Source organism: Mytilus trossulus, unplaced genomic scaffold (assembly GCF_036588685.1).
Source record: "Mytilus trossulus isolate FHL-02 unplaced genomic scaffold, PNRI_Mtr1.1.1.hap1 h1tg000158l__unscaffolded, whole genome shotgun sequence".
Classification (NCBI taxonomy): Eukaryota; Metazoa; Mollusca; class Bivalvia; order Mytilida; family Mytilidae; genus Mytilus; species Mytilus trossulus.
Window position 1 is genome coordinate 236,860 of NW_026963304.1, and position 144,179 is coordinate 381,038.

Here is a 144,179-nt window from a genome sequence, read left to right on the forward strand (position 1 = left end):
TTTCTGTAGTATAAGTTGATGTTTACCAGGACAAGGTTTTCAAATGGAAGATTTGATACAAGTCCTTGGAAAGGTTTACGGACAACACCATGATATGGTTATAAAACAAAATGACCATTGAAATATTTACTTATCAATGGCCCCCTTTTTTCCGTGATTGTAAGAAACCGTGATATCGTGTTAGATGTTCACCTTGAGTGCCAGAAATTGTAGATTTGATCTCCAGTAGCAGTGCGCGACCGTCCTAGGTGATATCGTGGTAGATGTTCACCTTGAGTGCGACAGATTGTAGATTTGATCTCCAGTAGCAGTGCACGAACGTCCTAGGTGATATCGTGGTAGATGTTCACCTTGAGTGTGAGAGATTGTAGATTTGATCTCCAGTAGCAGTGCGCGAACGTCCTAGGTGATATCGTGGTAGATGTTCACCTTGAGTGTGAGAGATTGTAGATTTGATCTCCAGTAGCAGTGCACGAACGTCCTAGGTGATATCGTGGTAGATGTTCACCTTGAGTGTGAGAGATTGTAGATTTGATCTCCAGTAGCAGTGCGCGAACGTCCTAGGTGATCTCGTGGTAGATGTTCACCTTGAGTGCGACAGATTGTAGATTTGATCTCCAGTAGCAGTGCACGAACGTCCTAGGTGATCTTGTGGTAGATGTTCACCTTGAGTGCGACAGATTGTAGATTTGATCTCCAGTAGCAGTGCACGAACGTCCTAGGTGATCTCGTGGTAGATGTTCATCTTGAGTGCGAGAGATTGTAGATTTGATCTCCAGTAGCAGTGCACGAACGTCCTAGGTGATCTCGTGGTAGATGTTCACCTTGAGTGCGACAGATTGTAGATTTGATCTCCAGTAGCAGTGCACGAACGTCCTAGGTGATCTCGTGGTAGATGTTCACCTTGAGTGCGACAGATTGTAGATTTGATCTCCAGTAGCAGTGCACGAACGTCCTAGGTGATCTCGTGGTAGATGTTCATCTTGAGTGCGAGAGATTGTAGATTTGATCTCCAGTAGCAGTGCACGAACGTCCTAGGTGATCTCGTGGTAGATGTTCACCTTGAATGCGACAGATTGTAGATTTGATCTCCAGTAGCAGTGCACGAACGTCCTAGGTGATCTCGTGGTAGATGTTCACCTTGAGTGCGACAGATTGTAGATTTGATCTCCAGTAGCAGTGCACGAACGTCCTAGGTGATCTCGTGGTAGATGTTCACCTTGAGTGCGACAGATTGTAGATTTGATCTCCAGTAGCAGTGCACGAACGTCCTAGGTGATCTCGTGGTAGATGTTCACCTTGAGTGCGACAGATTGTAGATTTGATCTCCAGTAGCAGTGCGCGAACGTCCTAGGTGATCTCGTGGTAGATGTTCACCTTGAGTGCGACAGATTGTAGATTTGATCTCCAGTAGCAGTGCGCGAACGTCCTAGGTGATCTCGTGGTAGATGTTCACCTTGAGTGCGACAGATTGTAGATTTGATCTCCAGTAGCAGTGCACGAACGTCCTAGGTGATCTCGTGGTAGATGTTCACCTTGAGTGCGACAGATTGTAGATTTGATCTCCAGTAGCAGTGCACGACCGTCCTAGGTGATCTCGTGATAGATGTTCACCTGGAGTGCGAGAGATTGTAGATTTGATCTTCAGTAGCAGTGCACGAACGTCCTAGGTGATCTCGTGGTAGATGTTCACCTTGAGTGCGACAGATTGTAGATTTGATCTCCAGTAGCAGTGCGCGAACGTCCTAGGTGATCTCGTGGTAGATGTTCACCTTGAGTGCGAGAGATTGTAGATTTGATCTCCAGTAGCAGTGCACGAACGTCCTAGGTGATCTCGTGGTAGATGTTCACCTTGAGTGCGACATATTGTAGATTTGATCTCCAGTAGCAGTGCACGAACGTCCTAGGTGATCTCGTGGTAGATGTTCACCTTGAGTGCGAGAGATTGTAGATTTGATCTCCAGTAGCAGTGCACGAACGTCCTAGGTTATCTCGTGGTAGATGTTCACCTTGAGTGCGACAGATTGTAGATTTGATCTCCAGTAGCAGTGCACGAACGTCCTAGGTGATCTCGTGGTAGATGTTCACCTTGAGTGCGAGAGATTGTAGATTTGATCTCCAGTAGCAGTGCGTGAACGTCATAGGTGATCTCGTGGTAGATGTTCACCTGGAGTGCGACAGATTGTAGATTTGATCTCCAGTAGCAGTGCACGAACGTCCTAGGTGATGTCGTGGTAGATGTTCACCTTGAGTGCGACAGATTGTAGATTTGATCTCCAGTAGCAGTGCACGAACGTCCTAGGTGATCTCGTGGTAGATGTTCACCTTGAGTGCGACAGATTGTAGATTTGATCTCCAGTAGCAGTGCACGAACGTCCTAGGTGATCTCGTGGTAGATGTTCACCTTGAGTGCGACAGATTGTAGATTTGATCTCCAGTAGCAGTGCGTGAACGTCATAGGTGATCTCGTGGTAGATGTTCACCTGGAGTGCGACAGATTGTAGATTTGATCTCCAGTAGCAGTGCACGAACGTCCTAGGTAATCTCGTGGTAGATTTTCACCTTGAGTGCGACAGATTGTAGATTTGATCTCCAGTATCAGTGCGCGAACGTTCTAGGTGATCTCGTGGTATATGTCCACCTTGAGTGCGAGAGATTGTAGATTTGATCTCCAGTAGCAGTGCGTGAACGTCCTAGGTGATCTCGTGGTAGATGTTCACCTGGAGTGCGACAGATTGTAGATTTGATCTCCAGTAGCAGTGCACGAACGTCCTAGGTAATCTCGTGGTAGATGTTCACCTTGAGTGCGACAGATTGTAGATTTGATCTCCAGTAGCAGTGCGCGAACGTCCTAGGTGATCTCGTGGTAGATGTTCACCTTGAGTGCGACAGATTGTAGATTTGATCTCCAGTAGCAGTGCACGAACGTCCTAGGTGATCTCGTGGTAGATGTTCACCTTGAGTGTGACATATTGTAGATTTGATCTCCAGTAGGGTCAAACCAGATCTGGAAATAAGTAATTGTTAATTCTGTGCAGAGCACACGATACTCAGGAGTAAAACAAAATACTGGTCGACTTAGAATCAAAATAATGTGTCCAGGTAGGGTGGTATGTCTTCCTGAGGGTTTAACCTTTTCAAATAGCACATTGAAATTAAGCATGTTGGTTAAGCATGTTCATATCACACTTGCGTGTCACACTTTCCATGACACCTTCGTCTGCATAGGCAACACATCGTGTTACTGCATGGTTAATATGTTTCATGAATCTATTACAGCTCCAACCTCAGTAGGAACAAAATGGATCTGTCAAGGATGAGACAAATAACCAATGCAATAACACGATGTGTTAAGCAGATGGCGGTATCAAGGACAAAATGGAGTGCAGTTGTAAGCTTCTTCTCATGCAGTAACGTTAAAGCTCCATCTGCATGAAGACCACACTGTGTTACTACACGGACTGTTAGTCTCATCTATAACAGTTCCATCAGCATTAGGACCACACCGTGTTACTGCACGGGCTGTTAGTCTCATGTATGACAGCTCCATCTACATTAGGACCACACCGTGTTACTGCACGGGCTGGTAGTCTCATCTATGACAGCTCCATCTGCATTAGGACTACACCGTGTTACTGCACGGGCTGTTAGTCTCATCTATGACAGCTCCATCTGCATTAGGACTACATCGTGTTACTGCACGGGCTGTTAGTCTCATCTATGACAGTTCCATCAGCATTAGGACCACAACGTGTTACTGCACGGGCTGTTAGTCTCATCTATGACAGCTCCATCTGCATTAGGACTACATCGTGTTACTGCACGGGCTGTTAGTCTCATCTATGACAGCTCCATCTGCATTAGGACTACACCGTGTTACTGCACGGGATGTTAGTCTCATCTATGACAGCTCCATCTACATTAGGACCACACCGTGTTACTGCACGGGCTGTTAGTCTCATCTATGACAACTCCATCTACATTAGGACCACACCGTGTCACTGGACGGGCTGTTAGTCTCATCTATGACAGTTCCATCTACATTAGGACTACACCGTGTTACTGCACGGGCTGTTAGTCTCATCTATGACAGCTCCATCTGCATTAGGACCACACCGTGTTACTGCATGGGATGTTAGTCTCATCTATGAAAGCTCCATCTACATTAAGACCACAACGTGTTACTGCACGGGCTGTTAGTCTCATCTATGACAGCTCCATCTACATTAGGACTACACCGTGTTACTGCACGGGCTGTTAGTCTCATCTATGACAGCTCCATCTACATTAGGACTACACCATGTTACTGCACGGGCTGTTAGTCTGATCTATGACAGCTCCATCTGCATTAGGACTACACCGTGTTACTGCACGGGCTGTTAGTCTCATCTATGACAGCTCCATCTACATTAGGACCACAACGTAACACTGGACGGGCTGTTAGTCTCATCTATGACAACTCCATCTACATTAGGACCACAACGTGTCATTGGACGGGCTGTTAGTCTCATCTATGACAGCTCCATCTACATTAGGACCACACCGTGTTACTGCATGGGATGTTAGTCTCATCTATGAAAGCTCCATCTACATTAGGACCACACCGTGTCACTGGACGGGCTGTTAGTCTCATCTATGACAGCTCCATCTACATTAGGACTACACCGTGTTACTGCACGGGCTGTTAGTCTCATCTATGACAGCTCCATCTGCATTAGGACCACACCGTGTTACTGCATGGGATGTTAGTCTCATCTATGAAAGCTCCATCTACATTAGGACCACAGCGTGTTACTGCACGGGCTGTTAGTCTCATCTATGACAGCTCCATCTGCATTAGGACTACACCGTGTTACTGCACGGCTGTTAGTCTCATCTATGACAGCTCCATCTACATTAGGACTACACCGTGTTACTGCACGGGCTGTTAGTCTCATCTATGACAGCTCCATCTGCATTAGGACCACACCGTGTTACTGCATGGGATGTTAGTCTCATCTATGAAAGCTCCATCTACATTAGGACCACAACGTGTTACTGCACGGGCTGTTAGTCTCATCTATGACAGCTCCATCTGCATTAGGACTACACCGTGTTACTGCACGGGCTGTTAGTCTCATCTATGACAGCTCCATCTGCATTAGGACTACATCGTGTTACTGCACGGGCTGTTAGTCTCATCTATGACAGCTCCATCTACATTAGGACCACACCGTGTCACTACACAGGCTGTATGTCTCATCTATGACAGCTCCATCTGCATAAGGACTCCACCGTGTTATTGCACGGGCTGTTAGTCTCATCTATGACAGCTCAATCTACATTAGGACCACACCGTGTTACTGCACGGGCTGTATGTCTCATCTATAAAAGCTCCATCTGCATTAGGACTACACCGTGTTATTGCACGGGCTGTTAGTCTCATCTTAGACAGCTCCATCTGCATTAGGACCACACCGTGTTACTGCACGGGCTGTTAGTCTCATCTATGACAACTCCATCTGCATTAGGACCACACCGTGTTACTGCACGGGCTGTTAGTCTCATCTATGACAGCTCCATCTACATTAGAACCACACCGTGTAACTGCACGGGCTGTTAGTCTCATCTATGACAGCTCCATCTGCATTAAGATCACACCGTGTCACTGCACGGGCTGTATGTCTCATATATAAAAGCTCCATCTGCATTAGGACTACACCGTGTTACTGCACGGGCTGTTAGTCTCATCTTAGACAGCTCCATCTGCATTAGGACCACACCGTGTTACTGCACGGGCTGTTAGTCTCATATATGACAGCTCAATCTACATTAGGACCACACCGTGTTACTGCACGGGCTGTTAGTCTCATCTATGACAGCTCCATCTACATTAGAACCACACCGTGTAACTGCACGGGCTGTTAGTCTCATCTATGACAGCTCCATCTGCATTAGGATCACACCGTGTCACTGCACGGGCTGTATGTCTCATCTATAAAAGCTCCATCTGCATTAGGACTACACCGTGTTACTGCACGGGCTGTTAGTCTCATCTATGACAGCTCCATCTACATTAGGACCACAACGTGTCACTGCACGGGCTGTTAGTCTCATCTATGACAGCTCCATCTGCATTAGGACTACACCGTGTTACTGCACGGGCTGTTAGTCTCATCTATGACAGCTGCATCTGAATTAGGACCACACCGTGTTACTGCACGGGCTGTTAGTCTCATCTATGACAGCTCAATCTACATAAGGACCACACTGTGTTACTGCACGGGCTGTTAGTCTCATCTGTGACAGCTCCATCTGCATTAGGATCACACCGTGTCACTGCACGGGCTGTATGTCTCATCTATAAAAGCTCCATCTGCATTAGGACTACACCGTGTTACTGCACGGGCTGTAAGTCTCATCTATGACAGCTCCATCTACATTAGGACCACAACGTGTCACTGCACGGGCTGTTAGTCTCATCTATGACAGCTCCATCTGCATTAGGACTACACCGTGTTACTGCACGGGCTGTTAGTCTCATCTATGACAGCTCCATCTACATTAGGACCACACCGTGTCACTACACAGGCTGTATGTCTCATCTATGACAGCTCCATCTGCATAAGGACTCCACCGTGTTATTGCACGGGCTGTTAGTCTCATCTATGACAGCTCAATCTACATTAGGACCACACCGTGTTACTGCACGGGCTGTATGTCTCATCTATAAAAGCTCCATCTGCATTAGGACTACACCGTGTTATTGCACGGGCTGTTAGTCTCATCTTAGACAGCTCCATCTGCATTAGGACCACACCGTGTTACTGCACGGGCTGTTAGTCTCATCTATGACAACTCCATCTGCATTAGGACCACACCGTGTTACTGCACGGGCTGTTAGTCTCATCTATGACAGCTCCATCTACATTAGAACCACACCGTGTAACTGCACGGGCTGTTAGTCTCATCTATGACAGCTCCATCTGCATTAAGATCACACCGTGTCACTGCACGGGCTGTATGTCTCATATATAAAAGCTCCATCTGCATTAGGACTACACCGTGTTACTGCACGGGCTGTTAGTCTCATCTTAGACAGCTCCATCTGCATTAGGACCACACCGTGTTACTGCACGGGCTGTTAGTCTCATATATGACAGCTCAATCTACATTAGGACCACACCGTGTTACTGCACGGGCTGTTAGTCTCATCTATGACAGCTCCATCTACATTAGAACCACACCGTGTAACTGCACGGGCTGTTAGTCTCATCTATGACAGCTCCATCTGCATTAGGATCACACCGTGTCACTGCACGGGCTGTATGTCTCATCTATAAAAGCTCCATCTGCATTAGGACTACACCGTGTTACTGCACGGGCTGTTAGTCTCATCTATGACAGCTCCATCTACATTAGGACCACAACGTGTCACTGCACGGGCTGTTAGTCTCATCTATGACAGCTCCATCTGCATTAGGACTACACCGTGTTACTGCACGGGCTGTTAGTCTCATCTATGACAGCTGCATCTGAATTAGGACCACACCGTGTTACTGCACGGGCTGTTAGTCTCATCTATGACAGCTCAATCTACATAAGGACCACACTGTGTTACTGCACGGGCTGTTAGTCTCATCTGTGACAGCTCCATCTGCATTAGGATCACACCGTGTCACTGCACGGGCTGTATGTCTCATCTATAAAAGCTCCATCTGCATTAGGACTACACCGTGTTACTGCACGGGCTGTAAGTCTCATCTATGACAGCTCCATCTACATTAGGACCACAACGTGTCACTGCACGGGCTGTTAGTCTCATCTATGACAGCTCCATCTGCATTAGGACTACACCGTGTTACTGCACGGGCTGTTAGTCTCATCTATGACAGCTCCATCAGCATTAGGACCACACCGTGTTACTGCACGGGCTGTTAGTCTCATCCATGACAGCTCAATCTACATTAGGACCACACCGTGTTACTGCACGGGCTGTTTGTCTCATCTATGACAGCTCCATCTACATTAGAACCACACCGTGTAACTGCATAGGCTGTTAGTCTCATCTATGACAGCTCCATCTACATTAGGACTACATCGTGTTACTGCACGGGCTGTTAGTCTCATCTATGACAGCTCCATCTACATTAGGACCACAACGTGTCACTGCACGGGCTGTTAGTCTCATCTATGACAGCTCCATCTGCATAAGGACTACACCGTGTTACTGCACGGGCTGTTAGTCTCATCTATGACAGCTCCATCAGCATTAGGACCACACCGTGTCACTGCACGGGCTGTTAGTCTCATCTATGCCAGCTCCATCTGCATTAGGACTACATCGTGTTACTGCACATCTAGAAGTCAAAGTCCGTTCTTCATCACTGCTCCTGAGACTAACGAACCAAAGACATCTAGAAGTCAAAGTCCGTTCTTCATCACTGCTCCTGAGACTAACGAACCAAAGACATCTAGAAGTCTTCGTCCGTTCTTCATCACTGCTCCTGAGAATAACGAACCAAAGATATCTAGAGGTCAACATCCGTTCTTCATCACTGCTCCTGAGACTAAAGAACCAAAGACATCTAGAGGTCAACGTCCGTTCTTCGTCACTGCTCGTGAGATTAACGAACCAAAGACATCTAGAGATCAACGTACGTTCTTCGTCACTGCTCGTGAGACAAACGAACCAAATACATCTAGAGGTCAACGTCCGTTCTTCGTCACTGCTCGTGACACTAACGAACCAAAGACATCTAGAGGTCAACGTCCGTTCTTCGTCACTGCTCCTGAGACTAACGAGCCAAAGACATCTAGAAGTCAACGTCCGTTCTTCATCACTGCTCGTGAGACTTACGAACCAAAGACATCTAGAGGTCAACGTCCGTTCTTCGTCACTGCTCCTGAGACTAACGAACCAAAGACATCTAGAAGATAACGTCTGTTCTTCATCCCTGCTCGTGAGACTAACGAACCAAAGGCATCTAGAGGTCAACGTCCGTTCCTTATCGCTGCTCCGGAGACTAACGAACCAAAGACATCTCGAGGTCAACGTCCGTTCTTCGTCACTGTTTCGGAGACTAACGAGGCAAAGACATCTAAAGGTCAACGTCCGTTCTTCATCATTACTGTTCTTGACACTAATGACTAAAAGACATCTAGATGTCAACATTCGTTCTGCATCACTGCTCCTGAGACTAAGGAACCAAAGACATATAGAGGTCATTATCCGTTCTTCATCACTGCTCCGGAGACTAAAGAACCAAAGACATCTAGAGGTCAACGTCCGTTCTTCATCCCTGCTCGTGAGACTAACGAACCAAAGACATCTATAGTTCAACGTCCGTTCTTCATCACTGCTCCTGAGACTAACGAACCAAAGACATCTAGAGGTCAACGTCCGTTCTTCATCACTGCTCCTGAGACTAACGAACCAAAGACATCTAGAGGTCAACGTCCGTTCTTCATCACTGCTCGTGAGACTAACGAACCAAAGACATCTAGAGGTCAACGTCCGTTCTTCATTACTGCTCCTGAGACTAACGAGCCAAAGACATCTAGAGGTCAACGTCCATTCTTCATCATTGCTCCTGAGACTAACGAACCAAAGACATCTAGAGGTCAACGTCCGTTCTTCATTACTGCTCCTGAGACTAACGAACCAAAGACATCTAGAGGTCAACGTCTGTTCTTTATCGCTGCTCCGGAAAATAACGAAACATAGACATCTAGAGATCAACGTCCGTTCTTCATCACTGCTCGTGAGACTAACGAACCAAAGACATCTAGAGGTCAACGTCCGTTCTTCGTCACTGCTTCGGAGAGGAACGAGACAAAGACATCTAGAGGTCAACGTCCGTTCTTCATCACTGCTCTTGACACTAATGAATATAAGACATCTAGAGGTCAACGTCCGTTCTGCATCACTGCTCCTGAGACTAAGGAACCAAAGACATCTATAGTTCAACGTCCGTTCTTCATCACTGCTCCTGAGAATAACGAACCAAAGACATCTAGAGGTCAACGTCCGTTCTTCATCCCTGCTCGTGAGACTAACGAACCAAAGACATCTAGAAGTCAAAGTCCGTTCTTCATCACTGCTCCTGAGACTAACGAACCAAAGACATCTATAGTTCAACGTCCGTTCTTCATCACTGCTCCTGAGACTAACGAACCAAAGACATCTAGAGGTCAACGTCCGTTCTTCATCACTGCTCCTGAGACTAACGAACCAAAGACATCAAGAGGTCAACGTCCGTTCTTCATCACTGCTCGTGAGACTAACGAACCAAAGACATCTAGAGGTCAACGTCCGTTCTTCATTACTGCTCCTGAGACTAACGAGCCAAAGACATCTAGAGGTCAACGTCCATTCTTCATCATTGCTCCTGAGACTAACGAACCAAAGACATCTAGAGGTCAACGTCCGTTCTTCATTACTGCTCCTGAGACTAACGAACCAAAGACATCTAGAGGTCAACGTCTGTTCTTTATCGCTGCTCCGGAAAATAACGAAACATAGACATCTAGAGATCAACGTCCGTTCTTCATCACTGCTCGTGAGACTAACGAACCAAAGACATCTAGAGGTCAACGTCCGTTCTTCGTCACTGCTTCGGAGAGGAACGAGACAAAGACATCTAGAGGTCAACGTCCGTTCTTCATCACTGCTCTTGACACTAATGAATATAAGACATCTAGAGGTCAACGTCCGTTCTGCATCACTGCTCCTGAGACTAAGGAACCAAAGACATCTATTTTTCAACGTCCGTTCTTCATCACTGCTCCTGAGAATAACGAACCAAAGACATCTAGAGGTCAACATCCGGTGTTCATCACTGCTCTTGAAACTAACCAACCAAAGACATCTATAGGTCAACTGCCGTTCTTCATGACTGCTCTTGAAACTAACGAACCAAAGACATCAAGAAGTTTACGTCCGTTCTTCATCACTGCTCCGGAGACTAACGAACCAAAGACATCTATAGTTCAACGTCCGTTCTTCATCACTGCTCCTGAGACTAACGAACCAAAGACATCTAGAGGTCAACGTCCGTTCTTCATCACTGCTCCTGAGACTAACGAACCAAAGATATCAAGAGGTCAACGTCCGTTCTTCATCACTGCTCGTGAGACTAACGAACCAAAGACATCTAGAGGTCAACGTCCGTTCTTCATTACTGCTCCTGAGACTAACGAGGCAAAGACATCTAGAGGTCAACGTCCGTTCTTCATCATTGCTCCTGAGACTAACGAACCAAAGACATCTAGAGGTCAACGTCCGTTCTTCATTACTGCTCCTGAGACTAACGAACCAAAGACATCTAGAGGTCAACGTCTGTTCTTTATCGCTGCTCCGGAAAATAACGAAACATAGACATCTAGAGATCAACGTCCGTTCTTCATCACTGCTCGTGAGACTAACGAACCAAAGACATCTAGAGGTCAACGTCCGTTCTTCGTCACTGCTTCGGAGAGGAACGAGACAAAGACATCTAGAGGTCAACGTCCGTTCTTCATCACTGCTCTTGACACTAATGAATATAAGACATCTAGAGGTCAACGTCCGTTCTGCATCACTGCTCCCGAGACTAAGGAACCAAAGACATCTATAGTTCAACGTCCGTTCTTCATCACTGCTCCTGAGAATAACGAACCAAAGACATCTAGAGGTTAACATCCGGTGTTAATCACTGCTCTTGAAACTAACCAACCAAAGACATCTATAGGTCAACTTCCGTTCTTCATGACTGCTCTTGAAACTAACGAACCAAAGACATCAAGAAGTTTACGTCCGTTCTTCATCACTGCTCCTGAGAACAACGAACCAAAGACATCTAGAGATAAATGTACGTTCTTCATCATTGCTCTTGAGACTAACGAACACAAGACATCTAGGGGTCAACGACCGTTCTTCATCATTGCTCCTGAGACTAACGAACCAAAGACATCTAGAGGTCAACGTCCGTTCTTCATCACTGCTCGTGAGACTAACGAACCAAAGACATCTAGAGGTCAACGTCCGTTCTTCATTACTGCTCCTGAGACTAACGAACCAAAGACATCTAGAGGTCAACGTCCGTTCTTCATTACTGCTCCTGAGACTAACGAACCAAAGACATCTAGAGGTCAACGTCTGTTCTTTATCGCTGCTCCGGAAAATAACGAAACATAGACATCTAGAGATCAACGTCCGTTCTTCATCACTGCTCGTGAGACTAACGAACCAAAGACATCTAGAGGTCAACGTCCGTTCTTCGTCACTGCTTCGGAGAGGAACGAGACAAAGACATCTAGAGGTCAACGTCCGTTCTTCATCACTGCTCTTGACACTAATAAATATAAGACATCTAGAGGTCAACGTCCGTTCTGCATCACTGCTCCCGAGACTAAGGAACCAAAGACATCTATAGTTCAACGTCCGTTCTTCATCACTGCTCCTGAGAATAACGAACCAAAGACATCTAGAGGTCAACATCCGGTGTTCATCACTGCTCTTGAAACTAACCAACCAAAGACATCTATAGGTCAACTTCCGTTCTTCATGACTGCTCTTGAAACTAACGAACCAAAGACATCAAGAAGTTTACGTCCGATCTTCATCACTGCTCCTGAGAACAACGAACCAAAGACATCTAGAGATAAATGTACGTTCTTCATCATTGCTCTTGAGACTAACGAACACAAGACATCTAGGGGTCAACGACCGTTTTTCATCATTGCTCCTGAGACTAACGAACAAAAGACATCTAGAGGTCAACGTCCGTTCTTCGTCACTGCTACTGAGACTTACTAGCCAAAGACATCTAGAGATCAACGTCCGTTATTCATCACTGCTCTTGAAGCTAACGAACATAAGATCTGTCGAATATCAAATATCAGTAGTTTAAATATCTCAGACTGGCTCGTAGTACAAAAGTATTTGACTGCCAGCATGTCTTCTTTTTATTTTAAATATTTAATCGTCAAAAAAATAATCAGTAGTTTGGATAACTCAGACTGGCTCGTATAACAAAAATATTTGACTGCATTAACCAAAATTGACAATATTTGCATTTTATTATGAAAATTAATATAGCCGCATAATAAATCAGTATTTTTCTTAACTTAGGATGGATTGTATAGATGTAATACAAATGACAGCAAACTTGGAAAACAAAGACTACACAATTTTGTCCGCCTTAATTTTAGAGTGCCAGCATGAACTCTTTTTTATTCAAAAATATTGACTCGTCAAAAAATCATTAGTTTTCTTATTTTAGACTGGCTAGTATAACAAAAACTATTTGACCGCATCAACCCTTATTGTGCATATTGGAATTGCTGCAAGAATACATTGGGATAGTTTGAAGGCATTTTGTCAGCATCAAATAAAATGGGTCTGTAGAAAAAAAAAACCATATTTATGAGGATATTATACCACCAGACTTATGATATTGCGTCAAATATGACTGTTAAAAGTCCCATAACCCTGGAATGACAAACTAGAACATTTTCGAAATTAATAGCGAGTCTATATTCCCCAATCCTAACAACAGTGTTGATTTTGTAGTAACTTGATCCAAGTATATGAAAGCTTGTGCATGATAATAAAAAATCCACGGAACCATGTGTCTCGCTTCCGATTGATGTTGTTAGTGTAAAGTTGTTGACTGTAAAAAGTTTAGCTTATTAACGTTGAGTCGTTTCTGTTTTCTCTTATTTTTGAGATAAGACGTGGCACGGTACTTGTCTATCCCATATTCATGTATTTGGTTTTGATGTTATATTTGTTATTCTCGTGGTGTATTGTCTGTTGCTTGGTCCGTTTCTGTGTGCTGTTGCGTTTCGGTGTTGTGTCGTTGTTCTCCTCTTATATTTAATGCGTTTCCCTCGGTTTTGGTTTGTTGCCCCGATTTTGTTTTTTGTCCATGGATTTATGAGTTTTGAACAGCGGTATACTACTGTTGCCTTTATTTATAAATGTCCAAGTATCACAACACTCCATGAAATTTTTATCATGTCAATAAAAAAAATCCCATTTTGTCTGTAAATGTTAGAAACCAAATTCATCTAACAGTATAACACGGAAAAATAAAATGAAATATTTGATCGTGAAAAAGTCTTTGTCAAATTTAAGAAAAATTCCATGAAGCTGATGAAGATTGACAAAATTGTTGATCGATGAATGAAAAATGTTTTCTCTAAACTGTTCCTGATGAAGGTTAAACTTTTTGTCTAAAGTGTTCCTGATGGAGGTTACACTTTTTGTCTTAAGCGTTCCTAATGAAGGTTAAACTTTTTGTCTAAAGTGTTTCTAATGGAGTTTAAATTTTTTGTCTAAAGTGTTTCGGATTGAGGTTAAACTTTTTGTCAAGTGTTTCGGATTGAGGTTAAACTTTTTGTCTAAAGTGTTTCGAATGGAGGTTAAACTTTTTTTCTAAAGTGTTTCTAATGGAGTTACACTTATGTATAAAGTGTTTCGGATTGAGGTTAAACTTTTTGTCTAAAATGTTTCTAATAGAGGTTAAACTTTCTGTCTAATGTGTTTCTAATGGAGTTTAAACTTTTTGTCTAAAGTGTTTCGGATTGAGGTTAAACTTTTTGTCTAAAGTGTTTCTATTGGAGGTTATTTTTTTTTAAAGTGTGCTATGATATTGTACTCAGAACTTTCATCATAAGACAATTAGAAAATGAAGATGAAAGTAAATTAAAACAAATGAAAAAAAAATTTGAAAACGAAGTTAAAATAAAACAATTGGAAAAAGAAAAAGAAAAAAGACATGCAGAACTTAAAATGAGGGAAAGGTTAGAGATGGAGAAAATGAAAATTGAAATGATCAACAATGTAAAAAGCAACATTAATGTATAGTCAAAATCAGAACATTTTTATTTTGATGCAGCAAAAAATATACGTTTGGTTCCCAAATTTTGTGAAAAAAACAGTTGATAAAATTTTTCCACAGTTTGAGAAAATTGCTAAAAATTTGAATTGGCTGAAGCTTATTGGACTTAAATGCTGCAAAGTGTTTTTGAGGGCAAGGCGCGCTGAAATTATCTCAGCACTTTCATCAGATAAAAGTTCTGATGATGACACTGTGAAACAAGAAGTTTTGAAAGCATATGGGCTAGTACCAGAAGCATATAGACAGAAATTTAGGTCTTATAAATAGTTTGATTCACAAATCTGTGTTGAATTTGCTAAGGAAAAAGAAGATCTATTTGATAAATGGCTTACGTCAAAGAAAATAGATTACAATTTTGATAATTTAAGACAATTGATGTTATTAGAAGAGTTCAAACAGTGTGTTCATTAGACTTAAAAACACATAAAGATGAACAATCTGTTGAGACTTTACATGATGCAGCTGTTACTTCCGACAATTATACCCTTTCACATAAAAGAAGTTTCAAAGGTCAACATTTTAATACTTCGAGTGGAAATAACAAGTACTGATAGTAAGCCTGTTGCACAGAACAAGAGTGAGTATAGTTATAATATGTCTAGCCCAACATTTTATACTTTTGAGAAGTCACTGTCCTTGTGTTTATTGTAAGAAGAATGGTCACCCGATGGCTGATTGTTTTAGACTCCAGAAGAAGAATGGTCACCTGATGGCTGATTGTTTTAGACTCCAGAAGAAGAATGAAAGAGACAATAAGCCCAAGACCAGTGCTTGTACGACATCCCTTGTTACCAATAGGATGGAATGTCCTGCGAGTCAGGCTTTTAAGTCAAGTTTTTGTGATTACATGGAGGATTATAAACCCTTTATGTCTAATGGGTTTGTTTCTATTGTTGATAATATTACTCCTCATCCTATTAAGATTTTACGGGACACCGGAGCTTCTCAGACTTTATTGTTAGGTCCCTTTGTCCGAGGAGATAACACAAAACTGTCAATCAATAGATGCCAATTTGATACTTGGAGCAGGGTCTGTTTCCAGCCCGGAGCACCTATTTTAATAGGAAGCCTATGATTGAGGCATCTAAAATTACACAGAGCTGTTAATCAATAGATGCCAATTTGATACTTGGAGCAGGATCTGTTAACCAGTCCGGAGCACCCCTTTTAATGTGAAGCCTATGACGGAGACATCTAAACTTACATAGAGCTGTCAGTCAGTAGATGCCAATTTGATACTTAGAGCAGGATCTGTTAAACAGTTCGGAACACCCCTTTCAATAAGAAGCCTATGATGGAGACATCTTAAATTACACAGAACTGTCAATCAATAGATGTCAATTTCATACTTGGAGCAGGATCTGCTTACCTTTCCAGAGCACCCCTTTCAATAGGAAGCCTATGCTTGAGACATCTTAAATTACACAGAACTGTCAATCAGTAGATGCCAATTTGATATTTGGAGCAGGATTAGCTTACTCTTCCGGAGCACCCCTTTCAATAAGAAGCCACTGAAATATCATAATCACCTACATAGATAATATATTATATAAAGAGATAAAGATGCTTCAAATATTTTTGTATACATGTCAAATTCAAATTTGTTTTTCGTTGACTGTTGTTTGTATTTTCTTCATTTGTCTGTTTGTCCATGGTTTTATCTATCTTCGACTGCCAGTTATTGAGGGGCTCCTTTATATCTTCTCCCTCTTCTAAAGAATCATTTGTCGGTGTGTCCATGGTTTTATCTATCTTCGACTGCCAGTTATTGAGGGGCTCCTTTATATCTTCTCCCTCTTCTAAAGAATCATTTGTCGGTTTGTCCATGGTTTTATCTATCTCCGACTGACAGTTATGGAGTGGCTCCTTTATATCTTCTCCATCTTCTAAAGAATCATTTGTCGGTTTGTCCATGGCTTTATCTATCTTCGATTGACAGTTATTGAGGGGCTCCTTTATATCTTCTCCCTCTTCTAAAGAATCATTTGTCGGTTTGTCCATGGCTTTATCTATCTTCGACTGACAGTTATGGAGTGGCTCCTTTATATCTTCTCCCCCTTCTAAAGAATCATTTGTCGGTTTGTCCATGGTTTTATCTATCTTCGACTGACAGTTATGGAGTGGCTCCTTTATATCTTCTCCCTCTTCTAAAGAATCATTTGTCGGTTTGTCCATGGTTTTATCTATCTTTTACTGACAGTTTTTGAGGGGCTCCTTTATATCTTCTGCCTCTTCTAAAGAATCATTTGTCGGTTTGTCCATGGTTTTATCTATCTTCGACTGACAGTTATGGAGTGGCTCCTTTATATCTTCTCCCTCTTCTAAAGAATCATTTGTCGGTTTGTCCATGGTTTTATCTATCTTCGACTGACAGTTTTTGAGGGGCTCCTTTATATCTTCTGCCTCTTCTAAAGAATCATTTGTCGGTTTGTCCATGGTTTTATCTATCTTCGACTGACAGTTATGGAGTGGCTCCTTTATATCTTCTCCCTCTTCTAAATAATCATTTGTCGGTTTGTCCATGGTTTTATCTATCTTCGACTGACAGTTATGGAGTGGCTCCTCTATATCTTCTCCCTCTTCTAAAGAATCATTTGTCGGTGTGTCCATGGTTTTATCTATCTTCGACTGACAGTTATTGAGGGGCTCCTTTATATCTTCTCCCCCTTCTAAAGAATCATTTGTCGGTTTGTCCATGGTTTTATCTATCTTCGACTGACAGTTATGGAGTAGCTCCTTTATATATTCTCCCTCTTTTAAAGAATCATTTGTCGGTTTGTCCATGGTATTATCTATCTTCGACTGACAGTTATGGAGTGGCTCATTATATCTTCTCCCTCTTCTAAAGAATCATTTGTCGGTTTGTCCATGGTTTTATCTATCTTTTACTGACAGTTATTGAGTGGCTCCTTTATATCTTCTCCCTCTTCTAAAGAATCATTGGTCGGTTTGTCCATGGTTTTATCTATCTTCGACTGACAGTTACGGAGTGGCTCTTTTATATCTTCTCCCTCTTTTAAAGAATCATTGGTCGGTTTGTCCATGGTTTTATCTATCTTCGACTGACAGTTATGGAGTGGCTCCTTTATATCTTCTCCCTCTTCTAAAGAATCATTTGTCGGTTTGTCCATGGTTTTATCTATATTCGACTGAAGTTATGGAGTGGCTCCTTTATATCTTCTCCCTCTTCTAAAGAATCATTTGTCGGTTTGTCCATGGTTTTATCTATCTTCGACTGACAGTTATGGAGTGGCTCCTTTATATCTTCTCCATCTTCTAAAGAATCATTTGTCGGTTTGTCCATGGTTTTATCTATCTTCGACTGACAGTTATGGAGTGGCTCCTTTATATCTTCTCCATCTTCTAAAGAATCATTGGTCGGTTTGTCCATGGTTTTATCTATATTCGACTGACAGTTTTTGAGGGGCTCCTTTATATCTTCTCCCTCTTCTAAAGAATCATTTGTCGGTTTGTCCATGGTTTTATCTATCTTCGACTGACAGTTTTTGAGGGGCTCCTTTATATCTTCTCCCTCTTCTAAAGAATCATTTGTCGGTTTGTCCATGGTTTTATCTATCTTCGACTGACAGTTTTTGAGGGGCTCCTTTATATCTTCTCCCCCTTCTAAAGAATCATTGGTCGGTTTGTCCATGGTTTTATCTATCTTCGACTGACAGTTATGGAGTGCTCCTTTATATCTTCTCCCTCTTCTAAAGAATCATTGGTCGGTTTGTGCATGTTTTACCTATCTTCGACTGACAGTTATGGAGTGGCTCCTTTATATCTTCTCCATCTTCTAAAGAATCATTGGTCGGTTTTTCCATGGTTTTATCTATCTCCGACTGACGGTTATGGAGTGGCTCCTTTATATCTTCTCCATCTTCTAAAGAATCATTGGTCGGTTTGTCCATGGTTTTATCTATTTTCGACTGGCAGTTATGGAGTGGCTCCTTTGTATCTTCTCCATCTTCTAAAGAATCATTGGTCGCTTTGTCCATGGTTTTATCTATCTCCGACTGACAGTTATGGAGTGGCTCATTTATATCTTCTCCCTCTTCTAAAGAATCATTTGTCGGTGTGTCCATGGTTTTATCTATCTTCGACTGACAGTTATTGAGGGGCTCCTTTATATCTTCTCCCCCTTCTAAAGAATCATTTGTCGGTTTGTCCATGGTTTTATCTATCTTCGACTGACAGTTATGGAGTAGCTCCTTTATATATTCTCCCTCTTTTAAAGAATCATTTGTCGGTTTGTCCATGGTTTTATCTATCTTCGACTGACAGTTATGGAGTGGCTCATTATATCTTCTCCCTCTTCTAAAGAATCATTTGTCGGTTTGTCCATGGTTTTATCTATCTTTTACTGACAGTTATTGAATGGCTCCTTTATATCTTCTCCCTCTTCTACAGAATCATTGGTCGGTTTGTCCATGGTTTTATCTATCTCCGACTGACAGTTATGGAGTGGCTCATTTATATCTTCTCCCTCTTCTAAAGAATCATTTGTCGGTTTGTCCATGGTTTTGTTTAACTTCGACTTGCGGTTATTGAGGGGCTCCTTTATATCTTCTCCCTCTTCTAAAGAATCATTTGTCGGTTTGTCTATGGTTTTGTCTTACTTCGACTGACAGTTATTGAGGGGCTCCTTTATATCTTCTCCCTCTTCTAAAGAATCCTTGGTCGGTTTGTCCAGGGTTTTGTCTAACTTCGACTGACAGTTATTGAGTGGCTCCTTTATATCTTCTCCCTCTTCTAAAGAATCATTTTGTTTCATTTTTGTCCTTGTACTGAATATGCATTACATATTTGCCACTGGATTAATTGTTGTTTACCGCCACTTTTAGCACTATTGTCTCTTTGTCTATTTTGTGGCGTTGGATTTTTTTTTTTTTTTGGGGGGGGGGGGGGTCCAACGTATCAGCCACTAGTGGGGTTTGAACTCACAACCACAGTATTGACAGGCTAGTGATACAGTAGTTAGACGGATTAGATTATACCAATCGGCATACGAGGCCCCTCTGTTTGCTACTAGACGTTAAGTAAACAACAACTAATCAATCAATAAAGAGATATGGACAATTTCTCCTACATCTATTCACCTATTCAACAAATGAATCATTTTTAAAAATTTTCTTAACTAAAGTCAACAGCATCACAGCTTCATGTGTGCAACTTGTTAATAAGCTTGATTCTATTCGATGCGTGTTTCAAAAAATGCTTAAAAAATCAAAAATGATTATGCCTAAAGAGACCTAGAAATTGATACTGTTTAATTGATTTGCAGACCTTTTGATTTTATTTTGGAAAATCATTTGAAAGGCATTCTAAATAAAAACCAGAATGTATAAGAGATTTACTTATTCAATGATTTTAAAATCTAAGTCACATGTTAATTGATTTTCTTTAACGATGAGTTCCGATGTAAAATTTTAAAATTTCGTATTGTGTATTAAACAGTCGTCGATAACAATGATACACACTGACAAACAGCCCAATGATATATTTATATACGTACAATTATATAAGTATGATAATTGAAAAAAAAAACCATTTCGATACAGTATTTAGAATCATTAAGATTCTAATTGTAGTTAAGGAATCCGAGGTATACATGTTTGATCCAGATTTTCTGATTAACACGGTGTAAAATGGTAGCGGACTCATCAGGTTTTTGGCGGAGTTTCCGCACTAATCGGGTTCGGCAACGGACTTATCGCGTTTTGTTTTCAGACAGTGTGACACAAAATGAGCCAAATAGACGAAAAGAAGTCGTTAGTGTTTATGTTTATATGATCACGGAAGGCACCGATGATCTTACTTTGAAAAAGAAATTCATTTTGCTTCGGTACCACTCTTGGCTTTTTCAAAAAGCTCCACACTAAACAGGACAACAGGCCGAACACAGCTACTAATGGTGTGTTTACCGTTCAAATACACAATATATTAGAATGTGGACTTTTTGTGTTCCTTTATTTCATACAAAATACATATTAGAGCCACTTGTGTGCATTCAAAAACTTAAAATATCGTATATTAAAGCTTTATCAAAATTGGTTGGCAGCGGACTAATCAGGTTTCCCTAAAATGGCGTGTTTTTGGCACCGAACTGTTGAGGTTTATTCAGCACAGGACTTATTGTGTTTTTATTGTTTTACCAGGTTAAAAAAAAATTATGTTTTCGTAAATTTTGTTTGTTTGGGAAATGAAAAATAACAGATTTTAATAACCCTATATGTTTGACATCGTGAGCTAGAATATACAAGACGAACAAGTATTTTTCCGCAATCTTGAATTTTTTTTCTTTGAGTAAAAGTACATCGGTATGGGGCAATATCACATGCAATGCCAAACAAAACACAAATGGTCTATTTCTGCTCTATCCCAGATTAGCATGTAAACGTCTTTTGACGGATGTTTCGAAAAGACACGTTCATTCCGGCGAAATAGAAATATTCATAATGATGCATGTATGAGTGAAGCTTTATGTGTCAGTCCTGAGAAACGATTGTTGATGGAGCCGGTGAATATCTATGACAGGGGTTAAGAAATTTTGTTATAGCTCAATAGCTCAGGGCTTATTGGTAGCAGGATTTTACTAGCCCTGTTGGAAGAACTACAAGCCCAACAAAACTTACCTGCTAGCCCTAGAATGCCTTACAATTTCAGAGTTTGCTGCAATAACAATGAATTCTATAAACATAACAATTTGTATCCATTGTACAGTAAATATTTGCAAATTGGATACCCAAAACTTATGTCAGCAAAAAATATCCCATTAGTAGATATATTCAATTAATCGATAATTGAATATTCACTGAATATTCTGATATAATGAGTTGACCAAATCCGGAGATGATACAAGTCTTGACCACTGCTATACATGGGTATATAAAAGCTAGGATTGAAGGGGTTTTTATCAGGTACATTTTTGTACATCATCAGTTTGTGTAAAAGAATTATCAGCTGGTTAATTATGTAATGCTCATATTTGATTTCAGTTTTAAAATTCTATTTATTAAAATAAATTTAATGACCGTTACATATGTATTCTTTAGTTTTCTATGTTGTGTCATGTGTACTATTGTTTGTCTGTTTGTCTTTTTCATTTTTAGCCATGGCATTGTCAGTTTGTTTTAGATTTTTGAGTTTGACTGTTCCCTTTTGTCTTTCGTCCCTCTTTTACATAAATATCACCATCCATAGTTTGAGTCTTTTATAATTGTTTTATAAATGATGTACAGTATTGTCAATATTTACATTTAACACAGGTAAGCTAATTGTGGGCTATAAATATATTACAACCTGAGCACAGTCTCTAAACTGAAACTGTATTTGTAATAAAATTTAATTTCTTTAAAAATCGAATTCATTTGAATATCAAGGAAGATAATCATGACTGATGAAATATTATTGCATCAAGTTTAAGTTTTCTGAAGACTGTTAATGTTTAGGTCATGGTTCACCGTTCTTGAGAATATAAGTACTAAATGGTGGCCCCTGTTGCCGGCAATGCTATTTTTAGCAATTATCTCCTTAAAAGGCGTTTTCAATAAACTAATTATGGAACTGTTGTTGTCTAATTGAAGCTCAATATCTATTTGTGATTTTACCACACTCAAATATATATGGTCCCATGGCATTTCTTGGTGAATTTTTGGGGTTTTCACGATACCTTACGATTTCGCAAATTTTTTTCTCTAATTTTGATCAACATAAAAAAAATATTTCCGGCCTCTCATCATATACATTTAAGGACAAATTTGTGCTTGCATGAAACTTCATTCATGATGCTTTCCAGTTTAAAAATATATAAATGATATAACAACCAATCACAGAGAGCCATCTATTTTTATCTCTTTGTCATGTTCCCTTCATAAAATGGCTGCGCCCATGTAATTTCATTTGGTACATTGTAACCTTGAGGCTTCTTCACAGTATGTAAACAAAAACAAAATGGCGTCCATAAAATGTGCACATGTTTCAAATTGATATCTGACAAAATCAGGTTTCTGCTGTCAAAAGGGATTCACATTTATATTGCTATAAATTAATCAGAAGGAGGTACAATCAGGTTGCATAAGCAATGTATACCCCCTCACTGTTAGCCAAAACCCCGATTTTCAACAAATAAACCCGAAAAAATTGTTGTTTACTGATTTTGAAGTTTTCTGATCAATTTCAAAAAATCAATCATTTTACCTGGGGACATATTATGACAAGTTATTGACCCTACGCTAATCAACAGTCACAACAGGTGTCATAACTAGTGGTTGAATGTAATCAGATTACCTAATGGGTCGTAACAGTCCTCAAAATTAATTTGAATACACGGTCAAACAGCCTTTCAATTTTAATCAATTTATCATACAAGCACAATTTGCAACATTTGCCGTAGTTCCACAACAAAATCATAATTAATTGATAGATGAGAACTGTAAAGTTCTCTCAAGAAAAGATCGTTTATCTTGAAATTTGTTTAATTTTTGAAACCAGACATCGTGTGTCTGTTGATTTAAAAGTTTTTGTATACACTTCTACTGTGTCACTGTATAAGCCTCCGCCGGTAAGAGCACCTCTGAATACAAAGAAAGATAACTCAAATTTTATCCATTTTCTCATTGATACTGATAAGACCATAAGTAAGTCTTCTTACTTTAGGACATGTAGTTTTAGGTGTTTTGAGTCAAGGTTCATAGATGAGAAGGTCTTTGGAGGGGGGAAAGGGGGGTCTCTACTTTGAATCCTTTATTTTTAATACCATTTTCTCTATTCCTCAGTTATTTTGCCAATTTTTATAATTTAATAGTACAAGAATCATGCAAATAAAAGAAATCAAGTCCTACAAGCTCATTTTTAGTATACCAAAAGAAAAAAGAAGGGAACTTGGACTATTTTAGGAGTAAAAAACAATGCTCACAGAAAAGTCGCTAAAATTGTAACCCTTAAAAATCTTGTCGCGCGCTAAATCCCCCATAGAGATTTTCAAAAGTTGGCAGGTCTGCCCCTGTACAGACACATCGATATTGAAAGTACGGGATCCACCCAGAGTTATTTGTTCTATATAAAAACTTGTACAAAATCAGTTTAAATTCTAGGAATCCCGGATGACGCAGTCGAATCTGATTGGCTAAGATAGAAAAGTGATGAGGGGATTTCCCCTTTTCTATTTTAGAAACGCCAAGATTTTTTTGTTACTAGTCCGTCGGACATATTGGGTTACAAGTTTAGGTAGCCAGAGGTCTAAATGTTTTAGTCCCGGGCGTCGGGCTAGTGGATTTTTTAACCCCTGTATGACAACTTAAATTATGAATCCATTTAGTGCATGTTAGATGCATGAGTTTTGTAATAGTTGTTAGTGACTTTAAACGAGTTGTCAATTAACTGCGAGTACTCGCAGGTCAGTTCCTTGTGTCTTTTTGTTTTTGGGATGTACAAGTACCCAGCCACGTCCACTTGTATTTTTGTCCATCTGATGAGTTAAGCCTTTTTCAACTGAATTTTATAGTTCGTTCTTATGGTGTACTATTATACCACTGTCCCAACTAACATGTTTAACCCCGCCACATTATGTATGCATGTATGTGCCTGTCCCAAGTCAGGAGCCTGTAATTCAGTTGTTGTCGTTTGTTTATGTGTCACATTTGTTTTTCGTTCATTATTTTTTTATATTAATAAGGCCGTTTGTTTTCTCGTTTGAATTGTTTTACATTGTCATTTCGGGGCCTTTTATAGCTGAATATGCGGTATGGACCTTGCTCATTGTTGAAGGCCGTACGGTGACATAAAATTGGTAATTACTGTGTCATTTTGGTCTCTTGTGGAGAGTTATCTGATTGGCAATCATACCACATCTTCTTTTTTTATACCTACTAGTTCAAATAACTATCACGTCTTGAAAGGCATTCTTTGACGCCTTACATCGTCGCAGAAGGGCGTCAAAGAAAGCATTTATAATAGCCTTCCCAGACGTCATAATTATTTGTACTAGAACCCTCCCTGCTATGAGGCAGAGATACTGATAGAATCCCACACATTTGCTTGTGGATGAATAAAGTATATCATTGCGTAATGTGTGATTAATGTATAAAGTAAGAAGTGTTCAACAACCATGCAGGCGTAGTAAAAACATAGACTGACTGAGAAGATGTGAGTTTCCAAATTCATTTGCGCACGAAAAGTCCGGTGCCAAAAACACAAAAAGTCCGGTGCCACAAATTTTCCACATTAACTATCATTTAAGACCTTAATAGTGCATGACACAGTTCCGAAAGGGAAAATGTCTATATTTAATGAATACTGAATAACCAAATATTTACTTTGAGAAGAAAACAACAAGCTTAAAACACGCTTCAATTGGACATCTTTCCCTTTCCATGAAAACTGTTTGTTTTCAAGTTGGGGTACAACATTGGTGGAAAAAATTTAGAATAAATCGTAGCTTCCCATGAAAATATGACTAGATATCCAGCAAAATAAATAATTTCCCCATTCCGTGACATCAAGCTTATTTGGAAATATCAATTCTGCTTTAATACAAATTGAAAAATAACCACTTACGCCAAATGTTGTCACCTGAAAACACGATAAGTCCGTTGCTAAACCCGATTAGTGCGGAAACGCCGAAAAAACCCCGATAAGTCCGTTACCATTCTACACCGCGAATAAAGCGTGTCTTCAGTTGTACAAGATCTATCAAATATCCAATACAACCGGTTTCAAATGAAAAGTAGACTCTAAAGAAACTGTGTTGATGGCCTTGATCTATGTACATTTTAAATGACGGTCACTTTCTCACATTCTAGACTAAGATATAATTCATAACTAAAATTTTTTTTAACTGGCATTACTGATACTTTTTCTGTTTACAGTTTCTCTGTATATACTAGTTTTCCCCCCACTCCTTCCCCCCAAAAAAACCCCCCTAAAACCATAGCTGTATAGTAATCAAGATAATGAGCAAAGATGAAGAAAAAATGGAAACATGATTTTTTAATAGTTATTATTGGCTTTGAACAAGCTGCCAGTAACACTGCCAGTACTCTATATATCTTTATTCTGTCAAACCTTTGCAGTTACAATGGTATACAAGCACTACATGACATCAATAATACAGACATAAATACATGAATACACAAAATGAAAGCAAAATATGTACACTGTTTACAATTATACTGATAGTATTTAGCCAGGAGGGCACACATGTGAATTTATAAATCTAATGAAAGTACACAGCTTTCTCAATTTAGATTTTATATTTAAATTCATAATTTTTTTAAACATAATTATATTTGGACGATTTACATATTTTTTATCAATACATTCGTTTCTTTTTATTGACATCTCTGTACACATCATAATATAATGATACTCATCTCCAAGATCTTTAGAGTTGCATAATTTACAATTTCGTCTATCTCTCTGAATATTTGTCCTTCTCCCTATCTCAATGGGTAATTTATGGTTGATGGTTTTAAATTTGCATAAAGTATAAATATCACGAAATTCTAAAATATCAAAATAGTTCTCAAACCCAAAATTCTCCTTAAAAATTCGATAATTTAATGTCTTCGAACATGCTTGCACATTTGAAAACCATGTTTGTTGAAACTGATCTTGGAGTGATGTTCTGATTGTATTCTTTAGCCAAATGTCACTAATACATGTTTGAGATAACCACACAAAAGATAATCCTGTTTCATTAAAAATAGATTCAACATGGTTTAACCATCTAAACTTTACATCATTTTCATTTGACAGTTTAAACAGTAGTTTATAAATGGTCGCTGATAATTTAGTCGGTTTACCACATACTAATTTCAGCCAAAATGATGCCATACGGACTTTAATATCTAAATTAATGGGATATCGTCCAAGTTCACCATATATTACGCAATTTGGGGTAGAAGACTTTAGGTGCAGAAGAAGCTTACAGAATTTTAATTGAACTCTCTCCAAAATGTCGTTATTACCAAACCCCCAAATTTCACAACCGAACAATAAGACCGGTTTTACTAATTTGTCAAATAAATCTAATTGACAACTAATAGATAACCCATGTTTTCTCCCCTTTTTGATTACCTCATACATTGCCTTTGTAGCTTTTTCTGCTAAATGTTTTCTACAGTGTTTAAATGTCCCATTTCGTGAAAAATATATCCCAAGATAGTTGAATTCTTGAACGATATCTATAACAGAGTTATCATATGTAAAACTGAGATTTTTGGGTTGTCTCCCATTACTAAAAATTACAATTTTTGTTTTTTCTACATTAACTTTCATTTTCCAGACATCACAATATGGGTGGAATTTATCTAGCAATAATTGAAGATTTTTGGCTGATTCCGCCATTAACACAGTATCATCTGCATAGAGAATTGCGAACAGTTTGACATAAATATCTAATTTATCCTCAAGTGCATCTTCAATAGTGTTCAATCCAATCAGGTTTTCGCTGATAAAACAGTTTTCCAAATCATTTAAGAAAAGTGAGAACAGAAAAGGAGATAAGTTTTCCCCTTGTCGTAGGCCAATATTGCATGAAAAATAATCTGATATATTGCCATTATAAGATAAACATGACTTAATATTATCATACATCTTATGAATTATGTTATACATATGACCATTTATGGTATTCAATAACATCTTATACAGTACAGCCTGTGACTTCCTCTTAGTAATGTCCACCCTCTTGCATGGTCAACATCCAATGGTGAACATTTATTGGGGTATTCAATCTTGAGATGTTGGCCATTTATTGGGGGTCATAAATCATAGGTAGATTTTTTATCTAATTATGTTACCTGTTAAAATCAATCAGTGTTGAAGTTTTCAGATGGTATGTTTCATTAAAATTTACCTGTACAGGTAACTTGGTTTCTTTTAAAATTGACATTTCACCTTTTTTGGAAAATGTAGAATAAAATATTGTTTTAGTCTGTTAATTTATTATTATTTTTTGTCTTTAATTTAATATTATTTTGTAATTTTTTAAGGTTTTATTTTTTTATTTTTGTATGTTTTGTTTCTTATTCTTTTATTTTCTTCTCAGTAAGAATCTTGAGTAGAAATGGCAAAAAGTTAAAGATAGAGTTATTGACTAGCATTTGAAATAAACAGACTTTTAATAATTGTTTTTTAAGTAAAAAGGTTTATATAAATGTACATGATGTACATTGTATTCAATTATTTGTTAACATTATTAAATGAGTTGTTACAATTAATAATAACTAATAATCATGCAAGTGATATTTTAAATTAAAAAAAAATGAAAGTAATTAAACAATTTTGTTTCTTAACAAAATAAGATGATCAATATCAATCCATTTACAATAAATTTTGATAACATCCAATATTATTCAGGAAAACTACAAGTACCATTATATGGTTTAGGAAAAAAACTAATTTCGTTTATCTTAATTTTCTTCAAATCTCAAAACCAGAGTTGTGCACAAACAATCACTGAAAAGACTTATTTTCCAAATGTCCACCTAGTTATCATCAAATGTTGATAAATGTTCATTACAAATGCTAATCATAATGAATTTTTTTTCAAAATTTGTCTCCAGAAAAATAGTGCACTTCTAAAGATGGTGACACTTTAATGGTCTATTAATTAAATCATGTTTTTCAGTGTATTATATTGTCAATAGTGCTGGACTGGCATGATACATAATCTTGGTATACATTAACAAAGAACATTTTAATCAACCTAGGCCTTTTAGATAAAGTTAATAATTGCAGGGACTTGAATGAAAAGTCCTTAATAAAAAAATGAATTTTAAGAAAAAAATAAAAATAAAAACTTTTGATAAAAACTGTAAACTTGATTGTGTCAATAGGTAAAGAATTTTTGTTCATAATTTAGAAATAAAAAATAGTGGACAATATAAAATTCCTAGAAAGGATAGAATGTGTAAACTGTGCCTCTTGTATGTCAATGAAGAACACCTATTCCTTGATTGTAAAATTAACAAAACAATTTTGAAATAATCCATTTGGAAATTATTAATAATATTATCAAATTTTGTTGTTATGAATATTTCTAATACTTATTAATATTTTATTCAATAACGAAATAACAAGTAAACTGCGAGCTACTGCTCACTGATGATACCCCCGCCGCAAGTGGATAATATTAATAGTGTAAAAATATGCAAGTGTTCGGTAAACAGGAAGTTGTCAAGTGATCAATCTGAAAACGCATCACACGGTATAGCTGACTTATATTAATCCTGAAACAAAATTTCAGAAATCCTTGTATTGTAGTTCCTGAGAAAAATGTGACGAAAATTTTCAACTTGGCTATCATGTGTAAAATCGTACAAGTGTTCGGTAAACAGGAAGTTGTCAAGTTATCAATCTGAAAACGCATCACACCGTATAGCTGACTTAGATAAACCCTGAAACCAAATTTCAGAAATCCTTGTATTGTAGTTCCTGAGAAAAATGTGACGAAAATTTTCAACTTGGCTATCATGTGTAAAATCATACAAGTGTTCGGTAAACAGGAAGTTGTCAAGTGATCAATCTAAAAACGCATCACACGGTATAGCTGACTTAGATACACCATGAAACCAAATTTCAGAAATCCTTGTATTGTAGTTCCTGTGACGAAAGTTTCATGGGACGGACTGACTGGCGGACGGACTGAAGGACTGACGGACTGACGGACAGACAGAGGTAAAACAGTATACCCCCCTTTTTTAAAGTGGGGGTATAATAAATTGCCTAAATTTTATTTAGTGTATGAGTACTAAAGACAATCTTTATCATTTGTTAAATAATATTGAATGCAGATCAGTATATCTACAATATTAAACCATTTTGATTTTAGAAAATTAATTTTTGAGAAACACCTTGTCGATAGAAAAAGGCAGGCATTGTAAATGTTTGCAGTATATTTGAAAATGATATTCATTTATTTTTCACCACCAAAAAATAACTTAAATTGATCAAAAATTATTTAAAAGGTATAATATCAAAACTAATAGTCAGGGGACAATTATGTTTTAATTAAGCTGTTTGTTCAACTAGTTTTATTATTTCAATTTATTTTTGAATTTCTTGTCATAATCACAGTTATTAAATTTGACAAACACATACATGTATATTTTACCTGAGACACCTGACCTGTAAGTTATATAATTTTAACACTTCAATGCATTCAAGATTTCCCTTTATCCTTGACTAGTTTTTGAGTAATACCTTGTGTATTAAAAAAGCAACAGGGGGTATGATGATGAACATATAGGGCCACCATGGTCAACATATTTTTTATGGCCACCATTAGTAAGATAAAGTCACAGGTAGTACTGTACCATAAAGCGTCTCTTCTGACTGTGTCAAACGCTTTTTCAAAATCTACAAATGCACAAAACATTTTTCTTTTTTAATTTTAAAAGAGTGCAGTATAAATATGCAATCGACTGTTGAATAGCCACTTCTAAATCCAAACTGATTTTCATTAATTAATAAAAATTCATCGGAAAAATTTGATAATCTATAACATAAAATCGAAGTGAATAATTTCTCAACACAACTGACAATTGTGATTGGTCTATAGTTTTTTAGATCAAATTTGTTTCCCTTATTCTTATAAAATGGTTTGATCGTACCAATTACCCAAGAATCTAGTATAATCCCAGTTCTAAAAACTAAGTTAAACAATTCAACATATACATCAATTAAAAAATCACTTGACGATTTAATATATTCATTTATAATCATATCGTCACCACAGGCTTTATTACTTTTTAGTTTCTTAATACAATTCATAATCTCGTCCTTTGTAATTGGACCATTAAGTGTACCATTTAAATCATTTAAAGCATCTTGGTCTACATTAGGTAAATCAATAGGATCGGGGGTGCCTGAATTAAGATCTCTGAAAATATTAAGTAAATTATCAAAATTAATGTCAGGTTGTTTCGTGTGTTCCCGCTTATTCAAAATATTCCAATACTCTTTTGAATTTTGAGATCTGAGGTTTTTTAATCTTTTAGCCATATCACGTCTATGAGTTTTTATGGCTTTGTCCATCACTTTTTTATATTTACTCTCAGATCTTCAATTAGCGTCTTTTTTGTTTTGGAATGTATAGATAATCTGCCACGTCTGGTCTGTGTTTTCGTTAGATGTTTTCTGCCTTGTATGAAATTGATGGTGCACCTGTCCTAAGTCAGGAATCTGATGTACAGTAGTTATCGTTTGTTTATGTAGTTCATATGTGTATATAGTTTCTCGTTTTTATATAGATTAGACTGTTGGTTTTCCCGTTTGGATGGTTATACATTACTAATTTTTGGGGCCTTTTATAGCTTGCTGTTCGCTGTGATCCAAGGCTCCGTGTTGAAGGCCGTACCTTGACCTATAATGGTTTACTTTTATAAATTGTTATTTGGATGGAGAGTTGTCTCATTGGCACTCATACCACATCTTCCTATATCTGTTAACCCGACAGATCGATGCAAAACTTTTCAACTAATTTTTATAGTTTGTTCTTACGTTGTGCTGTTATACCACTGTTCCAGGTTAGGGTAGGGTTTGGTGCCAGCAAATTAGTTTAGTCCTGCCACATTCTGTATGTGCTTGTCCCCAATCAGGAGCCTATAGTTCAGTAGTTGTTGTTGGTTCATGTCTGTCATATCTGTTTTTCGCAAATTGTTTTGTTATATATGAGCCGTTAGTTTTCTCAATTGAAGTGTTTCATATTTTTCATGTCAGTGCTTTTTATAGCCGACTTAACGATATGGTTTTTCTTCTTGTTGAAGGCCGTACAATTGACTATAATTGCTAAAATCTACTTCATTTGAATTTTGCATAGTTTTCTCATTAACAAGCATACCACATCTCCTTAGTTTTATAAAGAAAACTCAAGACTCAGAAAAACCAACTTTACCAAAAACAGGTGCAGATCTCAGGTGCTTTGAATCCTGCTGCACATGTGATACCCTTGTGTGGCTTATCAACGTACAAATTCAAAGTGCAAGGGTTCTTAAACGTGCAGAGACTGTGGTAGTCTAACATTACGAGGATACGGGTTTAATGTCCCCATTCTGACTGCGTATTTATACATCCCACACCGCCAAATGACCCAACATGGAATGGGTTTTATTGCTTGTCAGAAAAGAATATATTTGAATACCTCATTTACCCTTGAGGTAGACAAATGTCTAGCAATTTTACCAAACATTGTGTATAAACAAGCTGTAAATATATCTAATGATGACTAACCAAGTAATATACAAAATCTGCAAATATATTAAATGATGACAAATGTGGTCAACTATCTCCATAAATTTATTCGGGCCACGTATACAAAAGCTGTAAATATACCTAGTAATGACTAACCAAGTATACAAAAGCTAAATATATCTAATGATAACTAACCAAGTAATATACAAAATCTGCAAATATATTAAATGATGACTAATGTGGTCAACTATCTCCATTTTATTCGGGCCACGTATACAAAAGCTGTAAATAAACCTAGTAATGAATAACCAAGTATACAAAAGCTAAATATATCTAATGATGACTAACCAAGTATACAAAAGCTGTATATATACCTAGTAATGACTAACCAAGTATACAAAAGCTGTATATATACCTAGTAATGACTAACCAAGTATACAAAAGCTAAATATATCTAATGATGACTAACCAAGTATACAAAAGCTGTAGATATACCTAGTAATGACTAACCAAGTATACAAAAGCTGTAGATATACCTAGTAATGACTAACTAAGTATACAAAAGATGTAAATATATCTAATGACAACTAACCAAGTATGCACAAGCTATAAATATATTTAATGAAGACTAACCATGTATACACAAGTTGTAAATATATCTAATGATGACTAATGAGGTCAACTATCTACATAGATTTATTCGTGCCAAGGATTACAAAAGCTGTAAATATATTAAATGATGACTTATAAGGTCGACTATCTACATTAAATTCTGAAAAAAAACAAAAACATTAAAATAATTTATATATAATTCCGATAAATATAAACAGGATGTTTTTTTTTAATGTGTTCTTGTTTTGTCTCTGTACTATACACATTTCCTATGACTGAACATTTCATTTCATTAATATAACACACAAAACATATTTATAAACAAATATTAATTGTTATGTACATAATGATTTAAGTATTGGTAATTGTATAATATTCACATAACATGTTTGCTGCATGTAATTAAATTATTATACTACTAAAACAGTACAATATCGGTTCCCTTTTTAAATTTAGTCCACAATTTCGAATATGGTCCACTATCTCATCTTGACCATTACTTTTTATAATTCTACGAATATTAAGATTGGTCAACTATTTTATCTCAGCCATTACTTTCTTCAACTCTATGAATAGACAGTTAGGTTCACTATGTCATCTTGGAAATTTCTTTCTATCAATAAAATTTATGAACTAACTATAATTGGCGGCATTACTTCTATACTCTAGAGACGGCATTCTAGGCATAAATGATTGGTGATCTACTGTCAATATGTTGGTATGCTGAGTAGTCATGGTAGTATGCATATTTCTAATAAAGTGCCAAAAATAACTGTTTGCAATAAAAATCGTGAGGAGGAGATAATTCTTTATTAAGGTTGAACTTTCATCGGGTTCACTATTTCAACTGTAATATCCATTCCTGAAATAAAAATAGAATAAATCAAGACTGCACAGATAAAATAAGTTACAGTTGAAATTCTACTTCAAAATTACAAGTTTTGCAGATAAAGCCAGTTTGTTTGGACCAGTAGTAAAAGAAGCTGTAATAATTATCAGCTAATTAAACACGTTTCTGGAAACAAACTGTCTGCTTAATACTTAAGGTTATATACATACACTAATACGGGGCAAAGAAATATGAATAAAACCATAACGAACTTTGTGCACACATTTTGGTTTTAAAGAAGATAAGGATTCCAATTGTTCAAATCATATTTACCTAATATTTCATTTTCAATTGATTGAACTTCCTGAGCAGACATAGTTTTAGCCATAATTTCATCAAGTTGATCTGTATAAAGTCTTGCTGGTTTGTTGAGTAGATCAAACCGTTTTAAAAGATCAGTTAATATGTTACACAACTCAACAAAACGTGTATCTCCAAGTTCAAATTCTTTTGAGTGTTGTAGTTCATTCCTTGTCAGTCTTATGCGCTCAATATCATCTCCAACAGCTATGCCTGTAACCTGATCAACTTGCCGTATCACTCCCCATCCATTAGTTGGAATATGTTTGTTTAGTCTCCTGTGCTCATTGTACAAGTATGTTGTATCACAATCGCTCCTCGGACGTAGATGTGGTTTATCTGGTTTAAGTAGGTCATATGAAGCATCAGCAAGAATATTAAGCACAATTATTCCCATCTTTGTAAAATTAATCTGCTCTATGGTGAACTGAAAAAAAGTATAGAATTGTTACGTAAAGTATGTAAAAGGCCAACATAATCGTGAATAAGGCTACCCTCAGATCTGTTATTAGTGTCTTTTTGTTTTGGGGACGTGTAAGTACCCTGCCACGTCCACTCTGTGTTTTTGTAAGTTGTATTTTTGCTTTGTATCCATCTGATGAGTTAAGCCCTTTGCAAAATATTTTTTATAGTTTGTTATGTTGTAATGTTACACCACTGTCCCATGGTAGGGGAGGGTCGGCGCCTTCAAACTAGTTTAACCCCGCCACATTCTGGTTGTGCCTGTCCCAAGGCAGTCCTGGAAGGAAGCAATTAAAATAAAGTAAACTTCTTCTAACTATAAATAAATTAAAGAATTTTCTTCAGAAAAAAAGTATATGTACATAAGTTTTATAATGAAAACTATCCATTGAGTTATAAAAAACATATGCATTATTTTTTTTTGATTTGAGGTTTCTTATGACTTTAAGTACTAAAATTTGTAAGGGTTCCGCGGAACCCAGTGTCTCGCCTACTTTTGCTGTTAGTCGCAGGCTCAACAAAAATGGGGAACAAATTATTAAAAATTTTCCTCTAGATATTATCTTTTGAGAAGAAGCTTATGTCCAAGTTTGGTAAAAATCCAGGATGGTTTATGAATCTAATAAATATTCTAAAAACTTGACTGTATGTAATTTTAACTGGAAGAAAAACTAAGTCTATTTATAAGTAATATACGGAAAAACAGAAAATACATTTTTACAAAATTTCCTTCGAGATACTAGCTTATGATCATAAACAAGCTTCTGTCCAAGGTTGGTAAAAATCCAGGATAGTTTAAAAAAGTTATTAAAATTTAAAAAAATTTAACCACAGGGTGAATGTAATGTTAACTGGCAGAAAAACTAAGTCCATTTATAAGTAAAATACGGATAAAAAGGATTTTTTTTTACAAAATTTACTTCAGGATACTATCTTATGATCATAAACAAGCTTATGTCCAAGGTTGGTAGAAATCCAGGATAGTTAATTTTAAAAACTTTAACCACAGAGTGAATATTTGTGGACGCCACCGACGACGACGAGGAATGTAGGATCGCTATGTCTCGCTTTTGCGACAAAAGTCACAGGCTCAACAAATAAGAAATAATAGGTGAAAAAAGAATTTTGAAAATGATTGATTGATTGATGTTGGTTGCTAACGTCCAGTGGCAAATATTTCATGCATGTTCTGGACGAGAACAAATTCACAGTAACTGCAATTGATAGTTCCTATAATAGAGGCCTTCCGAGATGAAGATTGGGGCAATTCGGACTGCCAATGGAAAATGAGAGTATATTAGATTGGGACAAAAATTTTGCCTTACAACATGCCACCTAATGATCCCTCAGAGTCGAAACAAAGGTTTTTAACGTGCAGAAAGCGTGGCAACCTCTTTTCATGAGGCATCGAATTTAATGTCCCCATTCTGACCGGAATTGGCTGAGTAATTGTACATTCCACATATTGGTATAATGAATATTCTATCAGCAAAAACAAAAACCTCCCACTGAAAATGAAACGGTCCACTAACATGACTAAGGTTATTAAATTTAGTTATGTTTTAACTGAGCAATTTTCGAGTTTTGAAGATTTGTGTAGATGTTTTATCAGATTACTTTTGCTGTTGACAGTTTTTGATCTTTCTAACTTTCCTTTTGATAGAATTAGCAAAAAAACACTGATTTTGTGAAAAATCGTCATTTATTGGCAATAACTCCTTAAGCAGACATCCTATGGTTTCAGACATAATATACTTTTAGTACATCTTGTATTGATGATTATTTTGGTTTAATTTTTTTGTAGTTTTCCAAAAAACAGAAAAAAACATGACAATTACTCAAAAATAGTCATTTAAGGCCTATAACTCCTTATAGGGTCATTCAATTGTCTTGGGTTATAATTGTCATTTGTGAAAATCTTGTAGGCTGACCATTGTTGTTGTTTTCATAATCTGGTTATTTGAAATAATTTTGCATAATCTGCATCATGACAGAATATCCTGTGGACCAATATATGATCAAATATTCATCTCATCTGCATAAAAAGTAAAATAACAACAAATGAATACTGAACTCCAAGGAAATTTCAAAACGGAAAGTCCCTCTGACATCAAATGGCAAAATTAAAAGCTCAAACACATCAAACCGTTGAATATGTGACATAATACTCCTCTTATATGATAAACACATCAAACAGTTGAATAGGATACAAAATACTCCTCTTATATGATAAATATAGAATAATAGGTAGTTTCGTTTTTGATACTTACTATATCATGTGGAATATCTATACGAGCCCGTTAGGGCGAGTTAAGATATTCCACATGATATAGTCAGTATAAAAAAACGGAACTACCTATTATTCTGTTTATCGGTAATTATGACGTCACACAATGTATTGCCTAATATTTTCAGTGATACAGCCAGTACGTTGATACTCCAAAATATTAGGCAGTAAGATCAAAGGAAAATATACGAATTACCGATAAACACATCAAACAGTTGAATAGGATACAAAATACTCCTCTTAGATGATAAACACATCAAACCGTTGAATAGGATACAAAATACTCCTCTTAGATGATAAACACATCAAACCGTTGAATAGGATACAAAATACTCCTCTTAGATGATAAACACATCAAACAGTTGAATAGGATACAAAATACTCCTCTTAGATGATAAACACATCAAACCGTTGAATAAGATACAAAATACTCCTCTTAGATGATAAACACATCAAACAGTTGAATCGGATACAAAATACTCCTCTTAGATGATAAACACATCAAACATTTGAATAGGATACACAAAACTCTTCCTAGATGATAAACACATCAAACCGTTGAATAGGATACAAAATACTCCTCTTAGATGATAAACACATCAAACCGTTGAATAGGATACAAAATACTCATCTTAGATGATAAACACATCAAACCGTTGAATAGGATACAAAATACTCCTCTTTGATGATAAACACATCAAACAGTTGAATAGGATACAAAATACTCCTCTTAGATGATAAACACATCAAACCGTTGAATAGGATACAAAATACTCATCTTAGATGATAAACACATCAAACCGTTGAATAGGATACAAAATACTCCTCTTAGATGATAAACACATCAAACCGTTGAATAGGATACAAAATACTCCTCTTAGATGATAAACACATCAAACCGTTGAATAGGATACAAAATACTCATCTTAGATGATAAACACATCATGCAGTTGAATAGGATACAAAATACTCCTCTTAGATGATAAACACATCAAACCGTTGAATAGGATACAAAATACTCTTCCTAGATGATAAACACATCAAACCGTTGAATAGGATACAAAATACTCCTCTTAGATGATAAACACATCAAACCGTTGAATAGGATACAAAATACTCCTCTTAGATGATAAACACATCAAACCGTTGAATAGGATACAAAATACTCCTCATAGATGATAAACACATCAAACCGTTGAATAGGATACAAAATACTCATCTTAGATGATAAACACATCAAACCGTTGAATAGGATACAAAATACTCCTCTTTGATGATAAACACATCAAACAGTTGAATAGGATACAAAATACTCCTCTTAGATGATAAACACATCAAACCGTTGAATAGGATACAAAATACTCATCTTAGATGATAAACACATCATGCAGTTGAATAGGATACAAAATACTCCTCTTAGATGATAAACACATCAAACCGTTGAATAGGATACAAAATACTCATCTTAGATGATAAACACATCAAACAGTTGAATAGGATACAAAATACTCCTCTTAGATGATAAATACATCAAACAGTTGAATAGGATACAAAATACTCCTCTTAGATGATAAACACATCAAACAGTTGAATAAACATTGCATCACCCTTTTGGTCATCTATACTTCTTCCCTTAAATTTTGAATAAAAAATGAAACTTTTTATACTAATATAATTCTTATATGATTTGCATATTAGGGAATACATTTATATGAATGGTTGAGAGGGCTTCAGGTAGAGGCTTTTGACGTTATCTATTTTTCGATAGGCGACTTTGACCGAACTACTTTTTGTAACCAATGTATCAAGATGGCGTTGACGTAAAACATATTTATTTTCACTTTGTGTTTATCATTAAATTAAAAAACAAACACAAAAACTTTCATTAGCGTTTTTACAAATATAAAATTCATCTTTTACAATATCGAAATAATAAAACAATTGTTCAATAGTATTGTTAAATGACAGTATACATACAAAGAAATGCTACTGCATATTTGTTCATATACAATTTTTGATATTTCCCTATTTTAATTGATTTTTGGTCACTGATTCTGTAGCAATTTTGGAACCTCTAAATTTAGATTGAATTATAATAAGATATTTTTGCAGTTTACTTTTCATCAGATAGCTAATTTTATTGAGTACTTTTTATTTGGCGTTATCCAAAAAAAATATATTTATGCGCCAGGCCAATTCAATGACACAAATATACAATTTACGTGTGATAGAGGTTAAGAGTGTGGAAATTAAATTCCTTATCTCAAATTTTAAAGAACTATAAGGATTAAACACCTTTTTATAGGAATTTATTGGTGTATAAACTGGACCAAGTCACTCACAAACGTATCATAAAAGTCCTTCGGGGGTGAAGAAAATAATGTATACAATGTTGGGGCCTTTTATAGCTGACTATATGTTATGAATTTTTCTCATTGCTGAAGGCCGTATGGTTGCCTATAATAATTAGGTACACCCACTTCATTTCAGGTAGCTAGGGTGTCAAAATGTTCGACAATAGATTTTTCTTTAAATTCTATAAAAGTGTCATTTCAAATTACAAGTAGTTTCAGGAGAAGATTTTGTAAAAAGTTATAGACGCAAAAAAAAATGTAAAAAATTGTGTTTCATGGGTAATGACTCCTTAAGGGGTCAATTGCCAATTTGATCATGCAGACTTCTTTGTAGATCTTACTAAGCTGAATATTTTTCTTATTTACACTTTCTTTCTATCTACTATAATTTTAAAGATAAAAACCAATAAACTGCTTCCCCAAGCGCAGCCGGATATGACAACAGAGGTCCAACCCTGAACAGTTGGGGCAAAAAAGGACACAATATTCAAGCTTGATACAGGTCTGAATTTGGATTGTAATTAAATAGTATACACATTATAGGTTTCTGACACAGAATAAATGTTGTCAAAGAACTTGAAATTGGTTGTATGATTTGAATTTATATTCAATTGAAGATTTCTTGCTGTTGCGCAATACACTGTGCTGGTGCGCAATACTTAGTAAATCTGTTTTCAGACTATATATAAAGAATTAGCAAAATAAGTTACCTCCATTTTTTTTCTTTGGAAATTGACAATTTTTTTAAATCTTGAGGAAAAAAAGATTGACCCCCTCAAAATTTGTTTACCCCTCCTCTTTCCAAAAAAAATAATTTGAAGAAATTTTCTATTTGTAAAATGTGGTAAAATTAAGAGACATCCATACACTTAAACAAAAGTTATTGTCTGAAAACTAGAAAAATGCTGTTTTAGACTCTTTTTTGCCCCTAACGCCTGAACGGTTTGGGCAATTACCCCCAAAATGACTCCCAACCTTCTAATTGTGGTATTGAACCTTGTGGTACAATTTCAGAGCAATCAAAATACTGATACACAATTTATTGTCCTGAAACTAGAAAAATGCTTGTTTTGGCCCCTTTTTGCTAAACGGTTGGGACCATCACCCCCAAAAACATTTCCAACCTTCCTTTTGTTGTATTGAACCTTTTGGTTAAATTTCATAGAGATCCATACCCTTAAAACTAAAATTCTTGTCTGGGAACCAAATGTCTTCGGACGCAGACGACGTTATACCAATATACGACTGCAATTTTTTTTCGTGGTCGTGAACAAAACTGTACAATTTCCTAAAAATAAATTACTTCTGACAGTAACCCAATAATTGGTTCTCCAATTGGCCTGAACATTTCATAGTAGATAGAATTTGACCTATTTATCCCTTTAACTACCTTTCAAGTTTGCTCCAACTTCTTTTAGTTTTTGAGATACAAGTCAAAAACTGCATTTGACCCCCATGTTCTAATTTTAGCAAAAGCGGCCATGTTTCTTGATAGATCAAAACTTGAGACACAATTTATAAACTGAAATACCCTAAGGAACATAGTTAAAGTTTGAAGGTATTTTGCCCAGCAGTTTCAGGGAAGAAGATTCTTGAAATAGTTTACGACGATGACGGACGCCAAGTGATGGCATAACTCGTATGGCACTACACTAGGTAAACTCGTATAGCATTACATTATGAACAGTCTCTATGCATTACACTAGGTACATTCTAATAAAATTACACTAGGTACATTTTTTTTAGAATCATACTGGATGGATACATTCTCATAACATCGCCCTTGGTACATTCTTATAGAATTTCATCACTACATTTATAGTATATTACACTAGTACATAAATTAGCATATCACTATACACAAAGCTTTAGCATTACACTATACACAATGCTATAGCAATACACTATACACAATGCTATTTCACTACACTATACACAATGCTATAGCATTACACTATACACATTGCTATAGCATTACACTATACACAATGCTATAGAATTACACTATACACATTGCTATAGCATTACACTATACACAATGCTATAGCATTACACAATACACAATGCTATAGCATTACACTATACACATTGCTATAGCATTACACTATACACAATGCTATAGCATTACACTATACACAATGCTAAGGCATGACACTGGGAATGATCTGTGTTAAATAAAAAACTCCGAACTGTCTTATTTTGCTGAAATTCACATGCGGGTTCTTCTTTTGACCTGATACCAGCCATAAAAATTCTCAAGATAATATGCAGATCACATTTTTGTTTTTTTTGGGAGTTGTGTATGTGGATATTTAACAAATAATGGTACAAGAAACTAGATATCATTGAGATGGGAGCCATCTCTGTGGGCCCCGCTGTGAATAATGTGTGTTAAAAAAATTGTATCTTTACCATACATGGGGTCGTCAACTGAAACCAAAGTTTTTGACCTTTACCTTTGACCTAGGAAGTTGTACATAAATAATGACACACCCTCTGGTGTTGGTTTATATACATGTCGGGTATAAACTTTGAATTCATAATGGTTCTCAAGATATAGAGTGGACACGATCTTTACAATAGGACATGGGGTTCTCAACTGAAACCAAAGTTTTTGACCTTGACTTTTGACCTAGAAAGTTGTACATACATTTTTTTAATTAAATTGCAAAATTGTGTCACGTGCAAGTGTCTGATCCTCACAAATAAAATGGGTTTGTGTGCAATACCTCAAATAGCACCCGAAATAGTTAGGATGAAAATATGCAGAAAATTATATTTCCTTTTTTAAAATACAAACATGCAGCAAAAATATTCATGAAAAGTAGTCAGTTTATTTCCTTATCAATTGATTATGCTTGAGCATTTGCAATAATCAGGAAAATTGGTTATACATACTCACCATTTTGTTACGACACTGTACGGTATAATAGCATTAAATAGAGTAAGTTGTGGTGACTTTACAGTAGACCTGTCCCAAATCAGGAGCCTCTGGTCTTTGCTTAAGTCTTGTATGTTCTTTTAATTTTATAGATATAAGAAGATGTGGTATGAGTGCCAATGAGACAACTATCCATTCAAGTCACAATTTGTAAAAGTAAACCATTATAGGTCAAAGTACAGCCCTCAACACGGAGCCTTGGCTCACACCGAACAGCAAGCAAATTTATATGTTTTGGAGTTAAGTATGACGTCCATTTTCACTGAACTAGTACACATTTTAATTCAGGGCCAGCGGAAGCCAACCTCCGGATGCGGGATTTTTTCGCTGTGTTACAGACCCATTGGTGGCCTTCGGCTTTGACATATTCCCCATTTCCATTCTCAATTTTATGAATAACGCCGCGGAATATTTTTTCTATTTTTTCTGCTAAAAATCAAACTTCCACAGAATAAAGCTTGAAACTAGCACGGTTGTTAAGGACTTTCTTTGCACCAATGGATTTGTCGTTCAATTTTTTTTAAATCGTATATCGATTTAAAACAAAATCTGTGGAATAACGAATTAGAAAATCTTGATAAAGTAAAACTATCTGCCAATTTTTATGATTTTCCCTTTATATCCTTCATATTTTTGGCGTATCATACTGTTAATGATAACAGCTTGTATCTGAAAAACGAAAACGGTTACCAATTTTTTTATCTTATTTTCTGATGTATATTTACAAGCAGAATCCATATGTAAAATTAAAAAAAGTTCTGTGGAGTAGTTAATTACGTACACTTCGTCTTAAGGGCAATACCTCCTATAAAAAGTCAGCTTATATCATATATGAACAATTGGTAGAGCTTAACATTTCAAACACTTTTGCACTAGTCAGATTTTCTCTATTTAAAAAATTTCACTATCAAATTTCACTTTTCAAATCAATAGGTTCTCAAGGGCCTGAATCGCTCACCTGTAATTTTTGGCTTAAATCTTTCATCAATGATTACTTTTGCTTTTCAATATATATTGAGTGGCTTGAAAATGCCATTTAAATGTTCTTTGTATCTGTCATATTTTCTTCAAAAGCAAACAAAAGTATTTTACCCCTATGTTTAGCCATAGTGGCTATGTTTCTTGACGTTCAAGGAAATAAAATACAAAATTTATACTAGATACTCTGAAACTCATTCAGCCCTAGTTTGGTTGAAATTGATTCAGCAGTTTCAAAGGAGAAGATTTTTTAAAATAAGCAAACTAGATGAACAAATTGTGAAAAATTGTCTTCAAAGGGCAATAACTCCTTAAGGGATCAATTGACAGTTTTGGTCACATAAAACTTATTTATAGATCTTATTTTGCTGAACATTGTTGCTGTTTACAGTTTATCTATCTATAATAATATTCAAGACAATAACCAAAAACTGCAAAATTTCCTTAAAATTACCAACTTAGTGGCAGCAACCCAACAATGGGTTATAAGATTCATCTGAAATTTTCAGGACTGATAGAACTTCACCTAATGAACACTTTTATCCCATTTCAGAGTTGCTTTAAATGCTTTAGTTTTTGAGATATAAGCCAAAAACTGCATCTTACCCCTATGTTCTATTTTAAGCCATGGCCGCCATGTTTTCTGAGGGAAAAAAAAAACCCCACAAACGTTATTCTAGATAACCTAAGATTCATTCAGCTTAAGTTTGGTTTCATTTTGTTCAGTAGTTTTATAGGAGAAGATTTTTTAAAGTTATAAAACATGATAAACAAATTGTGTAAAATTGTCCTTAAAGGGCAATTACTCCTTACGGAGTCAATTAAAAATTGTGGTCATATAATCTTATTTGTAGATCTTTCTTTGCTGAACATTTTTGCTGTTTACAGTTTATCTTTATCTATAATAATATTCAAGATAATAACCAAATACTGCAAAATTACCTTAAAATTACCAATTTAGTGGCAGCAGCCAAACATGGATTGTTTAACTTGTTAGATACATCTGAAAAATTGTAGCCATGGCGGCTATGTTTTTGGACGAAACAGAAAATAAAACACAAACTTTATTCTAGATACCCTAAGGATCATTCAGCTTAAATTTGGTTGGAATTGGTTCAGCAGTTTCAGAGGAGAAGATGTTTGAAATAGTTTACAACGGACATCGATGGTCGCCAAGCGATGGCAATTCCTTTGGAAAGGTGAGCTAAAAATAGACAAAACTTACATTTTCCTCCAATGTTCAATTTTAAGCCATTTCGGCCATCTTGGTTGGCAGGCCGGGTCATCGGACACGTTTTTTTAAAACTAGATTATCCCAATGATGATTGTGGCCAAGTTTGGTTATATTTCACCCAGTAGTTTCAGAGGAGAAGATTTTTTTAAGAGTTAACAACAACAGACAATGTACAACGGATGCCAAGTGGAGAGGAAAGCTCACTTGGCCCTATGGGCCAGGTAAGCTTAAAATTCGTAAGGGTTTTGGGAACCCAGTGTCTCGCCTACTTTTGCTGTTAATTGCAGACTCATCAAAAATGAGGAAAAACATCCATAAAAATTTCCCTCTTGATACTGTCTTTTGATTGCTTCCAAGTTTGTAAAAATCAAGGATAGTTTATGAATCTAATAAATGTTTTATAAACTTTAACTGCAGACTGTATGTAATGTTAACTGGAAGAAAAACTAAGTCCATTTATAAGTAAAATATGGAAAAAGTGGATTTTTTTTTAACAAAATTTACTTCTGAATAATATCTAATGATCAGAAACAAGCTTTTGTCCAGGTTTGGTAGAAATCCAGGATCATAGTTTAAGAACATTATAAAAAATTTTAAAACGTAATCAAACCACAGAGTGAATGTTTTGTTTCTGGCAAAAAAACTAAGTCCATTTATAAGTAAAATATGGAAAAGTGGAAATTTATTTTTACAAAATTTTCTTCTTGATACTATCTTATGATCATAAACAAGCTTCTGTCCAAGTTTGGTACAAATCAAGGATAGTTTATGAAAGTTATTAAAATTTTTAAAAATTTAACCACAGAGTGAATGTTATGTTTCCTCGCAGAAAAACTAAGACCATTTATAAGTAAAATACGGAAAAAATGGAATTTTATTTTTACAAAATTTACTTCTGGATACTTTCTTATGATCATAAACAAGCTTCTGTCCAAGTTTGGTAGAAATCCAGTATAGTTTAAGAAAGTTATTAAAATTTCAAAAACTTTAACCACAGAGTGAATATTTGTGGACGCCGACGATGACGGAATGTAGGATCGCTTAGTCTAGCTTTTTCGACTAAAGTCGAAGGCTCGACAAAAATGAGGAAAAGCAATGGACATATGTCAGATGGAAACCTCAGAACATGATGCATCTGTATACAGAGAAGAACTATCCAGGTTTTTCCTTCTGTAATAATAAACTTTATATATAGAACAAAAGCTATATGCATCAATGTTGACAACAAACTAAAAATACTGATTAGCTACATGTACAAAATTCTTCTGTGCTAAATTTCAATTACAGATAAAATCAAAATTAGATATTTAGAAAAAAAACTCAACCATGTCACATATGAATTTGCGTATCTCATCAGTGGACGAATTCATAGGTCTGTTGATCCTTAGGTGTTGGTTTTAGATTGACATACGATGTGGATGCTAGACCAATGTTGAACATTCCACACTTCACATTTTATGATTGTGACGCTATGTGTGTCAGTTTCCATTATATTAACCAAGCATCTCCTTTTTGTCGAGCTTGAGACTTTTGTCGCAAAAGACATAGCGATCCTGCATTCATACCTGTCAACCTATGACAATGAAAATGCAGGTGATGACCTGCATAAAAGAATAAAATCTCAGGTCATACTGCGTACAAACTTTTCGAGCTGAATTTCAGTGTTTAGGGGACATTTTTCTTATAATTTACATCAAAGTTTCCACAGGGTTAAGTAATTTGAAATTGTATATATTATTTCATCGCACTTGAAGGCCATTGATAGATGAATGTTATGTTGGCATAATTTCTTTTTTTTTTTTTATATTTCTAACTTATGATTCATGTCCATTGCATTCATTTCTGCAGGATTTATCATGTTAACATATCAGATGTTGATATTCGAAGATAAAAAAGATAAAGTTAAACAAGAGGTATAGATGAAAAAAGTAATTTTCAAAATTTTTAATTGTTCTAAGGCAGAAAAATAAGTAAAAGTATTATTCTGATATGTTTTTGCATTCAATTCATTTCAGATTAAATCTTTTTACATAAAAAACAAAAGTTTAAGGAGAATATTGTGAGATGACAAAAAAGGGGAAGTAACTCAAGTTGTTTTAAAAACAACTTTGAAATACACAAATTATTTACGACCTAAGGCTAAGGTAATTTGTGTTAATTAACAGTGTGTTTGACACCAAAGTGAAGCCATGCACTGAAATTGGTCACTTGATTTGAGTTTACACAGGTAGTTGAACTTCTTGTCCAGGAAGAATTACGAATTTACCGGTTATTTCAAAAGAAAATCACTTACGAAATCAGTCTGAAAGCTTAGAAATCCGGGTGAAAACGGGTTATTTTTCGAATTCCCGGGTTATTTGGTCATACTGCGGGTGTCCTGGGTGACCTCTAAGAATTGTGAAAATCTCGGGTCACACCCGCAGGATCCAGGTAAGTTGACAGGTATGTACATACCATCGGCGGCGGCAGCGTCAACAAATATTCACTCTGTGGTTAAAGTTTTTGAAATTTTAATAACTTTCTTAAACTAAACTGGATTTCTACCAAACTTTGACAGAAGCTTGTTTATGATCATAAGATAGTATCCAGAAGTAAATAATGTAATAAGATCCCGTACGAAATAAGTAGTAGGATTCCACCTAGACACTAGTAGGAATGAAGTAGGAATCCACCTAGATTCAAAGATTCCATATAGAAGGTAGACGGACATGGAAAATGAACAAAATTCTGACTGGATTTTTTAATATTCCTACTTCAAAAATCCTACTACCTAGGTGGAATTGTTAAAGTCTGTATAGATTTTTTTCTGTTTTGAAAATCTGATTTGATTATTTAATTTCCTACTACATGTTTAAGATTCCTACCAGAATTAATTTATAAATTCCTACCAGAAAATCTTTCTACCTGGAAAGTTATCCTGAACTGGATTCCTGTTCTAATGACACATATTTTGCAATGTTAAATGCAAGCAAGCAAGTTCCAGCTCACAAACTCAAAAGTTGAAGGGTAAAGATTGAAAAGTTGTGTTGGAATACAATGCTGCAAGCTAGGGTCACACAACGTAACAACATAGAAATGTAAGAAAATATGGCTAATCAAGACTAAAGGTAATTCTTATAAATCCAAGATGATTTTTTTTTATCTGCCTTCCAAAAATATTTAGAAATCAATCAATAATTCATTAATAGTGCATACTCTTACTCATTATTTGTTCTTTAAACTAATTTAGATCTACATGTTTATGTATATTACTTTTATAGCTTGCATATATTGCATGCAGTTTCCTTAAAGAATTCAAAAGTCCATTTTTTTTTAAAAAGGAATTGATTCCATGAATTTCCTTTGTTCTTTGTTGTTGAGATTCAAACTTATCATTGACCCAGTTGTGTATTTGTGAATATACACTTACATTTTGTATATTTTTAGATTCCTACCAGACAATTTTGAAAAATTCCTACCAGGTTTTCTAGTAAGAATTTTATTTTCCTACCAAATTCTTCCTGCTAATTTGCATATTTCTGGTAGGAATATTCCTAATAAGAAATTCCTGCTAATTTGCATATTTCTGGTAGGAATATTCCTAATAAGAAATTCCTGCTAATTTAAATTTTTCGGCTATTTTTCTCGGGATTCCTACTACTGTCTGACTAGAATATCAATCGTTTTCAAATTTACCTCCTATACTCCGTGTACATTCCATACGGATTGTTTCATACAGGAAAATCCTTTTTATCCATATTTTACTTATAAATGGACTCAGTTTTTCTGCCAGTTAACATTACATTCACCTTGTGGTTAAAGTTTAAAAAAATAACTTTTTTAAACTATCCTGGATTTGTACCAAACTTGGACAGAAGCTTGTTTCTGATCAAAAGCTTTCATCTAGAAGGATATTTTATAAAAAAATATTTCCTGTTTTTCGTATATTACTTATAAATGGACTTAGTTTTTCTTCCAGTTAACATTACATACAGTCTGCAGTTAAAAGTTTTTAAAACATTTATTAAATTCATAAACCGTCCTGGATTTTTACCAAACTTGGACAGAAGCTTCTTACAATCAAACAATAGTATTTAGAGGAAAATTTTAAATATTTTTTCACCCATTTATGTTGAACCTGCAACTTTTTTTACAAGCATAACTTTTTTCAAACGTTTTATTTCATTTACTGTAAATCTATTATATGCAAAAAGCATTATAGTGATATTATATACCTCTCTCAAACTGCATCCACTTGATTGCTCTCTCTTACCAGCTTGGACACGGACACGCACCTGTAATCAACAAATCCTGTTTAGTTATAAAATCAACATAAAATTGGTAACCCTTATGAAATTATTTAATTTTGACAGAAAACTAAGTTATGTGGATGATACTTATTATTTCTATTCATCCTGTTTTTCATGGACAGAGGAGTAAAAATTCATTTACAGGGTTCAACATATTGATAAAGCATGCAACATATAATTTTATCAGCGGTTTGATAAAACAAATAAGTTCGGAAACTCATAGTTACCTTGAGAAAAGTCAGAATGTATATGGTGGCAATAAACAAATGAAGATGATATGAGCTAACTAAATATAAATTCAAGAGATATTGTATGATATCCGATGTAACTATCCACAAGAAACCACATGACTTATATGTTAGCAAATAATTGCCGCCATACAACTTTCAATAATGAGCGAAACCAAAACTGCATAGCAAGCTAAAATGTCCTCAACATAACAAGATGCAAAACAGTTGAAATGAAAAAACCTGACTGGCCAGGTTTAGGTTTGACATGAAAAGCATATGTATAATGTCACATTATAAGTACCAAAGACAAGAAATACGTTTCAATTTAGGATTAATCTATAACGAAATAATGACTTAATTTGAAGGGGTTCGTGCTCTTGCATTATATCTGTTTTGTATTTTATGTTTTGCCCGAGTAAAACTTGTTCATATGAATAAGACAAAACTTCAGTAACAATACATGTATCTCCAAATTTGTAATCATGATGATAGTTGATATAATAATTTTTGACTAATGCCCAGTGGGAAATATTTCATAGATATTCTTAATTTCAGGATAATAACTTCTTAACAAAAACTGTTTAAGAGCGGATCTAGGACTAAAGACGGGGAAATTTATGTCACTAGAAAATGAGAATTTCAATTTGTTAGAAAGGCCGATCAATTTAGCATTGACTTCTTTAACTTTATGGTAACAGACATGATAATGAAACTATCATGAAAATTAACAAATATCATTTATGCTTACATGTACAAGTAACATTAATAATACGAGGGATTATACACGGTAAGCCTATATGTTGATTCCTTCATTTTCAGACCGTATCATAACATGAATAGTTAACACTGCAGCTTTTAGAGTTTTTTTTAGATATGAACCTTTGTTCAAATGTACTTAATAAAAAAGAACACTTTCCATTTATAGGACATATTTTTCTTTATGCTTAATTACAGATTTTTTCTAGTTCATTAATTTATCATGATAAATTTTATCACAGCTTTGAATAGATTTTCAAAATTTGGCACAAAGGGTTTTACACTGTGTTGCTTCTATTTTGTTTACCCTTGTGTTTCATTCATCAAGACGTGTAAACTACAGCCAACAATGTGGTGGTGGTGTGTCATTAATACTACACGGATGTTCTAAGAATGACATTTTAAATTCTTCTGCATTCTAACCTGTGCACTCCACAGAGAGTCATATAGTATACAAACATATCATAACCAAATCACAACTAAGGCCTCTTCTGAACAGTTGAACATGTTGAAGGTCCCTACTATGTATTGGTTACCTAAACTACACATAAAACCAGTAAAATATCATTTCATCTCGCCCTCTAGTAAGTGTTCTACAACTAATACTTTAGTGCTTTTAACTAGTTTCTTAACTACTATCAAAGAACTGATCACTAACTTTTGTATTAACAAATATCAAAATAAACAGCTGCGCCATGAGCGCATGATACGCTCGTCACATTTTCAAAGAATTAAGATCAATAAAGTTTAATTTATTCTCAATGTCATATCAGAAATTTATGAAAATCAAAAGGGAGCTTACATCAATAGATATAATCAATTCACCAAAGTTTCACAAGAATTGCTGATAGCATTTTTGAGTTATTGTCCGAAAAAATGGAAAAATCCCCCCTTTTTTAAAGAATAAAACCCTGTAACTTGGAAACGTAAAATCTAAAATTTATAACAATCAACAGGGAGCTCATGTCAATAGATATAAACAATTCACCACAATTTCTTGCAAGTTATTGAAAGCATTCTTGAGTTATTGTCCGAAAACTGGAAACTCCCCCTTTTTAAATGAATAAAACCCCATAACTCGAAAATGTAAAATCTAAAATTTATAAAAAAAACGAAAGGGAGCTCACATCAATAGATATAAACAATTCACCTAAGTTTTAGGCAAATCGGTTAAAGGTTTTTTGACTTAATGTCCAACATGTTGACGACGGACGGACAGACGGACAACGGTAGACCATAATACGTCCCGTAAACGGGCGTATAAAAAGTGGAATTAACTATTTTTGGAGTGTAAATAATTCTTTGGATGTTTTAGATAAATTACGTGCTTTTGATTGTCCTTTTGTTCTGTTGACAGTTTTAACTTTTCAACTCTTTACACTACACTTCCACACAATCTTATCAAACAAAAGTTTTCCTATTTTGTTAAATGGTCGTTTAGTAAATCTGAATGCAAATATGTTTGCTGCAACTCATTTAAGGCCTTCTTCTCTAATAGGAAAGGTACATATGCTAGATATATTTAATGTTTTTAGTGGGGTTCGTGACCTTAGTCTTTAGTTTTTTATGTTGTGTTTTGTGTACTATTGTTTCTCTGTTGGTCTTTTTTCTTTTTAAGCAATGGCGTTGTCAGTTTATTTTCGACTTGAGTTTGAATGTCCCTCTGGTATCTTTCGCCTCTCTTTTACTGGAGGTGTGATGACAAGATTAAAGCTGTTAAGTTTCTCCTTGATAGTATTTATGTACGTTTTGGCAATAAAGTTTATCGACAGGTTTTAGGTATTCCCATGGGCACCAATTGCACCCCTTTAATAGCAGTCTTGTTCTGGTACTGTTATGAATCACAGTTTATGACCAAAATCAGTAAAGACCCACTTAAATTGCATTTACTTGATAAATTCAACAAAATTTACCGTTATATTGATGATATTTTATTGTTAAATAATCAAGAATTTTCTAAATATACTGCAGAAATTTACCCAAAGGAACTGACTGTAAATATATCAACTACAAACAGTAATAACTGTCCTTTCCTAGATTTAGATATTCCAGTTTTACACAGTGAACTCTACAATAAAATTTAAGACAAAAAGGGACGATTTTCTGTTCCCTATTGTTTAATGTCCTTTTTTGGAAGGTGATGTTCCTTTGTCATCATCTGACGGTGTTTATATATCACAAGTCGTTCGCTATGTCCGTGTTCGTTGTAGCATTTTGGATTTCAATGAATTTAATCTATGTATAATACTGGTAAATTATTAAGTCAGGGATTTCGTTACTGCAAATTACTTAAAACCTTTACTTCATTCTTCTATATATATAAAGATTTGGTTTTGAAGTTTGGTTGTACCTGTAGAAAACTTATTTCAAATGGGATAGTACATCCTCATTTCTAGAGAGATGTTGTTTACCGAGCCCTGACGTTTGAAACGATCCGGGTAAACTTATCGATCCTTTAAATAAAAAATTTTGCTAAAAGGTTACCAATTCAACACTGTAATTAGATCTTTGAATATCCATTTCATCGGTATTAATATTGATTTTGTTTGTGTGTTTTTTTGCTGTGCATGTTCTGATTTTGTGTCATGGAGGGATACGCCATATCTTTTGTTTTTCTATTACATCATTTGGTTATATTTAATATTAGTTATACAAAATTACAAAAATGTCCATGATACTAGCTTATTTTTTAATTTTTTTTTAATTTGTTTTTCAGTAGTCAGGCTTTTACAATCCCTTTACATCAGCACCTGACTATGGTGTTAAGGGGTTTGATATATATCTATACAACATAAAATTGACTATATTTTTTTTCTTCTACTGTGAATATATATTATTTAAATATCAACATTATAATAAAAAGTGGAAAGAAACAATCACACACACATACACACACTCTCGCACTTGCATTAACATAACATATATCAACTTGTGTATTGTAAAGAAAAATGTTATCTCTGTAAAGATCTGCTCTTTATGAACTGTAAGTTTCATTTTTTATTTTATATGATTTGAATAAAAAATAATGGTGACTAATCAGTAAAAAATGTAATCTACTGGGGCCCAGAATTTTTGAAAATAAGGGGTGGTACCATTTTTCTTGCTAGATAATGTTCATTTTCCTGATATTTTCTTATTTTTGCTAATAGCCCTATAATACTTGGTTTCATATTATTTACATTTGTATATATAGTTTTTTGCAATAATAATGATCAAATTCAACAGTAAACTCTCATTTTGAAAACCAAGAAAAATGTGCTTCTTAAATAATGTAAATAAACTCATCATAGATTCCAGGACTAAATTTTGTATATACGCCAGACGTGCGTTTCGTCTACAAAAGACTCATCAATGACGCTCGAATCCAAAAAAGTTAAAAAGGCCAAAGTTCACAAAATATCTTTTCAATTTTTGTAAAAAAAGATTTCCATATAAAATTTGTTATTGGACATTCATAGAATAAATGCTCCATGGTTTCATCAGAAACCTTACAAAAAGTACAGAGCTTTGAATCTTTAAGTTTTACTTTAAACAAGAAAGTATTAGTTGCAATTATTCTGTGTAAAAATTTGTATTGAAAAGTTCTTAAATAAGTGTCTTTCAATGTCTTTACATGATTTTCTTAAAATAATATAATAGTCTGACCAATCTGCAATTTCAATACCTAGTAATTCCTCCCATTGTAAGAACTTTTCTGTTGGCAGTTGCACATTTCTGTCAACAAGATCTTTGTATACAAACTTTGCCTTTTTGTTACACAATAATCTTTCCAAAAAATTATCAATACAGTTAAAAGTTACAAAATTTACATGAGCAATGTTTTCTTTAATATGTTCTCTCATATACTTTGGAATGTTAGCAATGAGACCATAATACTTTAAAAAATTGTTTGTTTGAAGTCTTGGTCCTATCTGATCAAAATTACAAAAATCCTTAGTCTCTAAGTTAATAAGGTCAAACCAAGACTGCACTCCCCTTCTCTGCCACTGAATAAAGTACGGAAAATCTACTAGAGGTGCGAAATTTAAAATATCTAATGACAAAATATCTTGAACAGAAATATTGGTAGCAGGCCTTGCTCCAATTGAAAGCTAAAAAATACATCCTTCCAAAAAGGATTGCTAAGACTATCAGAGATTTCTCTGAGTTTTTTTTTGGAAAATGCAATACTCTTTCTCCACCATACTGTTCCAGGCTTTTCAATAACAATGATTGCCAACTACCATATAAATTGGATGAAAACCTCTTTATCCAGCCAATCTTGAGGTATATATTAAAATAATGTATATTAATCATATTTAAACCTGCTAGCTTATACATTGTGTACATGTTGTGTGTTTCTAACAGTAGATTGTTACCTATGTGGATGTACTTACGATTTGACTGCTGTTATCTATGCTAGGATTCGATACTGGAACATGTTGGGCCTTTTCAGACATCTGAGACCGCTAAAGAAATTTACAAAATAGTTAGCCCTATTTATTGCCCATCACTCTACTAAAACTTTTAGATCTTTATTGAAATATATAACAATATATACAATGTCATGTAATCTTGTTCATTGTGCAAACTTTGACATCTCATATGAGGAGTTTCATTCAAATGTTTAATGGCTTGATGTGAACCAAAAAATATGAATATAAAAAGGTGTGATTTTTATGACTTGAGTTTTTAATATCTGCTTGGTATCTTCCGCCGCTTTTCCTTTTAGCTAAAATATTGTCATTCTTTTAAATACATTTGTTTTATTCTAACTAGTATTTAACTGATTTATATTCTATCTTGGTGTTATGTGGTAAATATGTTATGACTTTCATTGAATATTTCAAGATAATAGGCAAACAAAAAATTTCTTGTGAGCACTGTAGAATGAAGATTGCCAAATGTTTTTAGTGTAAACTTAAAATCAACCATTGACTTGTATTTATCAATTGATAACATTTCTCGCATGTCTAAAGGCAATATTTAGAATTTGAGCTATCTTCCTTTGTTTATTATTCTACATTTGTACTTTAGATACATACTCCATGCACTGCTTGTCATGCTTATGTATCTATACTACTAAAATAACGAGGTCCAATTTGTTAGCCGACATGACGTAAAAACAATGAAACAAAGAATTCAACTTTATATATAACTAATATAGGACAATGGTGTTGATTAAAAATTACACCAGTCCAGGCCCTTTTGTTTTCCATATAATTAATATTACCAATAATTAACATGTTTCGGATCCAATTTGATACAGATACATTATTGTATAAGGGATTGATACTACTTAATTCAATCATTGACCAAAAAATATATCTACAAGGATATTCAGGTTGTAGTAAGAAAATCAGGATGGATTCAAACAGAAACATATTATAATCATCATAGCTTTATCAAATTACAATTCGAATATTAAAAATCCAGGCTGAAAATAAGGCGTTGGTACTTTAATTCTGTCACGGACCCGCGATGTCGCAGGAGTGTTCTAGTTTTGTTTAATAAAACAAGTTGTATGTATGGTTATACACATACACATCATTTTGTAAATATTATTTGACAATCCAGAGGTCATATAAAACTGAGATTTTGATTGACGATTTTTTTAAAAGTATACAACAGTCAGGGGCGTTACTTAAACAAGTAATTTTTTTAAGTTACTTATATAAGTAATTTTTGTTTGTAAAAATCATAAAATTACATAATAGAGTTATTTTAAATTTCAGTAGAAGCATAGACTAAATGTAGTTTTCAGTAATTTTTACACCATCTTATATCATAAAATAAAGAATTTATTAGATTTGAGAGCAGTATAAAGATATATGGTCACTTTAAAAATAATGACAAAAATATTACTTGAATAAGTTTATATAATATAATGTTATACATTTTTGAAAAAAATAGTAATATCACTTATTTAAAGAACATATATATGTAATTTCCTTCAGTTACAAACTATAAATAACTTCCAAGTCTTAATTAATTCACTAGTCTCTATCTATTTATTTCAGTCTACCATCAAGATTTTGGAGGAAAGTGATAATTTAATAGTCCCAACAGACCAATCTTTGACATGTCAGTATGAAAGATAAGTGGGTCAGAAAGGCAATTAGTGGTTCAGAAGGATTAGATTTTATATTTCATGAGAAAAATAACCATATGAATGTGATTGTGAAAATTTGTTAAAGCTAGTAAAATCTGTATTATTGGACGCCTATAAATTTAGTATTCAAAAAAGTTACTTATATAAGTAATAGCCTCGTTTTCAACATTACTTGTATAGGTTATTTTAATTGTTACTTGTTTAAGTAATGCCCCTGACTGTACATTAGGGACGCGAAAAATATACAAATATTGTTGTATATTGGTATAACTCCTTATTGTTTCGGTTGTATGACATTTTTGTAAATTATTCTATTTGATTTTCTTTTGGTGTTTGTAGTTTCCATCTATTTATCATATCTTTTCAAATAAAAAGCAAAAACACTAAATATGAGTTAAAAATTGTCAAGTAAGGGCACCCAATAACTTCTCAAGGAGTCATCCAATTGATTCGGTCATATTAGCATTTTTGTAGAACTTGTATTACTTTTTAGCCTTAAACAGTGTCTAATAAATAGGGGGAGGGTTGGGATCCCGCTAACATGTTTAACCCCGCCACATTATTTATGTATGTGGCTGTCCCAAGCCAGGAGCCTGTAATTCAGTGGTTGTGGTTTGTTTATGTGTTACATATTTGTTTTTCGTTCATTTTTTTACATAAATAAGGCCGTTAGTTTTCTCGTTTGAATTGTTTTACATTGTCTTAGCGGGGCCTTTTATAGCTGACTATGCGGTATGGGCTTTGCTCATTGTTGAAGACCGTACGGTGACCTATAGTTGTTAATGTTTGTGTCATTTTGGTCTTTTGTGGATAGCTGTCTCATTGGCAATCATACCACATCTTCTTTTTTCATACTACCTATCTAAAATGGATTAAGTTAATATATATCTAGGCCAAATAACATGAAAATTAGCAAACAAGAGTGCACACGCTGAAATGTCTCGCCTTCTTTACTAACCATTCATATTATGTTGATAGTCCTTAATATAAAGCTTTACTACAACTATCACATACGATTTCACATACATTTGTAAATTTTACATGATCCAAGAAAATGAGGTCAAGGTCATATAAACCAAACGAGAAATACATGTACACCTTTTCTAGTTTTTAAGAAACAGACTTAACCAAGAAAACTAAAGACTGACCAATGAACCATGAAATGAGGTCAAGGTAATATGAACCAAGCAAGGCAGTCACATACAGCTTACAATCCTTCCATACAACAAATATAGTTGACCTATTGCATATAGTTTAACAATAAACTGCTTCGCAAAGCGCAGCTGGATACGACTGCAGAGGTCCAGACCTGAACAGTTGCGGCAAAAATGGACACAATATTCAAGCTTGATACAGATCTGAATTTGGATTGTAATTAAATATTTGACACATTATAGGTTTCTGACACAGAATAAATGTGTCAAAGAACTTGAAATTGGTTGTATGATTTGAATTTTATTCAATTGAAGATTTCTTGCAATACTTAGTAAATCTGTTTTCAGACTATATATTTAGGATTAGCAAAATAAATTGTGAACCCTATTTTTTTCTTTGGAAAATTGACAATTTCTTCAATTTTGATGGAATAAAATTTGCCCGCAACCCCCCCCCCAACAAAAATTGTTCCCCCCCCCCCCCCCCCCAACAAAAAAATGTTTACGCTCTTCCCCTCCAAATTACAATTTTTTTTGAAGAAATTCTCTTTTTTTTGTATAATGTGGTACAAATTGAGAAACAAGTTACTGTGTGAAAACTAGAAAAATGCTTGTTTTAGACCCTTTTTGGCCCCTAATTCCTGAACAGTTTGGGCAATTACCCCGAAAATGAATCCCAACTTTCTACTTGTGGTATTGAACCTTGTGGTACAATTCAGAGCAATCAAAATACTTATACACAAGTTATTGTCCTGAAACTAGAAAAATGCTTGTTTTGGCCCCTAATTCCTAAACGGTTGGGACAATTACCCCCAAAAACAATTCCAACCTTCCTTTTGTAGTGTTGAACCTTTTGTTTAAATTTCATAGAGATCCATACACTTATACTAAAGTTATTGTCCCGAAACCAAATGTGTCTTCTGACGACGCTGACGACGTGATACCAATATACAAAAAACAGACCAAAACACAAAAACTTAACAATGAGCAATGAACCGTGAAAATGAGGTCAAGGTCAAATAAAACCTGCGAGACTGACATGTACATAAAAAAAAAACTTCCATACACCAAATATAATTGACCTATTGCATATAGTATTAGAAAAAAGACCAAAACTCAAAAACTTAACTTTGCCCACTGAACAATGAAAATGACACCTGCTAAGTTGGACATGTTAACCTTACAATCCTTCCATACATCAACTATACTAGACCTATTGCTTAATAGTATCTGAGATATGGACTTGACCACCAAAACTTAACCTTGTTTACTGATCCATGAAATGGGGTCGAGGTCAATTAAAAACTGTCGTATGGGCATGAAGACCTTGCAAGGTACACACATATCAAATATAGTTATCCTATTACTCATAATAAGAGAGAAATTAACAGTACAAAAAATCTTAACTTTTTTGAAGTAGTAACAGACCCATGAAAATGAGGTCAAGGACAATGAACATGTGCAGTGATATTGTTGTTTTTTTTTAAAACTACCTCTACCCTTTTTTATTGGGAAAATATGTGTAATTTTCACCAAATTGGGAAATTTAGACTGAAACTTCAATTTATAGACCCACTTTCAAGAGTCAAACCCTGCTTTAAAATAAGACCCTTTTTTGTCAGTGATGATATATAAATAGACCCTCAAATCTGCACATATACATGTAGTAACTTTAGGCATGAAACATATATTTAAATGAGTGTTTTTAAGTTTACATTCATGCACAATTACTACTGAGACTGCACAGTTTGGGGAAACAAGTTGTCTTGGGAATAATTAAAGCCATTTGTTTTTCAAATTGGGATTTGTCTCCAGGGGAAAAGCCTTTATTCTCCATTAATTTAAGGCAAACAATATCACTGATGTGACAGACGGAAACTTCGTAACATAAGGCATATATATACAAAGTATGAAGCATCCAGGTCTTCCAACTTCTAAAATATAAAGCTTTAAGAAGTGAACTTACGCCGCCGCCGCCGGATCACTATCCCTATGTCGAGTTTTCTGCGACAGAAGTCGAAGGCTGGACAAAAATAATCCTTTAAGGGCAATAACTCCTTGAGGAGTCATTCGATAATTTTGGAACAAACAGGAAGTATGTGGAACTTGACATATTGACCACCACCCCTTTATGTGTCTATGAAGTATTTATGTATTACACTTACCCATGGTGCTTTATTTTGTTGATCTGACCATTCATCTATGAACATGTGTTTAATTTGACATGTGTCACATTGATATGTAGGCTCTTCCATGAATATGTTTGATCCTGTCACACACTTTGGCTCAGTAAGGCCACATTCCCACTTTTTCTCAAATTTTACATTTGACATCTTGAATCTTGTATGCATGATTGTGTTTAATTCCTCTGTCACAAAGTCGGCAATGTATTTGTACAAACCGCTTTTAATGTCTTCCCCAAATTCCCAAACCTGAATCTGAATAACATTTGGACATGTCATTACAAGTAATTTTCTTAATTTCGTTGTTTCATGTTGTAACTCAAAGACAGCAGTGCCTTTAAAAAGAGCAATTTGTCTTTTTTTCTTCTTACTGTCAATCACTTCTGCAACTGTATACTTCCTGCTCAGTGAAGCTATCAAATGATTCATTAAATGTGGTGGTAGAAACCGAAATCTGAAACACAACCACGTGGATCTTTTACATATATCTTTTGGCACATTAAACATTTCATAAATGTCACGCTCAGGTTCTGCTTTAACCATACAAGGTACATAAAAGTAAGGATTTGCATCAGCACCTGATTTGTTTGGACGTATAATGATATCAAATTTCTCCATTACATTCAGGATATAGTTTTTATGTTCATACAACATGTGTGTCTCTTTTTTAAATATATCTTCTAAAACGTCATAATTTAATTTACCTGTATGGTAAAATTCATTCCACCTTATTTGATTTTTAGTACTAGCTTGAAATTTCCTTGCTGTTACTATACATTTAAAAGCATCAGACAACCATTGTGTATCTAAAATAATATTCTCTGGGAGATCTTTGAAATAAACTAAAGATCGGAGTTCATGGTGAAATTCTAGAAATAATATCAGTTCTTTCTCAGTTAAAGGCTTTGGTGTAACAGAAGAAATGTTCTTCATTTCCTGATAGGTGATAATCGGTAACTCTTTCTTCTTTTCTTGAAGTCGTTGTTCCAGTTGTATAAATTTTAACGGATAATCTTTGTTCCATGCCCGCATTTCTCTGGCTAAGTTTATAATGTCTCGTCTTATTTGCTGGAATACACCGTGATCATCTTCTTTATTAGAAATAAAGTATTCACTCCTTACATGTCCACGTTCATCATCTGCCAGATTCTCGGTGTACACCAACAAACTTTCTCTGCATGCCTCCTCAACCTACAAAACATAATATTTAGGTTTTTGGTATTTTGTGTGGTTTTCTATTGCTTTAACAGTTTAAGTTTTTAAAGAAGAATATTAGAAACAAGAATGTGTCCAAAGTACACGGATGCCCCACTCGCACTATCATTTTGCATGATCAATGGACTGTGAAATTTGGTAAAAAATCTAATTTGGCATTAAAATTAAAAAGATCATACCATAGGGGACATGTGTACTAAGTTTCAAGTTGATTAGACTTCAACTTCATCAAAAACTACCTTGACCAAAAACTTTAACCTGAAACTCCCATTTTTATTTTCTATGTTCAGTGGACCGTAAAGTTGGGGTCAAAAGTATAATTTGGCTTCAAAATTAGAAAGATCATATCATAAGCTACAAGTGTACTCAGTTTCAAATTGATTGGACTTCAGCTTCATCAAAAACTACCTTGACCAAAAACTTTAACCTGAAGCGGGACGAACGAACAGACGAACGGACCCACAGACCAGAAAACATAATGCCCTCTACTATCGTAGGTGGGGGCATAACAACTGTTACTGCAGCTTAATATTATGAAAATAATACAATAATACATACTGTTATATTATATCTTGTTAAAATACTACAATTTATGTACCCTGTGTGTAATTAAGGTGAAATACTATAATTTATGTACACTGTGTGTAATTAAGGTGAAATACTATAATTTATGTACTCTGTGTGTAATTAAGGTGAAATACTATAATTTATGTACACTGTGTGTAATTAAGGTGAAATACTATAATTTATGTACACTGTGTGTAATTAAGGTGAAATACTATAATGTATGTACACTGTGTGTAAAAAAGGTAATTTAAGTACACTATGTGTAAGTATTTAATTTCCATGAAGGTATATTTAACAAGAGTGCTCTAGCTGTGATATCTTACCAACTTTACAGATCATGATTGAATTTTTATGTTAAAAGTCTTTAAGTTTAAGGTTAAATTATAGGGATACATATTGTCTTTTATTGAATAAACTTAACACTATCGCAAGGTCCATGAAAAGGGGTGTCCAAGGAAATATGAACCTTGCCAGAGGGACATGTACATCTTATAATAATCCTATCCACATATGACATCTTTCCTGACAGTATCTGAGAAATAGGCGAAACAACAATCACTTAATATTGATCAATGAAAAATATAAATGGTGGCAAGGTCAGATGAACCCTTCTAGACAGATAAGTATCCCTAGCAATCATTATTATGGAAATCCAGGTCCAGGATTATTGCTTCTGCACTTCATACAAAATATTTTTGTATACCCTTAAAAAAAACACAAAAAGAATTCTTAAATAATATTGGTATGATTCCACTTCAAAAACAAAATAATATAATCCTTTAATAAAATGCTCCGCTGAGCGCAGCCTGATACGACCGTAGAGGTCAAACCCTGAACAGTTGGGTCAAGTTTGGACACAATATTCAAGCTTGATACTGTCTGAATTTGGATTGTAATCAAATTTTTGACATAATATAGGTTTCTGACACAAACTAAATGTGGTCAAAGATCTGAAAAAATTGAAATGGGACATTTGATTTATTTAGAATGGTCTGATATCCAAAATCTAACAATATGGTTAGATTCAGCATATAAAAAAAACACCAAAAATTTAATTTTAGGTGAAATCAAACAAAGTTTAATTTTGGACCCTATAAACCTTAATATAAACTAATTTGAAAACAGGGTCCACAATACAAAATCTAAATGCACAATAAGATTCAGCATATCATACATCCGCAATAATTCAGTTTTTGATGAAATCAAACAAAGTTTAATTTTGGACCCTTTTGACCTCAATGTAGACCAATATATAAATGGGGCCAATATCCAAATAGTAATACAAGGTTAGAACCCCCAAAAATTAAAGACTAAATTAATACCATTGAAATTGGTTAAAAAATTTGTATTTATTTTCAATTAAAGATTTCTTGCTATTGCGCAATACATGGCTGTTGTGCAATACTGTTCAATTTATAGCTTGCTGTTCAGTGTGAGCAAAGGCTCCGTGTTGAAGACCGTACTAATAATGGTTTACTTTTATAAATTTTGACTTGGATGGAGAGTTGTCTCATTGGTACTCATACCACATCTTCTTATATCTACCAATTGAAGATTTCTTGCTATTGCAGGATACTGTGCAATTGAAGATTTCTTGCTATTGCGCAATACTGTGCTATTGAAGATTTCATGCTATTGCCCAATACTGTGCTATTGTGCAATACTGTGCAATTGAAGATTTCTGCTTGAAGCTTTTTAAAAATAAGGAAGAAAAAAAATATAAATCCCCCAAAAATTGGAAAAACAACCCCCCCCCCCCCCTTGGAGTAATTACCCAAATCCCAGCCTTCCCTTTGTGGTATGGAACCTTGTAGTACAATTTTAGAGAGATCCATAAACTAACACACAAGTTATTGTCCGGAAACTACAAAAATGCTTGTTTTTGGCCCCTAATTCCTAAACTGTTTATACCACAACCCCCAAAAGCAATCCCAAACTTCCTGTTGTTAAACCTTCTGGTAAAATTTCATAGAGATTCATTCACTTAAAACTAAAGTTATTGTCCGGAAACCAAATGTGTCGTCGGACGACGACCACAACATGATAGCATTATAGGAACGCAAAAAAAAATTTGCGGTCATATAAAGAGCAGAACAAACAAATGAAACAATAGCAATGTCTCTAAATTTATACGAATGTGTAAACATCATATACCGTGTCTGCTTCTGAGGTCACAGCATCTTTCCATGTGCCAACAATAACTACTGGTGGATCAAGATCACCTGACGTAGTCGTCTTGTCATCAGATATAATATTTTTCTCTTCCAGTCTACTGTAGCAATGTATTGAGTCAATCCAAAGTCGGAATAAAGCTATAAAGTCAAAGTACAACGATTTTATATCAGCATTTATTCAAGTGTGATGAAGATTGCCAGTATTTATTATTTCAAATTAAGGCGACAATAGTTTACTGATAAACAAATACTGTAAACTGATTTGGAAGAGACAAATCAAAGTAACAAACAGCAACTGAAGGAATTACATGATACATGTACTACAGATTTCTAAGTTACGAAAAACTCATCAGCTAGTTACGTAATTAATTTGAGCCACACATGTGACGTCATGTCCATTTTAAATAGAATAGAATCATCAAATGAATGATAAATACACATTTTACTCCTTCAAATATACATATTACAATCCACCACTTTGACGCTTTAGTAAGGCTTTACATATCAGGCCATAATGCAGAAGCTAGATTACATTTAACAAAATTTATTATTACAAATGAAATAATTTATTAATAGATATAGGAAGATGTGGAGTGAGTGCCAATGAGACAACTCTCCATCCAAATAACAATTTATAAAAGTAAACCATTATAGGTCAACGTACGGCCTTTAACACGGAGCCTTGGCTCACACCGAACAAAAAGCTATAAAGGGCCCCAAATATACTAGTGTAAAACCATTCAAACGGGAAAACCAACGGTTTAATCTATATAAAAAAACAAGAAACGAGAAACACTTATAACTTACATAAACAAACAACAACTACTGTACATCAGATTCCTGACTTAGGACTGGTGCAAACATTTGCAGTCTGTTTGAGGACAGGAGTTTTGGTAAATATATCTTTAAATCTAAGACAAAAAATGAACTATCATTTTATAACTTACTGATTGATCAATATGATATATTACCTTGTGCATTAGGGTCATCAGCTTCATTGAGTTTTGTAACAACAAGATACATTGCATCTTGGGACAGAAAGGTTTGATGAGTGTGGTAAAATTCTTCATCTCCCGCAAAATCCCATAGAAAAAATGTAGCATACTCCTCTTTGTCATGTACATCAACCTTAGACTTAGCGGTTAGCATAGTTTCGAAATCCCTTGCTGCTTGTTCAGAGGGCTGCTGGGGAGTTACTTGAGGTTCTGATTGAGGTTCAGCTGCTTCTGGAGGTTTTATTATTTTATGTTGCTTGGATGCTGTCTCTGATTTCTTTGATTCATCAACAGATGTTACTGGTGTGTTGTCCTTAATGGCTATGTGGGATTCTACTTGTTCTTGAATTGTTCTTTTGTCCTGAAGTTTTCCCATATATTCTTTAAAAAGTCTTGCTTGAGTTTCTTCATTGTTTTCTATGATTAGAAAATAACAATATTAGTTTTTGTCTAATATACTGTGTAAAAAGAAATGAGAAAAAAGCTTAAGATAAAGGTATGAAATAAACATTATACACGGCGAAAGATACCAAAGATATATGCAATTTCTAAATTAAAAAACAAAATGACAATGTGCAAAAATAAAATAAAAAAAAACAACGGAAGGCTAACAACAAGAAAGAAAACACAATATTATAAAAACTAAATGGTTTAAGAGAAAATAAAAAATGCATTAAACTTGGCACCTTTTAAATTTTCGTTGAAAATATTATATTTACTATCAGTATTAAAAATTTAACAGTTTCACAAATATTCCCATTTTGCAACGTTTTGATCTTTCTTGGATTATCTATTTTAGCGTTTATCATCAGCTTTCAGTCATCAATTGAATTTTTTTTATGTATATCAATGCATGTTATAACATGCCTTGAAAATTTTCTCTCAATATAAACTATCACATTTTCTGCAAAATACTGAAAAAAAAGTTAAAAATTGTCTTTCCAGGCCAATAACTCCTATATCAATGATGAATAATTTGTAGAAATTATTTCTGTTGAAAGTATCTGTCTATCTATCCTTGCTTCGGTAAATAACTAAACTGTTGACAGAGAGATATGTCTCGCCTAGAAAAAGACACCTGCACTTTAGCAACATTTTTAATTAATTCAAAGTTACTGGACCATATAAAGGTAAAGGATAGTGCATCAACATGATCTTCAAACTGTGATGTACTGATAAAGTAATGCAACTTTATCATGTTTATAGAAAATATCATTGTCTTACATTACAAGTTCATATCAAACATTTATTCCAAAGTAACTTAACATTGAGAACTGCTAATTTATTCAAAGTGACTGGACGACAGAGCTTCAAAAAAGTCTTCAAACTGATATGTACTGATAGTAATACGACTTCATACAAACTAACATTGATCAATCACAAGAAGATCCTATCAAACTTACTTAGCAGAAAACGTTGTCACTCATGATAGTTGTCAAACTGATATATACTGATAATAATGCAACTTAATATTAAATATCAACGATCTTTCTTAATTAGTAGTTGCAATCAAACTAACTTAAGCAGAAATTTTAATAATTGTTGATGCCTCCACCCCAGCCATCACCCGAAAAGCAACCTATAAGTTGCAGGCGAGACAAAAATTGTTGATGTAAAGTTTGATTCAGATTGACCTAGTAGTTTCAGTGAAGAAGATTCTTGTAAACGATATATGCACATGGTTCTATGGGTCAGGTGAGGTGAAAATAAATAGGTGGTCTAGGTAAAAACACTAAATTTGCACAAAATGGCCATTTAAGAGAAATCCTTCCTTTATTGGGTCCTTTGATAATGTTGTTAGAAATGAAAAGGGGGTAAATTTTGACATCCAAAGGAATTTGCTAAGGGGTAAAATGAACTTTTAACAATAGTGCAAACACTAAAATGTCTAGTCTGAATAAAATGCAAGAAAAGGCTATCAAATTCCTGAAAGGAATTGCACATCTTGACCCATCTGGAATAGAGATATTATCAGGAATAATTAATGTATCACAGTACTTTGGTTTGATGAGGTTTAGGTCACATGAATCGTTGTCTGACTGCCAGGTATGTATTAAAACAAACCTTTACAGAAATAAAAAAAAAAACAATAGATATTTGCAAGACTACACCATCAGACCATTATGATCAGTATATATACCAGATAAGGACAAACCATTTTTTTTAATTATCAACATCATACCATCTAATTTATTCCATATACCATCATTCGACATTGCTTTGCATTTAATTTTGTGAATTTCGATTCCATTTGTACTGGTAACATCTGTTATGTCTTCACCAAACAATCTTCTAATCAATGACGTCTTTCCTGCACCTTTTTTTCCAACAACTACTAAACGTATGTCTCTCTTTTTCTCAGAGCCTGACTCAAGTAATTTGAGGTACAATTCAATAGATCTTTTATCAGCCATTATTCTTATTTCAGTTGGAACCATATCACCTAAAACGGCATTTTTCATAAATGTTTTTTATTAAAGCAAAACATAACTTTACTCATCTATAAACATACAACTATTCTTTTGAGTGCCTGTTTTCATTTTATGTAAGTTTTAGAAGTTTTGATAGAATCTATAGTTTAAATTGGAAGTCAATTGTCATGATTTGTTAAAAAATTTCATATTTAACTAGACTTAAGCTCGGACATACAGATGGACATGAGTAACACGTAATGCCCCCTTCTCTTCTACCTGGGCTGACAAATCATAACAAATTAAACAGCTATACAAGCACAGCAAGATGTGTCCTTTTTATTCATATCAAAATTGGTAAAAAAAAATCAAACAGAAAATAAGTAGTATACCCAAAAAGTCATTTTGTGATTTGTCTCCTTGTTACATAAAAATCCTTTTTTCACACAATAATTTTTTTGATAATTTAATACTTTGTATACATATAATACCACTTAAGATTATACACTGTGAACAATCTTAATTTATGAATTTTAAAGTAAAGTAGTGATTTGGTCCAGCTGAAAACAGTTAAAAATAAGCATTTCGGAAATAGTCAAAAGAATTCAAGACCCCCAGAACATAAAATTGTCCATATTCTGAGTTAGAGCCGATGAATTTTCTATAATTTTGATTTAATTTGTGCCAAAGGTAGTACACCACACTGTAAAAATATTATTGAGAAAGTGCAGGTGGGATTTTTTTTATGTCCATGTATTGTCTTAAAGAAATGCACTACCAAATAACTGTGTTATAACTTGGAACAATTGACTTTACGAGTATTGCTTATTTTACATGAGATTGTGATAAGTAAAATTAAGAGAAAACAGAGAATTGACCCTGAAAATAGAGACAAAAATCTGACAAAATAACAGAAAACATAGCCTGATCGAGGCCACCAAGGGGTCATCAACATTGTGAGAAAATCCAAAACCCAGAGGCGGCTTCAGCTAAATCTAAAAAGAAATGTTATCTTAAAAGAAATTACAAAGTCATTTTCCATATAATTAAATCAACAAGAATAACTCTTTTAAAGTAGTTGATCAACACTTATTTTCAAATTTGTAAGAAGCACTGCTGATATAAATCTTTGTTATCAGTTTTTCTCATGGAAACTTCGACAATTATTTTTTTCCATACCATTATTATCACTCATTTTCAAACAGTTTTTAGAAAAACACCTAAGATATAAGTTGGATAAAAGAAAATGGCAAGAATTGAACACATGAGAGTGGTTACCATGCATTTTTCTATATAATCATAATGTCCAAGCTTAAGGGGCATATTTTTTTTCAAAAATAGCTAATCTGCCCTGATTTTCAAATTCACGTGAGACATCAAGGACATAATTCTTAGTTATAATGTTAATAAAAATCTAGCAAAAATTGTGAAAGCTCTTACAAGACTAGATGGACGTAACATGTGATGGTATTTCTGTGTCCCCAGCAGCATGTCACATACAGGACAAAAACTATCAGGGTATATATTTCCCCAATGAAAACCCTTCGTCAATATTTTACCTATTGATCTTGTATGAACTTTATTTTTGATAGAAAGATGTATTATCTGAGAGAAGAAAAAACTCTAGTAAATCTAGCATTTTCAAAAGGACATTTTTTTCTATTAACACTATAGTGAACCTATACATTGGGATGAACGGAAATTTTATGGACAACTTCTCCGAAACAGGCTAATAGGTTTTATATCTATTTCCCTTTATTTTCACAATGGCAGCAAACAACTGCTAAAAATGCGGGAAACACATTCGATCATTTATGGAAAAAACTTGTACAAGCTGCTGTGTTTTTTGCAATTTTTGATAAGGATATGATACATATTGTCATGCCTAATGCCTTATACTAGTTTCCCCCACCTGGCATGGTCTTCAACAATGGCCATTGTTTATTAAACATAGTCATTAATGATGAATATCTCTATGAATAATTAGATGATAATTTAAATCATTTTGACAAATGTGTGGATTGTATCCTGCTGAACTTTTTTTTTTTAAATTTCTATTTATATTAACATGTTAGAATTTTTAAGATAATGGACAAAACTGTGTCAATGATATCATTATATATGTATGTTAAAGGAAAATAGTCGACAGAAAGACCATTCTAGCTTATTTGTGGATTTGTACTTGCTGGTCGAAAGTGTATGTTTTTATTTTTACAGTTTTCAGAAAAACAGACCAAATAATGTGCAAACAATTCATCGTTAAAGGGCAATTACTTCAATAAATAGTCGTAAACAATTTTGGTCATGTTGACATATTTGTAGATCTTGTCTTGCTAGGAATTTTGTATTTTATATTTTAGGATATGTCGAAGCAAAACCTGAAAATGCTAAAAATGGTCATTACACTTAATTACGATGACTCTTATAAGGAGTTCACTAAGATATCAACACTGTTTAATTATTTGTATAACTTGTATTACTGATCATGTTGCTGTTTTAGTATTACTGATCATGTTGCTGTTTTAGTATTACTGATCATGTTGCTGTTTTAGTATTACTGATCATGTTGCTGTTTTAGTATTATTGATCATGTTGCTGTTTTAGTATTACTGATCATGTTGCTGTTTTAGTATTACTGATCATGTTAATGTTTTAGTATTACTGATCATGTTGCTGTTTTAGTATTACTGATCATGTTGCTATTTTAGTATTACTGATCATGTTGCTGTTTTAGTATTACTGATCATGTTGCTGTTTTAGTATTACTGATCATGTTGCTGTTTTAGGTTTCTTTCTATCTATTATAGGTTGCATTTCTGTAAATATTGACAATGCAGTGTCCCATAGGAACTCCTTTTACGGCTAAAACTGTAACACATTTACAATGAAGTTTTGAAAAAATCTCATCCTAGAATTGAAAGTTCATATGCACCACAATTTTTTCCAAAGGTCAAAATCTAGGTCTGTGCGGCATATTTTCAACATTAATATGCCCTGAACTTCTCAGAGTATAAACTAACAGTCATTTTCTGAACTACCCCTACCTCGAATGAAAGGTTACCACAGATTTCAATGTAAACAATATGCACGTTTTTATTTACTGGTAACATTCACAAGTTATGTCTCTGTGAGATGGAACACAGATATCATAACTGGGAACCAGTATGTAAACAAAATCAATGTTCTTTGAATATTGAAGGTCTCTCCAAAAGAGGCATGTTTTGAGAAACAGCTGTATTTACAAAGTGCAACCTATACAGACATTTATTTAAATAGAAAACTCTCTAAAATCAGTTTTTCTCACATTAATACTCATTTATCAGAATTATAGTCTTAAAGAAATCACTGCGTATACTCAAAAACTTAACTATACATTTTATATCCCTCCCCTGTTTCAATATTTTTTAAAGAATTTGAAAACAAGACTTTAATTATTGCCAGCTTACCCTATTTGCATATTTTCTGATAAAAATGCCTAGAACCTGTTTAAAACTGTTTTGATAACATACTGAAAGTATATCAGAATACTATAAATGTAATGTTTAGCAGTCAATCATGACAACATTCAAGATTATATAAAGTATCCAATCCAGCCTCTTTCTCCAGTCCACATCTTACTGTATACCTATTTGTCAATTAAAGATCACATTTTCTGCCTCAAATGGTCAATTTAGAATTCTTGTCACAACAGTATCATCTGTAACTATATATACGACACAATTTACCTAAAATATATACTAGAAGTGTTCAAACAAAGCCATATTTGCAACAGTTGTATGTATACAGATACCAGTCTGAGATATAATTTCACTTAAAATGTTGTACAGATGACTGCTAACATCTGATTTTTTGCATAACTTCCAAGCATAGTTATTGTTTTCTATATCAAGAACTTTAAAATCATAAAATCATAGCTTTTACAAGTTAAATTATTTGTTTTATGACCCATGGGGGTAGGCAATTTTCTATGTTTTTTGCCCCTGGAGCCTCAAATTTCCTAAATCATTCTGCTGTTTCTAGCAATTTGGAATATTTAGTACATCTTCAAGATAGAACACACTATTGTAAGTTTTCTTGAGATATTTTTGTTTTTCTAGCTTGTATTTATCATGCCGTGGTGACGAAAAAAGCAGATTTAGGTGTTGTGGCTTACTTTTGGTTTCTCAAAAGGACACATATAAATAATATTCAGTAAGGATCTATTAGTTAAAATGACTGCGAAGAGTAAATATAAGCACTTCTTAACAATTTAACTTACAAATATTCAAATATTATGAATTAAGTTTGTTTCGAGGACTTTACGTAAACTGTGCATACTGTAAACAGTGAATTTACGCTGAGTCATCATATGTAAGGCCCAGGATTCTATCAATCTTCATTAAATATTTATAAAACTTCATATTTGAGTTAATCTGTGAAATAAAGTAAATTCTGTTAAATTCTGAGTGTTCCCCTTTTCCACCCTATATACAGTGATATAGGTTGCATTTCTGTAAATATTGACAATGCAGTGTCCCATAGGAACTCCTTCTACGGCTAAAACTGTACCACGTTTACTATGATGTTTTGAAAGTTCACATGCACCACAAATTTTTCCAAAGGTCAATATATAGGGCTGTGCGGCATATTTTCAACGTTTATATGCCCTGAACTTTAAACTAGTTTAAACTAACACTCATTTTCTTAACTACCCCTACCTCGAATGAAAGGTTATTTTGGCCACGAGCATCACTGAAGAGACATGTATTGTCGAAATGCAAGAAAATTTGTACCGTTAATTCTATTACCACAGATTTCAATGTAAACAATAAGCACGTGTTTATTTACTGGTTACATTCCCAAGTTATGTCTGTGTGAGATGGAACACAGATATCATAACTGGGAACCAGTATGTAACCAAATTAATTTGTTATGAATATTCAAGATCTCCCCAAAAGAGGTGTGTTTTGAGAAACAGCTGTATTTACAAAGTGCAACCTATAGTTTTAAGTTAATCATGTAAACTGGCAAAACTGGTAAAAAATGGTAAAATTTATATTTTAAGGGTAATAACTTATATAAGCAGTCGACAGTTATAAACAATAGATAGATACAATTGAGAATTCAAATTGGTAATGTGTCATAGAGATTACAATCCGACCAAAAAGCAAAAAACAGTGGAAGGCATAATATTCTAAACATTTGAGCCAAAGTCGATTTTCTATTTTAAAAGCAGTTTTCCAAATAATGTTCCTTTGTAGCCATGTCAGGCGCAACTTGGTTGGCAAGCTGGGTCATCAGACATATATCTTTACTAGATAGATACCCAAATAATGAAAGATAATAAAATGGTGTCCAGGAGTTTGAACTAGAGAAGAGGATAACTAAACTAGATGCTCTCAAGAGACTGTGTCACTCACCGTGGTCTATGCGCATATTAAACAAAGGACACTCTCCAACATTGAAGACAAGAATAGACCTAACCAAAAATCTCTATTTTGTTGATCTTGTATTTCTGATCTTGTATTTCTGATCTTTTAGACTGTTAGGTTATTGGACTTATTAATAGATTTTGCCTTGATGATCATTTTTGTAATTTAGAGTGTTTATTTGTCTAGAACTTGCCTTGCTGATCATGTTTGTGATTTAGAGTGTTTATTTGTCTAGAACTTGCCTTGCTGATCATTTTTGTGATTAAGAGTGTTTATTTGTCCAGAACTTGCCTTGCTGATCATTTTTGTGATTTAGAGTGTTTATTTGTCTAGAACTTGCCTTGCTGATCATTTTTGTGATTTAGAGTGTTTATTTGTCTAGAACTTGCCTTGCTTATCATTTTTGTGATTTAGAGTGTTTGTTTGTCTAGATCTTGCCTTGCTGATCATTTTTGTGATTAAGAGTGTTTATTTGTCTAGAACTTGCCTTGCTGATCATTTTTGTGATTTAGAGTGTTTATTTGTCTAGATCTTGCCTTGCTGATAATTTTTGTGATTAAGAGTGTTTATTTGTCTAGAACTTGCCTTGCTGATCATTTTTGTGATTTAGAGTGTTTATTTGTCTAGATCTTGTCTTGCTGATCATTTTTGTGATTTAGAGTGTTTATTTGTCTAGATCTTGCCTTGCTGATCATTTATATGATTAAGAGTGTTTCTTTGTATAGATCTTGCCTTGCTGATAATTTTTGTGATTTAGAGTGTTTATTTGTCTAGATCTTGCCTTGCTAATAATTTTTGTGATTTAGAGTGTTTATTTGTCTAAATCTTGCCTTGCTGATAATTTTTTGTGATTTAGAGTGTTTATTTGTCTAGATCTTGCCTTGCTGATCATTTTTGTGATTAAGAGTGTTTATTTGTCTAGATATTGCCTTGCTGATCATTTTTGTGATTTAGAGAGTTTATTTGTCTAGATCTTGCCTTGCTGATCATTGTTGTGATTTAGAGTGTTTATTTGTCTAGATCTTGCCTTGCTAATCATTTATGTGATTTAGAGTGTTTATTTGTCTAGATCTCACCTTGCTGATCATTTATGTGATTTAGATTGTTTATTTGTCTAGATCTTGCCTTGCTGATCATTGTTGTGATTTAGAGTGTTTATTTGTCTAGATCTTGCCTTGCTGATCATTTTTGTGATTTAGAGTGTTTATTTGTCTAGATCTCTTGCCTTGATCATTTTTGTGATTTAGAGTGTTTATTTGTCTAGATCTTGCCTTGCTGATCATTTTTGTGATTTAGAGTGTTTATTTGGGTAGATCTTGCCTTGCTGATCATTTTTGTGATTTACAGTTTATTTGTCTTTCATAATGAGGCATTACAGAAAAAGGTCTCTCTCTAAATATCATGTTTTTCATGATAAAAGGCAATAAACAGGTGTGCTATTAGCGCATGATGTGCCCGTCGCATTTTCAGAGAATAAAGTTCAATTACTTCTCAATGTCATATTAGAAATTAGATATTAGAAATAGATATAAATATACATCAAAGTTTAATGAGAATTACTGAAAGCATTTTAGAGTTATTGTCCAAATACTGGGAAATCACCCCTTTGTTAAGAATAAAACCCCAAAACTTGAAAACATAAAAATTAAAATTTATAAAATTGTAAAGGAAGCTTACATAAATAGATTTAAACAATTTAGCAAATTTTTATGAGAACTGCTGAAAGCATTTTTGAGTTATTGTCCAAAACTGGAAACATCCCCCCTATTTTATGAATAAAACCCTGTAACTCGAAAACATCAAATCTAAAATGTATAAAACTTGAAAGGGAGCTCATGTCAATAGATATAAATAATTCACCAACATTTCTTGCAAGTTGGTGAAAGCATTCTTGAGTTATTGTCTGAAAACTGGAAAAATCCATCTTTTTTTAATGAAAAAAAAAACAAACTAAAGGGAGCTCACGTCAATTGATATGAACAATTCATCAAAGTTTTATGCAAATTGGTTAAAGTGTTTTCGAGTTTATATCCGACATGTTGAAGACGGATGGACGGACAGACGGACAACGGTATACCATAAAAAGTCCCGTAAACAGGCGTATAAAAATGGGGGGGGGGGGGAATCGTAACATGTGCCATTGATGGGCAATAACTTCTATAAGAGTTTGTCTAACAGATAATTAGACATTTATATGGACAATTGGTAGAGCTCATTATTCTGAACATATGTTTCCTTTCAAATTTTCACTATTTATAACGGTTAAAATAATAAACAAAACTTTTTATTCCTATGTTCAATTTTTAGCAATGACAGCCATTTTGGTTGGTAGGCAGGCTTATCTGACACATTTTTAACTAGATGCCTTGATGATGATATTGGCCAAGGTTGGTTGAAATTGTCTCAGGGTTCAATTGACCATTTTGGTCATGTGAACTTATTTGTAGATCTTATTTTGCTGTTCATCAAGTTTATCCTTTAACTAAATTTCACATTGTAAAACTGTTTCCATTTACCGGTACTCAGCCTGTGAGCTACTGTTTCTTTTACAAAAAAAATGTCTCCTCTGAATCTACTAGGCCAAATGAAATCAAACTTGGCCTCAATCATCCTCAAGGTGTGTAGTAAAAAAAAATATCCAATTACCCTGTGCATCTAGTAAAATGGCGGCCATGGCTAAGATATAACATTGGGGTAAAATGCAGTGTTATCTCTTGTATCTCTGAAACTAAAGCATTGAAAGCAAATCTGACATGTATACAAATGTATATCAGGTAAAGATATTCTGAACTGAAATTTTAAGACGCATCAGACAACCTTTTGTTGGGTTGCTGACTTAGAATTGGTAATGTTATGGAAATTTTAAAGTTTTGGTTAGTATCTTGAATATCATAATAGATGGAGATAAACTGTAAACAGCAAAATAAGATCTACAAATAAGTTCACATTTTACACATGGGTCATCTTCAGTCCGTCAGACCGTCCCATTAATATTTTCGTCGCTTTTTTCTCAGGAATTACATAACATGGATTTCTGAAATTTGGTTTCAGGGTTTATATAAGTCAGCTATTCCTTGTGATTGCTATTACATGGAACTCTCATGTTTGATCATGTATTAGAATGAAGAACAGAAGGTTCTGAATGTTCTGACCCATACCAATACCGCAATCTGTATCAGGAACCAAATATCTATTATAACATGTATAACTGCAAATATCTTTGACTTATTTGTGGTTCATCTTAAACTGACCTAATCACAAAGTTTAACATGTAAAATATACGCATACTTTTCAAAGTTAACAGACCATGACTGTGGAAACAAAGGCCAATTAAATGATCTCCATGAATATGTGATGTGCTTATTCTAATACACCTGCATATCAAACATTGTTGGTCCGCCTTAAATTGATCTAATCATTTAAATTTTAAGATTTATACTAAGTTAATGTTCAAAGTTGATAGACCATGAAAAAGTTCGAAATTGACATTTTTAACAACTTGCCTGTCAGCTAGGCAAGTGATCATGATACATTACTTGTACGAGAGCATGGAGATAGAAAACTAGTTGTCCAAATCTTGTTCTTTGTAAAATGTTAACTGCCATTTATGGATATAAAATAATGTAAATGCATTTCAAAACGGAATAAAATGTAGCCCATTTACAAAATTGCAAACGAAGGCATTTGATCAACCTTAGTCCAAATATCATGAGACGTTTAAGCAAAATATCAAAATAACATTTCAAGACATCATAATTATTTGGGTTATAGTGACCAAAGAGCAAATTTGAAGAAGAATATATGGTTCAAGTCATCATAGTTTTCTGTCTTTATTGTCACTTTGTACCTTTTTAATTGTTCTGGTTGCAATTGCTGTTTAAGAACAGGCTGTTTTTGGCAGGATGATGATAGATGCTGGGAGGTAGTTTCATGATATTTTAAGGGGTCAAGTTTTCAGTTTTTGTCCAAAAAACTAGGGCACTTTCTCTTTTCTGTTTGTGAGATAAACCAGTTGAATTGTCAAAATCCAGCCAAGGACAATTGACCGCCTAATGAGCAAAAAGTTTATGTTAAGCTATTTCCTATCATATATTCATACACCAAATATAGTTAAACTATTGCTTATTGTATCTAAGAAAGGGACTTAACCATCAAAACATATTATTAACTAATAGACCATAAAAATGAGGTCAAAGTCAGATAAGACCTGCCAGACAGACTTTTAAACCTTACAATAATCCCATACACACAATATAGTTGACCTGTTGCTTGCAGGAACACAGCGATACAGAAAACACAAAGACTTAACATTGACCTATGAACAATAAAATTAGGTTGTAAGTTTTCTCAATTGAATTGTTTCATAAATTTCATGTAAGGGCCTACTATTCTCATTGCTGAAAGCGGTACGGTTGCCTATAATTGCTAACATCCACTTTATTTTAACTTTGGTGGATATTTGTCTCATTAACAATCAAACCACATCTCCTTATTCTTATATCAAGGCCAGATGAAAACTGCAAAACAGACATAGACTATGCAATATGGGCTTTGCTCATTGTTGAAGGCCGTACGGTGACCTATAGTTGTTAATGTTTGTGTCATTTTGGTCTTTTTGTGGGTAGTTGTCTCATTGGCAATCATACCACATCTTCTTTTTTATATATAGATATAAGATATGGTATGATGCCAAGGAGACAACTATCCATCCAAGTTATAGGTCAAAGTACGGTCTTCAACACAGAGCCTTGGATCACATTGAACAGCAAGCTACAAAGGGTCCCAAAAAGACTAGTGTTAAACCATTCAAACGGGAAAACCAACGGTTTAATTCTATAAATAAACTGTTAACACAGAGAAATGTCTTGCCTTTTTGTAATTTTGATAATGCAAATGTTGAAATTAAAAAAAACAATACTTAAGTTAGTTATGCAGTATTCAAAGTCAATGAACCATGACTGACGGTACATGGCTAACCAATTTCCATGGGAATGAGATGTGCCAATACTCATACAACTGCATACCATTGACTTAGTTTAAACATATTTATTCATAGTGGATTGGGAATATTGCAACTAATATTAATCCCTTTCCACTTTGCAGGTGCGAGTGCTACCCTGTAGGGGCATTAGACTGCTCTTTTTTCGAAATCTACAAGGGTGTCTTTACATGCAAGAGATATGGCTGTCTCTTCACACGGGTCAGTCACTTATGTTCCCCTTATGACAGACTATCATCGTTTCTTAAGACCATACTCGCAAATGGTGTGAAAGGACAGTTGAAAATTCAGTTCCGTTCAAAACGGGGATCGATCCAGGAACCTGTGTGCACTAACCAATACACCAAGGCTCTATACCATAGACTTATCATAAGTTGTTCCCTTTAAACAAACTTAAACACAAACAAGTCAATGAACCATGATGAGGGGGTGATAGTATATAATATCCAAGGAAACGAGACTTGCAAATGCCAATACTTATGCATATTATTGACTTAACATTAGCGGTTCATCTTAAACTGATCTAATCACAAACTAACACACGTGAACTAAGCAAAAGCATTAAAGTCAAGAGACCATGACTGAAGAGCAGGGCCAAATATTCTCCATGGAAATGAGATATGCTACTCCTTATAAAACTGCATACCAATTAACATTGGTCTACCACTAATTGTTCCCCTTGAATTGACCTAATAACAAACTTATACCTGTAAACTAAGCAAAAGTTTCAAGTCAATAGACCATGACTGAGGGGACGGGGCCGAATAATCTTCATGAAAATAAAATTTGCCGATGTTTTAACAACTGCATACCAAATATCCATGACCTTCCAATAGTGGTTACCAATAAACTGACCTTATCGCAAACTAATACATGTAAACTAAGCAAAAGTTTCAAAGTCAATAGACCATGATTGAGGCGGCAGGGCCAAATAATCTCTGTGGAAATAAGATGTGCCAATGCAAATACAACTGCATGCCAAATATCATTGACCTACTACAAGTGGTTCAGCATAAATTAGACCTAATCACAAACTTATACAATTGTTGACGCCGCTGCCATTGCCGACGCCGGAAACAGCATATCTATGTCTCACTTTTTGACTCCGTCAAGGTGAGAATATATAATAAATAAACTCATCATAGATACCAGGACTAAATTTTGTAAATACGCCAGACGCGCGTTTCGTCTAAAAAAGACTCATCAGTGAGGCTCGAATCCAAAAAAGTGAAAAATGCCAAAAAAAAGTATGAAATTGAGAGCATTCAGGACCAAAATTCCTAAAAGTTTTGCCAAATACAGCTTAGTTGATATATGCCTGAGGTAGAAACGCCTTAGTATTTAAAAAATTACAAGTTTTTTTAAACAGTCAATTGATAAATATAACCATATCAATGATAATTCATGTTAAACAAAAACGAGAAACGAGAAACGAGAAACATTCATGAACCACAAACGAACATCAGGCTCCTTTACAATTATTCTATACATGAAATATAGTTGACCTACTGTTTAATAGTACCAGAGCAAAAAATGCAGAGATACTGACTTGACAAAGCAAACTTTATCTGAATCACGGATCAATTACATGATTGAATTGTTATCCCTTTGTCTCGCTTTCAATGACTGTTGTCCCAGGTCAAACAAAATATATGGTTTCTAACACCTCTCATGTTAGCGTGTCATCTTTACAATGAATACTTTTCTTGTTGAAATAATTCTAACAAAGTAGAATATTCCTTACTATTGCAGAGTACAAATAAGCATGTACTATATTTGACCATATAGTTTGATGGTACTTTAACTTGCTATTTTATATATATTAGAAAGCTGATGACACTATAGCTTCATAGTTTGTTAGTATCTTGGTATTATAGTGATTTATCTCATCAATACAATGCAATTAATTGGATAAAGTCGTACAGTAAACATGTTGTCATTCTGCAATTCCTAGTGTGGGGGTAATCATGAAAATGTGTTAAAACTTATGAAATAAAAGTCAATAAAAGTTACCTTCTCTCCCTTGTCCAGCAGTCACACCTGAAGATTTCTCTGACATGACAGTCTGAAAAACGAGTAATTTGCACCGTAAATTAGTCCTATAACATATGACTTCGCATTCTTATTCAATTTTTAACGTTTTTATACTGATATTTTCATTTTTTATTTTTTTTTAATGCGAGGGTGGCACATTGATAGTAAAAAAAAGATATCAGAACAGCAAATAGAAAAAGTAAATAATGCCCCCGAGGTCATATGTTGTAGGACTAAACAGACTACTAGCAGTTAACTGACATGCCAGCTCCAGACTTCAATTAAACTGACTGAAAGATTATGATTTCATCATATGAACATCAGGCACAATCCTTCCCGTTAGGGGTTTAGTATCATACCATCATAACATATATGAGAAGAAGGTTAATCATTAAATGCAACAACATGAATGGAAACGCCATTTTTCGATCTTTCAAGAACCATACCTCCTGAACGGTAAAAGTCAAAATCGTTATTATTGAACTTGACCTCCAATTTGTGACCAGTAACAAGATACTACAATTTGAAAAGCTTTGGTTGAACAGTTCATGAGTAAATGCATGGACACGACTGGAAACGCCATTTTTCAATCTTTCAAGAACCCTAACTCCTGAACGGTAAAAGTCAAAATCGTCATTATTGTACTTGACCTCCATTTTGTCATCAGTAACAACATATTAAAATTTGAAAAGCTTTGGTTGAACGGTTCATGAGTCAATGCACGGACAACATTTGGTTGCCGCCCACCCGACCTCCCGCCGTACATCCCGAAATCAATAACCGACATTGTTGTCACAAAAATCTGGTTAAGTCACAAAAATCCGGTTAATAATATATAATACAAATGCTCCACATTACATGAAATATATTGAACATTTTCCTATTTTGCAAGATAAACGAGAGATATATTATTAAGTTTAAAGGGAACAGGTTGTTTTTGAATTTGTAAAATCCCCTTGCAGGTATTTTTGTTCAAACAACAATTACACATTATGCAGGAAAAACCTGGCTTACTGATCATTTTTACCAAGTGTGAAAGTTTTTAAGATAAAAAACGGAAATGTAAATAAACAAGAGGCACAATCGAACTTGTATTACTCACCTTGGCATTTTTTTCAAAACTAAATTGGATTTATTACTTGATTGATTGACTGTGGTTAAGACAACTTTCACAGATATTGGAAAAGCATTAAAATTTGTAAAAAATGTCATTTAAGGTCAATAACTCCTATGGTTCATTGTTATTGGTCAGGCTGACATTTTCATGGACATTGGTGAAAGCCTTTTTGAGTTATTGTCCAAAGTGTTAAAAATCCCCCTTTTTTATGAATAAAGCCCCATAAATCCAAAACTTAAAATCTGAAATTTATAACTAGAGGCTCTAAAGAGCCTGTGTCGCTCACCTTGGTCTATGTGCATATTAAACAAAGGACACAAATGGATTCATGACAAAATTGTATTTTGGTGATGGTGATGTGTATTAAGTTCTTACTTTACTGAACGTTCTTGCTTCTTACAATTATATCTATAATGAACCTTGCCCATTAGTAACAGAGAAAAATATTTGGTAAAAATTTACATAAATTTACCGAATTAATGAAAATTGTTAAAAATTTACTATAAAGGGCAATAACTCCTTAAGGGGTCAATTGACCATTTAGGTCATGTTGACTTATTTGTAGATCTTACTTTGCTGAACATTATTGCTGTTTACAGTTTATCTCTATCTATAATAGTATTCAAGATAAAAACCAAAAACAGCAAAATTTCTTTAAAAATTACCAATTCGAGGGCAGCAAGCCAACAACCGATTGTCCGATTCATCTGAAAATTTCAGGGCAGATAGATCTTGACCTGATAAACATTTTTATCCCATGTCAGATTTCCTCTAAATGCTTTGGTTTTTGAGTTATAAGCCAAAAACTGCATTTTACCCCTATGTTCTATTTTTAGCCGTGGCGGCCATCTTGGTTGGATGACCGGGTCACGCCACACATTTTTTAAACTAGATACCCAAATGATGATTGTGGCCATGTTTGGTTTGATTTGGCCCAGTAGTTTCAGAGGAGAAGATTTTTGTAAAAGATTACTTAGATTTATGAAAAATGGTTAAAAATTGACTATAAAGGGCAATAACTCCTAAAGGGGTCAACTGACCATTTCGGTCATGTTGACTTATTTGTAAATCTAACTTTGCTGAACATTATTACTGTTTACAGTTTATCTCTATCTATAATAATATTCAAGATAATAACCAAAAACAGCAAAATTTCCTCAAAATTACCAATTCAGGGGCAGCAACCCAACAACAGGTTAACCGATTCATCTGAAAATTTCAGGGCAGATAGATCTTGACCTGATAAACATTTTTACCCCCATGTCAGATTTCCTCTAAATGCTTTGGTTTTTGAGTTATAAGCCAAAAACTGCATTTTACCCCTATGTTCTATTTTTAGCCGTGGAGGCCATCTTGGTTGGATGACCGGGTCAAGCCACACATTTTTTAAACTAGATACCCCAATGATGATTGTGGCCAAGTTTGGTTTGATTTGGCCCAGTAGTTTCAGAGGAGAAGATTTTTGTAAAAGCTAACGCCGGACGACGGACGACGGACGACGGACGCCAAGTGATGAGAAAAGCTCACTTGGCCCTTTGGGCCAGGTGAGCTAAAAAATGAAAGGGAGCTTACATCAATAGATATAAACAATTCACCAAAGTTTCATGGACATTGGTGAAAGCCTTTTTGAGTTATTGTCCGAAGTGTGGACGACGGACCCCCTTTTTTTATGAATAAAGCCCCATAATTCCAAAACTTAAAATCTGAAATTAAAAAAAAACGAAATGGAGCTTACGTCAATAGATATAAACAATTCACTTAAGTTTCATGGAAATTGGTGAAAGTGTTTTTGAGTTATTGTCCGAAGTGTGGACGACGGACCCCCTTTTTTATGAATAAAGCCCCATAAATCCAAAACTTAAAATCTGAAATAAAAAAAACGAAAGGAAGCTTACGACAATAGATATAAACAATTCACTTAAGTTTCATGGAAATTTGTGAAAGTGTTTTTGAGTAGTCTGAAGTGTGGACGACGGACGGACAGACAGACGGACAGACGGACGGACAACGGTATACCATATGTCTTAAAGACGGGCGTATAAAAACTCAGAACAAAATCATCAGTCCGGAATAAAATCTGAACTTGATCTGTCATGGTCAAACTATATACCAATTATCAAATCATAATCTTAAAGCATGAAAAAAAATGTGTGGAAAACTGATTACTTGCCTGAATTTCCTAGGTCAAAGGACGATAACTCTTTAAAAAATCATCAGGTAGATCTGTAATTTTGTCACGGTAAAACTATATACCAAATATTAAATCAAAATCTTAAATATAAAAAAGATGATGTGGTATGCTTGCCAATGAGATATTTGTTCCGCCTAACCGATGTTCCACTACAAAACTTTGTTATAAACAATGTCATAATATCTGTTCCTGTCGGAAAAACAAATCTATATCATTTATTTCGTTAGGAACATATACTGTAATATTTTTTCCCCTGGAAATAATATTCCAGAATACTTTTTCAATTTGGAACTTATATAATGAAGGAGCTTCTATTTCAAGACAGAGACAACTCTTCACAAGAGACCAAATGACACAGAAATTAACAAATGTAGGTCACCGTACAGCCTTCAACAGTAAGCAAAGCTATAAAAGGCCCCAAAACAACAAATGTAAAACAATTCAAACAACAACAAAAAATGAACGCAAAACAAAAAGGTAACACAGCAAAAATAGACAACCACTGAATTACGGGCTCCTGACTTGGGACAGCAATACGAACAAAAATGTGTAAAAACCCAATTGCTGGAATGAATTAAGGAAATCCTGCCACATGAAGAACACAAACTCACAACCTGAATGTTAAAAGCCTAGTGATACAGAACTGAGAAGTCAACTAGGTAAAGGATACTTGCAAAGTTTTACGAAGGCAAAGCCTAAAATACAATACAGTTATCTCCATTTTTAAGCATTCTATATAAAATTTAAAAAAAACCACAGTTAAATGTCAACATACTGTCTGTGAAAGAATATCATAAATCGAATTTAAAAAACTTGCTCTCGCCTCGTTCAATCTAGAATGAAATAGAAAACATCTGCTAATTTTGTTGATTATTGAATAACAATACATTGAAAGATGATGGCTTAGCTAGTTAAAGTCCCCAAATATATGATGTTGTCGAATCAAAATCGTGTTAACAAATAATTGCATTGCAATTTAAAATCTTTTTTTAAGACTAATGTTTAATTGTTTAAAGATTTTTCTCCTTAAGAATCTTGGTTTTGCAGCATTTGCTGTCTTGGTTTTATATTTCTTTATATTTTGTAACTTATTTTCAACTTAAAGCGTTTGTAATTCAACACTATATTTGTACCTGTAAGTATTCCATCACTTCTTTATACTGTCTGTTCATCCCTTCTGCTGCTATGTCGTAGGGAGTCTTACCCTGAAATACACGTATCAGATAAATCTTTATATTGCTTTCATCTTTTGTATGACAAAGAGGACTTTTTTTACATATCTTACAATTAGTAGCTGGGTGGTGTTTTATTTTATCTTTACAGATGCTAACCATATCATTTTCCTTCAACAAATAAATCTCTTCAGACAACATTCAAATTATTGTTCACAATTTTCTTAAGACTTCAAATAGGCTTTTAACTCTTTTTTTTTAAAGGATATGAATAAATGCTCCTTCTGTCCCCATTTGGTCTTGATTTTTTTTCAGTTTGAATGATAAATGCATCCTTATATCTACACAAAGGGTGTGGGATATGGGGGATTTCATCCTTAACTATCTTTTTACATTAGATGGACACATTACAAATGTATCATGATTATTGACAGTTCTTTATATTCTAATATTATTCTCTATTCTTTATATTATTGTATCCAATTATTCTCTATTCATTAACTGTTTGCCTATATCTCGATAAACCCTCTTCATCCTCCTATATCTGTATAAACCCATTCACTCCCTCCTGCATTAGTTTACCCATCCAAAACCTTCTATATTTGTATACCCAATCCACATCCTCCTATACTTGTATTTCCCACCCACACCCTCTAACATCTGAATATCCCACTCAGACCCTCCTATATATGTTTACCCCCTTCCCAACCTCCTATATCTGTATACCGTTTCCCTACCCTACTATATCTGTAAAACCCCTCAACACCCTCCTATGTCTTTATACCCTATCCAAAGTCTCCTATATTTGAATAGCCCATCCACTGTTGAGATTGTCGCTGGAACGTAACATCCGTACTTTTGTACTTGTTCATTTTTTGACGTCATATTATCATGTGACAACTCCATGGGTGGAAATACATTTGTTGTATATGAATATAATGGCTAAACAGTCTTTACATACATTGCCTTAATTATCATCTATATACACACCCTCCTATATCTATATAGCCCATACACACCCTTCTATATCTGTATATCCATCCACACCCTCTTATATCTGTATACCCCATCCTTACCCTCCTATATCTGTAAACCCCATCCACACCCTTCTCTATCTGTATAGTCCATTCACACCCACCTATATCTGTAACCCCATCCACACCCTTCTATATCTGTATATCCCATCCACACCCTTCTATATCTGTATATCCCATCCACACCCTTCTATATCTGTATATCCCATCCACACCCTCCTATATATGTATATCTCATCCACACCCTTCTATATCTGTATATCCCATCCACACCCTTCTATATCTGTATATCCCATCCACACCCTTCTATATCTGTATATCTCATCCACACCCTCCTATATATGTATAGTCCATACACACCCTCCTATATCTGTAAACCTATACACACCCTCCTAGATATGCATACCCCATACGCACCCTCCTATATCTGTATATCCCATCCACACCCTCCTATATATGTATATCCCATCCACACCCTCCTATATATGTAAACCCCCTCCACTACCTACTGTATCTGTACACCCCTTCCCTACCCTCCTAAATATGTATACCCTCTCCACACCCTCCTATATATGTATAACCCTTTCAAACCCTCCTATATCTGTATACCCCATTCACACCCTCTTATATCTGCATATTTGATCAACATCCTCCTGTATCTGTATACCCCTTCCCTACCCTCCTATATCTGTATACCCAACACACATCCTCCTATATCTATATACCCTGTTGAATAATCTAAGTAAATCATGCGTTTCCTCTAATTACTTTGTCCTCGAGAATGTCCCAATAGTGGTCGGCGCCTATGAGAAAGTCAATTACGAAACATTCTGTACTTTGCATAGAATGTGCAAGTTTAAGTTCTCTTAAGTGTGGCAAGCTCCTTGTAGTCAGGGAAATATTAACTCTTGCTTCGGGTGTGAAATTATATGCGTTAGGGTTAAGTCTGCTCCTGAAGGACCAACAGTATCATGCGAAATTATATTTGTTTCAAAGGACTTAATGAATTTCCGAATTTGTCTAATTTTGCAATCAAGTTCGTACATATACTCATCTGAGTCGGTGATTTCCTGCTCCAGATTTTCCTCCGATGTCTGTTCCAAAAGTCTGTTATTCAGGTCAATCAATGTTTTCTGTTTCTGCGTGACAGCATCATCAAGGGCTTTCACTTCGTCAACTTCTGTGTCTGTTTTTGACTTTAACTCGTCGAATTTCACCAGTAGCTTCGTGACGGCTCCTTTGTGTCCAGCACGAACTGACTTCAGCTTTGAATCCATATATATCCAAAGGTTACGGCACCATTAAATGTTGAATAATCTAAGTAAATCATGCGTTGTGTTTTCTATACGTTTAATCGTTGTGATAGCTAATACATATATAATAACGTCACACAGTATAGCGTTATGGTAACAACGTTACCATAACGTAATGTTAGTACTTCGCGTATTTTTTCCGACATTCTGGGGGCCGACAAAAGTGAAATATGTAACGACAATTAAACAAATGTAAAATTCACAATACAGATAAATAATTAAATATTAATGTCCATCTCAAATAAAATAATCTAGTTCCTTAACCTTGACTGAACACAATTACAGTTTATCTTTTAGTCCATTCATGGATGTTCCTTCTAGCACACACGGTAATTTCAGGCTCAGCTGTAAATTTCTTTCATTATAAGTTTCTGTCCTGTATCTATGTGGCTTCTTGACTCCACCAGTTGAGGGTGTGTTCGTTCGGGCGGTCTTGGTAGATAGTCACTTCCTTGGATGTTTTCCTCAAAGGGTCTTCTTTTGGTAACGATCATACCTGAAGGTACATCATCTTGATGGTTATGTTTCTGAGACAACCCTTCTGTGGAATTGCCTTTCTCGTTATCAATAGTTGTGTTCTTGTGTGCGATGACGTTTACAAGAACTGTTGATGGCTGGTTGATGTTTCTATTGATCGGTCCTGATAATAGATATCCGATCTTTGACTGAACAGCGGTGGGTCCGTTTCCTCTAATTACTTTGTCCTCGAGAATGTCCCAATAGTGGTCGGCGCCTATGAGAAAGTCAATTACGAAACGTTCTGTACTTTGCATAGAATGTGCAAGTTTAAGTTCTCTTAAGTGTGGCAAGCTCCTTGTAGTCAGGGAAATATTGTTATTAATTGGGACGGCAATTTCTGGAACAATGAGTGTATTAATATGCACCTTTTCTCCTGTGTCGGTCTGTAGTTGTAGTGTTGCAGTGTCTAAGTTACGAACTTTCTGAGATAAATCTCCGAACGCAGACAGTTGAATGCTTACTTTTTCTGTGGGTTTTATTTCTAATTGATCAGCTAGTTTCTGAGTTATAAAAGAACACTGTGCTCCCTCGTCAAATAAGATGTTACATTCTACTTCTTGGTCGTTATATACAACTGGTGCAATTGCTGTTTTCAGGAGAATGTTGTGATTCTGTTGTGATGAATACATTACTCTAGTCTCGTTTGGTGTTTCAACTTTGTTTACTGATGACTGTTGTGTTGTATGCTCCGGTGTCGTACCTGGAATTACCTCTTTGCCTCTACATATGCCAGTATGATGCATTCCGTTACACTTTTTACATCGTTTAGTAGACTTGCATGCGGCCACTCGGTGTGACCCTAAACAGTTAAAGCATAACTGTTTCTGTTTTACGATTTGATTTCTAGCGTTTGCGTCTGTTACTTCAGAGCACTCCGTCGGATAGTGCTCACCTGAACAGAAAATACATGTACGTGTATTTGTCTTCTGATGTGTGTCTGTGAATTTGCTCTTGTATGAATGTGATTGCGTACCCATGAAAAATATAGTGGCGTACAATCTGTCTGAATCTGTGACTCCTTCTCCAGCTTCGAGTATGTCGATCTCTTTAGTTATAGATTTGCGTAAATTATCTAATATCAAATTATCTCTTCCGTGTTCTCTTGCAATATTCTTTCTAATGTCAATCGGTAACTTGTCCAAAACTACAGGTACCAAAAGCGAACCATACATCTCTGGTGTTTGACCAAGTGACTTTAATCCTCGTACGTATGATTCTAATCTGTCTCCGTAAGACCTCAAACTAAAAGCATCATTTGTCGGTGCGGGTAAATTCATGAGTGCTTTCATGTAAGCATGTATCAGTTTGCTAGGCTGTCCGAACCGATCTCTGAGAAGGTTGACTGCGGTTTCGTAGTTACCATTTGTGAAAGCGAATCCCTCTACTGTTTGCGCGGCGCTTCCCTCCAGCTGGGCTTTCAGATAATTAAACTTTTGGATTGGCGTTAATGTGTCGTTGTCGTGTATCGATGACTCGAAACAATCCCAAAATGTCTGCCACTTGATAATATCTCCATTAAAATAGGGTAAGTCTAACTTTGGAAGCCTATGGTAATTATATTTTGAAGATCTCGGTTCTGACGGGACTTGAAACATGACATTCTCTGACGGACGGGTATGCACTGCAGGGGCGTGAATTGAATACTGCTGGTTCAAAGAATCTATAGCACATGTGTTCATATTAACTCTTGCTTCGGGTGTGAAATTATATGCGTTAGGGTTAAGTCTGCTCCTGAAGGACCAACAGTATCATGCGAAATTATATTTGTTTCAAAGGACTTAATGAATTTCCGAATTTGTCTAATTTTGCAATCAAGTTCGTACATATACTCATCTGAGTCGGTGATTTCCTGCTCCAGATTTTCCTCCGATGTCTGTTCCAAAAGTCTGTTATTCAGGTCAATCAATGTTTTCTGTTTCTGCGTGACAGCATCATCAAGGGCTTTCACTTCGTCAACTTCTGTGTCTGTTTTTGACTTTAACTCGTCGAATTTCACCAGTAGCTTCGTGACGGCTCCTTTGTGTCCAGCACGAACTGACTTCAGCTTTGAATCCATATATATCCAAAGGTTACGGCACCATTAAATGTTGAATAATCTAAGTAAATCATGCGTTGTGTTTTCTATGCGTTTAATCGTTGTGATAGCTAATGCATATATAATAACGTCACACAGTATAGCGTTATGGTAACAACGTTACCATAACGTAATGTTAGTACTTCGCGTATTTTTTCCGACATTCTGGGGGCCGACAAAAGTGAAATATGTAACGACAATTAAACAAATGTAAAATTCACAATACAGATAAATAATTAAATATTAATGTCCATCTCAAATAAAATAATCTAGTTCCTTAACCTTGACTGAACACAATTACAGTTTATCTTTTAGTCCATTCATGGATGTTCCTTCTAGCACACACGGTAATTTCAGGCTCAGCTGTAAATTTCTTTCATTATAAGTTTCTGTCCTGTATTTATGTGGCTTCTTGACTCCACCAGTTGAGGGTGTGTTCGTTCGGGCGGTCTTGGTAGATAGTCACTTCCTTGGATGTTTTCCTCAAAGGGTCTTCTTTTGGTAACGATCATACCTGAAGGTACATCATCTTGATGGTTATGTTTCTGAGACAACCCTTCTGTGGAATTGCCTTTCTCGTTATCAATAGTTGTGTTCTTGTGTGCGATGACGTTTACAAGAACTGTTGATGGCTGGTTGATGTTTCTATTGATCGGTCCTGATAATAGATATCCGATCTTTGACTGAACAGCGGTGGGTCCGTTTCCTCTAATTACTTTGTCCTCGAGAATGTCCCAATAGTGGTCGGCGCCTATGAGAAAGTCAATTACGAAACGTTCTGTACTTTGCATAGAATGTGCAAGTTTAAGTTCTCTTAAGTGTGGCAAGCTCCTTGTAGTCGGGGAAATATTGTTATTAATTGGGACGGCAATTTCTGGAACAATGAGTGTATTAATATGCACCTTTTCTCCTGTGTCGGTCTGTAGTTGTAGTGTTGCAGTGTCTAAGTTACGAACTTTCTGAGATAAATCTCCGAACGCAGACAGTTGAATGCTTACTTTTTCTGTGGGTTTTATTTCTAATTGATCAGCTAGTTTCTGAGTTATAAAAGAACACTGTGCTCCCTCGTCAAATAAGATGTTACATTCTACTTCTTGGTCGTTATATACAACTGGTGCAATTGCTGTTTTCAGGAGAATGTTGTGATTCTGTTGTGATGAATACATTACTCTAGTCTCGTTTGGTGTTTCAACTTTGTTTACTGATGACTGTTGTGTTGTATGCTCCGGTGTCGTACCTGGAATTACCTCTTTGCCTCTACATATGCCAGTATGATGCATTCCGTTACACTTTTTACATCGTTTAGTAGACTTGCATGCGGCCACTCGGTGTGACCCTAAACAGTTAAAGCATAACTGTTTCTGTTTTACGATTTGATTTCTAGCGTTTGCGTCTGTTACTTCAGAGCACTCCGTCGGATAGTGCTCACCTGAACAGAAAATACATGTACGTGTATTTGTCTTCTGATGTGTGTCTGTGAATTTGCTCTTGTATGAATGTGATTGCGTACCCATGAAAAATATAGTGGCGTACAATCTGTCTGAATCTGTGACTCCTTCTCCAGCTTCGAGTATGTCGATCTCTTTAGTTATAGATTTGCGTAAATTATCTAATATCAAATTATCTCTTCCGTGTTCTCTTGCAATATTCTTTCTAATGTCAATCGGTAACTTGTCCAAAACTACAGGTACCAAAAGCGAACCATACATCTCTGGTGTTTGACCAAGTGACTTTAATCCTCGTACGTATGATTCTAATCTGTCTCCGTAAGACCTCAAACTAAAAGCATCATTTGTCGGTGCGGGTAAATTCATGAGTGCTTTCATGTAAGCATGTATCAGTTTGCTAGGCTGTCCGAACCGATCTCTGAGAAGGTTGACTGCGGTTTCGTAGTTACCATTTGTGAAAGCGAATCCCTCTACTGTTTGCGCGGCGCTTCCCTCCAGCTGGGCTTTCAGATAATTAAACTTTTGGATTGGCGTTAATGTGTCGTTGTCGTGTATCGATGACTCGAAACAATCCCAAAATGTCTGCCACTTGATAATATCTCCATTAAAATAGGGTAAGTCTAACTTTGGAAGCCTATGGTAATTATATTTTGAAGATCTCGGTTCTGACGGGACTTGAAACATGACATTCTCTGACGGACGGGTATGCACTGCAGGGGCGTGAATTGAATACTGCTGGTTCATAGAATCTATAGCACATGTGTTCATATTAACTCTTGCTTCGGGTGTGAAATTATATGCGTTAGGGTTAAGTCTGCTCCTGAAGGACCAACAGTATCATGCGAAATTATATTTGTTTCAAAGGACTTAATGAATTTCCGAATTTGTCTAATTTTGCAATCAAGTTCGTACATATACTCATCTGAGTCGGTGATTTCCTGCTCCAGATTTTCCTCCGATGTCTGTTCCAAAAGTCTGTTATTCAGGTCAATCAATGTTTTCTGTTTCTGCGTGACAGCATCATCAAGGGCTTTCACTTCGTCAACTTCTGTGTCTGTTTTTGACTTTAACTCGTCGAATTTCACCAGTAGCTTCGTGACGGCTCCTTTGTGTCCAGCACGAACTGACTTCAGCTTTGAATCCATATATATCCAAAGGTTACGGCACCATTAAATGTTGAATAATCTAAGTAAATCATGCGTTGTGTTTTCTATACGTTTAATCGTTGTGATAGCTAATGCATATATAATAACGTCACACAGTATAGCGTTATGGTAACAACGTTACCATAACGTAATGTTAGTACTTCGCGTATTTTCCGACATACTCCATCAACACCCTTCTATATCTGTATACCCTATCCACACCCTCGTATGTCTGTATACCCTATCCACACCCTCCTATGTCTGTATCCCTATCCACACCCTCCTATGTCTGTATACCCTATCCACACCCTCCTATGTCTGTATACCCTATCCACACCCTCCTATATCTGTATACCCTATCCACACCCTCCTATGTCTGTATACCCTATCCTCACCCTCATATGTCTGTATACCCTATCCACACCCTCCTATGTCTGTATACCCTATCCACACCCTCCTATGTCTGTATACCCTATCCACACCCTCCTATGTCTGTATACCAAATTCACACTCTCCTATGTCTGTATACCCTATCCACATCCTCCTATATCTGTAAACCCTATCCACCCTCTCCTATATCTGTATACCCTATCCACACCCTCCTATGTCTGTATACCCTATCCACACCCTCCTAAGTCTGTATACCCTATCCACACCCTCCTATGTCTGTATACCAAATTCACACTCTCCTATGTCTGTATACCCTATCCACACCCTCCTATGTCTGTATACCCTATCCCCACCCTCCTATGTCTGTATACCCCATCCACACTCTCCCATATCTGTATACACTATCCACACACTCCTATGTCTGTATACCCTATCCACACCCTCCTATGTCTGTAAACCCTATCCACATCCTCCTATATCTGTATAACCAATTCACAACCTCCTATGTCTGTATACCCTTTTCACACTCTCCTATGTCTGTATACCCCATCCACATCCTCCTATATCTGTATACCCTATCAACCCTCTCCTATATCTGTATACCCTATCCACACCCTCCTATATCTGTATACCCTATCCACATCCTCCTATATCTGTAAACCCTATCCACCCTCTCCTATATCTGTATACCCTATCCACACCCTCCTATATCTGTAAACCCTATCCACATCCTCCTATATCTGTAAACCCTATCCACCCTCTCCTATATCTGTATACCCTATCCACACCCTCCTATATCTGTAAACCCTATCCACATCCTCCTATATCTGTATAACCAATTCACACCCTCCTATGTCTGTATACCCTATTCACACTCTCCTATGTCTGTATACCCCATCCACATCCTCCTATATCTGTATACCCTATCCACCCTCTCCTATATCTGTATACCCTATCCACACCCTCTTATGTCTGTATACCCTATCCACATCCTCCTATATCTGTAAACCCTATCCACCCTCTCCTATATCTGTATACCCTATCCACACCCTCCTATATCTGTTAACCCTATCCAAATCCTCCTATATCTGTATAACCAATTCCCACCCTCCTATGTCTGTATACCCTATTCACACTCTCCTATGTCTGTATACCCCATCCACATCCTCCTATATCTGTATACCCTATCCACCCTCTCCTATATCTGTATACCCTATACACACCCTCCTATATCTGTATACACTATCCACCATCTCCTATGTCTGTATACCATATCCACACCCTCCTATATCTGTATAGTCCATCCACACCCTCCTATGTCTGTATACCCCATCCATACCCTCCTATGTCTGTATACCCTATCCACACTCTCCTATATATGTATACCCTATTCACACCCTCCTATTTCTGTATACTCCATCCACACTGTCCTATATCTGTATACTCCATCCACACCCTCCTATGTCTGTATACCCTATCCACACCCTCCTATATCTGTATACCCTATCCACACCCTCCTATACCTGTATACCCTATCCACACTCTCCTATATCTGTATACCCTATCCACACCCTCCTATGTCTGTATACCCTATCCACTCCCTCCTATATCTGTATATTGTTATTTTACAGTAGTTCATGGTTTTTAGTGTTTACATTGATATTGTATAAATAAGGAAATTAACAAATATGAAAACAGGAATTTGAAGAAATTTCCAGTTGTCATATGAGTATCTATTTCAAATAATTGAACTAAATTTTTTGAAACTGCCAATAATATGAAATAAATAGCCAATTTTTATTTCCCCTCTTTTGAATCATAAATATTGTCTAGTTAATTTCTTGATTCAAAAAATTATCTGTCAATTCCCACCTCAAGTCTTTGTTTGCATCTATTTAAACATTAAAAACACCATGAACGCATTGCTTAGAATATTTTGATACCAATTAATAATTTTGTTATAATTGTCAAGACAACATATTGTTGTTTGACAGTTTATTTACACTGGTTTTAGTCCAATCTTATTGTTTATCCATGCACATTTTTGAATAAAAATAAACATTTCTGGTACAACTAATCACCCAAAATGTGCAAGTGGTCTAATTAAAAGCATTAGATGTTGGGAGATTTTGGTAAAAATATTATGTTCATGTGTTTTATAGTAAAATTTAGCCATACAAGTCTATAAAACATTTTCATATTTTAAGTCAAATTTAAATAATCATTTGACTTTTGACTATAGCCTTTAAAAAATCCATTTGACCAACCATATGTTATACATCATTTTAGTGATTCATTACTTAATAGTTGAACACAGGGCAAATACTATAAAATATTACCTCATGTGTTGTAACCAAGGAACTGGCACCTCCTTGTTCTACCAGACATCTTGTGATCTGTAGATATCCATACATAGCAGCATAATGTAAAGCTGTGTATCCATTGATCTATAATATAACCAAATAACATGTAACTATAATGTACAATACTTTGTTGTCAATATCAATAATATACAACATATCCTACAATTGACATCAAAACTTGTCTGATAAACTGGACAATGTTGTGTAATAAATATAAACAAAATATATATAACATGAATCAATGGTCAAAACTGAATACAATGACCAGTCACACTTGTATTTATATTCTATATAAACAAACAATAAACATGTTTTGTTGTGAAATGTCAAAACTTCCATTAAACCTGATGTCTTAAAAAAATATTTTTTTCAAGAAATGTGTAAAATAATTATATCAATGGATTCAGTAGAACAAAACAAGCAAAATGAGACCCCACTTTATATGATTCTTACAAATATTTGTTCATTAAAACTGTCTAATTAACAACAGGAATTAGTGTAGATTCAGTATAATTGTTCATTTTAATAAAATATTTTTTTTTCAATAAACTTGTAAAAAGTTATATTTTCTGATTCAGAACAATAATATGAGTAAAATGAGACCCAACTTTATATGATTCTTACAAATAATAAATTAAACCTGTCTAATTAACAACATGATTTAGTGTAGATTAATAGTAATGTGTATCAGACTAAGTAGATAACATACTGATGTGGTGTCGATCTTACATCCTGTATCAATGAGGAGTCTACAGATCTCCAGGTGTCCATACATGGCAGCCCTCATTAATGCTGTCTCTCCATACTCCTGGAATAATACAACTGACATCAAAACTTGTCTGATAAACTGGACAATGTTGTGTAATAAATATAAACAAAATATATATCACATGAATCAGTGGTCAAAACTGAATGAATGACCAGTCACACTTGTATTTATATTGTATATAAACAACAAATAAACATGTTTTGTTGTGAAATGTTAAAATTTCCATAAAACCTGATATCTTAAAAAAATATTTTTTTCAAGAAATGTGTAAAATAATTATATCAATGGATTCAGTAGAACAAAACAAGCAAAATGAGACCCCACTTTATATGATTCTTACAAATATTTGTTCATTAAACCTGTCTAATTAACAACATGATTTAGTGTAGATTAATAGTAATGTGATCAGACTAAGTAGATAACATACATCTGTGATGTCCATCTTACATCTTTTATCAATGAGAAGACGACAGATCTTCAGGTGTCCTTCCCGGGCAGCAAACATTAATGCTGTCTGTCCATACTCCTGGAATAATACAACTGACATCAAAACTTGTCTGATAAACTGGACAATGTTGTGTAATAAATATAAACAAAATATATATCACATGAATCAGTGGTCAAAACTGAATAAAATGACCAGTCACACTTGTATTAAGATTGTACATAAACAACGAATAAACAACAAGTCTTTTTGTGAGATGTCAAAACTTCCATCAGAACTGTCATGTTGATTTTTTTTTGTTTTTTTTAAGAAATGAATAACATATTTACATCAATGGATTCATGACAACTCTTTGAGTAAAATAACATCTCACTTTATATGGTTTTAACAAGTATTTGTTGATATAATTATTAAATCTATCTTATTAACATGATTCAGGATAATGATCAATTTTTTAAAAAGTAACTTTTTCAAAGAAATATGAAAAAAAGTTACATTTTCTGATTTAGCACGAGGAGACGAACAAAATGAGACCCCACTTTATATAATTCTTACAAATATTTGTTGTCCATTAAACCTGTCTAATTAACAACATAATTTTGAATAGATGAAGGAATGTGGTCAAAATGAAGCAATAACATACATGTGTGATATTTGTTTTACTTCCGCTGTAAAACCTTGGAGTAAAAAATGTTCTTGTAAATATTCAAAGTAAGAACTTTATCAACTATAATTCAAAACAAACAAAAACAATTATTAAAAAAAATACCTTAATGCATTTTTTCTCTCTCACTAAAACTGTTAAATTAAAAACAGATTTTGATTTAATATCAAATTCAGTATATTGATATAAATATCAGTTTCCGTACAGAGATATTTTTATATTATGTTCTGAAGTAACATGTAGTTATGTGTTTTATACTACACATGTACAATCTGTTATGTTCTGAAGTAACTTGCAGTTGTGTGTTTTATACTGCTCATGTACAATCTGTTATGTTCTGGAGTAACTTGAAGCGGTATGTTTATACTGCTTATGTAAAATTTGGTATGTTATGAAGTAACTTCTTGTGTGTTTTATACTGCTTATGTCCAATGTTATGTTCTGAAGAAACTTGTAGTTGTGTGTTTTATACTATTGATGTACAATCTGTTCTGTTCTAAAGTAACTTTCAGTTGTGTGTTTTATCCTGCTGGTGTCCAATTTGTTATGTACTGAAGTAACTTGTAGTTGTGTGTTCTATACTGCTGGTGTAAAATCTGTTAGGTTCTGAAGTAACTTTCAGTTGTGTGTTCTATACTGCTAGTGTACAATCTGTTATGTTCTGAAGTAATTTGTAGTTGTGTGTTCTATACTGCTGGTGTAAAATCTTGTAGGTTCTGAAGTAACTTGCAGTTGTGTGTTCTATACTGCTAGTGTACAATCTGTTATGTTCTGAAGTAATTTGTAGTTGTGTGTTCTATACTGCTAGTGTACAATCTGTTATGTTCTGAAGTAATTTGCAATTGTGTGTTCTAAACTGCTGGTCTAAAATCTGTTATGTTCTGAAGAAATTTGTAGTTGTGTGTTATATACTGCTAGTGTACAATCTGTTATGTTCTGAAGTAATTTGTAGTTGTGTGTTCTATACTGCTGGTGTAAAATCTTTTAGGTTCTGAAGTAACTTGCAGTTGTGTGTTCTATACTGCTAGTGTACAATCTGTTATGTTCTGAAGTAATTTGTAGTTGTGTGTTCTATACTGCTAGTGTACAATCTGTTATGTTCTGAAGTAATTTGCAATTGTGTGTTCTAAACTGCTGGTCTAAAATCTGTTATGTTCTGAAGAAATTTGTAGTTGTGTGTTATATACTGCTAGTGTACAATCTGTATGTTCTGAAGTAATTTGTAGTTGTGTGTTATATACTGCAGGTGTTAAATCTGTTATGTTCTGAAGTAACTTGTAGTTGTGTGTTATATACTGCAGGTGTTAAATCTGTTATGTTCTGAAGTAATTTGTAGTTGTGTGTTATATACTGCAGGTGTTAAATCTGTTATGTTCTGAAGTAATTTGTAGTTGTGTGTTATATACTGCTGGTGTTAAATCTGTTATGTTCTGAAGTAATTTGTAGTTGTGTGTTCTATACTGCTGGTGTACAATCTGTTATGTTCTTAAGTATCTTGCAGTTGTGTGTTCTATACTGCTAGTGTACAATCTGTTATGTTCTGAAGTAATTTGTAGTTGTGTGTTCTATACTGCTGGTGTCAAATCTGTTATGTTCTGAAGTAATTTGTAGTTGTGTGTTCTATACTGCTGGTGTAAAATCAGTTATGTTCTGAAGTAATTTGTAGTTGTGTGTTCTATACTGCTGGTGTAAAATCAGTTATGTTCTGAAGTAATTTGTAGTTGTGTGATCTATACTGCTGGTGGCAAATCTGTTAGGTTCTGAAGTAACTTTCAGTTGTGTGTTCTATACTGCTAGTGTACAATCTGTTATGTTCTTAAGTAATTTGTAGTTGCGTGTTCTATACTGCTGGTGTAAAATCTGTTAGGTTCTGAAGTAACTTGCAGTTGTGTGTTCTATACTGCTAGTGTACAATCTGTTATGTTCTGAAGTAACTTCCAGTTGTGTGTTCTATACTGCTGGTGTACAATCTGTTAAGTTCTGAAGTAATTTGTAGTTGTGTGTTCTATACTGCTGGTGTAAAATCTGTTAGGTTCTGAAGTAACTTGCAGTTGTGTGTTCTATACTGCTGGTGTTCCATCTGTTATGTTCTTAAGTAACTTGTAGTTGTGTGTTCTATACTGCTAGTGTACAATCTGTTATGTTCTGAAGTAATTTGTAGTTGTGTGTTCTATACTGCTGGTGTAAAATCTGTTAGGTTCTGAAGTAACTTGCAGTTGTGTGTTCTATACTGCTAGTGTACAATCTGTTATGTTCTGAAGTAACTTCCAGTTGTGTGTTCTATACTGCTGGTGTACAATCTGTTAGGTTCTGAAGTAATTTGTAGTTGTGTGTTCTATGCTGCTGGTGTAAAATCTGTTAGGTTCTGAAGTAACTTGCAGTTGTGTGTTCTATACTGCTGGTGTACCATCTGTTATGTTCTTAAGTAACTTGTAGTTGTGTGTTCTATACTGCTAGTGTACAATCTGTTATGTTCTGAAGTAATTTGTAGTTGTGTGTTCTATACTGCTGGTGGCAAATCTGTTAGGTTCTGAAGTAACTTTCAGTTGTGTGTTCTATACTGCTAGTGTACAATCTGTTATGTTCTTAAGTAATTTGTAGTTGCGTGTTCTATACTGCTGGTGTAAAATCTGTTAGGTTCTGAAGTAACTTGCAGTTGTGTGTTCTATACTGCTAGTGTACAATCTGTTATGTTCTGAAGTAACTTCCAGTTGTGTGTTCTATACTGCTGGTGTACAATCTGTTAGGTTCTGAAGTAATTTGTAGTTGTGTGTTCTATGCTGCTGGTGTAAAATCTGTTAGGTTCTGAAGTAACTTGCAGTTGTGTGTTCTATACTGCTGGTGTACCATCTGTTATGTTCTTAAGTAACTTGTAGTTGTGTGTTCTATACTGCTAGTGTACAATCTGTTATGTTCTGAAGAAACTTGTAGTTGTGTGTTTTATACTGTTGGTGTACAATCTGTTATGCTCTGAAGTAATTTGTAGTTGTGTGTTCTATACTGCTGGTGTACAATCTGTTATGTTCTGAAGTATCTTGCAGTTGTGTGTTCTATACTGCTAGTGTACAATCTGTTATGTTCTGAAGTAATTTGTAGTTGTGTGTTGTATACTGCTGGTGTAAAATCTCTTATGTTCTGCAGTAATTTGCAGTTGTGTGTTCTATACTGCTAGTGTACAATCTGTTATGTTCTGAAGTAATTTGTAGTTGTGTGTTATATACTGCTGGTGTAAAATCTGTTATGTTCTGAAGTAATTTGTAGTTGTGTGTTTTATACTGCTGGTGTAAAATCTGTTATGTTCCGAAGTATCTTGCAGTTATGTGTCCTATACTGCTAGTGTACAATCTGTTAAGTTCTGAAGTAATTTGTAGTTGTGTGTTCTATACTGCTGGTGTACAATCTGTTATGTTCTGAAGTAATTTGTAGTTGTGTGTTCTATACTGCTGGTGTACAATCTGTTATGTTCTGAAGTATCTTGTAGTTGTGTGTTTTATACTGTTGGTGTACAATCTGTTATGTTCTGAAGTAACTTGTAGTTGTGTGTTCTATACTGCTGGTGTACAATCTGTTATGTTCTGAAGTATCTTGCAGTTGTGTGTTCTATACTGCTAGTGTACAATCTGTTATGTTCTGAAGTAATTTGTAGTTGTGTGTTGTATACTGCTTGTGTAAAATCTGTTATGTTCTGAAGTAATTTGCAGTTGTGTGTTCTATACTGCTGGTGTACAATCTGTTATGTTCTGAAGTAATTTGTAGTTGTGTGTTCTATACTGCAGGTGTACAATCTGTTATGTTCTGAAGTAATTTGTAGTTGTGTGTTATATACTGCAGGTGTTAAATCTGTTATGTTCTGAAGTAATTTGAAGTTGTGTGTTATATACTGCTGGTGTTAAATCTGTTATGTTCTGAAGTAATTTGTAGTTGTGTGTTCTATACTGCTGGTGTACAATCTGTTATGTTCTGAAGTAATTTGTAGTTGTGTGTTCTATACTGCTGGTGTACAATCTGTTATGTTCTGAAGTAATTTGTAGTTGTGTGTTCTATACTGCTGGTGTACAATCTGTTATGTTCTGAAGTATCTTGTAGTTGTGTGTTTTATACTGTTGGTGTACAATCTGTTATGTTCTGAAGTAACTTGTAGTTGTGTGTTCTATACTGCTGGTGTACAATCTGTTATGTTGTGAAGTATCTTGCAGTTGTGTGTTCTATACTGCTAGTGTACAATCTGTTATGTTCTGAAGTAATTTGTAGTTGTGTGTTGTATACTGCTGGTGTAAAATCTGTTATGTTCTGAAGTAATTTGCAGTTGTGTGTTCTATACTGCTGGTGTACAATCTGTTATGTTCTGAAGTAATTTATAGTTGTGTGTTATATACTGCAGGTGTTAAATCTGTTATGTTCTGAAGTAATTTGTAGTTGTGTGTTCTATACTGCTGGTGTACAATCTGTTATGTTCTGAAGTAACTTGTAGTTGTGTGTTCTATACTGCTGGTGTACAAACTGTTATGTTCTGAAGTATCTTGTAGTTGTGTGTTTTATACTGTCGGTGTACAATCTGTTATGTTCTGAAGTAACTTGTAGTTGTGTGTTCTACATGTTCTATACTGCTGGTGTACAATCTGTTATGTTCTGAAGTAATTTGAAGTTGTGTGTTATATACTGCTGGTGTTAAATCTGTTATGTTCTGAAGTAATTTGTAGTTGTGTGTTCTATACTGCTGGTGTACAATCTGTTATGTTCTGAAGTAATTTGTAGTTGTGTGTTCTATACTGCTGGTGTACAATCTGTTATGTTCTGAAGTAATTTGTAGTTGTGTGTTCTATACTGCTGGTGTACAATCTGTTATGTTCTGAAGTAATTTGTAGTTGTGTGTTCTATACTGCTGGTGTACAATCTGTTATGTTCTGAAGTAATTTGTAGTTGTGTGTTCTATACTGCTGGTGTACAATCTGTTATGTTCTGAAGTATCTTGTAGTTGTGTGTTTTATACTGTTTGTGTACAATCTGTTATGTTCTGAAGTAACTTGTAGTTGTGTGTTCTATACTGCTGGTATACAATCTGTTATGTTGTGAAATATCTTGCAGTTGTGTGTTCAATACTGCTAGTGTACAATCTGTTATGTTCTGAAGTAATTTGTAGTTGTGTGTTGTATACTGCTGGTGTAAAATCTGTTATGTTCTGAAGTAATTTGCAGTTGTGTGTTCTATACTGCTGGTGTACAATCTGTTATGTTCTGAAGTAATTTGTAGTTGTGTGTTATATACTGCAGGTGTTAAATCTGTTATGTTCTGAAGTAATTTGAAGTTGTGTGTTATATACTGCTGGTGTTAAATCTGTTATGTTCTGAAGTAATTTGTAGTTGTGTGTTCTATACTGCTGGTGTACAATCTGTTATGTTCTGAAGTAACTTGTAGTTGTGTGTTCTATACTGCTGGTGTACAAACTGTTATGTTCTGAAGTATCTTGTAGTTGTGTGTTTTATACTGTTGGTGTACAATCTGTTATGTTCTGAAGTAACTTGTAGTTGTGTGTTCTACATGTTCTATACTGCTGGTGTACAATCTGTTATGTTCTGAAGTATCTTGCAGTTGTGTGTTCTATACTGCTAGTGTACAATCTGTTATGTTCTAAAGTAATTTGTAGTTGTGTTTTGTATACTGCTGGTGTAAAATCTGTTATGTTCTGAAGTAATTTGTAGTTGTGTGTTCTATACTGCTGGTGTAAAATCTGTTATGTTCTGAAGTAATTTGTAGTTGTGTGTTCTTTACTGCTGATGTCAAATCTGTTAGGTTCTGAAGTAACTTTCAGTTGTGTGTTCTATACTCCTAGTGTACAATCTGTTATGTTCTGAAGTAATTTGTAGTTGTGTGTTCTATACTGCTGGTGTAAAATCTGTTAGGTTCTGAAGTAACTTGCAGTTGTGTGTTCTATACTGCTAGTGTACAATCTGTTATGTTCTGAAGTAACTTTCAGTTGTGTGTTCTATACTGCTGGTGTACAATCTGTTAGGTTCTGAAGTAATTTGTAGTTGTGTGTTCTATACTGCTGGTGTAAAATCTGTTATGTTCTGAAGTAACTTGCAGTTGTGTGTTCTATACTGCTAGTGTACCATCTGTTATGTTCTGAAGTAATTTGTAGTTGTGTGTTCTATACTGCTAGTGTACAATCTGTTATGTTCTGAAGTAATTTGTAGTTGTGTGTTATATACTGCTAGTGTACAATCTGTTATCTGAAGTAATTTGTAGTTGTGTGTTCTATACTGCTACTGTAAAATCTGTTATGTTCTGAAGTAATTTGTAGTTGTGTGTTCTATACTGCTGGTGTAGAATCTGTTATGTTCTGCAGTAATTTGCAGTTGTGTGTTCTATACTGCTGGTGTACAATCTGTTATGTTCTGAAGTAATTTGTAGTTGTGTGTTATATACGGCAGGTGTTAAATCTGTTATGTTCTACAGTAATTTGTAGTTGTGTGTTATATACTGCTGGTGTTAAATCTGTTATGTTCTGAAGTAATTTGTAGTTGTGTGTTCTATACTGCTGGTGTACAATCTGTTATGTTCTTAAGTAACTTGTAGTCGTGTGTTCTATACAGCTGGTGTACAATCTGTTATGTTCTGAAGTATCTTGTAGTTGTGTGTTTGATACTGTTGGTGTACAAGTAACTTGTAGTTTTACACTGTTTTACTGTGCTCTATTTTTAAGTAACTTGTAGTTTTACACTGTTTCACTGCACAGTATTTTTAAGTAACTTGTAGTTTTACACTGTTTCACTGTGCGCTATTTTTAAGTAACTTGTAGTTTTACACTGTTTTATTGTGCTCTATTTTTAAGTAACTTGTAGTTTTACACTGTTTTACTGTGCTCTATTTTTAAGTAACTTGTAGTTTAACACTGTTTCACTGTACAGTTTTTTTAAGTAACTTGTAGTTTTACACTGTTTCACTGTGCACTATTTTTAAGTAACTTGTAGTTTTACACTGTTTTACTGTGCTCCATTTTTAAGTAACTTGTAGTTTTACACTGTTTCACTGTGCTTTATTTTTAAGTAACTTGTAGTTTAACACTGTTTCACTGTACAGTATTTTTAAGTAACTTGTAGTTTTACACTGTTTCACTGTACACTATTTTTAACTAGTAACTTTTAGTTTTACACTGTTTCACTGTACACTATTTTCAACTAGTAACTTGTAGTTTTACACTGTTTTACTGTGATCTATTTTTAAGTAACTGGTAGTTTTACACTGTTTTACTGTGATCTATTTTTAAGTAACTTGTAGTTTTACACTGTTTCACTTCACACTATTTTTAGTAACTTTTAGTTTTACACTGTTTTAATGTGCTTTATTTTTAAGTAACTGGTAGTTTAACACTGTTTTACTGTGCTCTATTTTTAAGTAACTTGTAGTTTTACACTGTTTAACTGTACACTATTTTTAGTCACTTGTAGTTTTACACTAATTTACTGTACACTATTTTTAAGTAACTTGTAGTTTAACACTGTTTTACTGTGCTCTATTTTTAAGTAACTTGTAGTGTTACAATGTTTTACTGTTCTCTATTTTTAACTAGTAACTTGTAGTTTTACACTGTTTTACTGTACACTATTTCTAAGTAACTTGTAGTTTTACACTGTTTCACTGTAAACTATTTTTAAGTAACTTGTAGTTTTACACTGTTTTACTGTACTTTTTTTTTAAGTAACTTGTAGTTTTACACTGTTTCACTGTACTTTATTCTTAAGTAACTTGAAGTTTTACACTGTTTTACTGTGCTTTATTTTTAAGTCACTTGTAGTTTTACACTGTTTTACTGTACGCTATTTTTTAACTAGTAACTTGTAGTTTTACACTGTTTTACTGTACACTATTTTTAAGTAACTTGTAGTTTTACACTGTTTCACTGTACACTATTTTTAAGTAACTTGTAGTTTTACACTGTTTTACTGTACACTATTTTTAAGTAACATGTAGTTTTACACTGTTTCACTGTACACTATTTTTAAGTAACTTGTAGTGTTACAATGTTTTACTGTTCTCTATTTTTTAGTAACTTGTAGTGTTACAATGTTTTACTGTTCTCTATTTTTAAGTAACTTGTAGTTTTACACTGTTTTACTGTACACTATTTTTAAGTAACTTGTAGTTTTACACTGTTTCACTGTACTTTATTTTTAAGTAACTTGTAGTTTTACACTCTTTCACTGTGCTTTATTTTTAAGAAACTTGTAGTTTTACACTGTTTTACTGTTCTCTATTTTTAACTAGTAACTTGTTGATTTACACCTTTTCACTGTACACTATTTTCAAGTAACTTGTAGTTTTACACTGTTTTACTGTACACTATTTCTAAGTAACTTGTAGTTTTACACTGTTTTACTGTACACTATTTTTAAGTAACTTGTAGTTTTACACTGTTTCACTGTACACTATTTTCAGCTAGTAACTTGAAGTTTTACACTGTTTCACTGTACACTATTTTTAAGTAACTTGTAATTTTACACTGTTTTACTGTACACTATTTCTAAGTAACTTGTAGTTTTACACTGTTTTACTGTACACTATTTTTAAGTAACTTGTAGTTTTACACTGTTTTATTGTACACTATTTCTAAGTAACTTGTAGTTTTACACTGTTTCACTGTACACTATTTTTAAGTAACTTGTAGTTTTACACTGTTTTACTGTACACTATTTCTAAGTAACTGGTAGTTTTACACTGTTTTACTGTACACTATTTTTAAGTAACTTGTAGTTTTACAGTGTTTTACTGTACACTATTTCTGAGTAACTTGTAGTTTTACACTGTTTTACTGTACACTATTTTTAAGTAACTTGTAGTTTAACACTGTTTCACTGTACACTATTTTTAAGTAACTTGTAAATTTCCACTGTTTCACTGTACACTATTTTTAACTAGTAACTTGTAGTTTTACACTGTTTTACTGTACACTATTTTGAACTAGTAACTTGTAGTTTAACACTGTTTTACTGTTCTCTATTTTAAGTAACTTGTAGTTTTACACTGTTTCACTGTACACTATTTTCAACTAGTAACTTGTAGTTTTACACTGTTTCACTGTACACTATTTTTAAGTAACTTGTAGTTTTACACTGTTTTACTGTACACTATTTTTAACTAATAACTTGTAGTTTCACACTGTTTCACTGTACACTATTTTCAACTAGTAACTTGTAGTTTTACACTGTTTTGCTGTTCTCTATTTTTAAGTAACATGTAGTTTTACACTCTTTCACTGTACACTATTTTTAAGAAACTTGTAGTTTTACACTGTTTTTATGTACACTATTTTCAACTGGTAACTTGTAGTTTTACACTGTTTTACTGTACACTATTTTTAACTAGTAACTTGTAGTTTTACACTGTTTCACTGTACACTATTTTGAACTAGTAACTTGTAGTTTTACACTGTTTATCTGTAGACTATTTTTAAGTTGTAACTTGTAGTGTTACACTGTTTCACTGTACATTATTTTCAAGTAGTAACTTGTAGTGTTACACTGTTTCACTGTACACTATTTTTAACTAGTAACTTGTAGTTTTACACTGTTTCACTGTACACTATTTTTAACTAGTAACTTGTAGTTTTACACTGTTTCACTGTACACTATTTTTAAGTAACTTGTAGTTTTACACTGTTTCACTGTGCACTATTTTTAAGAAACTTGTAGTTTTACACTGTTTCACTGTACACTATTTTCAACAAGTAACTTGTAGTTTTACACTGTTTCACTGTACACTATTTTCAACAAGTAACTTGTAGTTTTACACTGTTTCACTGTGCACTATTTTTAAGAAACTTGTAGTTTTACACTGTTTCACTGTACACTATTTTCAACAAGTAACTTGTAGTTTTACACTGTTTCACTGTGCACTATTTTTAAGTAACTTGTATTTTTACACTGTTTCACTGTACACTATTTTCAACAAGTAACTTGTAGTTTTACACTGTTTTACTGTACACTATTTTCAACAAGTAACTTGTAGTTTTTCACTGTTTCACTGTGCACTATTTTTAAGAAACTTGTAGTTTTACACTGTTTCACTGTACACTATTTTCAACAAGTAACTTGTAGTTTTACACTGTTTCACTGTGCACTATTTTTAAGTAACTTGTATTTTTACACTGTTTCACTGTACACTATTTTCAACAAGTAACTTGTAGTTTTACACTGTTTTACTGTACACTATTTTCAACAGGTAACTTGTAGTTTTACACTGTTTCACTGTGCACTATTTTTAAGAAACTTGTAGTTTTACACTGTTTCACTGTACATTATTTTTAACTAGTAACTTGTAGTTTTACACTGTTTCACTGTACACTATTTTTAACTAGTAACTTGTAGTTTTACACTGTTTTACTGTACACTATTTTTAAGTAACTTGTAGTTTTACACTGTTTTACTGTACTCTATTTTTAAGTAACTTGTAGTTTTACACTGTTTTACTGTGCTCTATTTTTAAGTAACTTGTAGTTTTACACTGTTTCACTGTACACTATTTTTAACTAGTAACTTGTAGTTTTACACTGTTTCACTGTACACTTTTTTTAAGAAACTTGTAGTTTTACACTGTTTTACTGTACACTATTTTCAACAAGTAACTTGTAGTTTTACACTGTTTTACTGTACACTATTTTGAACTAGTAACTTGTAGTTTTACACTGTTTGACTGTACACTATTTTGAACTAGTAACTTGTAGTTTTACACTGTTTCACTGTACACTATTTTGAACTAGTAACTTGTAGTTTTACACTGTTTCACTGTACACTATTTTTAAGTAACTTGTAGTTTTACACTGTTTTACTGTACTTTTTTTTTAAGTAACTTGTAGTTTTACACTGTTTCACTGTACTTTATTCTTAAGTAACTTGAAGTTTTACACTGTTTTACTGTGCTTTATTTTTAAGTCACTTGTAGTTTTACACTGTTTTACTGTACGCTATTTTTTAACTAGTAACTTGTAGTTTTACACTGTTTTACTGTACACTATTTTTAAGTAACTTGTAGTTTTACACTGTTTCACTGTACACTATTTTTAAGTAACTTGTAGTTTTACACTGTTTTACTGTACACTATTTTTAAGTAACATGTAGTTTTACACTGTTTCACTGTACACTATTTTTAAGTAACTTGTAGTGTTACAATGTTTTACTGTTCTCTATTTTTTAGTAACTTGTAGTGTTACAATGTTTTACTGTTCTCTATTTTTAAGTAACTTGTAGTTTTACACTGTTTTACTGTACTTTTTTTTAAGTAACTTGTAGTTTTACACTGTTTCACTGTACTTTATTTTTAAGTAACTTGTAGTTTTACACTCTTTCACTGTGCTTTATTTTTAATAAACTTGTAGTTTTACACTGTTTTACTGTTCTCTATTTTTAACTAGTAACTTGTTGATTTACACCTTTTCACTGTACACTATTTTCAAGTAACTTGTAGTTTTACACTGTTTTACTGTACACTATTTCTAAGTAACTTGTAGTTTTACACTGTTTTACTGTACACTATTTTTAAGTAACTTGTAGTTTTACACTGTTTCACTGTACACTATTTTCAGCTAGTAACTTGATGTTTTACACTGTTTCACTGTACACTATTTTTAAGTAACTTGTAGTTTTACACTGTTTTACTGTACACTATTTCTAAGTAACTTGTAGTTTTACACTGTTTTACTGTACACTATTTTTAAGTAACTTGTAGTTTTACACTGTTTTATTGTACACTATTTCTAAGTAACTTGTAGTTTTACACTGTTTCACTGTACACTATTTTTAAGTAACTTGTAGTTTTACACTGTTTTACTGTACACTATTTCTAAGTAACTGGTAGTTTTACACTGTTTTACTGTACACTATTTTTAAGTAACTTGTAGTTTTACACTGTTTTACTGTACACTATTTCTGAGTAACTTGTAGTTTTACACTGTTTTACTGTACACTATTTTTAAGTAACTTGTAGTTTAACACTGTTTCACTGTACACTATTTTTAAGTAACTTGTAAATTTCCACTGTTTCACTGTACACTATTTTTAACTAGTAACTTGTAGTTTTACACTGTTTTACTGTACACTATTTTGAACTAGTAACTTGTAGTTTAACACTGTTTTACTGTTCTCTATTTTAAGTAACTTGTAGTTTTACACTGTTTCACTGTACACTATTTTCAACTAGTAACTTGTAGTTTTACACTGTTTCACTGTACACTATTTTTAAGTAACTTGTAGTTTTACACTGTTTTACTGTACACTATTTTTAACTAATAACTTGTAGTTTCACACTGTTTCACTGTACACTATTTTCAACTAGTAACTTGTAGTTTTACACTGTTTTGCTGTTCTCTATTTTTAAGTAACATGTAGTTTTACACTGTTTCACTGTACACTATTTTTAAGAAACTTGTAGTTTTACACTGTTTTTATGTACACTATTTTCAACTGGTAACTTGAAGTTTTACACTGTTTTACTGTACACTATTTTTAACTAGTAACTTGTAGTTATACACTGTTTCACTGTACACTATTTTGAACTAGTAACTTGTAGTTTTACACTGTTTATCTGTAGACTATTTTTAAGTTGTAACTTGTAGTGTTACACTGTTTCACTGTACATTATTTTCAAGTTGTAACTTGTAGTGTTACACTGTTTCACTGTACACTATTTTTAACTAGTAACTTGTAGTTTTACACTGTTTCACTGTACACTATTTTTAACTAGTAACTTGTAGTTTTACACTGTTTCACTGTACACTATTTTTAAGTAACTTGTAGTTTTACACTGTTTCACTGTGCACTATTTTTAAGAAACTTGTAGTTTTACACTGTTTCACTGTACACTATTTTCAACAAGTAACTTGTAGTTTTACACTGTTTCACTGTACACTATTTTCAACAAGTAACTTGTAGTTTTACACTGTTTCACTGTGCACTATTTTTAAGAAACTTGTAGTTTTACACTGTTTCACTGTACACTATTTTCAACAAGTAACTTGTAGTTTTACACTGTTTCACTGTGCACTATTTTTAAGTAACTTGTATTTTTACACTGTTTCACTGTACACTATTTTCAACAAGTAACTTGTAATTTTACACTGTTTTACTGTACACTATTTTCAACAAGTAACTTGTAGTTTTACACTGTTTCACTGTGCACTATTTTTAAGAAACTTGTAGTTTTACACTGTTTCACTGTACACTATTTTTAACTAGTAACTTGTAGTTTTACACTGTTTCACTGTACACTATTTTTAACTAGTAACTTGTAGTTTTACACTGTTTTACTGTACACTATTTTTAAGTAACTTGTAGTTTTACACTGTTTTACTGTACTCTATTTTTAAGTAACTTGTAGTATTACACTGTTTTACTGTGCTCTATTTTTAAGTAACTTGTAGTTTCACACTGTTTCACTGTACACTATTTTCAACTAGTAACTTGTAGTTTTACACTGTTTTGCTGTTCTCTATTTTTAAGTAACATGTAGTTTTACACTGTTTCACTGTACACTATTTTTAAGAAACTTGTAGTTTTACACTGTTTTTATGTACACTATTTTCAACTGGTAACTTGTAGTTTTACACTGTTTTACTGTACACTATTTTTAACTAGTAACTTGTAGTTATACACTGTTTCACTGTACACTATTTTGAACTAGTAACTTGTAGTTTTACACTGTTTATCTGTAGACTATTTTTAAGTTGTAACTTGTAGTGTTACACTGTTTCACTGTACATTATTTTCAAGTTGTAACTTGTAGTGTTACACTGTTTCACTGTACACTATTTTTAACTAGTAACTTGTAGTTTTACACTGTTTCACTGTACACTATTTTTAACTAGTAACTTGTAGTTTTACACTGTTTCACTGTACACTATTTTTAAGTAACTTGTAGTTTTACACTGTTTCACTGTGCACTATTTTTAAGAAACTTGTAGTTTTACACTGTTTCACTGTACACTATTTTCAACAAGTAACTTGTAGTTTTACACTGTTTCACTGTACACTATTTTCAACAAGTAACTTGTAGTTTTACACTGTTTCACTGTGCACTATTTTTAAGAAACTTGTAGTTTTACACTGTTTCACTGTACACTATTTTCAACAAGTAACTTGTAGTTTTACACTGTTTCACTGTGCACTATTTTTAAGTAACTTGTATTTTTACACTGTTTCACTGTACACTATTTTCAACAAGTAACTTGTAATTTTACACTGTTTTACTGTACACTATTTTCAACAAGTAACTTGTAGTTTTACACTGTTTCACTGTGCACTATTTTTAAGAAACTTGTAGTTTTACACTGTTTCACTGTACACTATTTTTAACTAGTAACTTGTAGTTTTACACTGTTTCACTGTACACTATTTTTAACTAGTAACTTGTAGTTTTACACTGTTTTACTGTACACTATTTTTAAGTAACTTGTAGTTTTACACTGTTTTACTGTACTCTATTTTTAAGTAACTTGTAGTATTACACTGTTTTACTGTGCTCTATTTTTAAGTAACTTGTAGTTTTACACTGTTTCACTGTACACTATTTTTAACTAGTAACTTGTAGTTTTACACTGTTTCACTGTACACTATTTTTAAGAAACTTGTAGTTTTACACTGTTTTACTGTACACTATTTTCAACAAGTAACTTGTAGTTTTACACTGTTTTACTGTACACTATTTTTAACTAGTAACTTGTAGTTTTACACTGTTTTACTGTACACTATTTTTAAGTAACTTGTAGTTTTACACTGTTTTACTGTACTCTATTTTTAAGTAACTTGTAGTATTACACTGTTTTACTGTGCTCTATTTTTAAGTAACTTGTAGTTTTACACTGTTTCACTGTACACTATTTTTAACTAGTAACTTGTAGTTTTACACTGTTTCACTGTACACTATTTTTAAGAAACTTGTAGTTTTACACTGTTTTACTGTACACTATTTTCAACAAGTAACTTGTAGTTTTACACTGTTTTACTGTACACTATTTTGAACTAGTAACTTGTAGTTTTACACTGTTTGACTGTACACTATTTTGAACTAGTAACTTGTAGTTTTACACTGTTTCACTGTACACTATTTTGAACTAGTAACTTGTAGTTTTACACTGTTTCACTGTACACTATTTTTAACCAGTAACTTGTAGTTTTACACTGTTTCACTGTGCAGTATTTTTAAGTAACTTGTTTGACACTGTTTCACTGTACACTATTTTTAAGTAACTTGTAGTTTTACACTGTTTTACTCAGTAAATTACTGTACACTATTTTAAAGTAACTTGTAGTTTTACACAGTTTCACTGTACTTTATTTTTAAGTCACTTGTAGTTTTGTGTCTTTTATTGTACATGAACCAGAAGACGACGTATCTTAAAATGATTTTTCTATGAAGTATTAAATTAAGGTAGTTTTGAATGTGACTATTTTACCTACATCTTGATTATCTATGTCTGCACCATTCTGTAGACATAATTTTAAGGCTTCTATATCTCCATCCTCAGCAGCTGTAGTAAGTTTCTGTAAGTAAAACATAGATAGAACATTTAATCTTGTTAATCAATGTCTGAACCATTCTGTAGACATAATTTTAAGGCTTCTATACCTCCAGTACTAGCAGCTGTAATAAGTTTCTGTAAGTAAAACATGAATTTTAAATTTAATAAATTGTATTAAATAATTGCTGTTAATTTAGGTAATAATTATTCTTCTGTATAGCAATGACTACATAAATCAGTAGTATCCTTCCTTAATAAAACATTCAGACAGCGAGAAATTCTATAAATAGCTTATGAATTACATAATTGACAGTTTAAACAAGGATTCTGAAGGTACTACATAAATAATACACTGTCTACTACTGGAAAGAAATTTTCAGAGTATACACTCATACTTAAAAAAAAATTTAAATAAATTTCTTACTAAAAAAAACTTTAAATTGCATTTTTGTTTGTCATCAGTTACTCAATACATATTAAATTTTTTCAGTATTGTATGATAATAAGCAGAGTCTTCCCATGTAAGTTATTGACACACTAACCTCAGAAAATATATATTAAAGTTACTAGGAAATCTGCATGTGTGCAAGTGTCAACCGTGAATTGAGTACAAGATAAGACAATTATTTAAGTGTCATTCGTCTTATGAATAGAAGATAAGACAAGTAAGTGTCACCTGTGTAAAGAGTAGAAGATAAGACAATGTGTTACCCGTGATATGAGTAGAAGATAAGACAATGTGTTATCCGTGATATGAGTAGAAGATAAGACAATTAATTGTCACTCATGTTATGAGTAGACACTAGAAGCCCGATTTCAGTCTGAAACGGCCATTTTGGTCTGATCACATCTTGATTGACTGGATTTACCGCTAGAGAAATTCGTCCAGATATTTCAGATCGTTTAGTCGCCGTTCAGATCGATAGCCTCATCAGGTAAATCAGTTCGTTAAGGCGTATCAAGACGGAAAAGACTGAATCGTCTAGCGGGTTGTTTAGACCCGTTAAGACCGTGTCAGACCAAAACAGACCATGGATACAAAGTTACGTCAAGATGTTGTCAGACCGTGTCCAGTCGTGTTCAGATTTTAATCATTTGGACACAAAACGAGTGAAACTTTCCCATTGTTTATCAGGGGTTGCTCCCCTTTTAAAAATAAAATAAAAGTTAGAAAGAAGACGGTTTATGTTAACTGAAAGTCTACCACGTCCCTTTAATCATGTTAATTAAATAAAAAAAATATTCAGTTTGAATTCTTACTACATCCTTTTTAACATGTTTTGTATATATTTTAAAAAATAGCTCAAAGTCATACTGCTGAACAAACCGCCGCGAAATGACTAAAAAAAAATCAACAGATTGCCGAAATAACATTTATTTATTGAATGTAAGCATCTGAACCTTTATATTAAAGGTTTACAAGTTATTACAATACATGTTTTTGCAATTACAGACTGTCGTGGGTGGTGAAAAATTTGTCATGTTGACGCAATAGATCATTTTTACACCCGTATTAAATAATTACGGATGTCGGCCGTGAACACACAGGCACTTGTCTCAGAAAATAAATTTCCTATATACCTTATTATAATAAGGTATATAGGAATTTTTTTTTCTGAGACAAGTGCCTGTGCGTGAACACTTGAAAACGCGTGATCTTAATAATTATGTTTAATTAAATTTAAGATGTAACATTTTTTAATATTGTAAATGAATGCATTCATTTAACTTTTAATGTTGGCTATATAAATTGCATTTGAGTGAGGCAGGGAAAAATATATATATATAACTAGAATCTATGTCTTTTCTCGTTTTCCGTTTACTGTCATGCCATTGTCCGTTCATTTTTGCCAGACTCATGCGTTTGACTTTCCATCTTTATTTTTCACTTAGTCTATAATTCGAGAGCCTTTTATAAAAAAAATATTACACACCAGAAGACTTTGTTAAAAGATAAAGTTTGAATATTATAGCAGAAAAAGGCCAGTGTACCTGAAGTACATTTGAAGACCAGGTTATATATATTACATGAATACAGCATAATAAAGCTGGTTTAATTTGAATTACTATCCATTTGGGACATTTTCTGACGATAATTAATCAAATCTGACAAGTTTGATTAAAAACGGAAAATAAGCCCGTAAACGATTTAACGTTACCGTACCCTCTTTACTTGTCGCATGTCGGCATCTTCAAATGGCAAATTTATTTTACACAAATTCGTTGACATGCCATGATGGTAGATGGACACTACAGCACAATATAAGCTGAGCTGGAAATTACAATTGGTGAGTAGAAATGAATAATATTTTAAAACATGCCTATCAGACATGAGAATAATCATTGATCCGGCCAAGAGTTTGAAGGAAAGATGTTTACATTTGTTACATTTGTGCATACAGGTATGAATTGACTTTCTAATACACCACATTCTTGTACATTAACTTGTTCAAAGGCAAAGTAAGAATTTGGGCTTGTAAAAAAAATTATTCCTGTGATTGGACCCCCCCCTTTTTGGAAGATCAATGCATGATTTGAAAAAGGTACATATAAACTATGGTTTAAATCCTCCCTTTTAAAAAGGGCCGGATACACACCTGTTTATTGCCTAAACCATTGTGTGTATTCACAATGGTTTGGTTGGGGGGGAGGGGGGCCTATTACCAGACCTAACCCCCTGATGGAGTAACCCTAGTTCAAATAATTATGACGTCTGGCAAGGCTATTTTTTTTTTCTGAGACGCCTTCCTAGGACGTTGTAGGAAGGCGTCCCAGAAAAAAATTTAAATAGCCTTGCCAAACGTCATAATTATTTGGACTAGAGTAACCCTACATATTCATATTTATTGTATGTTTAATAATGTATTGATAACTGTCACGTCCTAAACTTTGCATGAAATATCTGTCACTGGATTTTTTATAACTCATAACCAACCAATCTTCACATGTATGTTACAATGATGATGCACCTATTTATATAGCCACTGGTGGGTGATGTACAATAATTATAATTTATCACATATTTGTTATGAATACCTTCAAGGCTTGGGTTTGCATATGCAATAACCTCTAAATTGCCGGGGGCAAAAAAAAGAGTATATTGATATTGTGCCCTGATTCCAAATGATGTGACAGCATTGCGTCCTTAACGACATTTTTTTACACTTTTGTGATAAGAAATTTAAGATAATTTTCCAGGCATGTTTCATTAAATTGCAGGCGCGGATCCAGAGGGGGGTTCCAGGGGTTGGAACCCTTTCTCTTTTTGAGGATCAATGCATTTGAATTGGGACATGTAATTGGAACCCCCCTTTGTCCTGGTTTTCAAAATGGCTGGACTCTCCCCTGGATTGTTATCAATGATTTGTTTTGCTCTAAATTTTGTAGAACTTAAATATAACATGTTATAATCTATGCATACCATTGCTTTGTCATGTATGTAGTAATATTCTACAAATTCTATTTTGAAATAAAAAAGTATTATTAAAAAAATTTGTTGAATTATTATTACTACAAATATCACAAATCAAATACATGTAGTTACTGTAAATTCAGAAATTATTGCGAATTTTTCATTTTAGACTTAAATGCGATTTTAATTTTTACGATTTTGTGAAAAATCCTGTTTAATTCATATAAAATATCACAAAATGTGCGTTTAAGTTATTGCGTTTACAACTCAGTCGCATTTTTCGCAATAATAAAAACCTCACATTAATTTCTGAATGGACAGTAGTATATAAAATAGTATTAATGCTATTGACTTATTTAATTTTATACATGTTATAGAAGTCGCATGTAATACAAGTTATAAATACTTAATTCTTAATGTAAATTTTTTTTGTAGATAAGATATCACATTGGTTTGAGCATGATTCCCAGCAAGATTATGAAGGGGCATATATATCATATATACATAGGAAATATATAGTGTCACTAAATTACTCTCATACGGTACCTCACCTCTGTAGCTGTAAATTGCGAAACGGTGGATTCATTCATAGTTTTGAGTTACTTATTGCAATTGGAAATAACGTTAATAAAGCTAACAGCATTATGCCATGATGTTGATGGGATGTTCTGATTGGACAAAAAGGAAATTGTGAATTGAACAAATAGCAAACTTGAAATTCATAGGAAAAAAAGTAGGAAATTGGAATAATGAAAATTCATAGTTTCAGTGATTATCTTACAATCATCATGATCATTGTCAATACTACAAGTGCATCATCATGATCATATATATCTGAATTCACCTTGGATAATTATACATTTAAAATAAGAATTTGGATATAATAAGAATTTCTGTGCTGGCGTTGCTACTGTTGGCTTCATGTACCACCAGCTGGGAGTGTTAAACCTTTTTGACCTTTCGTGAGGGTCTGTCACGGTCCGTCACAATTGGTTAGTGTCATATATGCATGATTATGGAAGTTTCACCAACCTAGACAAGTTTTACAGCCCTGGCACGGTTGTTGGTTGCACTTAGAGTCAAATGACAGCTTGCTGTATACATTTGTAGTTCAAATAGTCTGAAGGAATCTACATGTATGGTGACAATCTTCTAAATTACTGTTCATTCTGAAACTGGCATTTTATACTAGTACATGTAGTAGTCGAACATATTAAACAATACATGTACTTCAAAGTATCAATTTATTTTGTCTCGCCTTACATGAAAGTCATGAAAGTTGGTTGTATATATGCAAGAAATATGTATTACAGTCTTGGGGTGATGATGTAAGCTATTTTTAATAGAGCTTTAAATTTATGAAAGCTAAAAGAGCTGGTTCAGGGAATGAGTGTAAAATATACTGTTACATTTTATTACATGTAATTGGATACATTTTATTGTATATGAGTACCTTGCAAGGTCTACTTGTCTATCAGGTTAGGTTGACCTGACCTTAATTTTATTTCATGGATAATCTCAGTGATTTAGGTTATTTCAGTTTAATACAATGTTAACATGGTTAGGTTTGTTTCTCAGATACTTCGTAATGAAATTAGAGACTGGAAATGGGGAATGTGCCAATAAGACAACAACCTGACTACAGAGCAGACAACAGCAGAAGGTCATCAATGTTTGAATTGTTTCTCAGAAGCTGTAAGCTACATTGAACATGTTGGAAACAAACATAATTTTTGTTTTGCCTAAGGAGATATGGTATCAGGGGTGAATCCAGCCATTTAAAAAAGGGGGGGGTTCCCAACCCAAGACAAAAAGGGGGGGGGGTTCCAACTATATGTCCCCATTCCATGATCGTCCAAAAAAGGGGGGTTCCAACCCCCTGAACCCTCCCCCTGGATCCACCACTGGGTATGAATTTTGATGAGACGACTTGCATTACTTAAACTATAAACCATGTAGACCAAGTGATTTTCTTTTTAGTCACTATATAATAGGTCACTGCACACCCTTCAGCAAAGACCAAAAACTTAAACTTCATGATGAGCACCCTATAAATGGCTCTGCTTGGAAAGAGCTAGGCTTCTAACAGAGTTAATGTAAAAAATTCAGACGAGAACCCAACAGTGATGACAACTTGATTTATACTAGTATACATGAGCTACAAACAAACAAATATGTTATAAACAGCAATCAACAAAAACACTACAGACAAAAAATTAAGGGGAGACTATTTAAATATAAAAAAAGAAGATGTGGTATGATTGCCAATGAGACAACTCTCCACAAAAGACCAAAATGACATAAACATTAACAATTATAGGTCACCGTACAGCTTTCAACAATGAGCAAAGCCCATACCGCCTAGTCAGCTATAAAAGGCCCCGATAACTATAAGAAAAAGTAAAACGATTCAAACGAGAAAACTGACGGCCTTATTTATGAAAATAAATGAACAAAAACAAATATGTAACCAAGTATTTGTATAGTGTCTCACTATACAAATCCTTGATGTAACACCAAAACTAACGACAACCACTTAATAACAGGCTCCTGACTTGGGTTTATTTACTTTAATGTAAAGTAAATAAAATTAACTAATGTCTTGTACAAGTATTACCCTGACGTTCCGTGAAAATTGTTTTCAAAAATCTAATTTGTCCATAATTCTTTTATGTAATAAACTTATTTAAATAAATTCAGACCTTCACCTGTCTGATCACCAGCATGGCTAAAGGTATTACTCCCAGATGTATTGGCAGGTGACACCTCCAGGTATTCAAGCGATTTCCTGTCGGACTTGCAAGTTCATGCATCATTTCACTTCTGTCAGTGTACACGACCGAAAACTTGAATCTTTCCATTTTAAACTTTCAGGTGCATAGGTAATCATTTGATAATATACATCTCTGTCCTGCGTGTCCGATAGTGATACACTAGTCATTACTGTTTATAAATAACATTTCTGGTGTAAAGAATATTATTCATAAAAATTTAAAAAATTCCAAAAAAGAGATTTGATAAAATAAAAATTTGCTTACACATTTTTTCCAATGGTAAATTTGGGGAAATGTAAGTACTCGTTGTCAAAAGTAAAGGCCAGTTTGAAACATACAAGAAAAATTGATTTAACAAAAATATATATATACGCACTTAACGACCATTCTTTTATACGCCTTGATAGAAAGTTACGGAACTATAGATAGTTGCAATTTAAAATTATATACATTTTTACATTGAACATAAGAAAGAAATAAAATTGAGAATGGAAATGGGGAATGTATCGAAGAGGAAGCGGAAGGTCACCAACAGGTCTTCAATGCAATGTAACGAGAAATTCCCGCTCCTGGAGGTGTCCTTTAGCTGGCCCCTAAACAAATATATACAAGTTCAGTGATAATGAACACCATACTAATTTCCAAATTGTACACAAGAAACTAAAATTTAATAATACAAGACTAACAAAGACCAGAGGCTTCTGACTTGGGACAGGCGCAAAAAATGCGGCGGGGTTAAACATGTTTATGAGATCTCAACCCTCCCCCTATACCTCTAGCCAATGTAGTAAAGTAAACGCATAACAATACGTACATTTAAAATTCATTCAATTCAAGAAAAGTCCGAGTCTGATGTCAGAAGATGTAACCAAAGAAAATAAGCAAAATGACAATTAAACATAAATAAACATGCAATTTGCCCCCTCCCTTTTTGGGAAAAAAATTGGTTGCTTATATAGGGAATCACTGAACCGTGACTGGAGCGGTCCCTCTCTTAGATCAGTCAGTGGGCCATCACTTACGAAAATTCCTGGATCCGCCACTGAGCATGTTATCATGGGATGTCGATGGACTATTGTATACCAAAAGAAGAAGAAGAGAACCAATTTGAATTAAAAACAGGTCGATATTTAACCTGCTCTGGTTCGTCGAAGTAATGGACAAAGTAAAATCACAGATTTCTATTTAAATAAAATTGTTCTCGAACAAAGGAAGGAATTCGTCATCACAATTGTTGGGTATAATGTATTATAATGTGAACATCGTTCTGAAGTACTGTATGCCAAATTTTCTGTTCCAACATGCACGTTATATATATGCTACTGGACGTCCCAAGAGAATTTTCTGTTCCGACATGCATGTTACCAAGAGATGTGAATATTTTCTTGGAAAAGTATTCAGTAACAAAGTTTCAAATTAATATCGGGATTTATTTTCTTTCTTGATATATTCAGTAACAGCAAAAAGAATAACTTGACTGCTTGTCCGCTAAATTGGGCTGTTCTTGCCAGATAAAAGACTTATAGTTATATAACTCGAAAAACTTTTAATTTGTATTTTTTTTTTAATTTATTTTCATCACTAGATAGCTGAAATTTATTGGGAAACTTGCATTTCGGGCATATTCTTTGCTTCTTAGCTCGAATTAAAGAGTGTTATAAACTTTTTCAAATGTTGAATACGCAACCAACAAATGGAAGTTTTTAACGACCTTGACTGGCTATACAGCCCTTGCACGGTCGGCCCTGGCTTGCGCCTTTTTGGGCATTAAATAATTTAATATGTTTACCATGTGGTAATTTAAATAATTTAGAATGATGAGAAAGTTTAATAAAAACAAAAATTTAAAAAGCAAAAATTTGGATAAATAAATGAATAAAAATAGTAAAAAATTTAAGATTAAGTAAATAATAAAATAATAAAAGAATATAATACGCAACCAAATCTCCAAGTATTATTTATGTTTCTGGTAAAGGCGTTTGATTGGGTATTAGTTTGAGGTAGGCGTGTTTTCGGAAACATTCCTCCAATCAGACCTATTTGACATACATGTGTGCGCTGATGCGTGTACACTGGCTATTGTAACGGCACGTGTGACTGTCTCATATCGAAATCTGTCGAGCGTGACCAATGTTTATTGTAGAATTTTTTGTCATGTGGTCAAATTATTTGACATACAAGTTTTAAATTTGCATTTTGAAAGATTATTTTCGGAAGTTGTCCCGTATATACTATTCTAAAGTGTTAGAGAAAAAAAAACAAGACTTTAAAGGAAAGATACATATCAACGGAGAATATAACCTGAGAAAACTATACTAGTCTACTAGCATAACAGTCAAAGATATAAAACATGTATTATATGGCTCTGATATTAAATTTAACGTGTTCTGGAAAATTTTGACAAAATATAATTGCACGAATTTTTAATCGATCGCTGACCTTTAATTCTAGAAGTGACTTGTGACTGTTATAAACATGCAGAGACAATTCTATGCATTATGGTTTAAGTTTACAATGAACACACTATAGTTATACATTTTCCTTTTAAATATCAAATAGACAATCACCTTTCGGATAGACTTGCTTTTTCTTTCTTTTCGTAAAAATTATCATTCGTCCATTTAGAGACATAAATTACAAGTTATATATGTCTCTGGTTTATTATATTTGATTACTTCAAAAATGCTTCAAAATACTATGAACCTGTATTGGGGTCCCAACCGATCTAACAAAAAAAAAAGGGGCGAGTTCCAACTATATGTCCCCGTTCAAATGCATTGATCGTCTTATAAGTTTATGACTCAACGGTTTCCTCCAACAATATGGTTTGATAAATTTCTTTCGAAGTTCATTACTTTTCACATACTAAAATAAAATGATATTCATCTTCAATTACTTGTTTATCACACATAATACAAAATCTCGGATATGTCTCAATATTATAAAATCGACAAGTTTCTATATTCAAACAGTGAGCAGATATATGCGGTATTTACAAATGAATGGTTTTATAAATATAATTTACAGCATGATCTTAATAAAATTGTTGGGGTCAAATACATCTATGCAACATACATTTAGGCGAGTCTTCAAAAAATAGTACATTTCACTATTAAAGCTACCGTTTAATCTATCTTTGAATTCAAATTAAAACAAATTCACTTTTTTTACACCCTGATGTAACCGTATTTTTAAAGTGTTGTCATCCGTATCAATAAATTGTTTAATAAAATTGAAGTGCATGAGTATTATTAACGTCTAGGATAAGTGTGAGATTTCTCTGTTGATGGGAATAAACAAAATTTAGCTGAATTTGTATTATTTAACTTAATGAAAAGGCAAGCTAGTGTGTGTTTGAAATGATATTGTTGAAATGGATTTATAGCATGAAAAATGTGTGTAACTGATTTTACGTTGACTTGGACTGCGAATTTGAAAATAATATATTTGTGAAATCACATTCTCAGGATGACATATTTTGTAAGTACGTTTAATATACTCTATAACCTTTCATTCTAATTATAGTATCTTTGAAATGCATTTTATAGCGGACTATGCGGTATGGGCTTTGCTCATTGTTGACGGCCGTACGGTGACATATAGTTGTTAATGTCTGTGTAATTTTGGTTTCTTTTGGACAGTTGTCTCATTCGCAATCATACCACATCTTCTCTTTTATATTAATATAGCTATTACTTGCAACTGCCACATGTACATGTTCTAGACTCGTGTCGCTGAAAGAGGTCTCCTTTCAAGTTTGAAAATAGGTGGAAAAAAGCCACACCCACTTATAAGATATATACATGCTCTCAGTCTGACTGTTGCATTTTGAACAAACGAGTGAAAGTCCAGCGCCATGTAGAACAAAATAGTTTCAACATTCATTTATCATTATCATGATCTTGACCTGCATGGATATATGCAATAAACTTGCAACTGTACGGTTAAACAAACCGGTTATTGATGGCTGCACAAAAATCTTTAACCTCAGACCAAACATGAAATTAACTGTAAAGTCCATCTAGTAGTAAAATACGGAAAAATGAAAATAAATATATGCAAAATTTTCCCCTGGATACTGTGTTTTGGACATAAAGAAGCCAATGTCCCAATTTCCCGAAATTCCATTATGTTTGACAACGATTTTGATGTAAAACAAAACTTTAACCACAGACTGAACCTAAATGCTGAATTAGTCGGCGTGAATGCTGACGACAGAACCTTTATTTTTTACCAATTAATTAAATGAAATTGCGCCATATTTACCTGTAAATATTTTTTTACCTATAGCAAAAGAAAAGCAAATGGTATGTTGTCAGAGCTACCTTAAAAAAATAATAAATCCAGAGCTCTTCAAAATTGAAGAAGAAAACTAAGAAAAGAAAGATTTAAAATATGTGCGTCAGTAAATGTATATAGAGAGAAGAAAACTTCACCGGCTCAACTTAAATTCCAGCCGAATTTCACTGAATAGTGGATGCTATTGGTGTTGTTACAAACAAAGATGATGACTTTGTATTGTGTAACGATCAGAGGAAGTTTTTGCTGGTATCTATAAAATTTGTCCAAAATATTTTAGTCGGCGTGAATGCTGACGACAGAACCTTTATTTTTTACCAATTAATTAAATGAAATTGCGCCATATTTACCTGTAAATATTTTTTTACCTATAGCAAAAGAAAAGCAAATGGTATGTTGTCAGAGCTACCTTAAAAAAATAATAAATCCAGAGCTCTTCAAAATTGAAGAAGAAAACTAAGAAAAGAAAGATTTAAAATATGTGCGTCAGTAAATGTATATAGAGAGAAGAAAACTTCACCGGCTCAACTTAAATTCCAGCCGAATTTCACTGAATAGTGGATGCTATTGGTGTTGTTACAAACAAAGATGATGACTTTGTATTGTGTAACGATCAGAGGAAGTTTTTGCTGGTATCTATAAAATTTGTCCAAAATATTTCAAACAACTTTATACTATACATGCATGGCTTCAAGATAGGACATTATATATGTGTCTATTCTCAACTACAAATACCAGCCTTTAGTTCAATGATGCACAGAGACATTTTAAGGTGTAACTGTGTATATTTATACAAGTGAACGTTTTAATTCAGCATACTTTTTGTTATTAAAATGACTTTAACTCCGCCAGTCGGTAAACTGCCGATCCCGAGCCCGGATAAAGAAGGAGGGAAGTCGATCATTTAGTTATTTTATATAAATAAAATAAAATTGGCGCAATTAGATGATTATTTTATTGGCGCAAATGATACCTATAGTATTGAAAATTAAGTGGCGCCAAAGAAGTATTGGCGCAATTAGGTTGTGGCGCAAATGAGTTACTTTTTGGCACAAATAGATATCGCCCGAAATAATAGCTTAAACCCTTTCAAACTATTCTTTTAATCTCTCCATGCCATATGGCATAGGTTATGATTAGCCCTCGGGGAAAAACAGTCAAATGAATGGATAATTATTACAAGTACGTGTTTTCCCGACAAACGATGACAATAACCAAATTCGTTCATTACGTGTAAATGAATGCATTTTGTAAAAACATTAAATCTGTATTTATATAACTGTACAAATCACCCATGCAGAAACATATATACACATGGAAAAAAGTATTGCAACACCTTAATTTTTTAAAACATGAAAAATTAGTCTCTTATTTTGGATGGAATATGATAAAATATTTGTAAAATAATATTGAAACGTAGTTAATGATAACATTGGCTTTAAATCGAACAAAAAATGTATGAAAAAAAAGGTTTTTTCGAACTAAAATTTTTATAACAAAATGAAGTGTTTTTTTGTACAAAAAAATGCATTTTACAAGTTTTACTGTAGACGAACTTTACAATGTCAGACATTTCAAAATTGATCTTTAGAAGATTGTTCACATCATGGTTGGTCGTTATACGCCAAAGAATTAGTACTTTGAGCGCAGCTTCCATTTAATACGACGAAAGCAAGCGATCCATGGTAAAAAAGACATTTAAAGGGCACACATTTATCTTTCGTCTGACAGCACGTATACACCGCAGTTATCGTGAATTATATAAACATATAAAAAAAAAAAAACACATTATTTTTTTAAGACAAAACAGAGAAAAGAACTGATAAGTGCGGGTATTCCATGCGCCTTGCCTCCTTTATGTTTCGATATTTTAGAAATTAATTATTCTTTTATCTATTATAACACGTGAAAACTACACCGGTGAGTTCCATATATGTCTTCAACTTACAGCTGGTCCTGAAAATGCATGAAATATTTGCCACTGGACTTTTAACAACCAACAATCAATCACACTACAACTTAAAGTATATATAGTAGTGAAATACAAAATGAATATTATAATGATACAATTAGCAAAATAAATAGAATACAAATACACACTACTTTATTTAACTGACATAATTTAAAGGAATACTCTGTAAACTATATAAGTAGAGAAGCGAAAAGTTTCTTTTGAATACTTAACAAACTTCCGAACAGTTCATGTTTTTTTGCTCAATTTAAAATCTTGAAAACATAAGCATGTATATTAAAAACTGACGATCAGACATCACTAATACGTGTATACACAAATTCATTAATTCTTTATTAACGTTTAGCCCTACGGCACCTTTCTATTAAGAATGATGATGAGAGTAATTGTAATATATAATAGGCATGTACTTTCTTACGTTACGGATCATTGATTTTGTTACCTGTTGACCCGGTTGATTACTAGCACGTGCCATCGAACTCAACCATTTTAACTAAAATAGATTTTGTTTAAGTTAACGCCATATGTATATTAAGTACAGTATACCTATCATATGGATTAGAAAATGCATATTATACGGTGATACTTTAACACTGTCCCGACAGAGACTGAATGAATGCAGTATGATGATCAGGTTTCGGGATCCGAGAAGTCTTTTTTCGAATTTCCGGATGTCGGGAATATTTTTTTCCAACTTAAATAGAGTAAATCTCACTAAATTAATACACATGCAAACAAAAAGCAACAGCTTCAACGGTTAACTAGGACATATATCAACAGAAAACGAATTAAAGCAAATGTCATACATAAAACCAAAATATGCATGTGTTAATTTGCCTCCGGTGCATTTCTGTGGATCCTTAACTTTTTTAGGTTACGTTTAGGATTTTCCGTTACTAATCTTCAAATACGAAAAACATTTTCACCGGTGTTCACAACATTTTAAGGTTTATGGCATACATTCTGGTGTGTATACAATTAACATACGTCTTTGCATTTAATTACCAATATACATTTATATAAACTAACATTTATTAAAAAAATAAACAACATATATAGACGAATAATTTATTAGTTCCTCGACAAAACAAGAAAAGAAATAAAGAATCAACAGAAGATTTAATTTTTCTTTGTAATTAATCAAAATAATACTTCAAACAAATCCTAATATAAAAAAACCCATATATACAAATATAATCTAAAATGCATTATCGAGTAGAAGGGGCGCAACTCGTGTTATCAAACCGGTATACTAAACGGATCTAAACAGGGTCTGAACATGTTGAACGTAATTTTGTATCAATGGTCTGTTTTGGTCTGACACGGTCTTAACGGGTCTAAACAACCCGCTAGACGATTCAGTCTTTTCCGTCTTGATACGCCTTAACGAACTGATTTACCTGATGAGGCTATCGATCTGAACGGCGACTAAACGATCTGAAATATCTGGACGAATTTCTCTAGCGGTAAATCCAGTCAATCAAGATGTGATCAGACCAAAATGGCCGTTTCAGACTGAAATCGGGCTTCTAGTGAGAAGATAAGACAATTAATTGTTACCCGTGATATGAGTAGAAGATAAGACAATTAATTGTCACTCATGTTATGAGTAGAAGAAAAGTCGATTAAGTGTCACTTGTGTAATGAGTAGAAGATAAGTCAATTAATTTTCACTCATGTTATGAGTAGAAGATAAGACAATTAATTGTCACTCATGTTATGAGTAGAAGATAAGTCGATTAAGTGTCACTCGTGTAATGAGTAGAAGATAAGTCAATTAATTAAGTGTCACCTGTGTAATGAGTAGAAGATAAAACAATCAAATGTCACGCATGTAATGAATAGAAGATAAGTCAATTAAGTGTTACCCGTGATATGAGTAGAAGATAAGACAATTCATTGTCACTGATGTTATGAGTAGAAGATAAGTCGATTAAGTGTCACTTGTGTAATGAGCAGAAGATACGTCAATTAATTGTCACTCATGTTATGAGTAGAAGATAAGACAATTAATTGTCACTCATGTTATGAGTAGAAGATAAGTCGATTAAGTGTCACTCGTGTAATGAGTAGAAGATAAGTCAATTAATTAAGTTTCACCTGTGTAATGAGTAGAAGATAAGACAATTAAGTGTCACCTGTGTAAGGAGTAGAAGATCAGACAATTAAGTGTCACCCGTTTAATGAGTAGAAGATAAGACAATCAAGTGTCACCCATGTTTATGAGTAGAAGATAAGACCATCAAGCGTCACCTGTGTAATGAGTAGAAGATAAGACAATTAAGTGTTACCCATGTAATGAGTAGAAGATAAGACCATAAAGTGTCACTCGTGTAATGAGTAGAAGATAAGATGAGTAAGTGTTACCCATGTAATGAGTAGAAGATAAGACGATCAAGCGTCACCTGTGTAATGAGTAGAAGATAAGACAATGAATTGTCACTCATGTAATGAGTAGAAGATAAGACCATAAAGTGTCACTCGTGTAATGAGTAGAAGATAAGATGAGTAAGTGTTACCCATGTAATGAGTAGAAGATAAGTCGATTAAGTGTCACTCGTGTAATGAGTAGAAGATAAGTCAATTAATTAAGTTTCACCTGTTTAATGAGTAGAAGATAAGACAATTAAGTGTCACCTGTGTAAGGAGTAGAAGATAAGACAATTAAGTGTCACCCGTTTAATGAGTAGAAGATAAGACAATCAAGTGTCACACATGTAATGAGTAGAAGATAAGACAATTAAGTGTTACCCATGTAATGAGTAGAAGATAAGACGATAAAGAGTCACCCATGTAATGAGTAGAAGATAAGATGAGTAAGTGTTACCCATGTAATGAGTAGAAGATAAGACCATCAATTGTTACCCATGTAATGAGTAGAAGATAAGATGATAAAGTGTCACCCGTTTAATGAGTAGAAGATAAGACAATCAAGTGTCACCCATGTTTATGAGTAGAAGATAAGACCATCAAGCGTCACCTGTGTAATGAGTAGAAGATAAGACAATTAAGTGTTACCCATGTAATGAGTAGAAGATAAGACCATAAAGTGTCACTCGTGTAATGAGTAGAAGATAAGATGAGTAAGTGTTACCCATGTAATGAGTAGAAGATAAGTCCATTAAGTGTCACTCGTGTAATGAGTAGAAGATAAGTCAATTAATTAAGTTTCACCTGTGTAATGAGTAGAAGATAAGACAATAATTATTACAAGTACGTGTTTTCCCGACAAACGATGACAATAACCAAATTCGTTCATTACGTGTAAATGAATGCATTTTGTAAAAACATTAAATCTGTATTTATATAACTGTACAAATCACCCATGCAGAAACATATATACACATGGAAAAAAGTATTGCAACACCTTAATTTTTTAAAACATGAAAAATTAGTCTCTTATTTTGGATGGAATATGATAAAATATTTGTAAAATAATATTGAAACGTAGTTAATGATAACATTGGCTTTAAATCGAACAAAAAATGTATGAAAAAAAAGGTTTTTTCGAACTAAAATTTTTATAACAAAATGAAGTGTTTTTTTGTACAAAAAAATGCATTTTACAAGTTTTACTGTAGACGAACTTTACAATGTCAGACATTTCAAAATTGATCTTTAGAAGATTGTTCACATCATGGTTGGTCGTTATACGCCAAAGAATTAGTACTTTGAGCGCAGCTTCCATTTAATACGACGAAAGCAAGCGATCCATGGTAAAAAAGACATTTAAAGGGCACACATTTATCTTTCGTCTGACAGCACGTATACACCGCAGTTATCGTGAATTATATAAACATATAAAAAAAAAAAAACACATTATTTTTTTAAGACAAAACAGAGAAAAGAACTGATAAGTGCGGGTATTCCATGCGCCTTGCCTCCTTTATGTTTCGATATTTTAGAAATTAATTATTCTTTTATCTATTATAACACGTGAAAACTACACCGGTGAGTTCCATATATGTCTTCAACTTACAGCTGGTCCTGAAAATGCATGAAATATTTGCCACTGGACTTTTAACAACCAACAATCAATCACACTACAACTTAAAGTATATATAGTAGTGAAATACAAAATGAATATTATAATGATACAATTAGCAAAATAAATAGAATACAAATACACACTACTTTATTTAACTGACATAATTTAAAGGAATACTCTGTAAACTATATAAGTAGAGAAGCGAAAAGTTTCTTTTGAATACTTAACAAACTTCCGAACAGTTCATGTTTTTTTGCTCAATTTAAAATCTTGAAAACATAAGCATGTATATTAAAAACTGACGATCAGACATCACTAATACGTGTATACACAAATTCATTAATTCTTTATTAACGTTTAGCCCTACGGCACCTTTCTATTAAGAATGATGATGAGAGTAATTGTAATATATAATAGGCATGTACTTTCTTACGTTACGGATCATTGATTTTGTTACCTGTTGACCCGGTTGATTACTAGCACGTGCCATCGAACTCAACCATTTTAACTAAAATAGATTTTGTTTAAGTTAACGCCATATGTATATTAAGTACAGTATACCTATCATATGGATTAGAAAATGCATATTATACGGTGATACTTTAACACTGTCCCGACAGAGACTGAATGAATGCAGTATGATGATCAGGTTTCGGGATCCGAGAAGTCTTTTTTCGAATTTCCGGATGTCGGGAATATTTTTTTCCAACTTAAATAGAGTAAATCTCACTAAATTAATACACATGCAAACAAAAAGCAACAGCTTCAACGGTTAACTAGGACATATATCAACAGAAAACGAATTAAAGCAAATGTCATACATAAAACCAAAATATGCATGTGTTAATTTGCCTCCGGTGCATTTCTGTGGATCCTTAACTTTTTTAGGTTACGTTTAGGATTTTCCGTTACTAATCTTCAAATACGAAAAACATTTTCACCGGTGTTCACAACATTTTAAGGTTTATGGCATACATTCTGGTGTGTATACAATTAACATACGTCTTTGCATTTAATTACCAATATACATTTATATAAACTAACATTTATTAAAAAAATAAACAACATATATAGACGAATAATTTATTAGTTCCTCGACAAAACAAGAAAAGAAATAAAGAATCAACAGAAGATTTAATTTTTCTTTGTAATTAATCAAAATAATACTTCAAACAAATCCTAATATAAAAAAACCCATATATACAAATATAATCTAAAATGCATTATCGAGTAGAAGGGGCGCAACTCGTGTTATCAAACCGGTATACTAAACGGATCTAAACAGGGTCTGAACATGTTGAACGTAATTTTGTATCAATGGTCTGTTTTGGTCTGACACGGTCTTAACGGGTCTAAACAACCCGCTAGACGATTCAGTCTTTTCCGTCTTGATACGCCTTAACGAACTGATTTACCTGATGAGGCTATCGATCTGAACGGCGACTAAACGATCTGAAATATCTGGACGAATTTCTCTAGCGGTAAATCCAGTCAATCAAGATGTGATCAGACCAAAATGGCCGTTTCAGACTGAAATCGGGCTTCTAGTGAGAAGATAAGACAATTAATTGTTACCCGTGATATGAGTAGAAGATAAGACAATTAATTGTCACTCATGTTATGAGTAGAAGAAAAGTCGATTAAGTGTCACTTGTGTAATGAGTAGAAGATAAGTCAATTAATTTTCACTCATGTTATGAGTAGAAGATAAGACAATTAATTGTCACTCATGTTATGAGTAGAAGATAAGTCGATTAAGTGTCACTCGTGTAATGAGTAGAAGATAAGTCAATTAATTAAGTGTCACCTGTGTAATGAGTAGAAGATAAAACAATCAAATGTCACGCATGTAATGAATAGAAGATAAGTCAATTAAGTGTTACCCGTGATATGAGTAGAAGATAAGACAATTCATTGTCACTGATGTTATGAGTAGAAGATAAGTCGATTAAGTGTCACTTGTGTAATGAGCAGAAGATACGTCAATTAATTGTCACTCATGTTATGAGTAGAAGATAAGACAATTAATTGTCACTCATGTTATGAGTAGAAGATAAGTCGATTAAGTGTCACTCGTGTAATGAGTAGAAGATAAGTCAATTAATTAAGTTTCACCTGTGTAATGAGTAGAAGATAAGACAATTAAGTGTCACCTGTGTAAGGAGTAGAAGATCAGACAATTAAGTGTCACCCGTTTAATGAGTAGAAGATAAGACAATCAAGTGTCACCCATGTTTATGAGTAGAAGATAAGACCATCAAGCGTCACCTGTGTAATGAGTAGAAGATAAGACAATTAAGTGTTACCCATGTAATGAGTAGAAGATAAGACCATAAAGTGTCACTCGTGTAATGAGTAGAAGATAAGATGAGTAAGTGTTACCCATGTAATGAGTAGAAGATAAGACGATCAAGCGTCACCTGTGTAATGAGTAGAAGATAAGACAATGAATTGTCACTCATGTAATGAGTAGAAGATAAGACCATAAAGTGTCACTCGTGTAATGAGTAGAAGATAAGATGAGTAAGTGTTACCCATGTAATGAGTAGAAGATAAGTCGATTAAGTGTCACTCGTGTAATGAGTAGAAGATAAGTCAATTAATTAAGTTTCACCTGTTTAATGAGTAGAAGATAAGACAATTAAGTGTCACCTGTGTAAGGAGTAGAAGATAAGACAATTAAGTGTCACCCGTTTAATGAGTAGAAGATAAGACAATCAAGTGTCACACATGTAATGAGTAGAAGATAAGACAATTAAGTGTTACCCATGTAATGAGTAGAAGATAAGACGATAAAGAGTCACCCATGTAATGAGTAGAAGATAAGATGAGTAAGTGTTACCCATGTAATGAGTAGAAGATAAGACCATCAATTGTTACCCATGTAATGAGTAGAAGATAAGATGATAAAGTGTCACCCGTTTAATGAGTAGAAGATAAGACAATCAAGTGTCACCCATGTTTATGAGTAGAAGATAAGACCATCAAGCGTCACCTGTGTAATGAGTAGAAGATAAGACAATTAAGTGTTACCCATGTAATGAGTAGAAGATAAGACCATAAAGTGTCACTCGTGTAATGAGTAGAAGATAAGATGAGTAAGTGTTACCCATGTAATGAGTAGAAGATAAGTCCATTAAGTGTCACTCGTGTAATGAGTAGAAGATAAGTCAATTAATTAAGTTTCACCTGTGTAATGAGTAGAAGATAAGACAATTAAGTGTCACCTGTGTAAGGAGTAGAAGATAAGACAATTAAGTGTCACCCGTTTAATGAGTAGAAGATAAGACAATCAAGTGTCACACATGTAATGAGTAGAAGATAAGACAATTAGGTGTTACCCATGTAATGAGTAGAAGATAAGACGATAAAGAGTCACCCATGTAATGAGTAGAAGATTAGATGAGTAAGTGTTACCCATGTAATGAGTAGAAGATAAGACCATCAAGTGTTACCCATGTAATGAGTAGAAGATAAGATGATAAAGTGTCACCCGTGTAATGAGTAGAAGATAAGATGAGTAAGTGTTACCCATGTTATGAGTAGAAGATAAGACCATCAAGTGTCACCCATGTAATGAGTAGAAGATAAAACGATAAAATGTCACCCGTGTAATGAGTAGAAGATAAGACAATCAAGTGTCTTATACTGGAAAAAACTTTACAGAGAATACACTCATACTTGAAAATTATTCGATAGATGTCTTACTGAAAAAAATTAAAGTTACTCAATAATTATTCAAATGTTTTTTTGTGTAACTAAACTTCCAACCAGCATTGTATGATAATAAGCAGAGCACTACCATGTCAGTTACTGACACCCTAACCTATAATAATAGGCAGAGCACTCCCATATAAGTTACTGACACCCTAACCTATTATAATAAGCAGAGCATTCCCATGTCAGTTACTGACACCCTTACCTATAATAATAAGCAGAGCCTTCCCATGTAAGTTACTGACACCCTAACCTATAATAATAGGCAGAGAACTACCATGTAAGTTACTGACACCCTAACCTATAATAATAAGCAGAGCACTAACATGTAAGTTACTGACACCCTAACCTATAATAATAAGCAGAGCCTTCCCATGTAAGTTACTGACACCCTAACCTATAAAAATAGGCAGAGCACTACCATGTAAGTTACTGACACCCTAACCTATAATAATAAGCAGAGCCTTCCCATGTAAGTTACTGACACCCTAATCTATAATAATAGGCAGAGCACTACCACGTAAGTTACTGACACCCTAACCTATAATAATAAGCAGAGCACTACCATGTAAGTTACTGACACCCTAACCTATAATAATAAGCAGAGCACTACCATGTAAGTTACTGACACCCTAACCTATAATAATAAGCAGAGCACTCCCATGTAAGTTACTGACACCCTAACCTATAATAATAAGCAGAGCACTCCCATGTAAGTTACTGACACCCTAACCTATAATAATAAGCAGAGCACTACCATGTAAGTTACTGACACCCTAACCTATTATAATAAGCAGAGCCTTCCCATGTAAGTTACTGACACCCTAACCTATAACAATAAGCAGAGCACTCCCATGTAAGTTACTGTCACCCTAACCTATAATAATAAGCAGAGCACTACCATGTAAGTTTCTGACACCCTAACCTATAATAATAAGCAGAGCACTACCATGTAAGTTACTGACACCCTAACCTATAATAAGCAGAGCACTCCCATGTAAGTTACTGACACCCTAACCTATAATAATAAGCAGAGCACTACCATGTAAGTTACTGACACCCTAACCTATAATAATAAGCAGAGCACTCCCATGTAAGTTACTGACACCCTAACCTATAATAATAATTCTAATGCAACAAATTTGTAACGTTCATTTTGATTGGATAACGTCATATTGGATATGGCATCAATTGACAATTGATGCTATGGGACGTACGCGCAAGCGCAGACGGCATATGGCAAATTTAAAATACATGTTTTAACGTTGTTTTCCGTCAGTTTCATTAGAATGGAGATAACTGTATTGTATGTTAAGCTCCGACGGCATCAATTGGGGATTTGATGGTCACAAATACCCGTTTACTGTCTCCACTAACGCGTCGCCAGTAAACTTAATTTGCGACCATCAAATCCCCAATTGATGCCGTCGGAGCTTAAAATACAATAAAGTTATCTCCTAAGCAGAGCACTCCCATGTAAGTAACTGACACCCTAACTTCAGAGGATATATATCAAGTTACTAGGAAATCTTCATGTGTGCAAGTGTCACCCGTGTAATGAGTAGAGAAGTCAAATTTTTCGAATGCACCTGTCTTTGTTCCAGTTTTGTATTTTTTGTTTGATCTGCGTTCTTGGAATAAGGAGTTTTGGAGTTAACATAGAATTCTACTAGTTTTTATCTCAAATTATAGCATACTTATATCTAATTGTAGACACTAATTGGGAACAAAACTACACGTGACAAGGAGAATGTTAAGTAAATCTTACCCAATTCCAATTCTCCATTATAGTCTAAAATTAGAAAAGAAAAATTATAATCAATATATACTGTTGAGTTATTATTGAGGTTTTATTGTTACTGCCAAATGTATTTATTGAATAAATAAAGTACTGACCTAATATTTTTAAATACTAATTTCATTCAAATAATAATAGCATTGAAACAGTGATTTATCTCAACTTTTCTGGCAATAAGACATTAGAAGTTAATGAACTGAACTAAAAACCTTGAAGATCTGATAACATACCTAAATGATGTACAAATGTATTCTACAAGCAGGATGTGACTCTTTCCATGGAACACCAGAACATCTTTTGCACTTTCCCAGGTCTAAGAATGTCAAAAGTTTTTTTTACCAGCTTTAAGACACACATAAAAAATATCAAGTATCAGTTTCTTAAAACACTATCGATAATCGACTAGAACAGTCAAATTAAATTCAAATGTTTTTTTATTCTGTATGAGCCTGTCCAATAACGTAGTGGATGTAGTTATTAGTTGTGTACCATCTTTGTTTTTACTTCATTGTTGTTTTCAGCAGTGGATTTTTTCTTTTGAAATGTTTCACATTTTAACATACCAAGGCTATTTATAGATGATTATATGGCATGGGTTTTGCTCATTGTTGTAGGCTGTTGGACAACCTGTTATTGTTTATAACTGTGTCCTATGGTCTAGGAATAATGGTATCATTGTTAATCATACCACACCTCCTTTTTATCATATGGTATGGGTTTTACTCATTGTCGAAGGCTGTTGGACAGCATGAAATTGTTTATATCTTTGTCCTATCGTCTAGGAATAATTGCATCATTGTTAATCATACCACAACTCCTAATTATTATATGGCATGGGTTATGCTCATTGTTGAAGGCTGTTGGACGACCTGTAATTGTTTATATCTTTGTCCTTTGATCTAAAAATAATTGTATCATTGTTTAAATAACCACACTTCCTTATGATTATATGGTATGGGTTTTGCTCATTGTTGAAGGCTGTTGGACAACCTGTCATTGTTTATATCTTTGTCCTATAGTCTAGGAATAATTGTATCGTTGTTTATCATACCACATTTCCTTATTTTTATACAATAAAATGATCACAGATACCCCCTCCCTCTTAACATACTTAATGTACTTACAGGATTGAAGCTATAAGTAAGTTTTACAATTTGCCTAAAAAATATGTTAAGTCCTGGACCATTTGAAGTTTCCAGTGAAAGGCCCTCCTCAAGAAATTCAATGGTCCTAAAATAAGTACTAATGTAACGGATTGTAGGCCATCATGGCCATGGACCTTTGTTTTCCAAAATTCAAAGGTTCTCTCACAGAAATGAAAGGTTCCTGACCATTGGGCCCACACTAATTTAAAACTATGAGAAGTAAAGTAAGAATCATGTAATGGTGTGTTATATTGCCATATTTAAGGTTGTTGCTTGGTCCTTAACTAAAAGCTCTTTTCAAAAATGGCACTAGCCTATGCTGTGGAACCATAACTTCGAACAAGACAAATAGAGTTGTGTCGCTGCATGCAATTGATTGAGGTAACATATTTACTGAAGCATAAATGATCATTCCATAAAATCATAAGAGCCAAAAAATTTACATGAAAATTATCGTTGTACAATGAGTGTTGCAAAATTTCAAACTATTGACAAACAGGGAAAAGCTGCACAGCCGAAAAAAAATTGCTAACACACTACAACTCAAATTTGTCAAACTGTTCATCTAATATAAAAATCATTCTCTTCTATAGAAGCCAAAAAAAGTTCAAAGAAAGTTTCATTGTACAATGAGTGTTGTATAATTTCAAACTATCCGCAAACAGGAAGCGACTGCATGGTAGATGTGAAAACAGGAAGTGGCTGTATGGCAGATGTGAAAACAGGAAGTGGGTGTATGGCAGATGTGAAAACAGGAAGTGGCTGTATGACAGATGTGAAAACAGGAAGTGGGTGTATGGCAGATGTGAAAACAGGAAGTGGGTGTATGGCAGATGTGAAAACAGGAAGTGGCTGTATGGCAGATGTGAAAACAGGAAGTGGCTGTATGGCAGATGTGAAAACAGGAAGTGGCTGTATGGCAGATGTGAAAACTGCTTAGTCTGTATTGATTTACCTCATTTTGGAGAAGCAGCAAATATTAATTTTCAAGTCTTTGGTTGAACTGTCCAGGGTTCAAACCCACCACCTCCCACACTTAAGGTTAACACAATACCACAACACTGTGAAGATCAACGAGGCAGTTTTTATGAGAAAAAAAATTGTTATGCAATCTTAAACAAGAGGCTCTCAAGAGCCTGAATCGCTCACCTGAATTTTTTTGGTTTAATCTCTCATCAATGATTATTTTGGCTTTTCAATTTATTTAAATGTTCTTTGAATCGTCCTATTTTCTTCAAACATGTCAAAAGCAAAAACAAATCATTTTCTCCTGTGTTCTATTTTAGCCATAGGAGCTATGTTTCTTGACATACAAGGAAATGAAATATAAAATTTATACAAGATACTCTGAAACTCTAAAACTCATTTAGCCTTAGTTTGGCTGAAATTGATACAGCAGTTTCAAAGGAGAAGATTTTTTAAAGTAAGTCAACATGATGAACAAATTGTGAAAAAAGTCTTTAAAGGGCAATAACTCCTTAAGAGGTCAATTGACAATTTTGGTCATATTAACTTATTTGTAGATCTTACTTTGCTTAACATTTTTGCTGTTAACAGTTTATCTGTATCTATAATAATATTCAAGATAATGACCAAAAACTGCAAAATTTCCTTAAAATTACCAATTAAGTGGCAGCAACCCAACAATGGTTTGTTTGATTCAACTGAAAATTTCAGGGCTGATAGATCTTGACCTAATGAACATTTTTATCCCATGTCAGATTTGCTCTAAATGCTTACGTTTTTGAGATATAAGCCAAAAACTGCATTTGACCCCTATGTTCTATTTTAAGTAACGGCGGCCATGTTTTTTGACGGATCAAAAATCGAAGCACACACTTTGTGCAGGATAATCTAAGGAACAATCATGCTAAGTTTCATCCAAATCCATCCAGCAGTTTCAGAGGAGAAGATTTTTTAAAGTTAGCAAATATGATGAACAAATTGTGAAAAATTGTCATTAAAGGACAATAACCCCTTAAGAGGTCAATTGACAATTTTGGTCATATTAACTTATTTGTAGATCTTACTTTGCTGATCATTTTTGCTGTTTACAGTTTATCTTTATCTATAATAATATTCAAGATAATGACCAAAAACTGCAAAATTTCCTTAAAATTACCAATTAAGTGGCAGCAAACCAACAATGGTTTGTTTGATTCAACTGAAAATTTCAGGGCTGATAGATCTTGACCTAATGAACATTTTTACCCCCATGTCAGATTTGCTCTAAATGCTTTCGTTTTTGAGATATAAGCAAAAAACTGCATTTGACCCCTATGTTCTATTTTAAGTAACGGCCGCCATGTTTTTTATGGATCAAAAATCGAAGCACACACTTTGTGCAGGATAATCTAAGGAACAATCATGCTAAGTTTCATCCAAATCCATTCAGCAGTTTCAGAGGAGAAGATTTTTTAAAGTTAGCAAATATGATGAACAAATTGTGAAAAATTGTCATTAAAGGACAATAACCCCTTAAGAGGTCAATTGACAATTTTGGTCATATTAACTTATTTTTAGATCTTACTTCGCTGATCATTTTTGCTGTTTACAGTTTATCTTTATCTATAATAATATTCAAGATAATGACCAAAAACTGCAAAATTTCCTTAAAATTACCAATTAAGTGGCAGCAACCCAACAATGGTTTGTTTGATTCATCTGAAATTTTCAGGGCTAATAGATCTTGACCTAATGAACATTTTTATCCCTGTCAAATTTGCTCTAAATGCTTTCGTTTTTGAGATATAAGCCAAAAACTGCATTTGACCCCTATGTTCTATTTTAAGTAACGGCGACCATGTTTTTTGACGGATCAAAAATCGAAGCACACACTTTGTGCAGGATACTCTAAGGAACAATCATGCTAAGTTTCATTCAAATCCATTCAGTAGTTTCAGAGGAGAAGATGTTTGAAAAATTGTTAACGACGACAGACGACGACGACGGACGCCAAGTGATGAGAAAAGCTCACATGGCCTTTTAGGCCAGGTGAGCTAAAAATACGATACATACTAATTAGATAAATACTGATGAATGTACCTCTGAGGTCACCCTTTTTTTATAAGTATAAGGTTGTGCCATCATCTATATATAAAGCATCTGTGAAAATTAACTATAAATCTTATTTACTTGTTTAAGCCTGAAATATGTAAAATATATGTATCACTTAAGAATACTTCATTGGTACTTCTATTTACAGTTAACTGTTATGAAAGTTTCTTATAAATATATCAATGTTTGTGTGTTGTCTCCTTGTATAAACATATCAATGTTTGTGTTTTATCTCATATCAATGTTTGTGTATTATCTCCCTTTCTTATAAACATATCAATCTTTGTGTGTTATCTTCCTGTATAAACATATATATCAATGTTTGTGAATTATCTCCCTGTATCTTATTAACATATCAATGTTTGTGGGTTATCTCCCTGTTTCTTATAAACATATCAATGTTTGTGTGTTATCTCACTGTTTCTTATAAACATATATATCAATGTTTGTAGGTTATCTTCCTGTATAAATATATAAATGTTTGAGTGTTATCTCCCTGTTTCTTATAAACATATCAATGTTTGTGGGTTATCTCCCTGTATAAACATATAAATGTTTGAGTGTTATCTCCCTGTATCTTATAAACATATCAATGTTTGTGGGTTATCTCCCTGTTTCTTATAAACATATCAATGTTTGTGTTATCTCCCTGTATAAATATATAAATGTTTGAGTGTTATCTCCCTGTTTCTTATAAATATATCAATGTTTGTGGGTTATTTCCCTGTATAAACATATCAATGTTTTTGGGTTATCTCCCTGTATAAACATATCAATGTTTGAGGGTGATCTCCCTGTATAAACATGTCAATGTGTGTGTGTTATCTCCCTGTATAAATATATCAATGTGTGTGTATTATCTCCCTGTTTCAATAAAATAAACTTACAATTATATTAAAGTTATATGGTTTGCTACTGACCCCCTACGGATCCATAGACTAGAGGGTTATTAAAATCCATAGGGGTTGGGGCCAAAGGGGGTCAGTAGTGAACCGTATATAGGATATAGCAAATTTATTGCACATGGGACTTTTCCTGTTGCATTTTGTAGAAAAATAAACAATGAAATACAACAACATCAATACATGACGTCACCATTAACTATAGACAGATGTCATGAACCCATATGAAATTTACTAACCCCATACGGATCCATTTGGGGTCACCATGTGACGGCTTTAAACCAATCACAACATCATAGTTCACCCGCGGAGCGATAAAAAGGTATAATGCGCAATTATTTCATTAACATGAATAAATCCTAAATGTTATGGCCAGCTTCATAAAAATGTAGACCTTGTCAAATGAGGTTATTTTTGAATTGTTGACTATATATTGACCTGTACACATCTCCTATACCTTGACCTGTACACATCTCCTATACCTTGACCTTTACACATCTCCAAATATTGACCTGTACACATCTCCTATATATTGACCGGTACACATCTCCTATATTTTGACCTGTACACATCTCCTATATATTGACCTGTACACATCTCCTATATATTGACCTGTACGCATCTACTATATATTGACCTGTACACATCTCCTACATATTGACCTGTACACGTCTCCTATATATTGACCTGTACACGTCTCCTATATATTGACCTGTACAGGTCTCCTATATATTGACCTGTACACGTCCTATATATTGACCTGTACACATCTCCTATATATTGACCTGTACACATCTCCTACATATTGACCGGTACACATCTCCTATATATTGACCTGTACACATCTCCTATATATTGACCTGTACACATCTCCTATATATTGACCTGTACACATCTCCTATATATTGACCTGTACACATCTCCTATATATTGACCTGTACACATCTCCTATATATTGACCTGTACACATCTCCTACATATTGACCTGTACAGGTCTCCTATATATTGACCTGTACACGTCCTATATATTGACCTGTACACATCTCCTATATATTGACCTGTACACATCTCCTATATATTGACCTGTACACATTTCCAATATATTGACCTGTACACATCTCCTACATATTGACCTGTACACGTCTCCTATATATTGACCTGTACGCGTCTCCTATATATTGACCTGTACAGGTCTCCTATATATTGACCTGTACACGTCTCCTATATATTGACCTGTACACATCTCCTATACATTGACCTTTACACATCTCCATTCTTGACTTGTTGGGTTGCTGTCTCATTGACATTTATCTCACTTTATTTTTCTTTAGCACAAGTTCAATGCTTAAGTTCAACTAATCTATTTTTGAAGGCAAATAACACTGTAATGATGTCATGTGTCTTGTTTACTATAAAAACATTGGAGTTATGGTATTTTGAATGTAAAAACTATATGTTGATTATCTCCCCTTATAGAGTTTGAATATTTTACATTGGAAACAAATTTCAATAGTAAATGATCCTATATAGTTCACATATACTGTACACTTACCTATAATAACAACTTGGCTGGACAAGGATCACATGGACTATAATAACAACTTGACTGGACAAGGATCACATTGACTGGACATGGATCTAATAAATATAAATAATAGAAGTTCAAACTAAAAACATGGTTAAATAAGAAAAAGACAAACAACAGTACACAAAACACAAAATTAACAAGAATGTGTCCATAGTACACAGATGCCCCACTCACACTATCTTTTTCTGTGTTTAGTGGACCTAAAAATTGGGATAAAAACTATAATTTGGCATTTAAATTAGAAAGATCATATCACATGGAACATGTATATTAAGTTTCGAGTTGATTGGACTTCAACTTCATCAAAAACTACCTTGACCAAAAACTTTAACCTGAAATTTGCACTATCATTTTCTATGTTCAGTGAACCGTGAAATTGGGGTCAAAACTCTAATTTGGCATTAATATTAGAAAGATCATATCATGGAGCACATGTGAACTAAGTTTCAAGTTGATTGGACTTCAACTTCATTAAAAACTACCTTGACCAAAAACTTTAACCTGAACAGATGGACGGACGGACGGAAGGACAGACGGACGCACAGACCAGAAAACATAATGCCCCTCTACTATCGTAGGTGGGGCATAACAATTAAAGACTGAGCAACAGGAAACCCATCAAAAGTTGAGGGCTATCTCAGGTGCTCCACATTCGGCACTTGTGTTGCTCAATAATAAGTCAGGGATGATTCCAGGTGTTTTCAAATGGGTCCCTTGAACATCAAATTGCGAATTTGTATCCCTATTGGGAATTTTTTATGCATACAATCTAAGACTAACTAATATCATTTTGCTGTAAAAACGGAAAATGTTAATTAAATTTCGCCTGTACACTGATTGAAGAAGTTATTGGATTGAGATCAGGGAAGTTGTAATACATGAATAAACTTTATAAGATATCTTATATACTTTACTGCTTTATGAGATATCTTATATACTTTATAACTTATATAATCCTGTGGTCTAGTGGGACGGCTACCGTGCAGGCAATTTGGTGTCATGATATCTCAGAAGCATGGGTTAGAATCACGGCGAGTAAAGAACAAAAAATTAGCAAAAGCAGATTTTCAGATCTAACATTGTTGGGTTGATGTTTAGACGAGATGTATATACATAATGTACACAGCCAGGTATCACCATCACTGCTGGTGATCCGATGGATAAATCTGTTGTAGAGTTGTCACTGGCTATCTTATATAATATAGAAGATATCTAATATCGATTATAAGATATCTTACATAGTATATATACGATATCTTATAAAGGTTATATATTATATAGTTTATAAGATATCTTATATAGTTTATAAGATATCTTATATAGTTTATAAGATATCTTATATGGTGTATAAGCTATCTCATATAATTTATAAGATATATGATATCCTTTATAGGATATCTGATAAATATACAATGTACATACATTACTCCAAACACTTTAGTAATTAAATCGAAATCATTGTCTGTAATTTTCAAAGAAATCGAAATAGTTGAAACACGGAAAACGAAGAGGACCCTAAAATGAACTGGTAAGGAAACAGAAATATGCTCTTGCTCAACGTGGAAGTGGGGTAACAGGCGAACATAAGTACAAAGAACTAGAGGCTCTAAAGAGCCTGTGTCGCTCACCTTGGTATATGTGAATATTAAACAAAGGAAGCAGATGAATTCATGACAAAATTGTGTTTTGTTGATGGTGATGTGTTTTTAAATCTTACTTTACTAAACAGTCTTGCTGCTTACAATTATCTCTATCTATAATAAAATTGGCCCAGTAGTATCAGTGGAAATGTTAATTAAAAATTTACAAATTTTATGAAAATTGTTAAAAATTGACTATAAAGGACAATAACTCCTTAGGGGGTCAATTGACCATTTTGGTCATGTTGACTTATTTATAGATCCTACTTTGCTGAACATTATTGCTGTTTACAGTTTATCTTTATCTATAATAATATTCAAGATGATAACCAAAAACAGCAAAATTTCCTTAAAATTACAGATTCACGGGCAGCAACCCAACAACAGGTTGTCAGATTCATCTTCCAATTACAGGGCAGATAGATATTGATCTGATAAACAAATTCACCCCAAGTCAGATTGCTCTAAATGCTTTGGTTTTGAGTTATAAGCCAAAAACTGCATTTTACCCCTATGTTCTATTTTTAGCCTTTGTGGCCATTTTGGTTGGTTGACCTGGTCACGCCACACATTTTTAAAACTAGATACCCCAAAGATGATTGTTGCCAAGTTTGGATTAATTTGGCCCAGTAGTTTCAGAGAAGAAGATTTTTGTAAAGATAACTAAGATTTACGAAAAAATGGTTAAAAATTGACTATAAAGGGCAATAACTCCTAAACGGGTCAACTGACCATTTCGGTCATGTTGACTTATTTGTAGATAAGACTTTGTTGAACATTATTGCTGTTTACAGTTTATCTCTATCTATAATAATATTCAAGATAAAAACCAAAAACAGCAAAATTTCCTTAAAATTACCAATTCAGGAGCAGCAACCCAACAACCAATTGACTGATTCATCTGAAAATTTCAGGGCAGATAGATCTTGACCTGATAAACAGCTATTTGTAAGATCCAGGCAGGGGGTGATTCATGTCATGTCTCAGAACTGCTTTATTCTTTTATATAATAGGCAGCTAAGATTGAAATAAAGTTTGCAAGCTTTTTTTTTTAATTTCGTTGAACGGTTGCTATGGAAACATGCAGACATTTTTTTGAGGAATTTCTGATAAAATCAGACATGAAAATTGGAAAATGTCTACTTTTTGGTTGCAGCAATTTTATGATAATGACAATTTCAAGAAGAAAAAAAATTTCAACATATTATTAGGCATTATTTGAAGTTTATATTTTGATGTTGAGGTTGTGAAATTTTTTTTTGATATAGGGCTAAAATGGTATTTAAAAAGGTGCAAAAATCTGTATTTCGACATTTTCTGAAAATAGCTTAAATATCATATATTAAATCAAGAAAAATTGACATTGAGCAGACAAGTTTTTTTTGGCGGAAATTTGCCCCAAAGAGGGTCTTCAGGTGCAAAAAGCGTCAATTTTGCCGATTTTTCACCCCTTCTCTTGACCCAGAAGACCCAGGGTTGCTGGTTCAGGTATCCAGCTGTAGCCTGCGTGTAGAGTGGACCCTCGTGAACAAATTGACCACAACAGTTGTTAGATCGGAGTGAATCTGATCTTGATTCATCAGTCTACAGAAGGTCATTTGGACCCAAAATACCGAATTTCACGATTTTTGCCGATTTTTGACTTCGAATGGACCCAAAACCGGAAGTAGTTGTTTCCTATGCGTATTTCATTAATAATAATGATCAGTAGTTATATGGCCGTGGGTTTGCACTATCTTTGCCAGTTTTATGCCTCTGAACTTCTTGTGTAAGATACAGATGTGAAGCCTACCCCTCAAAAAAACCGAGTTTTAGCCAATTTCAATTTTCCAAGTCCGTATTTGTGCTCAAAATGCTACTTATACATGAGAAACGTGAATATGGATAGCCTCAGGTTGACGGGACATACATAACTTTTAAAATAAGTATCATAAAGTGGACTTCTAAAAGTATGGAACGCCATTGGAGCCAAATAACGGTTATTAGGGTCCGCCCGTCAAAAGACGGTCACCGCATGGTAAGGGTTAATATCTCAAAATTCAAATTTTATTTTGGTCTAGAATCGTAAAAGTAAACGATACGTCTAAACACTGATAAGGACTCATTAGTGCACTAAAGACCTATATAATGCCACTAAAGACTAGAAGGAGTGCTGCTATATATTTTATTTTTACATATTACTGTAAAGATAGATATTTAATGCAAATAAATCGAATTTTATAGAAAAAAATCATCATAAATAAATAAGATATTCAACGTTATTTAGACGGTTCATTCCTCCTATTCCCGCTTTTTTATAAATCTGGTAAGAAAATTTAAAATTTCATGTGGGAATAGGAGGAAAACTTATGCAAACAAAGGATTATCCTTAATCAACTTTTGCCCAATGTTTTTTTGGGATAGGAAATAGGTCATTTTGTATATGTTTGAATTTTGTGTTTTAAATTCAAATAAAAATGAAAGAAATGGAATAAAATTGAGAATGGAAATTATGAATAAGTGAAAGAGATAGAAACGTGACCATATAGCATAAACAATCGAAATAAAGAAATATAGCAAATTATCTTATATTTCTTTTATAACACAAATTCAAAAGTAAAGTCACACAAGCATTATAATATGAAACAAACAATACTAATATTGTAGCACACACATCAGAAGTCCACCGTATATTAGTCTATTAAAGTTTTTTAATCTATCGCTGGCTTATTGTTCGCTAGCTTGAGTAGTTCTATTCAACGTGAATAAGGTGGGTGGCTGCATCGCCAAACTCTACTGTTGTTACTTCTTGGTGGAGTATTAATGCTGCATAGTGAATAATGGTTGAGGCATACATTCCTCATGTTTCAGTAGTTTTATTTGTTTAAAATGTTTGGTCGTGGGTGCTGGAATGTTTCGTTGACTTGCTTTGCCATCCCTTTAGATGATGTGCATGTAGTCTCAGTAAACCCAGTTTGCAAATGAACAGTGTATCAAACTTCGTTTAGGTGAATTTTAAATTAACCTTGATTGTTATAAAAACAATTTATAAATAATCAAAACATTTATTGAAGAAATCGTGATTTTTAAAAGTGTGAATAGGAGGAAGACACCATTAAGACTGTGC

The 144,179-nt window shown here is 34.1% G+C and overlaps 4 protein-coding genes across 4 annotated transcripts; all 4 read right to left on the minus strand.

Annotated features, from left to right (window-relative positions):
- Positions 1-32,773: 32,773 nt before the first annotated feature.
- Positions 32,774-85,420, minus strand: LOC134700544 (uncharacterized). Its single transcript, XM_063561925.1, has 11 exons — positions 85,109-85,420; positions 83,071-83,142; positions 78,609-78,660; positions 65,957-66,217; positions 63,751-64,191; positions 62,760-62,917; positions 58,806-60,014; positions 53,772-53,843; positions 48,335-48,394; positions 33,838-34,291; positions 32,774-33,537 (listed from the first exon to the last, which is right to left on the minus strand). Exons 1-11 carry the CDS (start codon positions 85,418-85,420, stop codon positions 33,488-33,490), a joined length of 3,141 nt encoding a protein of 1,046 aa, XP_063417995.1. The 3' UTR covers positions 32,774-33,487.
- A 377-nt stretch (positions 85,421-85,797) lies between these two features.
- Positions 85,798-87,654, minus strand: LOC134700545 (uncharacterized). Its single transcript, XM_063561926.1, has one exon. The coding sequence runs from the start codon at positions 87,652-87,654 to the stop codon at positions 85,798-85,800; it is 1,857 nt and encodes a 618-aa protein (XP_063417996.1).
- A 754-nt stretch (positions 87,655-88,408) lies between these two features.
- Positions 88,409-90,265, minus strand: LOC134700546 (uncharacterized). The gene has a single exon (XM_063561927.1). It carries the CDS (start codon positions 90,263-90,265, stop codon positions 88,409-88,411), a length of 1,857 nt encoding a protein of 618 aa, XP_063417997.1.
- Positions 90,262-111,174, minus strand: LOC134700547 (ankyrin repeat domain-containing protein 50-like). Its single transcript, XM_063561928.1, has 6 exons — positions 111,133-111,174; positions 110,720-110,803; positions 94,592-94,690; positions 94,105-94,203; positions 93,372-93,479; positions 90,262-90,630 (listed from the first exon to the last, which is right to left on the minus strand). Exons 1-6 carry the CDS (start codon positions 111,172-111,174, stop codon positions 90,262-90,264), a joined length of 801 nt encoding a protein of 266 aa, XP_063417998.1.
- Positions 111,175-144,179: the final 33,005 nt, after the last annotated feature.

Bases quoted from the DNA above. Each gene is read 5' to 3' on its own strand.
- LOC134700544 (XM_063561925.1), bottom strand. From the start codon at position 85,420: ATGGATTCAAAGCTGAAGTCAGTTCGTGCTGGACACAAAGGAGCCGTC. The intron at 48,395-53,771 runs GTAAGTACATCC...TGTTGATTACAG, and splicing joins TAGATAACAGCAGTCAAATC to GTGCGTGTCCGTGTCCAAGC. The intron at 34,292-48,334 runs GTATATAATATC...ACTTTTTTTCAG, and splicing joins GTGGATGCAGTTTGAGAGAG to TTCACCATAGAGCAGATTAA.
- LOC134700545 (XM_063561926.1), bottom strand. From the start codon at position 87,654: ATGAACACATGTGCTATAGATTCTTTGAACCAGCAGTATTCAATTCAC.
- LOC134700546 (XM_063561927.1), bottom strand. From the start codon at position 90,265: ATGAACACATGTGCTATAGATTCTATGAACCAGCAGTATTCAATTCAC.
- LOC134700547 (XM_063561928.1), bottom strand. From the start codon at position 111,174: ATGAGTGTATACTCTGAAAATTTCTTTCCAGTAGTAGACAGT. The intron at 110,804-111,132 runs GTATTATTTATG...TTTTACTTACAG, and splicing joins TCTTTCCAGTAGTAGACAGT to AAACTTACTACAGCTGCTGA. The intron at 94,204-94,591 runs GTATGTTATCTA...GTATTATTCCAG, and splicing joins GTAAGATGGACATCACAGAT to GAGTATGGAGAGACAGCATT.